Raw genomic sequence first — 144179 nt, forward strand, 5'->3', positions numbered from 1 at the left:
AAAACTGCTAATATAGAAAGAGGCAATTTACTTGCCAAAAAAAAAAAAAAAAGTATTTGTTCAATTCTATAAGGATTTCAGAGTGTAGGCTTTTAAACGTGCATTAGCACTCTTATATGGGCAAGTATTTACTTCTCCTGTCTAACTCATTTTCTTCATTATTGAAGATCCCCAGAGTCTTATCTAGATCCAAGTGGGTTTATACTTTAACTCTCAACATGCCGTTTTAAAACAGCGTTTTAAGAAGCCTCTCCTGCTCTCCACTGCTTATACACCCGGGGCCCAGGGCCATGAACAAATGCAAGTCTATAAACATATGAAAAAAGATTGCTTCAGAAAGAGAACTTTATTACTGTTTTCTTACGTATGATTTAGAATAGAATCCCTTGTTCTATTTTGCTACAATAAATCACAATTCTTTAACAACTTCTTGGGAAAAGGAGCATTTTCTTTGAAGTATTGCTTTTCTAATGCAGCCTAGGTTTTTTCAGTCAAAAGCAATCGAGTACTATTTTCTAAAGCAATTGAAATGTAAACTCTTTGTTATGACTGCCTTTCAGGAGAAATGCAACATAAATTAAAATCAATGCAATTTGACTACTTTATTCATATGCTATTGCGTACCAGAAACGCAATGTTCAAAAATTTTGTGCATGTACCATGGTACTCGTATAACACAAAGTGTCTGTGATAACAGTGCCTAGAAAAAGCACTGCAAACCAAGTATTTGGTGGCATATTCTCCTCATTTCGTATCTCCTCCCTTCCCTTAAATCAGTCAGAAGTGGGTCAATATTCAATAAACGGAAAATACAGATTACACAACCAACTTGCTATCCTGCACATTTTTTTATCCATCAATCTGTTTAAAAACAGCAGAAAAAAAATCATGATGACCTCATTTTCTACATCCAAAGTGACAACCTTGTTGGCCTATGCCCTACAACCTACCTAAATTTTTCCTCTCAAGTATAGCCAAGGAGGTGTTCATACTTTTCCAAAAAAGCACATCTTGGGCCTCTGGTTGTGAGGTTTCATGCACTGGTTAAATAAAATTAGAAATCCAGCCTAAAAGAAATCAAACGTAACATGTCACAGACATCTAGACATGATATTCCATTACAGAAGTTATTTGGAAATGCTACAGTTTGATGCTATGGTTTCCTTCATTTAATTTAAAATTACCTCAAGAATGTTAATCATCTCACAGCAGTAAATCCCCCGTGCGCCAAGCATTTTCCATAAAACCTAGAACTCTTTGTTCACGCTGATTGGGATCTCCAGGGGATTAGGTGGTCTGCCCATAGAAACGCCAACAAGAGAGAATAATTCAAACCAGCTTTGAAAACCATGGTCCCTCATAATCCATCATAACCACTGGTCTCAACTGGGAATCAATAGCAAGGATTCGTCAAGGCCATAATTTGCTGGTTTACCTGAATACAGGTATTATAGTTCTTGACTCAAAGGACCACCCAAGGGCTACAATTGAGCCTGCAGCCCCCAAGGTCCTGCACAAACCTCTAGTAAGGGATAGTCCCTGCCCTTTAGGGAGGTGAATCACCTCCTGGTACAGCTACCCGGCTGGTACGAGCGAGGTGGCTACAGCAGTCCCACAGCAGCCAACCTCCTCAATTGCTGCTCGTGGTCAGCGCTATCTGAAGTAGGACATCTCATAGGACTTCTGAAGTAGGACATCTCACAGGACTCTGGTGCATGATCAGCTACTACCCGTCAGCTGAGGCATTACAGGTCACTCTGTGCATGCTTTTAGCCCACAGCAAAGGCAAAGTAATGAGAATTAGCAAACCACCCTCTCTGCAGATTACGTTAAGATGAATTGCACCACTTTTGCAAAAGGTCAGGAGTACACACGAGGCTTGTTCTCAAATCTCTGCTGACACAGGGAAATTTGATTGCGTGTTGGAGCCCTAGTCCTCATGTGAGCCAATATGTATAGTCTATGAACGTGGACTTCTCTCATACACATCTGTCACACATGTGAGGGGTGACAAGTAGACATACAAGGATAGCAAAGGCTGTAACTATTGAATCTCACATAAGGTTAACAAGAAAACAAGTTTGGACTCAGACACATGGACTCAGGCTGCCAAGCAACTTGAGTTTCCAGAGTAAAAACACTTGTGCAAGCAATGGAAGCAAGAACTGAGTCTGACTTCAGAGCTTACCAGGAGGGAAATAAAGAGGAGAAAAGAAAAGAAAAGTTTCTTTCTCTCTCACAAGGGAAAAGAGGCAAGAAGTGGATGATGTGCCATTGCCAGGAATAATGAACTCTAGAACACCTAATAAAAGTGTTCAGGGAGTCCTGTGATCTCAAACAGAAAGAGGCTGTAGAGAGATATCACTCTTTTCACACATATCCCACAGAAAAATCATGAAGAAAAAGAAGGGAAGCATACTTGTACCGCAGAGCAAAACACTCCAGAGCTCTGTGTTTAATTTGGAAGACAAAACAGCTTGCCAAATAGGGTGGGATCATTTGTAGGACACATGAATAAACTTTCTTCAAGAAGACATTTTTAAGAGAAACTCTTCTAGGCTTAGACAAACGCCTTCATACTGCGGTGGTAGCTGGACAATCCAGAAGGAGAAGAGAATGACAATAGCCACTAGTGGAGAACCATGTACGGTGACTTGAGATAGAGGCTTTGTGGGGCGGAGACAGATGGAGCGTGACCATCATATTCCAATAGAAAAGCATTTTTAAAGTCAGAGAAAAGGATATCCGGCTTACAAATGTCTGGTGAAGGACAGTCAGAAAGAGCTATTTCATGGAAAAAGCAGCACTGAAGAGTTAGATAACCCTACTGAGGAGGAGAACGTCAACGGCAGAACTTGAACAGACACAAAGACCCTTTACGTGCCTGCCCTGAAGATGACTAACAGCTAATTCACTAGCATACTTGGAACAAGGAGCAATCCAGTCCCAGGTGAACAACACTAAATAGCAGTTACATGGCAGAGCAAATGCAACCGCAGACTTGTGCTGGGGGACGAAGGAAAGGAGGGGAAGCACCAGCAAGGAAAGGCAGGCTGGTCCCAAGCGGTTCAGAGCATCACGAAGAAAACACGCAGGATGCAGCCAAAGTCAACAGGAGACAGATCTCTGAGGCTGCGGCAGTGGAGGAGGAAGACATGGTTGTGCTTAGGAAAGCCATTTCCAGCAGGGCCGCCGGGAGCGGCGTGCAATGCAAACAGCCTTGCAGAGCCAGAGCCTGGCCGCCTATTTCCAGTATCTGCACATCTCAGAGGGAAATGCCAGGCAACCCAACAGAGCTTCACACTGAGCGAATAAAACAGTAAACCCATTCATTTTCTGGAACTGGCCAAAATTCATCAAGTGCCACAAGAGGCAAGGTGAGAGAGCAGCTGTACATACAAGCCCAGATTTTATTTGAAGGAATTATACAGTAATCTCAGTAGCTGAAAGAGCTGACATCATGATGCAGAGACACCACTCAAACCTGAGGGAAGCCAGAGGATATATCTGCTCATCAGGCATACAGGGAGCAGAAAGTAGACGTGCAAAGGGTACCATGACTGACAGGAGGATGGGTCTGTGCAGCTTTATGAAATCCAGCCCAAGTCAAAACCTGTTCGTTTGGATGGAGCCGATTCATCCACTAGCAACTCAAAGCGATGGCTTACGGTAACAAGGCAAACGGCAGTAGAACAAGTCACAGGACACAGGTACTAACTCAAAAAAAATAGTCAAGGCAAAACAAAAGATAACATGAGTGGCAGCAGAGAAAAACTCAGCCCAGATGGCACGAAAGGAAGAAGTTAGAAGACACGGGGTCAGCTGCGGCTCCATGGAAGAGGGCCACAGACGGGCTCACAGGAACAGCCTCAGACAGGGAGTGTAGCAACGCGATGGGAGCAAGACCCACCGAGCAAAATGGGACAGCCCACGCAGGACCAGCTCAGCAGCTGGTGGTGCAGACAGAGGATAAAGAACAAAAAAGAGAGTCACTTCCGATCCACTTCCAAAAAGTCACTTTACAACTCAGTTAAAGCAAGTGCATCTCCTTGGCTTTTAAGTTCCTGGAGATGAAAATAATGTTGTTATGCAAAATAGAGTATGTTTAAATCTACATAAGTGTGATATTTTACATAGAAAATGTCAAGAAAAATATGAGGGGGCGAGAAAAACACAGCACATTGTCTAAACTCCACCTACTGCAGATGGACACCTAACATTTCTAGAAATACATTTAATTGCACTTAATGCATTAAAATGGCCTCGAACTTGTTGCGTATTGTGGCTGTGCCTTCAATTATAGAGAAGAGGCACAAACCTCATCAGTTTCCAGCTATTCACTAGAAAAGAACTGCAACATGGCTAGACTGGCTTGTGTTCATTCATTCCGACCTCACAGGGAGAATAAATACATTGAACATCAAGAGGAGTCCAGGTATTACTCTAAGCAGAGTCTATATAATTACTAAAAATAGATGCTATGGAAAATCCCTGTGCTTTAAGCCCTTGCAGCTTTGGGCCAAATTCCAGAGGCTGTCACAACTGACAATGTGCACATTTGTTAAGCAGCAATGCAGGCCACATCTAGCTGATTGGGGACTTTATAATATATGTTTTACTAATGAATTTTATGCTAGCTGTGCCAAATCAGCTAGTTTATTTGGGCACATTCATGCAAATTGTACATCGACTTGGAGCAGAAAGAAAATTCTTCAACTTTCCAGCACTGTGGAATAAAGGGGATGTGTTCTCCAAGTCGAGGAGCACATTTGGCATACCGAATGAGGGTCTTGAAGGCTTTGAGGAGGGTCTACCATAGCTTGATTAGGGGCTCTTGCATTTTGGAATGGATTTTTGGGGGGAGAAAATATTTTCCCCCTATTATATTTCCTATATAATCTGGAGGGGGGGAAATAAGTAATAGAAAATAATTTTTGCTCACAAGAAAATGTGTTTGGAGCCCAGTGTCGTGTCGTGTCAATTAAGCAAGTGGGAGAGGGAGGGCTTCTGGTGTGCGGTGTCCCAGGCTGAGTCCTGGCTCAGCTCCTGGGCGCTGCGGGACCGCGGGCAGGCAGGGCTGACGCCGACGCTACCTCCTACAGCTCCTGCCCTTCACGGCCCGCGTCTTCCTTGGGGCCTACAGCTATTGCTCTAGGACATGAGTCCTCCAACACAGGATAAAAGGCGATTATGTCAGTAAGACTGCATTGGGAGCTGCATATTGGCTCTCTCCTTGCTCTCTCCTTAAAACTGGCCAACGACTCTGCCCCGTTGGCTGCTTAGCATCTTCACCCCTTTCCGAAGATGTCTGTTCCTCTCCTGGACACCTAATTGCCACAGCCTAGCATTAAGCAAACCAGGGTAGCTCATTGCTCATCTTACCTGCATAAGAGACAGGAAAATCCAGTAGTACCTGGGCAAGCGAGGATCAGGTTATCTGCATTTGCAGCTTTGCTCCATTCCCTCTTAGGGCTCTAAGTGTTTAGCCAAGAGAGAAAATAGAAGTATTATTAGGTTGGGAGAGGAGTCAGCATTTCCAAGTGAAAACTTGTTTCGTAGGCACAGCGTAAGCAGGGAAGAAAATCTCATTGCATGCAATTTGTCACTCTCCTTTGATTAAGTCTTAGTTTTCCACGTTTTTCACCCTCTGTGCTTCTCCATCCCTTCCCCCTGCCCCGCCATCCCCTCTCACAATTCCCAGATTGTGCTTTAAACAACAATACCGCAGCTGAAAGGCTATTATGCAGATTCATGAATACATAATTCAAAATCAAGCTACCACAACAGTTGCTCTTAACTTTTTTAACCCTATTGTCGGCCGAGCGGTGATGTTCAGCTGCGACAGCAGACGAGAGAAATATGACACACGCAGGTTTTCCCACAGCCTTTTGCCCCTTCTCCACGCTAATCTCATTGAGAGCATTTATGCCCAGAGCACAATGAGGGGATCCCTGCCGCGGTCCGGAGACTGGCCCGCAGCTCAGCCGCCCCGTGCCAGGGGGATCCCCCGCCACAGTTTGGACCTGGGTTTTTGGGGGGTAGGATAAACCTCTTTGCAGTGATCCAAGTCTGGCTGTAGACGATGGAGCTGCTGCGTCAGCTTGAACGTGAGAAACGTTCACTTATCGCACGACTGTTCAGGCACTCCAGTAAGCAAAACGACACTACTGCAAAAATTTTCGCTGTAAAATGAAACACCAAAAAAACCTATGGAATTCACATCCCAGTGCTCGTACTGGTTTGTTTGCTTCCTCCTGCCTTTTTAGGCTGGTTTTAGAGAACGCGAAGAAACAAGGCTTTACGATCAGCAGCTTCTGACAGGGGCCATGGTGTCCATACACCTTCAAACCAAAAGCAGCTCTTGCAGTTCAAAGGGTAAATTAGTGTATTTTGTCTTCCAATGACATGCAACTGGGGTAGACTGACCCACGGCACACTGCCACTTGCAGTCTGGCTCTACACAATATGCCACCCTGTTAACTTGCCTAATGGCCCGAATGCAAGCCTTGGTATCTGTAAAATAGCCCCTTAATTTAGCCCGTAAAAGACTATTTCTGATTAGTGTCAGAACAATTTAGTGTTCTCTGTTCTTTGCAGGGGCTTCCCAGACCGCTCTGTTCTCCTCTGAAGACCAAAGAACGCTCAGCCCAAAGGTAATTTTGGCATTTAAATTAAATCACGGTAACTGTGTGCCTTTATGCCTATTTCCAGACAACTGTAGTCAAAGCAAGTACAGTGACTCCTCGGTGCCCTGTAAAGATCCCACACAAGAGAATGAGATAACCAGCTCTTTAGCGAGTGGATTAATCGATTGTGAAAAGCCTGTCTCTAAAATTCAGCACAAGCATTTCTAATGGTCTACGGACAAGTGAATGATGGGCTGATTTTTATTAAGTTTCACACAAAGGTGAATTAGTGTCTTTCGCTATGGCAACGGCAATAAAAGGATATAGAATGACTCCGAAAAGTCCTGGCTGGCTGGAGAGATTGGTTGACATTCTGCAAGCCTATTCAACCAGGAAAGGGTTTCATTATGTGCACTTCCCCCAGGTTGATGGGTCCCATCACGTATTCCCCCCCAGCCCACTGCCAGGGATGGGACAAGAAGAGAGCAGGAAAAAGAAAGCTCATCCAGACTCCTAAAGTGGTGAGGTTTTGAAAGGAAACCATTCTGCTAAAAGGAGGGAGAAGGACATGGTTAATCGCTACTTGCTGAAACTGTTGGGGGAAAAAAAAATAGGGAAAGAAAAACACCAGGTCAAAGGCAGCTTCAGGCTTCCCACTAGCTCAGGCGAAGATTAAGTTCTGCTTCATCAGCTGATTCAGCAAACTGCATATCCAGAGCTACAAGATACCTGGGGTGGGGACTGACTGCAGCTTAACAACAGGAGTTACGCTTTTTGCCAACCGCAAGACATGCACACCACCTGGGTCTTACAGCTGCTGTGGCTGGTATCGCAGTAGATGGACTATATGATATCTTTCCCTTAAAACTGCAACACCCTTTTCCATTGATCGCTGTCATCTTCTATAGATCCTGCTACCCAGAGACTTAGTTAACAATCCAGAAAAATACCTAGAAGAAAGGGCAACCTCATTTACACTCTGAAGGGAGCAAACAGGGAATAAACCACAAGAGACTGAGCATTTAGGCTGGTGAATGTTATGTTGCTGGGGCAGGTTCCTATACTGTGCTTTTGTCTTCACTGGAGAACCTTGTATCTGTGTGGCAGGATACAGTCTTTCTCCACTTTCAGTTCAAAAATGCCAGTAAGTTGCCATAATAACAAGACTCTTGAAGTCTTGCATGAACCTATCAAGCACTTCAGCCGTCCTCTGCAGAGCCCGATCCAAGCTGTTGATTTCTTTCCTACTGACTCTGTATCAGCTTAGTCACACGATCCTGTGTTCCTCGTGCTCCCAAAGTCCTCATGGGGATCTAATTTTGGTTTTCACTCAATCGTAGACTTGAAGAATAATTTAGGTGGGAAGGGGAGACCTTTGGAGGTCAGCTGGTCCAGCTCCCTGTTATCCAAAGATTTCCATTCAGCTGTCTACTTTTTGAATTCCTAAAACTTCTCTTGTAGTCTGTCCCTGAGCTTCACCTTATCTGTCATCTTCTTGATACAGCAATGGCTTGGTGGACTTTCACCCTCCTGCAGTGCTCGTAGTAGTTCTTTGCACTTACAATCCCTTGTCTGAGGACATCAGAGTTCCTGGTGGGCGTGATTAATATCTTCCCTTGTTTTACAGAAGGAAGAATGGTGCCTTCAAAAGATTAAGCAGCTTGGCAAATTCTTCTTGTCCGCGTGTTAGCGACATGCCCAGCCGGCCGCACGGCAGCGGGACGGAGCAACACAGCAGCTCTGGCTCTGAGGAGCCTTCACCGCCAAAGGGGACCACAAACCGCTTCGTCAAAGCAAAAATCATCAGTGAAGAGTGGCTAAAGGAGGGGGAAGAAACTATCAGGAGTGTTTGAGGTCACAACCTGAGGGTCCTAAACAATAAAAATAAATGGTAATCTTCCCCCAAGGAAATGTTCTGTACCTTTTTATCTCATTTCTTCTGGAGTTGATAGAAGCAGAGGGGAAAGGCATTGACATTTTGTTACTTTTTATTTACTCAAATGCACTGTATACTGACTGTCTTAGCTCCAACTTCATCGTTGTCTTACCTTACTTGAAATTCTTCCAGACAGTTTGATAAATGAATTGTGAAGCGGTCCAGCATCACTTGTTCTTTCTACAGCGCTGTCTACAGAATATGCTGTTAAAGTACAGATTCCCCAAATACCGGGGGAAAAAACTCTTTCAGGATAGCAGCTGCACACTGCATATGTGCTATGTTTATGGAAAGAGTAAACATGAAAAACAGACACATTTGGTTTTAATTCACTTTGGCTGACCCAAGGAGTCCTCCCCAGAGATAACACTCAGGTCAGCCCATAAATTTTCAAATAAGTGTGCATGATTTTCACTGGATGTCCTCTATTAAGAAAGCCTGAAAGTTGTGTGGGGAAGGGTTTCTGAGCAGACATCCAATAAAGACACCGACACAAAACTAGTATATTTGTGGACTATTTCGTCAGAGGCTAGCCATTGTACCAGCACACACCATGGTGCAGATCAACAGTCCATATAAAACCCTGCTCCTGTAGACAGAAGTACCTCATGTTACCGGAGGCAAGAGTCAGAGGCTCAGACATAACATTGAATAATATCTTACCCTGCAAAGAGCCTCACCGAAGCCAACAGATGAAATCATGGGCTCAGATACAATTCAACGCAGCTATCGCAATTTGATCCGTGATTACAGCTTCTGGGAAAATGTTCCCACTTCTTCCCTCCACCCAATTTTTAGACAAGTTGAAGGGATTTTGTCATAGAAGAGCAAATTTTTATTTTATCTTACTCCTTTATAGCAACATAAATCTGGAAAATCCTGAAACAGGTGCCAAAACGTGGTCCTGTTAATTATAATCAAAAAGTTGTAACGTTTTAAGTCCTCTATAGCAAATCGCAGCGCTGGACCACACTCTGGTGTCCTGGCTCTCGTGGAGTCCACCTCATCAAAATATTCCTCATGGGCTTAGCCTTAAGCATCTGTTTATGTGGTCTGCTGAGCCCAAGCCGTGCAATGCAACTGTTCCCCACAAGAAGTGTCCTTTATCAATGGAGCTACGCTAATCTACAGCGGCTGGTGTTATCGCTGTATAGTATTTTGATGTGCGGTGCTTTGTATTTGGTTTAGTTCTGGTTTTTACTTCACTGACACAGAGAATGACAATTATGAGTTATCCATAAGGCAATGACTGTCATTACACAATCCAAAGGATGCAAACATAGGATGCCTCCCGTCATGCAACTAGAGAACTCACTTCTGATTTCCTGCCACTACCCTGATTTCACAGTGCTAACATCCCAGCATTTTGTCTTCGCTGCATTTGGCATTTCTTTTCTTTTTTTGATTGCCTTTTTGTTGACAATGGTGACAATTTCAGTGTTGTTTTAAAAGATGCTGAAGTGGTACCCAATTCAAGTCTCTTACATTGCTTCGAAATTCAAAAATCCTAAATTCGCTTTCAACAAAGACGTAGCTGGAAGCACAGAAGGACAGCCCTGATGTACAGCAATTTATCTTAATTCCCCCAGATCAACTGCTCTCAGTAATATTCCACTGAGGAGGCGATATTGATGAAACTCAGCCAAATACAAGAGCGAAATCCCTTTTTTCAATTAGATGTTTTTAACATCTCCAAAACAGAGTTCCATCATGCGACAACATCTTGAATTAATTGAGCTACGGGCAATCCTCATTCTTTTTGTGTACTATGAAATGTAGGAAACACAGATGCTGTCTGTTTAAACTGTCAAACAAGTTTCCTGATGGTAGCTATCATGTCTGCTACAGACTTGTTGGTTTAACAAATGTTGTGAATGCAAAGTTGGAACATGTGTGCAAAATATTCCAAGCTATAAACATCAGAATCATTAGAAATTTGGTGAAGGTTTGTACGATCATCATGAGAAGAGCTGATCTGGCCGTTTTGCTGAAGGCTTTCAGGAAGGCTTTTCTAGTTCAGATATGACCACATTTATTGTGAAAAGCCTCGTCACCCAAAACAGGAAACCCTTACCTAAAACTGCAGGCAACTAAGCAAATAGTTGGCACATAAAAAGCCTTCCATTTTTCTTGGTTCAAGTTAACAACAAAAGAAACACTGCAGGTAATTTATGGCCTTTCTCAGTAGTACAATCCTTGAAAAATAGGAGGGTTAACTCAGCAAGAACATTGAGAAATCTCAGATACTGCATCTAACGGCCAGGTACTATCTTTCTACACACATTTCTACAGGTAAAATTGTTGACAAGTATGACAAGCATGAGATCTTTATGGGCTAGATGCACCAAAGTTACTATTGCAGGTGTGCAGCAGGGAAAGGGACAAGGTCAAGTGTGAAAACTTTCAGAAGAGGAATGAAATCACAAGATGAGTGGTTATTCTACTGAGCTCCTGAAGTCAGAGGCGACACAATTAAGACAAACCATTGAGCTTATAAATTCATGTTACACCGTAACTTCAACCTTTTAAGAAGGACAAGTGCTTACAGCTTTGCTACAGTACATGGTTATCTCTTGATCCAGATGATTATTATCTCCAGTAAAAACAAGATGCATAGACAATTATTTGTTGCATTTGTAGTACCACCAGAAGGTTCAGGAGCTTGTAATCCTCATTTTACTTACTATAAAATACACTAATGAACAATGGTATAGAGAGGTTTGAAAAGGATCCCAGATGCTGGCTGGAACAGGAGCTGGGAAACCTCCTTCTTGTTATGTCAGAATCAAACTTTTTATTAAATATCCAACTATTACTATGCATCCCTAGAGATTGCAGGACTTCTACTGAGGACAGTCTGCTGGCTTTTAAAACCACATCATTTCTGCTCAACACAGAGTAAGAAAAAATTATTACGCTCCGTGGAGCCTGTTCAGAAGAGAGCTCAGGCTTGCTGAAGGCCATATACCAATATATTTGATTTCCCTGACCTTACTTCTGAGAAAAGTGGAGTCACTTCTAAAGGCCTCAACACCTATGTAAGGGTAGGAAACCATTCTGCACTCAGCTGTCTAGATTTTAAAGTAGCTTAACCTGCCACACAGTCACACTCAGTAAGAGTGATTCAGAATGATGGGATTTTGTGAGACTACCAAAGCACTTTCAAGTACCAGCAAATTGAAAAATAAGGTGCCCATGGGGAGAGTCGTGACATTGTGAAGCTGTAGCTCCAAGGCATTTTGGGTCAATGTACAATGTGCTGTTCATAGGACTTAATGAAACAATTACAGCCCTCCCGTTGATTGCCTTTGTTTTCTACCATGAATCAATAGATTATCAACTGTAAATGTCAACGCGTTCGTTCTTTCCTAGGAGGTCACTCTGCAAGGTAATAATGAAGAACACACATTGCTGACAAAATATGTTTTTGAATTACTAGCCACGGATAAATGTCTCCATTTCTAAAGAGTCTAAAGAACTGAAAGATGCTCACATGTGCAAAAGAAAAACTGAGGACACAACAAAAAAAGCCCAAAGGAAATGTGAATGGAACTCAGCTGTTAAAAAGCATCAAAATCTTCAGGCATAGAAAGTGTATTCCTCTTTGTAAATGGGAGGTATATTTTGACAACTTCACTCCTTTGGATTGAGTGGGTTTCTGTTAGGAGAGTTCTGCCTTTTCAGGAACATCTATTTTTAATTTTAGCAAGTCTCATTTTTCTATTTCAGTGTTCTGCTTTTTCCCATTATGTAAATAATAATTATTATTTTTATTTTACAATACAAGGCAATAAAAGAAAAATACAGATTTAATATATTAAAAGCAGACCAAAAGAAGATACATACGCTTCAATTCCATTACACCGCACTGGGATTCCTAGAATATCGCTATCCTGTTAAACAGGCCCATGAATACAGGAGGTTTTAGAGGATCACCACCTGAAGCAGGTATTAATTTGGAGTGAAGGGTGTCAGTAATGAGAGCTGCATGATGTCAGAAGCTGGAGCTGGTCGGTGTAAGGGGACTGAAGAGGACATGTTAGTCAAGGTGCAGCACTGTTCCAGCAGCCTTGCTGCCGGGTCCCACCTGGGGTCGCTACCTTTTATCCACGCAAATGCCCTTCTCATCCCAACTGAATACTTAAACTGCTGAAGAGTTTCGTCAGACTGCTGCCACATTTATTTTCGCTGAGAAGGCAGCGTCTCACGTACCCCCTTATTACAACTTGGTAAGAATGTGCTAATTTATTGCTGGTTGAAATGCACTGACAGCCTCCAACTGAAAGAAGGAAGCGACAGAAATACTGCTGTCTCACAGCGCCATGGAATGTCCCCATTTCACATAAGAATGAGAATGCCTCTCCATAAAAGTATTTTCAGGAGACAAAGGGAACAAGCTATAAGAGTTATCGTAAAGCATATAAGCTCTCAAGGATGCTAACATAGCAAGAAGAGTATAAAAATACAATATACAATAATATTATAGAATGCTACACATGAATGAATAGAATGTTTCTATTCATATTGTACAGAATGAATACAACAACAATATTATACGATAACCAGGAAATCAAATGTGATTTGAAAGGCCAGCAAGGGAGAAGTCCCCGCTCCCCAACGGCCAGGGGGAGCCTTAAGGCACCACAGTCCCTTGAGAAGCGGCGCAATGACTGGAGCAGGACATTCCTCTGAAGCCCAGTTCCTCCAAGCCTTCTACCTTGTTCCTGGAAAGCAGTTATTCACTCCCTTTCCTGAAGCCAGCTTAGCAAGGAATATTTACAAGACATCTGGGATTTTATGGACTGCAAAAATTTCAGGGATGAGGATAATCTCAACTTGAGGACACATGCAGCAGCTGTTGCAGCAAAGCCTCTTCCAGGTTTCTGGCACCGCAGTAATGTATTTGTATGAAAAATAATAAATAATTTAAAATTAGGAACCTTGTTTTTTCAACTGATCTGTCTTTGACCGCTTTCATCTTGAGCAACAGAGACTAATATATTCACAAAACAGATGGGTTGCAATGCCCTTGGCAATAAAGAAAAGTGTTGCAGTCTCCTGACCTCTAGGTTCACTATTAGAAACCTTATTTCGACATCATTTTATTCCCGGCAGAGGTGAGAAAGAAATCCTGATATCAAAATAACTTAGGTTAAAAATGAAAGAGGGGTAAGGAGAAAGCAGAAAAATAATGCACTTGTAATTTTTTTTTTTTTTTTTAGCTTTCACAATCAATGCACTAGAAACCTTGCCAAGACTTCTATTGCCAATGAAGAGATTTTTTTTTTCTTTTTTTTTTGGGGGGGTGGAGGTGTGAGCATTGGTTTTTTTAAAATAAAATTTTGTGTTTGACTTAAAAATCAGTTGGCTTCTGAAAAGAGAGGGCCTTAGCAAGGCAGCGGACAAGCTGTTAGTAACTAAAAGTGCAACCGCTAAGTTAATTGTCGGTGAGCGCAATATACACCTCTCTTGCACCAGAAGATGGGAGCACACTTTGTTAATTTTTGTAGATAGCATTTTTCCTGAGATGCACTGATTGAGTTATTGTAATCCCATTGAGAAATATAGAGCAGCTGTCAAAATGCATGCAGTAAACAGTATATTAGACATTATTAATGCTCCTACTGCACACAGTTTGATAGGAACACCACGGAAAGGAATAGCGTCAAAAGCATTTTGAGATAGGTAACTCTGCCAGCTGGCCCCTCCTTAAGTGTTCTACGGATCTTCGTTTCAGTAATATACTAGCAGTATAATGTATCTAATAAATCTAGTGTTATAAAATCTAGGCTATTTGTCTTGAAATAGCTTTTAATCCTGATTTTTAACAAATTTGTGCTTCATTTAACTAATGAAGTGCAGAACTTTATCAACCCCACCCGACAATAATTTTTTTTCTGATATACCACAATTAAGAGCAGGGTAAAAAATTAAACTCGGAATGAGATGTTAATAAAAGAGACCCAGAAAATTTGGATACTCAGACAAGAAGTAACATTAGTGCTACCATGAACTTCGCAAGCTGGAACATGCCCTCTGGTGGCATTTAAGGGGAGAAAAATTGTTTGCTGGTATAGTAAGGGTTGGTTTTTCACTGTATTTTACTGAAGTGTGGTAGATAAACAGAAAATATGGATCTGTGTTAAACAGAAAAATCAGTTAGGGTAGTGACAATTATTACTTTGAAAAAGCAACATTTATTTGCTGATGTAAACCACTGAAATAATTATTACTTTGGTTACTGGAGCGGCTGGCAACAGGGCACCACACTAAAAAGGTAGACCAATGGGGGAACACTTAAGAAAGCTCAATAAAATATCTTCAAAACATGACTATTTGGAAAGGTAACTGGGATCGGTTAGTTTAGAAAAAAACCCAGCAAGTTGACTTGGCAACAGTCTTTGAAAATGTCTAGAGCTGCTGCAAAGAGGAACCTCAGTGATCGCTCTTCATATTCAGGTAGGACAAAACAAACCAGGTTCACTTGCAACCAAAAGTACGAAAATTAGATACCAGGTATCAAAAAGTTTCGATAACAAGGATAGTATTCCCTGCAGAAAATCACTCTAAGGAGCTTATTGAACCGCCTTCATTAGAGATTAATGCAAAGAGCGAGGTTCGCCCCGTGAGGGATGGTGGACGCGTTCTTGCTCTGCTTCAGCCTGGAGAACACAAGGGCGAAGCAGCAAACAGTTTTTGAAAGTCCCATCCAGCCTACACTTTTCTGTTCCTGTGTAGACATTGAGTGAGAATTTCAACAGAATTAATGCAATTTCATTCCTTAACTTGAGCTTTTTGCCATAAATGCAGTACACTGACCTTAACTTTTTTTTTTTTTTTTTAAATATTCTACAATGCTCCATTGATTCTTCCCGGACAATGACAATCAGATGTCACAGACAAAGGCAAATGAATGAAATCTGACACATTTATTTTAAAGCCAGCAGCAGACTAAACTGTAAATAAATCCTGCTTTTTCTGCAGCACAAAGGTTGCAGACTGACTGTCCCTGTGGACTCTGCTCTCTTCTCACTACTTAACAGACTTTCTAACACTTGCTTTTGTCCTGATAGCAATCTCTCAGCAGGACTTTTGGCAGACACATGTATTATGTGTCAAAACCGAAGTGGAAATAACTGATGGGAAGCACAAAAATCTGATGGGAATAGTTATAATAAGGAAATGAATAAACATCAAAACAGTAAAACATAACCATGAAGAGATACAGCCAGAAAGCTTCTGAGCTGTTGCTAAGATGATCAGTAAGAGCCACTGTTTTCAGAGTTAAGATTGTTTCGTATTAATATAGATAGCATTAACATATGCTATACTTGGGTTTATATGTTAATTTCATCTATTTACATTCCTCTTTATTTTAATACTGTTAGAAAACAAAGCTCTCACAAGATGAGCTTTAAATGTGCTATAGAATGCATATAGTAGATTAACTTATAGAATACTATTTTTTTTAGTAATCTACTGACCACAGCTAACACCTGGGTACTATGTTTAGTATGAGTTACTATTGTACGTCTGTTCCTGTAAATGCGTTTTGGCCTATACAACATATTTTAACACCCTCCATTATCTTTGTAGTTAAGCAGTTCTACTCACAAAATGTTCTGTTTAGTAAGTGCTTGTATACTTGGCGAATTAGTCACTGTGCTTTTCAAAAAAACCTCAAATAAAATGAGCTTATGATAATCAACCTAGCTGGTGTACTCATTTTGTTAGCAGCCATGGTTAACATATATGGTTAACACCATTTATAAATGGTGTTATTTACACAATTTGTTTTCCACAGTCCATTTTTATTTCCCCAGTGAGACTAACGTCTGTCTCATAACTAAAGGCAAATCACATCGCCACTTACCTGTTAATGCTCCTCGGACCAGCAGCCCCCTTCAGCTCCTCTCTCTGTCACGCAGGGTCATCGCCAACCCTTCCTCGGTGTCTTCTCTGTAGGACCTTCCTCAGCTGATCCTCAAGCCTGACCGAGGAACGCAGCTCACCACCCTGGCCTCCTAAGGACAGCCACAGAGTCAGGGCTTGGAAACTCGCCATCGCTTCGACTAACTTAAGAAAACAAATCATTTGGCAAGTGGAAACGTAATCTGGCTTTTATGCTCATTATGTGAGATCATATGCAAGAGGCTCTGAAGGTGCAGTTTTATAAATATATTGGGTACGATATGTGGCTACGATGCTTCTGGAAACGCTGATGATTTCCCTGAAATGTGGTGATGATTTCTGCCCTAAATATTGTCTACACCCTTCCAAATGCAGACTCTTCCTGTAGCAGGACTGGGACAGAACGAGCAAGAAGAACCATGAAAGCTTGGGTGGGATGGTGGAGATAGAAAGGCTGATGAGGAGAGCACACAATACATGTCTGAAGGATTATCTGGGACAACCAGAATGAGAGGGAATTCAGAAATACATGGCTGATCAGGCTGGTAGCTTCAGAATGATCACCTGGCAAAGATATTAACAGAACTTCAAAAAGAGTGATGGATGTAGACTCCAAAGGAGTACTGAAACAGAAAAAATAAATGTTCCCAGGAACTATGATTTGAAGCACAGAGCCTTGTGCCCTGGACCACCGCAAGCCTTGGCACACCAAAATTTCGAGCCATGGTGGCACTGGGCTTTGACAAGTGTCTCATCAGGAATCCAGAATTAGCTGAAAATCTGCCTTATTCAGCAGGAAAACGAATCCGTGTTTGGTTATCTTTGTGCACATAACCCAGATTTCTGTGTTGCTTGTTTGGCTGCTTACTTCAGAGAAAGGTATTTTTTCCAACCAACTAGAAATGGTATAGCCTAACTAAAATAAATAGCTAGTCCTATCTAGTCTCCATTTGTGAAAAGCCTCTTTATTTTATTCTATTCACAAAAGAATTATAAATTCTTTTTCAAAGCATAAACTCTTCATTAATCTGTCTAGCTAGAACTAAAATTTAGTTCTAAATTAGGTCATGTGTTTTGAACTGATAGGTATCCCTTCTCATCACTGCTACTCTTTGACTTCCCTGATTTTGCTGTTCACTGGACACTTAGTTAACCTCCAAGATAATGAATTCCTATAAAGTAAGACAGAAGTCACACTCGGAGCTATTACTTACTTATAATAATTCACAGAGACTAGAAATAACTTTATTTTCTATACTTACAAGTCAAACAGGGCTGCTGAAAAGCAATTACAAACTCAACATGCAGGTTCTTTTGCATTTACTGAAACGTGTTGATGCTGGAAACGAGTAAGCTCCCCATTTATTTCCAATTAAAACAAACAACAGTATTTTTTAGCACTGGTCACAGCTCTGCATTTTCTTACCACCATTTTATGCCCATTTATCAACAGACGATAGAACGAGGCAACCTTACTTTACGGATTAACTCTCACAAACTAACTACACTAAAAAAACTCTTATAAAATAGTTTGTACTAAATTAAATATCTCTAAATTCAGTAACTCTCAATGAGAACGTCTTATTAAATAAAATTGTAATAGTGGTGAATTTTCAGCTCCACTGAAGTCAATGGCAAAATTTACAGAACTTCATCCTCAGACTCTATTCCACTTCTAAAACAGGGATAGAGGTATCAGTCCTGAAAAATACTGCACCAATTTCCTTCTAAAATAACACTGAAGAAATGAGTCAGACCTCAGCATACTGCATCAGATGAACTCAATTTTTGAATTAATCTCAATTGTGACTTTTTTTTTGATATATATGTATTTGAGTTCAGTAAGAGTCAGAAGCCTAGCACGCCGTGGGGCTGCAGTTCCAGTGGAGGTCAGAAAGTGAAAGCACCGTTTCAGAATTCACAGGAAATGGTCATTTACCTTCAGTGGTCACTAACAACAACTTCAAGCTGTACTCAATTTTCAGTTTTATACTTATCTCACTTTTCTTGAACTGCAGTCCTTAAAAGCTCCCCAAGAGAAACAGAGCATCAGATAAAAGTCTAATACATATCTAGAAGGCATATCAGTAACAAATAGTGGGCACAAAAAGATGGAGCTCTTCAAGAACTCTCAGTGGTGACGTTGTCTGCTCCCTTGCAATTTAACGGAAACTTTTAACTTCTCCAGGAGCACAGCGAGGCCATTGTTAAATGGTTTTGGTAATCTTTAAGATTTTTGCAAGTCATACTGGAATTCCTCTGTGCCCATTAACTGATTTTGTATCATATAAAAAGGTTTTCTCATTTATTTTGGTTTTAAGCCATATGGGCATCACCGCTTTGCAACACATTGTGTAGGCAGAAAATGTTATACTACTTGACATTTCACTGAGTGGCAAGAGTATTTTCTCTACAGAATGGAACTCTTTATAATAATGTTCATAAGTAACATTTAGTGGTTCTCCCGTGGCAATAGGTTTAGATAAGACATGGACAAACTAGATTATAGAGTATACAGAGACTTCTTGGTACCAGGCAACAGATAAACACATACCAGATATAACGCTGACAGAAATAATCAATTTTGTTGCAGACTGGGAGTAGGTCAATACAATACATCCCAATTAATAAAACACAAAATTACTGTTGAAGCTGTACTCTATATCAATAATGTTACAACGATCAAACAGATACAGAAAAAAAAAAGTTAAATCTGCAATGCACTTAAATCCCAAAATTCTTACGTCTGTTCCACATAAAAATCAACGATTAATAATATTGGCCAAGTGTTTAAAATTCAGTCAAAGCCCATGAATGATAGGAGATGTAACCCTCAGAGGGTAAAATTGAATTTGGTTCCTTTCTGGGGAAAAACACCTACACATATATTCTTGAATAAGAATCTTTCTTCGAAGGTTAACAAGAAACTTCAAGTTGATTCAAGGTAAATACTAGCTCCTGTTAGCCAAGAAGATAAGAAACACAAATGCATTGGTATTGTTACGATGTTGTAATACATTACTGAATTATATACAGCAGTGTTATTTCCCAGAATTCCTGTAACTTGTATGACTTGATAGAGACACAGACTACTAATGACAATGTTCACATATCAGATAATAAAGTGCTTTCATAAAGCATCACAACTTCCTGTGTTTCCACCAGAAGTATTTAGTAAAATGTTATTAAAGATGTTAACCTGTGAGCTGCTGCATCATACACAAAACAGTCAGTAAAAATGCAGGAATAGGATATTTAAGTCTTCCCATACACTTCTGCAGAAAAAAATTGCAACAAAACCCAGCAGTGGTACCTCACGTCTTTTTTTTTAGCATAGTTCTGAAATGTGCACTGAAGAGCTATAGGAAAACCTTCCAAGCGCTATTTCACATTAGTGATGTGCGTTAAAATATCCACTCTTTTTAGACAAAGGATAAGGCTTATACCAAAAAACCACTATGCCACTTGGCTGCATATCTTTGGTATGTTTATAGTGCAACTATTCTGTTTCATCTCTAAAGGGGAAAGTTTTCCAAAGCACTGCATCCCCTGCCACTGAGAAGCTACTATGAACTCCTACATTCACTAGGACCTCAGACACTCACCTACTGCTTTAAACAAAGGAAGAATGTGCAGTGAAAATAATTTCTTCCTATTTTTAAATATACTGTTGAAATAAAATTAAACCATGCCAGATTTCACGTTAGAAAGTAACAGCACATTTCAATTCTCTTGCAAGAGTTTAGGAGCATACGAATGCGAGCATAAATTTCACGGCAATTTTTAACGACAGATATCCAAGGTGCTATTTGAAAACATTTGTAATTTAATTATTGTTAATCTAGATTTAGTCAACCTTTGTCTCTACAAAAAGACACCTGCTTTTAATTTTGCTTAGATACTTAGAATTATTCAAAATGCATAGAAAGGCTAGAACTACTTAATTAAAACATATGGCAAGCATGTTTTTCTAAACTTATATTGCTAAAGCCTTGCTGTATTGTAAGTTTTATTGGAGTTGGCCTTTAAACACAGTACCATGTATTCACACAAGCCTAGATATATACCTGTATTTCATACTGCTATTTGAGTAGGCATACCAACACACAACTATAGTACATATCATCCAGTGGCAGTGCAATAAAATGTAGCGCCATCGAAATGCCATTTAATGATTTTTCAACTTCTAAACAACAACATCCTTTCTGAACAGGTCTGTCCAACCAAACTTGCATATTGCTGAACACTGGCTTCGTCGCTTGGCCCCTTCCTTCTTTTCTTATACATACTGTAAGGCATCACGGTTCTCTTGTGAAGTACTCTCACTCTGCCCAGTTCCTTAATACGACCTTCATCAACTGCAAAGAGAATCCGAGAACACAAAAATTAGTCATGTATATTGTCCATATGATCTTAATTTATGCAACTAACTTCAATATGCATAATGAAAGCTGTATGAAGTAATAAAACTAATCTGCAGATGAACAGCAGATGAAAGCAGAGCTGAGCTACAGAGCAGTCTTCTTGAATCATGCTTGAAAACAAAACCTAGCCTGCAAAGTAAGTGTGTTCGTGGTGTGTGAAAAAATAAATCATGCATCACACATTTCTAATGGTGATATATAGCATTTCTGAAAATACCTCTACGGCTGTATTTTAAAATTCACGTTCATTTAATGCTCGCTGGAGCCCACTGCCAGAAGTGAAACTCTATCTGGGAAATACTTTCAAACACAACCGACCAGAAGAGACTTGCTGTTATTGCCATATTGCACTTAATTACTACACCACTTGCAAAATCCACCAGCGCAGAGCACTCCCTTTCCCTAATTGTGAACAGTGTATTAAAACCAGCAAGAAGCCTCCACACTGTTTGCCTTAGGTAAGCATCAGGCAATAAACTACCTTCCAGGTGAAACTCCCTGGCCCTCCAGCCCCCATCTTTTATCTTTTTTTCTTCATTTATGCTGGTTTCTGAGTTTCTCTAGTAGAATGAAGTTAAACACATGTCCTTACTTCAAGTCTGATCCTCGAGCTCTGCAGACCGACAGACAGAGTTAGCAGTGCAAGCGCTAGCTAGGTGGGCACGACATGATTCCTCAAGCTTTCGAAGATACACATGCCATAGCTGAATCTTATTAGCCTCACCTACGGACCCCTTGTGACTTAATTTAACCAGAATCATACACATAAGAGCATCATTGAACAAGTTAAAATTTCCTTATTTTTATGAATACAATTGATGCTACTATTGCTGAATAATAATGTTATATAGCAGCTGCGTGTCAGAAAAATTGGCCCTACAGTGCTAGAAAACGCTCTAAAGAAAGCGAGATAACATGCCACACACCTAAGGCCATTGCAAGATAAATTAGTAAAATTCTTATAAAATATCAGTAAAAGAAATCTTGGAGTTTTCTGAGCTTCAGGTTTAAAAAGCCACCAATGTAAGAGTCAACTTAAACACAGAAGCTGAAATACGAGTTTCAGAATAGAACCATATAAATTCAAATAGTAACAGAGATGCTTACGAGGAGGTCAGCATCTGGGGAAATAACTATGCAAAGACTCAATCTTTTTTCGACATCAGGACATTATTCTGACTGAAGAGACAGCACAGGTAAGTATAATCGCTTAGCTTTAAGTACTGCATCGATCTGCCCCCACTGAAACTATTTTATATGTTCATGTACTTGCCTCATTTAGGTTAGGACATTTAAGGCTCCTTGAACAGGATCTGAATAGTATCCACTCTACACCATTCCCTGCTTACAACACCTACAACGAAGCCTTCTGCTGATCATCGGTTGACTCAAAATCAAACCAACTGCTGTGGAAAACCAGGTAATTCAAATAACTACTTCACGGGCAAAAGTATTTTTTTTTAATAAGAGAATAAACAGAGGTAGAACTTTCTCAGCAAGTTTCACAAATGGCAACAGATCCAAAGTGCAGAGGACATGACACCAGCTCAGGGAAGCAAACCGGTCACCAAGTCCTGTCTTACTTTTTCTTTTCACATACCTGAAGCTCACTAGGCTTGCCACAGGTAAGCCAAGCAACTTGTCTGGAAGAACCTGAAAAAATCTTTGAGACAGATCTCTATTCAAATGTAGCCCTTACTATAGAAAAGATTAATATTCTTTATGCTTTATTAAAGACAACAGAGGTCATTAAATGCTTTTCTTTGCAAGACGTTCTTAAGACCCTGCCCTTATTCATCCACAGAAATGCCTTATAAACATTTTTCTGCTGATTGCCTGAATTTAGTATGTGAAACCTAACGAAGCTTGCTTTACAAAGTTTAGAATGACTTCACTTTTATCTATGTTTTGATTCCTAACATGAAAGCACAATGTATTTCTTGAGACTTAACTAGGAAAACGTGGTTTGGAGGAAGAAAATCTGAATAGTACTTGCTAAGATTGCATTCTCCACTAATTATTGTTGGCAATGGCTTTAGATAAACACCCAAGTCAAAAACACTTTATGGCCTTCTCTCCCTCTTTGAAATCCATTAGGTTTTTGATGTGTGGCCAACACCTTTCTGATATCCCAATAGGTTGTTTTTATTACCAGTCCTACTGCCTCTTCTATTACATCCTCCTCATTTCTGAAAGTTCACCAAGGAAAAATTTGCAAGTTTAGCTTCTGGAGGTGACACAAGTGTAAAGTTATTTTAACTTCTTAAATTGGAAAGTTTATATTTACTGCACCTCTAGGCTGACTGTAAGTTTGTGTCCTGAAATGGATTTACGCCAAGCCTAGCCTTCATAGCCTCATGCCAAAAGCACTTTCAAAGCCGTTCACTACTCGCTGTTCGATCCTCATTGCTTTCAAGTAATACTGAAGCCCGATACTCTGGATGAGTTCATCTTTTGGCTTGTAGTGTTCCTGGCCCCAAATTCAATTTTCTTACAGTAACTAAAGCTACTGTACCTTCAGTTTCACTGTAGCCTTACTGGCTCAGTTGAACTCTGTTCTTGTTGCTCAGCATTTATACCCTTACTCCACTTTTACTCATTACATCAAGCGCAGTCGGTGCATTCTCCCTCTTGCAATCAGGCCCATGCTAGCTCTAGCTGTGCAGCTATATGAAACAGTTATGACGAGGCTTCTAGCAAATTAGTTAAGCACTGCAGCCAAGTGTTTTCTGGGGAGAAGTAAGGCTTGCCAAACCATGCTGTAGACCAGTCCTTTCCTGGACTGTGGCACAGGTTTATAACGCAACCCTCGGGCAGCAGAAGGCTCTCCCAGAGCAATCCCGAAAATACCAATATCTCGAAAAAAATCACTGTAATATGAATACTTCAGACATGTTTTAAGCTTAACACAGACAGTATAAACTACATATATAAAGACTTGGTAATGAGTTTATCATCAGGAAAAGTTTTAACCCAGATATGTTTGGTTTTACAAACTTACATTTGATTGACTGTATTTATATTTCTTCTACACATTAAGGTTGATTCCAGATTTTTCAAATAAGGTTTGAAAGGCAGAAAAATAATAGTCTGTAAAAATTCCAAAACGTCTTTACAAAGATTACCTGTTTTAGTGAACATTTTTCCATTGAATCCCTCCAAAATAAAAACTTTAATGGTAAAAATAACCTTCTGTAAATGCACTTAAATATATATAATTTAAACTCCATCTGAAAAATAAACCTTTTACTGAAATGTTAAGTATCAGCAAAATAATCTCAGGTACATAGTTAAGCTTTTAGAGAAGGTGAATAGGAACTCGTGTCACCGTAATAACAAATCCCTAAGTTAAAATTCAGCCACCTTTCAATTGCTACTGCTCTGGAGGCAACATCATATGAATTCAGGAAAGTACTCCCTTTACTCATGATTTAAACCTAAGCAGAATGGCTTCAAGATAATTTAATAGAAAATAAAAACAGATTGAGCTACGGTATTGTTTAAAAAAGAAATTACCCCCCAAAAAAGAAAAATTAAATATCTGCTTTTGCTGAGTGGCACATGAGTTTGCTTTATATTTAAGAAGATGCCAACTGACTTCTAACACCCCTTCTCTGTGTGACTGATGCTGGGATACAGCAATTGGGAGCAATTCCAGTTCAAAATGAGATCATATACTCTATTAAATGAAATTACTTGTTGAAAATAAGAAAAACATCACTATCAATAAGTATTATTTCCGTGCTTTATTAAAGCAATTTCAGTTAGTGACTTCTATTTCTGGAAGGACCCAGACTGATCAGATAGTAGAAAAATATGTTAGGGCAACTTTGATCATTATTGTAAGTACTCAATGCAATATTGTTACCATTAAAAAGCTAAAAAAAGCTTATTTTTTCCTCCTCACACTTTCTCATTTTATACCTCCTGAGTCTCCCACTAACCTCTGCTTCTCCTCACAAGTAGATGGTGTGTTAATTCACAGAAATCTCAAACCAGATAAAATCATGGGTTTGAAGACAAAATTCCTTTTGTAAGTGCATAATTGTCGGATGCCTCACCAAGTTATAATTTATAGCCAGTTAATTTTCTAAGGCTTGCTTCTTTAGCCATCACCCCAGACCAGCCCCATATGACTAAGACCAGACCTTGTACGCCACGGTTTCAAAGACTGTGCCACACAGCTCACGTGGTAAGTTGCTTCTTAAGGATATTGTAGAAACCATCCTCCCGTAACTCAACATTTTATTCATTTAAGTGAGTGTCACTGAGTCCTGATACATAATTTTATGGTTTTTTACAATTTTTTACAAGTTATCTATTTCTGTGCATTCTCTCCTGACACCTCTGGAACCACTTCATCTTTATCATTCAAAATGACTGGATTTGGTGGAAGCAGTTCTATTATGTTATAGTTTGTTATAAATGAGCAACAGTACTATAAGGAGGTACAGTACTACTAATGTCCAGTTGAATTCTTGGGACTTTGCCTTTGTATCTGTGAAGATTATCCTCTCATGGAGCTGTTGATTAATTGTAATCTACAGAAGAGGCACTGTCACTTCACATATAAAACATACAAGATTTAACTCCGTAATTCAGTTACATGTATCAATATAGTTTGGATGGTACGTACATAAAAACCCTAAACTTCAGAAAAATCAATTTTGTAGATTGAAAGTACCTGTCATTTTAGGGAACTGAGCAACTGCGGATGCCAACTGTCTTTCTTTACAGAAATATCACCCTGTAAATCTCAAAGCAAAAAAAAATAAATCTGAATTCTTGTTGCATAAGTTAATTGTCACTTCCTTCTCTTCTCCCCTATAGTCCTAAAAGAGCAAGTTATTTATATAGCACTCATCTACTGAAATTTGAATATAGGAGAGATTTCATAAATAATTCAACCTTGCCACCGTGATCCCATAAAAAAATTGCAAAGATTGCAAAGAGGTGTTAAAATTCTTTGTTCCCACCCCCATATCACTACTAAATGCAATTCATACGTGGAGGATTTCTTTTCTGAAAACAACAAAGCATATCAGATATGTCGCTAAGTATTGGTAAAAAACAAAGTAAAAAGTACAAGTGATCTAAAGACCCTCTATATAACTTGTCTTGGCAGATGTCAGGCAGATATTGGTTTGATTTCTTGGCCCAGCTACACACACAGCCTTCCGTCAAAAGGATAGTCAACATTGCTGAGCGACACTGAGTAATAAGCTAAAGGTAACAGCAGTGGTCTTCAAAGGCAGCCTCATCCAGCAATCAGCCCCAGGAATACTTTTATACTCCAGGGACTAGGAGGAATGTGAAGAGCAGGCAGCCTGACATACTCCTGTACAACTCAGTTTTTATTTCTTTGCACAAACCAAACCAACTTCCCCCCAAAACTGCAAGCTGCCTCCCGAAACCAAAACATGGGTTTCAAATGCTGATATGCATTCCTGCTGAAATAGCAACATAAAATAAGGAGGAATTATTTTACCATTTTTACTCACAGCAATAGCAAAATGGGCATCAGTGTGCATTTACATAGAAATTCAAAGTTTCATGTTCTGATTTTTTTTTCTTACAGCATAGGAATTGATTAGCATTTTTATAAAATTATTTTGGGAAGCCAATATCAAAATATTTTTATTCTCCAAGTGCATTAATCTTTATTATTACTACCTAATATAAGCTGAAGTGAAAAACAGCTACATCTGGTCAGAAAGCCGGGTAAGCACGTGCAAAGCCGTACAACTGAGACTCAGAGAGCGGAGAGCAAGCTCTGCAACCGCCGGCTGCAACTCTACGCAGGCTTGGAGCCAACATCGCATTGAAAAAGGGTGATGGTTCAAAGGTTTTTGTAGCAAACTATTACTAAACCAGCTTTTCGGTGGTGGCTGATCTGGGTCAAGCTGGTTTTGATCAATACTGATTTGGAAAGACAGCCTGCAGCGGCAGCGTTCTGTACTGCTCTTCTTCAGAGCCATGTGTGATGGATGCCGAGTCAATGGTACCTCTTCCCTCATCCCCTTGAATATACTCCTCACAAACATGACATTTTTAAATTTGCCAGGGGCATAACCTAGAGATGCAAGCAAGCTAACATTTTTTTTAAAGTACATTTTTCCATTTACAGGAAAGTAAGTGAAGGAATCATTAAAAATAAGTGACAAATTTATTTACTTTCTTATTTTTTTAAATAGGAAAAAGGATAACTGCCAATTTAAAAACACCCCACATTAGTCACAGGAAAATATTTCTTATATTTGCTGTACAGAATGGATTCAGAATTAGTAAGAAGCCTTACTGAGGTCTGGCATTTCTAATTCAAAAAAGAAACATGGCACTCCTGCTAACCTGTGAAATAACACTGTTTCTGATCATAAGTTTCAGTTTCCTTAAATGCTACTTAAACCGCCTGGAACAAAGAAAGTATTTTGCCATCTTGCCTTTGTGCTTCTGCATCCATGCTACACAGAGAACCTGGATTTTATTTTCTCGATAGCAGGATGAAACAGTGGAAGAAATAAAGGAAACAGGCAAAGAACCAGTCCTAATTCAAAATTTAAAATATTTGAAACTGTGCCATTAACTGAAACCTGTGATTCACTTTGAAAGCAGCTTTGGAAGGAAATTCCCACATAAATAACTCACATTTTGCTTAAAAGTGGAATCTCAGAAAAAACTATTTTTACCTCTAAACATTAAATCCACAGGAAAAAAGGTACAAAGATTAACACTCGGCAACTGCTGTACTTTCAGACTGACAGCCCAAAGGGGATGCTTGGGTTTCGGGTTTGTTTCAAGTTGTTCTCGGTTTCTAATTTTCAATTTTGAAGTAGTGAGGACTTGCATCGTTTTTAAAGATGAACACAGTGTTCACATTTTCCAAATCAAAGAAAAATAACAGGTTTAAAATTCAATTTACAAGGAGTTAAAAAGTTTCATGATAACCGAGCCTTCAAACTAGGTGTGAAAATGATCAAAAGAAGCACTCGTCTCTTGCTGGTTACACTACAGCAATGTTAATTTATTTGAGAAACGCTACAGCCTTGTTGAATTTTTTTTGAAAAGCTACATCTGGTTTACATGACCTTGTCACAGTTAACGATCAATGATTTTAAAACAAAGAAACTTTAAAAGGAAAAAACAAATTAACTTTTAAAATTTTATGACTGAAATATAGGAGATATTAATTACTGGAAATAGAAAATGTTTCCACCTCAATCAAAAGTCTAATGTATCTGACCTTTGAATTTAAGCTTGTTTCTTACTCAATTTAAAGCATTATTTCTTTTTGTTCACCAGCAAAGCATAGGAAGTCATCCTCAAAAACAAAATAGACAATACACAGTGACAAGATAAGGAATACCCATTAATAGTAATATTTATATAAAACAGTGAGTTGAAATGTGTTTTTTCTCATATTGCTTCTTTCATGCTAGCGTCATACATTAAGAAATATTAAAGACCAGTATGCCTTGGGGTATAAAAATACTAACTTGAACTAAAATAAGTGTACAGTTAAAATGAAGCATAACCAACAGCAACAAAAAAGTCAATGAAAAGAATTCTTAATTAAAACCAGAAAGCACAAGTCACAAAGGAAGTACAGTAAAATGCTCAGGATATTCTCAATCAGCCAACTCTCTGCAGTTACTCTAACAAGAAAAAACCCAGTAACTTTTGAAATCACTGTTCAGAAAGAGAACGTTCCTAAGGGGAAAAATGCACCTTATCAAAATATTATCACTGAACCTTAAAACATGAAGACGGAAGAATTACAGTTTTACAAGTATAACTTATAGGGAACCTTAAGATGGGTAAAGACAGGACGTTACAATGAGGGTAAACCTTAAAGACATCTTACGAGCAAAACTTTTGGGCTTTGTGCCTGAAATCATACAACTGGTTTATGATTTGCAATTCAATCTTGAGAAGCAAGCAGGCTAATCACTTGACAAATGCATTCAAAATCCGCTAACCCTGCTGTGCCACGCGGAAACAATAACTGATTGTGTTTTGACTCTTATTATTCTAGTAGTAAACATGAATAGGGGCCAATGGAAAACATTTCCTGTGAGTACAGCAATTCATAGCAGTTCTCGTTTTCAGCTGTAATTCACTGCAACCTGCAAAGGCTTCTGCTTACCTGCAAATACAATCCTTTGCCTACATTGCCTAACACTAAAATCCAAGTATGGCCCGCTGTTTTGGACACATTTGAAAGAGATGCACATAAAATAATAAGTACAAAATGACTAGTTTATTTATGAGGAGCTGTCCTATAATACAATGATTCTGACCTACCTCAATTTATTACCGTGAAATATGGTGACTGAGAAATGGATACCAAAGGGCAAGATTTAAATGATAATGATATTTCTCCAAGGACTTGCTTTTCAGGGACGCACTACAAAAAAGATTGGTAGTACCTGGGAAAACGTTAGTTAACTGAGACTGAACAACTTCCTACCTGAAAACAGTATCCAGTTTGCCTCCAAAGTCAAGACACTAAGGCAAAAAAATTGGAATATAATCTAGCAGATGGTACATCGATAAAGATAACTATTTCGCTTTTAGATGCTCTTCCAGAAGACAAAATGAACTAGTCAATTCTTCTGAAGTTGTATCTCTGACACTATTCTTGGTGACTTCAGATACGAGAAATGAGAATGTGAATTGCCAATAAAGAATGTTAACTGCATACCCGGGGGGCTTTTGTGGTTTTTTCTTTTTTCTTGTTTTTAATACCCTTTTCGGTCATCCAGGCAACTTCCGATTATGCATTCAGTTTAAATGTACCATGCATACAAAGGCCAGAAGCAGAACCGCAGCAGGCAGGGCTGGGTTTTAAATGCACGAACACTGCGAGCCCCTAGTTCTGTGTACGGCCCTGCAGGCTGTCTCCCTAAGCTAGGTTCTGCGACCGCAGGACCCAAGGCAATCAGCAGACTGCACAAGGTAGTTTTGCAGATCCACGCTAGCTAGGTCAGGTTTATAAGCTCATTCATTTCCCAACTCATTTTTGCTGGGCTCTGCAGGCATTTCTAATGCGTGAGTCTGATCACGCTGGGTTCTGGGAAGGTTTAGTTGCTCTGGGTCAGCACTGATGAGACTGACCAAGCTTTATCCTGCAACAGATGCCTCTCCCCAGTGCTCCTCAGAGCCTTCGTTAGCTGAGTTTTTCTGTTCCTGAAAGTATCGCAGTTATTCAGAACAACACAGGAACATTCAGTATTTTGAGCTGCTCATTTCTCTTTAGGGACAGAACGGAAAATGACAGTCAAAATCGAACCAGCCCTTGGAAACAGCAAATGAAAGCAACTCTCTAATTTGCTCACTAATAGGGAATCAAAACTGCACACATATCTTTCCAGAGAGTTTAGCAAGGTACCTGTCATCTCAAGAACATCATCAAAAGTGACTCAGTTACTGTTGGGAGAGACACATTAAACATGCTATTAAATCTGTGAATTAAAGGTTGAGAATACTAAATTAGGGATGCATCTTAAATAGAAAAGATGAGGGATGGAAAGCAACTGCCCCACAAACACTTCCTATTAGGGACGAATGAAATATTTCATTCATTTCTCATGAAAAACATGAATAAATATTTTTCTTAGACAAACACAGAATGCTTACCTCATTTACCTCAGTTACTCTAGCAGAACTTTAAAACTAGTAACTACACTGACATCTCAAACAGAACAGCTTATTCCATCTACTTCCTGAACATATTTTGCATAAGTAAAAACAGAAACACTGCATAAACTGCATTTTCATTTCAACTGGTAGCTAAAATACCTTGTAATTCAGTAAGAATTACCCAAGAAGCCAAATACTCAACCCCACTAAAATCAGTAATTTTCTAACTACATTGACACTAACGAGTCTAAGTTTTGTAGCACGAACAGCGCCTAAGACGACATACTGACCTTCATGCCTGTGCGAGAGCAAATCATGACTGTCCTTCCCATACCTGGATTTCTGCAACTTCCACTGATTGCAAAGCTGGCATTTAGGACATGGAACAGTGTTTCAGACTTTATACAAGGGCTAACGGTGGAGGAATAGCGTTATTGCCTCATTTTATATTTTAGAGTCATTTTGCATTGCACAAACAAATTAAGAAAATGCACTTTGTAACTTTAATAGGCCATCGCCACCCTCTGGATTATAACCTTGCTTCCAGGGAATTAAAAAAAAAATTGTGGCTGAGAGAGAAATATTAATTAAAATAAAGGGTATTTTAGCAATTCTGGATTTTTTTAAAGTCTATTTTATACATATATTTCCATATACTTATTTTCATCACATTTACGCAAGAATAAAAAATGTTGGCAGCTTTGTTTCTTTTTCTGAAGCAAAATCTTCCCATGGGACTGACCCCAAGCCAGCTGATAGTGAAGGGGTACTAAGGAGGACTTCAGACTTTCACAAGAAGGCCTCCCAGGAGGCAGTTCCACTTTCAACCAGAGTTCCAGGGACTTTTAAGCACATGACATTTCAAGCCAACAGCAAAACGCAGTACTGAGCCCCACGCATACAACGACAGTAAAGCCAATGGAATAAAAGATAGTACGAAAGACAAAAGTTACAGGGTTATGCTTTAGGGAGTTACGGCTCCAAAAAATGGGATGGAAACAGGAAAAAATCTGAAGGAGTAAAAGAGTGAAATACTATTTATTAAAATGTTTGAACTGTATAGAAGTGAAAATGGCAGAAAGCACTAAGAGGATCTTTCCAAAAGAAGGGCAAAGCAAAGTCTTGGTTAAGACTGATATATGAGAAGGAGGAAAAAAAACAAATACAAGAGTCAAGCTGAGAATTACAAATGCAAGCGTTTCCGTGAAATAGGCAAAATTGAAGCAATTGGCAGTAGCTTATCAGCTAAATAAATCAGATTACAGCAATCAATTTACTGGCTAAATTAATTAAAACATGGAATCAATTATGTTGCATGTGAGAAGTCGGGATGATGTCACCAGAGCAGAGCGTAAACATGTTCTGAGGCACCGAGGATCGTTACAAAAGGTCTGACCCTGGCAAAAGCTTTGCCGTGGTGGCTGGTAGCGTGTGGCTGCGCTGGGACGCGGCACATGCCTGTGGTGTCACTTCCACAGCTGCTCTGTATCTGCACCTAATTACAGCTTTTAACTTTTATCACATTTTGAAACTAATCCCATATGCTAGTTATCCTCGGCATGAAATAAATCTGCATGATCGCTCTACTTACCCTACATTATTTAATTTTTCATTTCTGTTCTTGTGTTTCTAACACCTTCTGAGTATGGAAAATGATTCCTACAAGATTTGGCAGCTCTTGTCCTTCCCCACATTCCCCTGAATCTTCACCAACTAATGAGTTCACTCCTGGTCTAGTTACAAAAAAGAGCAGAATTATTCTGCTAAAGAATCAAATGTCACAACATTCAAATGGTGAAGGAGTATCTCGAGCACACAACCATCTAAGATTCATCTCTTCAATGCGAGGAGAAGTACGCCAGGATATCTTTATTTTTCAAGCAAAGTTGTCAGAAGATTATCTAATTTCAAAATACTTCTGTTGGTTACACAATCTCTGTGATGGTCACTTTGGATTAAAACACATTTTTGGGAATTTTGCAGCCCAAGCCAAATGCTTCATGAACTACACTGGAAGTCAGACGATGGTGCTTCTTGAGGGGCGCTGGTTTACTCTGCTACGTGTATGTCAGAAGCAGATATATTTAGAATACCAATAAATACAAACTTTTAAATGACAAATATTTAGCAAAGTTTGAGATTTGCTAGAACAACGCAAAATGGAGTTCATATTATGACCGTACTTCAAATCACATTTTAAAGACCTTTCTGGTTTTGCAATTGATTGTTTTGGGAGACTCTGTTGCAGAGCTGAGGGTTCAGTGTAATTTCTAACCCACAAGCCAATTTATGCAGTGCCAGTTGTTTAGGACCCACAAATTAAGTTAATAACCTTACCTTTTTATTACAAAAGCACTGGAATATTTGAGCATATTTTTGCACGTGAGGCGAAAACCCCATGCCGGTCATTTCAGTTTAATCCAAACATACTAAAAAGTGAGGAGAAAAATTTGCCTGGCTATATCTTATTGTCACTATCTTCATTGTTTAAATATCTTGTATGTTCAAGGATCACAGATTTAGACATATGCATTCTGATGATTCCAAGTGTTTATAAACTTAATTAGAAACAGATACAAACTTGTAAGATGTGTCTCTTCTACAGGAGCTGCTAGAAATAATTGATATCTCTGTCTTTTTTCTTGGTTATAGAATTAAAATTTATTACCTATAGCTCTGATAAGATAGCGGAAAGTTAGTTCTTTAGAATAATTTAGTTCATGATCTATCAGAATTTATTTGAACTGTTTCCTAACTTTCCAAATTACACAACACTGTATCTTTAAAAAATTATAAACAGCAGTTGTTTTAGAGCAGACCAGCAATGTCTCCCTGATCAGATGATTGCACAGTTCTAAACAATTTGTTTAATGTTTTCCATCTGTGATAGTTTTGCGACTACATTTTCATCCTCTCTAGAACTTCAGTGCATTTATCCTTATAAACATTAATCTGCATCGCACTACCCTTATAAACATTAACGTATACTGTCTTTTGCATTAATCCATCTGACAAGATTCAAAGATGCAACACTACACATATACGTCACTTTGCCAGGGATCTAAACTATCAGACGTGACCAAATGGCAACCGCAGTTCACTTTATGGATACAAATATGTGATCATGGCTTTTCCGTTAAGAGAGGGAGGAGGAATAAGACCAGAATTATGCTAATACACGATGCCTTTTAAATATATTTTAAACAGCCTCTGTACTTGATGAGGGGAAAAAAGGAAAAAAAAATCAACGAAGTCCTTGCGTTCACATACACAATAAATGTAAAATATGTTTTAAATACGCCCTTTTTATTAGCAAAGAATACTATCTAAGTTGTACATAAAGTTAACTGTTTTGAAAAACACAGCACTAGAAATCAAGGTTATTGAAATAGTTGTGACAGATTAGTTTTCTAGTGAAAGCACTATGCACACAAATATATTTTTAAAATAAATACAGTTTTATATAACTGCCCAAGCCTGCAGATTTCTGGGTAAGAATTCTAAGTTTTATTTACTGGAACTAATAACCCTCAGCTTCTTGCAAGAAGCATTAAGATGCATAATCAAGTCACTAATAAGAGGATTCAGAAGTTATTAAATACTGGGAATGTTGTTTGCCTTTTACTATTCTAACTTACTGTGTTCAGCAGAATAACAATGCTGAAAAGCTGTGAAAATTTTCATTTTGTATGTAGCAAAGAAAATGGAGAAGTTTTAAAAATCTGGTAAAAACTTGCAATAAAAGTTACAAGACTACTACAGAAAAAGACTGGAAATCTTAAGTAATTTTCTTTAGTTCAGTAACTCAAAACCAATAGTGATCTGGTATCAACTCTGTTCGTAAGGTAATACATCGAATGGGGTTTTTTACAGAGTGATTCTTGTGAGCCTGAAGTGAGACCTCTCACTTCAAATTCTGACCTCCACAGAGATATGTGTAGTGTCCCAGGACTCTGGCACTGATCACTGGACTAATACTCCAGGAAAGGAGAGCTCAGGCACTGATTTTAGTGTTGGCTGGGGTTTTTTTTTCAGATGGTTAAGACTTGTATGTGAACATGAGGCAATTTATAAGACTTTTTGGATTTCAACATCTGTCTTTTGTGCAGACGTAGCCTCACCAGCTCCTGGGTTGCTGCAGGCAGATCACTGAAAAGCACAGAAAAGACAAATTATCTTCTTTTGATTCCAATGCCTATCGTCATTTTGGCTCAGACCAGCTGGAAATAGTCTAAAGCCTAAATTCTTCTAAGGACCTCCACCCCTCTGCTGAAAGAAGCAAGGTCTTTATTACTGTGGGGAGATGGCAGAGGCCAAGTCGGGTCTGCACCAAGAACAATGAGGCAGGTGGTTGCTGAATTGTTAGGCACTGGCAAATTTCAGCTGGCACATGACCTTGGCTTTGTAATCTCCTCAGCTTTTCACACCTAGTTTCTTTCTACATAGTGTATCTAAACAACAGCATCTCTATTCATCTCTTCAAATATCTATCTACATTTTCAAGTTTTAAACCTACCATTACTTATTTCAACAGCTTGCTTCTGTTCTTGGCAAGCCCTTCTTCTCATCATTCTACCTATATGCACTACTGCAAAATTTACTTCCCCATCTTTCCATGCATGTCTCTACCAGCTACCCATACTCTAATCACATCAGACTGACCTCACTTCTAAAGCTTTCCACAGTCTGTTTCAACCCCATCTTCATTCCTAGCACCTACAGGCAGCAATGCAAGTTCTGCCTCGGACTGACTATGGGATCTGATATCCCAGACCAGTATATCTGTTTTTGAATGAAACTCCTTCGTGCCTCCCCATATTCTTCATTTCTCCTACACTTCTCATGCTGCGTACGATTTCTCCATAAACTCTAAAAAACAACTAATGTACTTCCTTAGATCCCTCTTCGAAACTCTCCTTCACTGTGATGTTTACAAAAAAATCCATACACTTTAGTCAGTTTAGTCTGTTACTATTTAGTCTATTAATAGACTATAATTTAGTCTATTACTATAATTGACCAGACAAACCAGAAGAGCTTCTCTGTTTCTTTATACCACCCATTTGCATCCACCGTGGTTTGTGTTAGACTATACTCGCTGGAGCAAAGAGTGTCTTGTCTCCAAGAACACACAAAGCCAACACAGCGGGGTCTACGTATGCCTTTGTCGTGTATTTTTCAACACTGGAGAAAGTACTTGAATTTTAATTAATGTATTCCATTCGATTCCATTTTGATTCCACTCTATTATTAGATATACGGGAAGTTGAACAGATGTGTATTAGCTTAGCCAATTTATCAACTTCAGCAAACAAATCAGTCAAGGAAAAAACAGCATTAAAGTCCTTTTTGATCTGCACTACTCAAAGCTTCTGCTCAAAGCAGCGGACACAGGAAGGTGGGAAGCAGCTTCCACCACCGCGGTTGCTGTGGGCCATGCCTAGCAATTCGGATCAAGGACAGCTTTTTCACTTGGGGGAAAGCACCCTGTTCGCCCTGGTTGGCACACATACACCCCACATGACGTGACACAGTCAGGAGACTATAAAACTATGAAGGCTTTGAAGCCGCCAGTTTAGATTGGGATTGTATCTGCCTTTATCTGAAGTTGCTTCTTAAAGGTGTTGACAGTCTAGTGGTGATGGGAAGAGAGATTTGAAGTTTCCCACTAATTTAATTACCATCCCAAAAGTAATTTTCATTAGGATTTTACTTCATGAACACATTTTTCACAGGATTCTCTCAGGAGCAGCAAACGGAAATTCTCAACAGATGTTAGGAAAAAAAAAAGACATATCAGTTGGTTAGTCTCAGAAAAATGGAAAGTGGAAGGATAAAAGTATTGCCAGGATACCAAGTAAATTATTTATAATTCTTTTCATACTGCATTTATTCCATGGGCAAAGCTGTTAGTTAAAGTACCGACGAAATAAAACCCTGAAGACCGGTTCTGAGAAGAAGTAGTTAACTAGTGTGACAGACAGACCACGGCCAGGAATATTTTAGCAGCCACTACCATGTGACTGAATTTGGCTCATCAGTTTTCATATGTTGTCAAAGTCACTGACAAGCGCTTATCTGCAGAGCAATCTTTTAATGAACTTCTTTTTTCTTCAACCTAAGTCCATCTGTACTTACAGCTTCATTTCACATCGGGTTCATTCTTACAAAGTAAAGGTTAATGGCCTGTTAGATGCAGTTTAGCACTATCTCAATTTTCAGAACGCATCAGTATCCAAAGCCTCTATTACTGCCCTACCTCACTAACTGTTCCTTTATTTGTAAGTAAATGACTGGCCACTGTTTAATAATAAACACATCAGAATCCTAATAAACGTCTCTCATTTATAAGATGACGCCAGGTCTTCTGAATTTTTTAAATTGAACAGACAAGAAAAATGAAAAATCTGTTCCAAGGCATGAGTAATTTAGGCAAAACTGGTAATTCATAAAAGCAAGAATATTTGACAAACATGACCTTTTATCCATGAATGCTGTCTGAGCATTGCTATGGAATTTTTGTTTCTGAAGTAACTGATGTTTTTCAATACCTGTTAGGAACTGCACATAAAGAGCCTGCTAGCAGTTTATTTAAATACCAAATTTGAGAGTTTGCTGGCACAAGACCTCATCGTTGTCTCTGTATGACTGAAGTGTTTTGAGGTTAAGTAAGGTTGAATCTCATTACACTGGCCAGAAGTAGTAAAGAGTTGGACCTATTTCAACCATCAGGCACCCACGATTTGCCATCCAAAACAATAAAAAGTTATTATCGTTCCTATGATTGCTTTTTTAAGTTATTAACTGTTAGACACTTCTTTAGACTTATCTCTGTGGTATAAAGAGTTAAGAACTTTGTTTAGTTTGTCTGTTCTCTCTTCTTCATTCTCCAACTGTTAACAAAAGTATTAGACGTCAGAGGAGAAGGGGATGGAAAACAATACACTTTAAAACCATTTGAAAATGCTCAAGCTCGGGACAACCACATAACGCAAAACAGGCAAAAAGCCTCTGCAAATATCAATTAATATTTTCTGATACTTTAGAAAACTTTTGCTACTTTTTGTGAGCAGCTCTTTTCTTTTTCTTTTTTTTTTTTTCAGAAAAGAAAAAATAAATCTGATTATAGGAAGAAGCTCTGCAACGTAGTGTGTATGAATACTCAGAAATCCTTTTCATATTGCAGAGACTTGGAAGGTCAGAGTGCATAGCACTCTCTCCTGAAGTAGCACTCGCTGCTGTTCTATAATGCATTTTCATAAGCTGCAACCGGTAAATTTATTAGGTCAATTTTTAAATTTTTTAAAGGGAGGGAAAAGAAGTTCCAAAATTGCCAAACATGATGAACAAACTAGTGTGAGGTAATGTTTCACAAATTTTCTGACATTACAGGCAACATTAAAAGATGACCATTTCCAGTGACTGTTTTATTGCCCAGGCAGCAATGCAAGTCGCCCTATTTCTCCCAGTTGTTTACTGGACCTGGTTATTGCCCTCAGTTTCTACGTCGGAAGTCCCACTCCTGATAAATCATGACCTACGTAACTGACATAATTATGGGCAGTATTATAGAAAGCTGATTCAAGAGGAATAAAGCACACCATCATTCCTATTGCTCTTTTTTAAATTCACTGTAACTTCATTAAACTCATATTACTGACTATTGTAAAGAGAAAAGAAGTGAGGAAGAAACTGATTTTACTGTTGAGAAATAGCTTCCTTAGAGCTAGAAACTACTTAAACCTCAAATGACTATAAGCTCACAGCAGGTCCAGTGCATTTCAACGCGTAGCTATGTTTTAATTTCCTTAAACCACAGGACGTAAGTCACAGTTCCAGTAGTGTCTGGAGTGAGATATTCTGTGCTGATAATGATGCAAAGTTTTATGTCCTGCAGTTTCCAAATGCGTGGTACGCCACAGGAATTTCACAGGATCGAGAAGATGATGCCCCTTTGCTTGTATGGGGTTAACAGCTTCAAAGGCAGTTTAGTTGTCATTTTTCTGCTTAAATGAATGCACTTATTATTTCTGAATAACAAGAGTATCTTGAACACCACTGGCCTCCAAAACCTTTTCCCTTCTTCCTCCTACCTTTGTAATTTTTTTCCAAATTCCTGTCACCAATCTAATGGTGATTCCAGCTGATCAAGACACGATGTGCTGCCCATTCAAATCTCTTACACATTGAGCTTTTCCCATGGCGATAGATACTCTTTCCAAAGAGCATCCAAGCACGCTCCCCAGTCTGTTTCCCACCGCATGGCAAGGCTACCTGCACAATGCCTAAAGAACATTCTCTACTTACACAGAACATAATTCTGCTACTAACATTTCTAGATATACTGATTTAAAAGCTTATTTCATCTCATTACTGTAAGTATTTTAACTAGAGTATTACCCTTTCAGAACATTTAGAATTAGGAAGTAGTATGATCTTAGCATTCCAGTTGAGCAACCAAGTCATAGCACAAATGGGAACATGCACAGGATGAGGAAAAGCAAGAAACTGAAGCAGCTTCTCCAGAAGTTCACAATCCTGCTTAAATGGTCATCTCTTCAAATTCCTTTCATTTATCCACATCCTTCCCTTCCAACAGTTAACCGGCTAGTGAATGAAAATTTTGTTAAACTACAGCCATGAAAAATAAAGCAGCAGCTGTGAAGACTACTCAAACTCAGAGACAGGTAAATCCATATTTTGATGGCTAGAAACAGACCATGGTGTTAGGTACTCTTGAGCTTAATTACCAACATCTCTGAATAATGCCACAACTTTTCTCAACTGTTACTCAGTGGGGAAAGAGAAAATTTCAAGAAGATATTCTGCAATTTGCAGTTAATAAAAAAAGTTAAACCCGTTTTCCATTTTCTACCCAAGCATCACACCATGCATTCTCTAACCGAGCTCCCTTGGGGCCTGCAATCGGCCCACAGTGTCAGTAGCTAAAGCAAGTACATGTATTTTTTTTCCATTTGATTGCATTGGTTTACAGTATCATTACTGTATTATGTTCTGGTCAGTAATATTTTTGACCATTCTATGCTGGCAAATCACTAAGTATCTATTTTACAGAATGTAAAAAATCTACATCCCATCTACTTCAAACTGTTTCAGGTGTTTCTGCTGTTCATTGTAGTATTCAAATTCTCTGACAGATTGTTAAACTAAATCTGCCAGTTTGTTTCTTAACAAATGCACTTGATGCCTTCAAGCTTCTCCATCCCATTCACTTTCCTGTATTGATTCTAATTTCCTTTCTTTATGCATTCATCCGACTGGAATCTAAGGGAGGAATAATTATTTGATCGGTTTTGTTCATGCACAGAATAACAAATATAATTACTGGAAAGGCAGCAATATGTGTTAATTTTGAACTACATATAGTCTGTAAAACAGAATGTACTTAAAATTTGTATTACTTATTTTATGTTAAAAGATAAAACTCTCTATTTGCTAATGCTTGCTGGAGGAGCTGTGAATTTTACACTTTTTATCCTTTATAGATAAGATTTCCATAATGCTTCAGCAGCAGATGATACCAATACATTATAAAACCAAGACAATTTACGGACCTATCATCACTTGTAAACTTACCTGCTTTTACGTCCTGGTTGAATCGACAGTATTTCGAGTGCTCGAGCAGGGGTAGACATTGCTCAATAGGCGTCCAGACGTACGTCTCTGGACACAACAAGTCAGAGGGCCTATACTGACCCTAGAAAGGAGAAAAGAAAAGAAAAAGAAAAAGAAAAAGAGAGTAGTCATATCAGTTGCACAAGAACACTCTGGCTACAACTTTCCAGATTTTCGTAGGAACAAGGAATAGTTTTAATCTAATCTACACCAAATGTGTCAGAAACAGCTTCACAGAAATCACAGGCTTTAGTAACTTCAGCACCATCTCAGGAATACAAACTTAACCTTGGCACTTAAAGAAAATGTAAAATTAACAAAACACATTTTTACGGTATCTAAGATGAACTAGAAAAGTTTTGGCTTTGCTTACTGCAACTCTGTATTTAAGTTATCCTCTAGAGTTCTGCCAACACTAAAAAACTCAGCACCTCCAAAAGCAGCTCGTCTCAAGCCTTGGTCATTCTAGCAAATAGTGGAGACCAAAAAAAATCTAACAGAAAAAAAACCCACTTAACAGTAAGCAGGATGCTGGTTTTATTGCATTAGTGATGGAGCATTTTGTTCATTGCTAGTTAAATAGTAACATTTCCTTTTTAATTCATGGAGTTTTTCCTGGAATAGCTTACAGGTAATGATTAGTGAAATCCTACAATTTTTTGTTGATTTATTAAAAAGATATTCTTTGCAGACATTCCCAGAAACTAAACAGCTATAATTATTTTCCCTTCAGCTACACAGAAAATCACCACCTCAGCAATAACCACTTCCTCTAATCAGATCTTCATTTGATTTAAAATAAGATTATTCATCGGCCTATAACTTAAGTCAAAAAATCTGTCTTTGAGCCATTATTCTTTTAATCCATATACTCACAATGTTCAGAGCCATATGGTGGCAATATGAAATTAATTTTTAAACTGAAATTAATTTTTAAACTGAAAATTTATTACACATATCAGCTTGAAAAACAGACATACACTAAACAGAATGAAAAAGTTTGAGGATCTCAGTTACCCAGGTCTTGAGGCAACAGTTAAAAGACTGGGCGTTATAAGAAATCACACTGCAGTCGATGCAATTAAGAGTTCTTCATATCAATAATATTAAAGAGGTAATGAAGACGATCATCTTGATACAAAGTTGATTTTTTTCCAACAGCTACTATGAAAGTGCAAAGGGGTCTTGAATGAAGCTGACCAATGTTTGGGAAGGGACATAGATAATTACAATGACTACAGTCTGGCAATAAAGACGTATTTTAAAAAGTCGCATTCACAAGCTCTGCTATTCTTTTAGACACACCCTTATGCTGCAACACCCAATTTTGGAGAATCAGACAAACCATTTTTTGAATGTTTGCAGAGATTCCCAATTCTTTTTATTCTCTTACTGTTCGACTCGTCACAATATTTATAGCAGAATTCACTTTTTTCCATTATGTATTTCCCACAAACTTTAAATTGTTGAGTAAGAAACAAAAAAATTCTCTCATAAAAACAAAGTCATAACTGTCCACATGAAAAAAAAAAAGCTTCATGCTGAACCTTGTCAAATACTTGTTTTATCTTTCCAAAATGAGTCTATATTACTCTGATTTTCTCATTTGAAAAACATTCAGGATTGACTTCTAACTACTGTTGTTCAGTTTTTGGGGGTTTTTAAAATTAAATACAAATTTCTATATTAAGTTAAAACAATATTCCTCCAATTCTGTGCAGAAGCTTAAACCTCAAGGCCTTAGAAAATCCTCTAAAGCCAGAGAATGGAAATGACATTATTAAATAAACCGCTTTGAAATGTTAGCTATCTAAACAGAAATAGTTGAAAGGTATGTGAAGGTAATGCTTAAAGAACACTTTTAGTCACCATTACTCAGATGAAACAATTTAAGGACTTAGGGAAAAAAATATGCCTTTTCAGTCAGATTTTTAAAAAAATTAGAACATAATTAGTTGTTGATTTAAAGACATTTTCTCAACTGGCCCAGAAGGCAGCAATAGCCAAGTAACCATTTTTCAGAGCTGTCGCTTAAGCACAGAAAGTACAAGGTGGCAGTTTAGTCTTTCCCAGTAGCATGGGAATACTCATGGGTATAAGTAAAGATTGCTCAGTCACTTACAGTTTTCCTAGAAATTACTGCCCCTACATCTTGAAATATATCACATTTATGAATCCCATGCGTAAAAATCATATCACTACACAGCCCTATTCTAAATTACCCGATTACTTCTATAATGTCATATTCTGTCATAAAATGGGATGTATAAAATTAACTGCATTGCAGCATTATGAGTTTGGTTAGAACAAGAAAGAGCTTCTTTAGTACGGAGCAAAACAGTAATGAGAAAATTTGATTATCCAATCCATCACTGTAGATTCAGTATTTATTTTGGGCATCCAAATACCAACTTAGGAGGGAAAAAAGAAGAAATAGTTCTGAGGTGACTTCCTTTAGATGTTTTCTTCCCCCAAAATTTAGAATCTTGTTAATAAACTTCTCTGAAGATATGTGAGGCTGAGGTAATGACACATCACTGACCAGTGACACTGGTCACTGACCAGTGACAATTACAATGTAATTAGAGGTAAAAATTAAACAAGCCATTGATGCTTTTCAATATCCTCCCGTTCTAAAAGTATTTCCAAACATAGTAGCAGTAAGGTATTTCTCCCGTAAAGGTATTTTATTTACACTACTGGTTAAACCCACATCCCATGACTCATTCCGTGGAGGAAGTGGGAACATAGAGACATACTGAGGCGAGTTTCCCAAGGAACAGCATTGGCACTGTGTCTATATTGACAGAATTAAAAAGGGAATCCACAGAATCTGTTAAATCAAATGCAGTAGTTTCTAAGGGCTTTTGCCTTTTTTTCCGCCCCCCTCCCCTAAGCACTTACTCTCAATTTCCTTTCTTTCTTAAAAATGTTTAAAACCTCAGTATGAAAATAAACAACTATGAATCTACCTCACTTCTTTTTCCCCCTCTCCCCTTATTCCTGGACTGTGAAAAAATCTGAACCTGAGAACCCAGCCAGATTCTGCCTTAGGTACAGGAGCAACCGTACTTCAAGAAAAATGTTCAAATTTCATTATTCACTCTAAAATGATTACATCATCTAAAAACATTGCCTCTAAGCATACTATTTATATGCCGCCTTATTCTTAATATTGCTGATTTGCAGTATACACCCAACATAAATCCAAAACAGAAAGGGGATCTCCTGAAGGGAACTGCTGCAGAGCTATTTATCACAGTAGAACTTCATCAGATTTGCAAAACTGTTTTTGAAAATGATTTCTCTTTGGCTTCAGATTAAATTAGCATACATTTCATAAGTAATTCTATGATAAAATGCCACAACTGAAAATACTTTGCTTTCTTTTATCTCGTAATATAAAAGCTCTTGCACAGTAGCACTGTTTATGCTGCCCAGACCATCTTGGGAATACTTAATTACGAGACTTTCAACAAAAACTATCATCTTACAGACCATCCCTAAGCACTTGTCTTATGTTTCAGCTTCTTAAATCCAATACCACCTGCTGATGAAATGCACTCTGTCAATATACAACAACTGCACATATTTCTGTCTGTGCATCTACATTTTGTCGAGAAATATCCAACAAGACATAAAATGTGCTATTTTGAAATGGTGTTGGAAATAAAAAGAATACGTTTGCCTAAAATGTCATTATTTCTGATGCTGTTTAAAATTTTCATGGACATCCAGAAACACCCTCCTTGAGACAGAACATTAACACATTTTGAGCTGTTATAACATAACAGGCACTGCAGGTCATACCAGATGTCCATGGTATAGTCAAATAACCCATCTCTGACAGCTGTGAGTAAAAAATACTCAGTGAAGACTAAAGAACAGTATAAGCATACAGTGTTACTCTGCCAATACTCTCTTAACCTCCAACAGTTTGCAATACAGATCCTCCCACAACGAGATAATTTCAGTAATAATACATTTTGCCATTCAATAGTCCTAAACAACTGCTTTGATTTACTTCAATCTGCAAACTGTAGTTCTGTTTGATGACCATTCCTACCTCTATTACAGAAATGCAGTGAACAATCGTTGCCTTATCACCGTGCCACTCATGATTTTATAGACAAATATGGTACCTCCATCAGTCTGAAGGGACCTAAATTCTTCACTGCATCCTCTTACTTAACGTATTCTACGCCTTTAACCAATTTTGCTTCCTTTCCTTTGAAACGGGGAAAGGGCCACAGGGGGAAAACATCCAAACTGCATTGTCCAAGGAGCAGGAGAGCACAAGGTATAATAAAGAGAAAGAAAACCAGAAGAAAAAATTGCATCTTTATAAATATCTGACTAATCTACCAAATGGCTTGATTAAAAAGCACTACTGAAAATTAGTATAGCTAAGAGTTTCCTGAGTACGTGTTTCTTCTACCAAGTCAACTCATTGCAATATAAATGTGACTGTTTGTTTAATAAAAAATACCTCCAAGATGTTTTATTTTCACTAATGTTTGGGGCATTTTTCCTCCTATATAATATAAAAGAAAGAGCTTTTAAGGTGCTTTCCCTCATACTACTAGACATGCTGCATTTTAATTGGAAGCCTCTGGAAATAAATTTTACAGTGAGGCTGCCATGCCTAAATTAATACTTCACACCATGATATTTTTCGTTTTACAGTTTCCAAATCAGAATCAACCAGAACTTCTATGAACTTTTGTTCCACAGGAAGGGCAAAGATTTTAATGAGACTTTAGTCTGGAGATTACTTTTTAAATATTTCATAGAATCTGGGGGATTTGGTAAGCACTTGAGATGAAAAACACCAGCAGAGTTTGTTTTTGTAGTCTAAGTAAAATTTAAAATGTTAAACTACCAAGAAAGAGAATAGTCTCAAAAACAAAAAAGGTCAAGCACCAGTAGCACTGAAAAAACAAAATAGGAAGGTTAAACACACATTTAATTCTTTTATCAGGTACAGTTTACATCTGTATTCTATTTTTTCACAATAAACCCATTGATCTTTTATTAAAAGTGAATTAAGACTGCCTTCATCTCCATTTCCAGCCAGATGCTTAAAAAGAAGCTCTCAGACTACGTAAACAAAGTAACCCTAAATTATCAACAGCAATCCATTAGAGTGAGGCAGCACCGCCCGAGAAAGAGCACGCCAGACTACAGGTTTATTAAATTCAGTCTTTTCATTGAAAGACAACCCCGCCGGAATCCCATCAGCAAAGTACTACAGCAGACCCTTGCTCCCTGATTTCATTACATAAACAGAAATAGACTTTATCGATCCCCAGGAGAGTCCTTTGCAAGTAACTCTAACTGCTGTGTTTTCACAGACGGAGGCTGGACCGTGACACGCTGCGCCCGCGCAGCGAGCCAGCACCAGCGGGGACAGAGCGCTGAACATCTGAATCCGTTTGAGCTTCCAACTGTCCGCAGTCACTCATATGGGATCCATCTGTGGAAGGCCTGAAAAACTTAAGAAAAACAGCAAAAAAAAGCCCTCCCCAAAACAACCTACGCAAGTTCACTCCCACCTCATAATATATATTTTTTTTTAATCTTTTTAAACAAACAAAAAACCCCTCAGATTGATAAATGAAACTTTATTCCATATCTACTAATGAGAGATGGCTGGAGACTTCAGATTTATCACCAAAAAGTATTCAGCATACAAGAAAGTATATACCAAAGAGGAGTTACATCAGCCAACGTATACTTTGTGGGTAACTCAATGAGTAAGTAACAACAGGCTGGATTTAACCACGGGGTCCACAGTTGCATGTGCAAACAGCCTGCCTGATACTCCAGTGCCAGTATCAAACAAGTTGATTTTATCCAAACTGCAAACTTTGAATTAATTACACAATCAACATTTTTAGGACCCCAGAACTGCATTCTTGAGAGCTTAGCCACCTTTCTGTTTTATTAAAGAACAATGCATTGTAATCCTTAATCCTTAAAAGATGTTATGAATAATAACCAAAAATCATTTTCTAGCTCATAAAACTCAAACTCCTTTTGAGAAGTATATAAAGTGCAAGGGAAATATTCCTTCCTCTTCAAAAAGCTGTGCTGATTCTCATTCTTTTAGTTACATTATCAGAGTACAAAACCTGTGTATTGGGAATTTTACAGGTCAGCCAGGGAACTGTAATGCACTTCCCAATGCATCTCAAATATAGAAATGCAGAGCAAATGCTCACCTTCTCTTATACTGTTTGATATCCGATAAGTGAAATGCAAATATTTCATGTTGTATTTCGAATAAAGTGTACCAACACTTATTTAGATCAGTTAATTTGTTATGACATTACTTTTTTGCTATTTTGTTTTTAAATGTGCCCCAACAATCTTTAAACTGACTGACCAAAGCAATGGTATAATTTGCCAACTTTCACCTCTTTTCTGTTTATTTCCCAATTCAATGTAAAGTATTAACAGAAATAACTAATGATGAACTGTTTCCAAGGGCAAAATAGTTATGGTACTTGTTTCCTACATGTCTTACAACTAGTAGGAAACAAATAGTTTCCTACAAATATTGACTGCATATTCATACTTAGCTGTTCTTCATTCAATATAAACAATTTTTAGAAGGTTCAGAAGGTTTTCATAGTGTTTCTCAGGTAAATAAAATATCTCGGGTAAGTGTAAATCAGATTAAGGTAATGAGTAAAAGACAAAAAGGAAGACAGCCAAGATTCATGCTCAATATCCTACAACTATCGTGCCATTATTTGGCCATTAATTGTGTATATGCTCTTAACCCACCACAAAAATTGAATTAAATTAAATTAATCTTAAATTTCACTCTGATTTAAGGTAAATCTCAGCACTTTATTTGCCTACGGTGGTCTGCACAGAAGCACTTACAAGGAAATACTTCCCCTCCTCCCTTGAAATACTTTCAGAAAGTATTATCATTTGTTTTCCCAACGCATGCTATTCCTAGGAATCTCCTGAATTGTTTGGATTCTGCTATCTTGATAACTGAGTATACACTCTAAATAGCTGCTTTCACCTTATCCTCTTTCATAAAAATCATCTGAAATATTTAACACTTTCTAGCCTGCTTTTGGTACTGGAAAATGGCCAACAGGTGTCTGAAAAGGCTTATGGACTGCTAGAGAAAAAATTGCTTTCCATCAAGGAAAAAGGGGAAAAATTGGGACAGGTTTTTTTTTTTTCCTTTCCCCTTTAGTCTCTAACTCTGCCCAGCTCTTCTTCCTCCTTTTATACGCCAATATTATCTTCCCCTCCACTCACTGAGTAGCACATGCTAAGGGAGGCTGTGGATGTTTGTGTCACAAGATCCAAGCTACGAACTGCTGCACATTAATACACAAACGTGCCATCAGCAACATCCAAGAAGCCAACAGAGTGCTGCTTTAGATAACATATATCCATGACCACACTCAAACAAGATCCCATTATCCTCTCTAACACCACCGTATTAATCAATGAGATAATTCTGGTTTCAAGGTTAAGAGTTAACAGTAATTACTGTGCTCAAGAGACTCTCGCTTCACTGTCACGGAGGGCTGCTGCAGAAGTGATGTGGGCATGGCGGGCGTTTATCACCTCTGTTTTATCAGCTTGGGATGCAACTGTCCAGAGCTAAAGATAACGCACAGCTCTGGGCATACTCTGTCAACCACTTTCAAGCGTCACTCTCTCCTCCAAGACTTCTTGCCAAGAGTTTGTTCTCTTTCATTTATGAAGCCCAGTAAGCGAGGGTCTTCCATTGCTTGTTTTAAGCAACTAAAGCCACTCTATCTGAAGTCACCATATTAAAGCCACTGTATCTGAAGTAAAGCCAGTGATTAGGCTTGCACAAAAGAGGAAAAAAATCTGTGTGTTCAGGAATTCCATCATAAAAATTACAGTTTTAACATCTCCTTGATGACTAGACAGACAAATATATATTTAAATGAATACTTATTAAAAGATAATTTAAAGGTAACTTTTGCAGGGGGGCAGTTGCCAGTCTTTTATGTTCATATTCTTTGCATTTTGTGATTTACTCAAGCCAATGAGTGTCTAGTGTACAGTAACATTTCTGAACTCGGACACAAGCCATTAAATATCTGTGCCTATTCCCACCCCATACCTGTTCTCACTCTTTTTTTTTCCTGGCCAAGAAAGACAGATGGACAGATACATACACACAAACGAGTTCTACATTTACTGTTCTTGGATTTCAGTAAGCTTAAACTAACCAGTGAATACTACTAGGCTGAATTTGCCATGTATCTGGTGTTTCACACTGTAGAGACAACAGTACAAAACATTACAAAATGGTCCCTTCAAGACCCATAAGGAGCATTATTTACCCTACAAGAGCTATTGGACCCTGGTTCCAGACTTCTGATGACAGAAACAGCAAGTTTATGGATTCTGAACTGCCCTAAGTTGGCTGACTGTTTATCCAAAGCTGAAATAATAATATCCAAATGACAGACAAGTATGAAGACAACTTCTGAAACTGAGAGACAAAGAGAAATATTACAAGTATGTAGCTACTCAAAAAAGCTTACATAAAATTAGGGTCACTTTTTAAGCATGTTTTCTAAGTCCTTTTACATCATCAAATTATTGATGCATCTATTTTGCCTTTTTGTATTCCTCAAGGTTCCTTTTTTATTATTATTTCTTTTCTGCTTATATCTGCTAATCTGTGCTGTACACAATGGCATATTATTAAAATAGAGTACTGAAACTAAGTTTAGCTTTCAGTGTTACTATATAAACTTTGTGTTTGGCATACAAGAATAAGAGGTGCTGATACTGGATGGTACTTACAGGAAAACCATACCGTACATTCCTGGCTGGCATTCCAGAGACTGCCACCAAGAATATTAAAACATTGCATAGCTTCAAATATTGCCATTTTATCTCTCTCATTTACTAATATTTAGTATCAGTGATAATAAACTGGCAGAATAGCGACATCAACACAAGACTGAAATTCTGAAGAATGTTTCTAATTCAAGGTGTATTTAGAGGGTGAGATCCCCTATGAAATTAAAACAGCCACATGCTCAAAAATTTTATAGGCAAAAACATGATTTTGTGATTTTAAAGAAAATATATAAAAACAGTTAACATTTACTGGAAATTGCCATTAAACATCCAGTTGGGAACAAGCTAATTAAAGATGGTACCACACGGACATACTTCTGAAGCTGGAAGCTAGTATCCATCTTCCGCATAGAGAAGCTACACAAGAATCCTTAAAGAAGTAGCGCAGTTTGAGAAACCTTGAGTGGAGAACAATTAAGAAAGAAGAGTTAAGCTCATACATTTGATGAATATTAGATTCTCTGAATTTTAGCCAACTTTTTTTAAGAACTTAAAAAATATCAAGTATATTACAGGAAAAAATGTAGCATGCGTTGCCTTTTTACTTCAAAAAACAAAGGTCTTGGGGAATAAAAATCGTATGATAACTGAAATGGAACTTGTTTACTTTAAATCTGCAGCAGATATTCTTAAGGAGGCCCTAGCATTAAACTTGGAAAGAGAGGTTGAAAAATAACTATGACAAAAAGATAAAACCCGAGTAGGGGCCTCAAGAGGAATGCTTCATTAGAGACACACCAACTATGTTGACTTAGGTCTATCTCAAAAGGAGTTTATTTTGGCAGCTGTGAGAAGAAAAAAAAAAAAGAAAAGAAAAAGAAAAAGAAGTGTCTTTCAATCATGTGGATCCCATATCTTTCTCTTGAAGAGCTGCCATAAACTAACAATATTTTTTGAGTTCATTAAATTAAATTTAAGAAATTAAGTATTAAAGTTTATTTTCTTAGATTTAACATAAAGTGAAATAATCACAGGAAAAATACGCACAACCTAATATATCATACTCATGCTTTACACTTACATACACGAAATTGTCATATTGATATCAAATAGCTTTAAACATTCATTAATACCTCACTAGCTGGAGTCATATCTAAAAGAACAGCATTCATCTAAGTGGCTTACAGACATACTCCACAGGAAAGCTGAATTAATGCCCTGTCAAAGAGGCTTCTACTATCTAGTTATCAAAGTAAAAACACTACAGACCATGTTTCTTTAATAGGAAAAAAAAAAAAATCCAAACACAAAATTAAATTGATAGAATTTAAATGACAGTGAGCGTGTTTTAAAATATTTTTCTGTACAACTGCACAGGGAACCAGAAAATTAACATTCACCATAACTAAACGACCAGCACAACAGAAATGGATGTGAGGGCAGTGTGCATAATTTTTAAAAAATTTTTAAATTTTTTTTTTAAAACATGGACCATGATTATGATGTACCAAAAAGTAAAACAATGCAAATTAACTTTTTAATCCTTTGTGATGATTAAATGCAAACAGGGACTAAACCTGCTACCCTTACTCATATGACTCACTTAACTCAAATCTGTTTTTTCCCATCTTTTAAACCAATAAAGACCCTGAATAATTCTAAAGGATGACACAAGAGGATAAGCAGGTATATTCTACAGCAAGATACAGTATTTACTTTTCAAGTATCTATGAAGTCTCCAATTTACTCTTTTTATACATGCATTGCACATGCATTGCTCTTGCAACTTAACCCAACCGTAGCATCTCGGTTTCTGGATAAAACTGTTGACTACTGTGCACCGACAGGCGCACAGAAACCTGAGTTTCTTCCTGTCCATGAACTTCTCTGTATTTTTAACCCTTTTGACCATTCTTTGCCTGTATGTCTATCTTCAAATCAAACTCCCCATTACAGCTGCTGTGTTCTGTGGTTACCTCCAAGACCTTGTCCCGTTTTCCCCAGCAAGCGCCAGTGCTCATCCACGTCCAAGCCTTCCCCATCTTTCCTAGCATCTCTCCAACGACTCTCCTCAAAGAGTTTTCCCTAGAGCCCCAAACCTTCTCTTCTCCCAGCTCCAAAACTCAACCCTTCATCCCACTCACCACCCCAGGGCCCCAGGCCGCTCAGAGCACAGGCTAGCACAGGGCTACTCCATGCCCCTTCTGCTCAGCCTTACAAGTCAGATCTATCTCTGCATTACCACCTATACCCATCACCCCACCACCGGGAATACCACCTCTGTACTACACTTTCCCAAGGTCTTGCTTCTGCCGCTAACGGGGTTTCCAAAAAACTCAGCCAGAAACACACAGAACTTGCCAAAAATCTATCCAGACAAGACTCCAAGGGCAAGAAAATAAGACCTACCCAGGAAAGTCTGGGCTGATGGTAGCCTTATACTGAATAAATAATTTCATACTTCACCTTCACGCCCAGCTATTGACTCAGTCTGTGGAATATTTGAAGACATAATAAATACCAGACTAACTGACAGCTTTTCAAATTGTGAAACACTGATATTCACGAGTTGAAATATACTCCTAGTTAAGAATATGGATGAGAGGTGTCGGCTTTAGATTATGATATGTTGTGTGGAATTTTCAAAAGCATTTATAGTGTTTATGCAATCAAACCGTGCTGAAAAACAATGTCACTTTAAAAATTGCCACTCTAGCTTTTTTCATTTCTATTTGCTTTCATGCATCTAAGAACAAGAAATAATATTCTGAATCGATAATTCAGAACAGTACAAGATTTTTAACTCTAAGGCTTTCTATCAATATATGGTACACTTGACATGTTTTTTCAAGTCCAGCAATCAAAAACCTAGTAAAAGCCAAATAATTTACCTGCAGTCATTCAACACTGAAATATACACAACTCCGTACTGAAGAAACAACTTCAACAACAGTGGTACATATATGCAAATAGGCGTTAACAGTAATCTTCGGATACTAGAAAAGAGTAAAGTGTAGGACAAAGTGGAGAAAAGAGCTCAGGAAAGCTTATTAGTAAAAACAATTTCTGTGGGATCTTGACTAAATAATATTGTGAAATTCAAGTTAACACATCCTTAACACACACAAAAAGATGTGATTCGGACTAAAAATCTGAAGGAGAAAATAAGGCAATAATAAATCTCAGTGTTTAAGTGTCTGCAATTTATATTATCAAGATAGGGTCCACACCTCTGCCAAAAAATCTAAATCTACTTTTCTGCCCTGTATCTGCAGATTAAAAAATGAATAAACAAACAAAAAGGCTCGCTTTACCACAGTGTTCCAAGCATGTCTTAGAACTTAAACCTTAACAGCAAGTAAAGCAACCGCTATCTGTACAAAGTATCCACAAATATCTGTACAAAAATTCTGGACCATCAAAAGCAGTGCACTTTAAAAGAACTTTCTTCTATCGTCCCTAAAAATGTTTATTTTCATAGTAAATTTTCATTCATGAAACAAGCATTCTAATTTTAGGTCCCTTTTGTTTGTCAAGTGTTTGTTAAACGAGCTTGCTTTGTTTGCTGGGAGAGGAGAATTTGTAAACAGAGCCTCTCTGTGCTCTCCGAGGAGTCCATTCGCAGCAGGAGAGCATCCTACCTCCCCTTGGGACCATCTCAGCATGTGGAGCTCCCAAACCGCGTGTCTGAACTGAAGCAGTTATTGACCTCACTGCAACAGTCTCAAAATGAGACAAAAATCTGTATTGCGCAAAAGTGTTTTGTCACCATAGCAGAGATGGTATGCGGTCTCCAAAACTGGAAATGAGTGAAGTAAAGGAGCCAGGCATCACACCTCCCCTACAGTGCACGCAAACACCTACTGTAAAGAGCCAAAAACCCCAACGCTGCAGAAAGCAGAATCTGAACTGCCACCACAGCCCGTACCAGCTTCCATTCATCTTCTCAGCCTTAAGACTTGACACTGAAAAACAGGCTGTAGCTATATTAGTTGCCAGAAGAAATACTAAACTGGGAGAGCCCCAGAGTTTCTGGGCTTCAATGCATTTGAGTCCCTCTGGGACCATGCTAAATGTTAGAGAGCGGGGAAAGAATCCAAATAGGAACACTAAACAAATGTAGGAATAAGACATAGAAAATATGGCTAGATACAGAAATGTATTGAATTTTCGTTAAGCTATTTTGCAGGGAATAACTCCTCCCTGAGGACATAATATAGTAAAAATAATTGTATCCTTTCAATATGTTCTTTTTGACATTGACTTGTTTTCAAACTCCTCCTTATGTTAATGAATTCTGTCTCCTTAATTATAAACAAAATATTAAACTTATAATACTGGAATTCTTGTCAAGTAAGTCCATTTTTATTATACAAAACTGAACAAAAGGAAATTATAGTAGCAAATTCTGTAGCGGTAATTCTGCATGCAGCTTTTGCATCTATTAGCAATGTTAATACACACGTGCACGCTTGTGGCTCTGCAAAACTGCCCAACACTATTCTCAAGTTGGTTAGAACAGATTCATTATTATGCTTTCATCTGAATTACTACCATTAAAAGGTACACAAATGCCTCCTTGCATGTTTAGGGAAACATACTGTTTAACATTATGTATCCCCCAAGTCTTAGAGCTGAAACATCAACTTCAGTTTTCTCTTAATGCCAGATGTTTGGAAACTGTTCTCTTTATAATCACCTTCGCAGAAGAAAACAAGTTTGAAGGCAAATGGGCTAGAATCAGTAACTATACTATATGCTATGTTAAGTCCTGATCATACCAAAACCTGGTAATTCAAGGGTATATTAAACGTACATCCAAATATAGGATTAGGGGAGTATTACAGTTTGAACTGCATGTGAAAAATCAAGCACTTTATTGACATTCTAACAGTTTATAATCCTTACTTTTCAGAGTTAAAATCATTAAAAATTGCCCAGCCAATCACCCTTTGTTTTATTTTAAAATCAATAAAGCTCAACACTGTATTCATGTGCTTGCATATCTTGAAACATGAAGGCAGTTTCACGCACTTCCATGCATTTTTAACACATTCCTAAAACAGAGAGCAAAGTATAATAAATACTTGTATGCTTAGCATCATGTGCCAATAAATATTGACACCATAGTTTAATCCAGATCTACACATCTAAAGGACAGGGGCCAAAAACGTTTCTACACTTTTCTGCCTCCTGTTCAGCCTTGGCAGCATGTGATGCTGTTTCAATGTACAGCAGCGTGCAGTGGGCGCTGGGAGGCTGCTGTGCTGAGGAGGCTTGGCAGAAGCGTGGCCCATTCCAACTCCACCACCACCCGCTGCAGAAGGGCTCCAGGTGCCCCTTTAGGGAAGTCTTCTGTTGGTGTTGCACAGTCCAAGCAACCTAACGCAGCCAGGAACCAAAGATTTGGCCGAAAACCCAGAAAGAGTTCATAAATCTCAGGGAAGGAACAATATCTGCAGTTTTAAGAGACTCTCAGGAGAAGGTTCACGCTCATTCTTGTTTGTTGTTGCTCTAAAGACATGCAACCATCAGAGGGAAGGGGATTAAAGAAAGCCCATCTTGCGCACAGTTTAGCTTGTAGAGTACTAGAGGTTTTAGATACTTTCGTGGCAGTTTGCAACTTTTTCAGCTTAATGGGTATTGGCTTGAAGAATATTAGCATCTTTTTTCTTGGATCATCGCACTAACTTCTTCCCACATCACTAGTAAAGGAGGTAAATGTACTATCATTTAAAACTTCATCAGAAGGTGGGGCTGTTAGTACAGGCATTTGAGGACTAACAATTCAGTCATCAATGTGATCAAGACGACATTTAACGTACAGAGTTTCTTTACCATCTCCCACTAACAGAGAATCATTTAAACCATCAGCAGCAACAAACAGCAAAACAGATACAGTTCTGAGAAAGAAACCAATTTACCTTCTAAAAGTTTCAGTCAGGCCTTACAAATTGAGCTCTATTAGAAGCACACTACCATTTACGGGAAACACATAAAATACCATCTTGCAAAAATTTAGGCTGCACAGGTGCTGTCCTTTGGATCCTTTCCCAATGCCACACCTAATTTAGCAGGAATTGTGGTGGAGCAGCCCCAAAGCTTCTCCCTGTGGAGACCTTCCCACCTGATCTCCCTGCACAGCATCTGCAGATTGCCCAAACTGAGAAGCAGGGGCAGAACTTGGGACTGGCTCTCTGGCTCTCAGCCGGCACTATAGCTTTTTACTCAGTGTCCTTCACTGCCACTGTAAGATATAAATGGAGGATGCAAAGAGTAGCAAGCCCCGCCAAAATATAGTGTAATATCTTTCTGCTTTCCTCTCCTTCCCCCTGAATGGAAGATAATTAAAAACAATTAATAGCAAGCCACAAAATGCCAACTGGTAAAGACTAAAATGGAAAGAATGTAAAAAAAAAATAAATCATAAAATAAATCATGGGTCAATTTTACTGACCATATTAGCACTAAGTTGCCCTTTGGAACACTAGCCTCAGTATCTTAAATAAATAAATAAAATCAGTGGAACAAAAAGCTCATCTTGTCTTCTGTCTATTCATAAAACAACAGTGCATTTGTGTTGGGGCAAACAGAGAATTTGGTTCCTGTGTACTTTTGCTCCATGAACCCATTCTTCTTCAATTAGTTGACAATGGGGCCATTTTCATACCCCTTTTTTGTCATTCTAGCTCAGTGTTATTTGTGAAAACATTTTTATTCCAAACAAGAAAGGGGAAGGAAGCAAACAGTATAATATTCTATTAAAAAAGATTATCTACTCCCTTGAAACCTTTCTAGTAAGAATCCCAAAATTATCCTACACACCTAACACAGCAAATAACCATTCTTAACAGTTTCAATCATTCCTTTTGGAACACGTCAGTTATCCAGTTGAAAACAACTAAACAAAATAAAGTTTTCAGCAGTGGTTAACTCTCTCACATGATAAGCGGAAACCTCAGGGCAATGTCTGGAAACAGCAAGGGGATTTTGTTGTGGGTTTTTTTTTTTCATTTCTTACCCAAAAGACATCAGTTCATCAAGCTCCCAGGTCTCGCTAGGCCTCCCCAATAAGGTAACCTTTGAAAGCCTTTGGGAACTGATTTTATTAGATTAAGAAGAAGCTTTAAAGAAGCTGTAACAAAAATATTTCAGTTCTCCATTGACCCTTCTGCTCAGGGCCCTGCTCTATGCAATCTCTCAGAGCTCCAGTGCCCTCATGATAGTCTTCATGGAAACACAGCACCACTCAAGAGCCTGCCAGGCTCCACAAACTTCGACTACTGCCTCTAATACCAATTAAAGAGAGATTTGTTTTGAAATTATTTGCATCTGAATAACGTTTGTGGCTACCACAGGGTAACACAAAGTAAGCTCCTCTCCTACTAGTTGTATGCTGGTGGTGTGAAAACACCATTACTTACCACCATCTGCAATCCAGTACTAACACATCTTTGCTCTGGGTTTTGCTTACTCTTAATTTGTTACTTTCTTTGAGCTGCTGCTTCCAGCATTTACTATAATACTATAAATAATAACTTAGTATAATAAGGAAGATAAAACTCATCTAGAAGATCTCCATAGGCACTATAAGGAGCAACCATAAAACCCTCTATGTTTTGTCAACTCATTTAATGCAATATTCTCTCCTGAAATAAAGAAAAATACAACTTTTAACAGAGAATTAGCTAAACCAGAATGAACAGCAGAGAGATTGAAGAGCATATACACGTGTGCTTTCCTAGTCACTTAGTTACAAACCTTGATGCTAAAAATAACTCAGCCCAAGTCCCAATTTAGCCCTTTCTGAAAACCTTGTACTCACACAATTCCCATTTTTTTCCTCCTTTCCACCCTTTCTCCTTGCCTCCAGAGTCTACTATCTTCTTTAGTACAATGAAGGCAATAACTCATGTTATACAAACAAATGGTAGAAGTTGACGTCAGCATCTGAGGGCCTTAGACAGAAGGTCTAATTTTAGACATCGTTCTCTAGGACAGAAATGCAGACATGACGGTAGCCATCAGGTTTAGAAAGAAGGGTGTGGGGGAAAAAAAAAAAAGAAATAACATGTTTTTATATGTGCACAGTAGGTAGGACAAAACGTAATATTCTTTAGGAAGAAAAGTTTAGGTCAGACATGAAGAAAAAATTCAATGGGAAGACTAATAAAGCACAAGAACATATAGGGATATAACCACCAACATACAGAGGCGTGTATAAGTTTATCGAAGGAGACTTTTGGCACACACATGTCCAACAGGTCTTAAAAATTAACACAAATGTAGTTGACCCTGCCTTGGAGTAAAGCGATGGACTAGATAATCCCCCATGGCCCTTGACAAGTCTACTTGTCTATGCTTGCACTATTCCCTCCTGGCACCAAATCATTCCCCTCTATAGAAGTCAGGGACTCTCGGTCCCAAACACTGATGCTGAACTTTTTGCAAACTAGACTGTTAGCAGCATTGTGTTTCATATCAGGATTGAGGATAAATAATAGAACCTCATTAATATACTTTTACTTGGAGAGTCAGTACAGTCACCAGCTAAACAAACTCCGACAAAGAAAATAATCATTCAAAATAATGAATTGTCATCTAGATTAAATGCAGCACTTCAGAAAAGTGTACTGTGATACCTCTGTAAAATTAATGAGGTCTTAGTAAAACCAGACCTCATTAAAGTATCTACCATTAAATCTTTCCTGGAAAATTGGAGAAAAAACATCTCTTGTGTAGATTGACTGACTTGTCAGCCAGCTCCTACTGTAAAGACCACAAGGTGAAATACGGCAGAACCAGGAAAAGCAGGAGTTCCTGGCTTTCAGACCAAATAAATTCCACTTGACAATATTGCCTAATTAGAGCTAATATAATCATCAAAATAGCAAAAATAAGAAAGAATACAATAAGAGCAAGTTAAATGAGAGATCCAATCCTCCAAGTGTTGCCAGATTCAATAAATGTGGTGCATAGATAAAACTAACCAGTGTTTCAATGACTTACACTTCAGTGACAGATTTAAAGGCCTGATTTTTCTTCAGTACAAAAGAACTTTGATATTCTGCCCAACACTTGAAAACTAGCACGGCTATGAACAACTTCACACAGAGATGATGTTAGGAAAAGTGAAGAAGAGCATTATCTTCATAATTATGTTTTAACCTTTTGCATCATGGCATTGTAAGATGTCCATCTCTGCATATTCAAATTCACTCACTTTTGGGAAGACCCACAAAGAGACAGGTAGACGGACAAAATTCAGAAGTAAAGAACGTTAACTAGTGTTTGAGGACCATCCAAAAATGATTAAATCAACAAAAGAAGAAGTGAAGCTGACAAAGCAGCACTATATTCATCCATTTTCTTCTTAGAAACTTTAAAAATACACTCAATTCCATGTATTCTTACACTTACTAGCAAGGACTAATGGATTTATAGAACCATAACTGGAACATTCTGAAACGTGAGTTGTGACCTCATTCCTCAGATGGAGAAAAATTAAAGACACATGAATTGTGAAGTATATTATTCCTCCTCCAAAAAGAACCCCAACCAAACAAAACCCACACCTCTTTTGTCTATATATTTCACAGTTTACGGTTCCCACTTTAATTGCTAATGGTTGCTATGGAGTCCCCAAATAAGCCTTCAAATAAGATTTAGTAAAAGTCAGCAATAAGCAGTGAATTTATGACTATGCAAAGTCATGAATTAGACATGATAAATTTCTACCAGCTATTATCATTCAGAAGATGGTTTGCTTCAGGTTTATTAACGTGAACCCGAATAAATCTTTTTAGCACTTCTTTTTGACAGAAGACAGTCAGGTTACCTCTAATAACTGAAAACATCTGCCAGTACAGAATTGGGCTACAATTTAACAAATTGTACTTCTTATTCTTGTGCTTTTATGAAAGTAAGGTTAGATTTTAGGTTTTACTCAAGCCTTGCACAAATTAACAAAACCACGTTTATAGAAGAAACACTATACGGAAGTTGTCCCAAGCTAATAAAATTCCGATACAAGTAAAAGGTGTAGAACTTCTCCCTGTTGAGGTGCATATGTAGGTAGTTAATACCAGCTCTATCGCGTTTTTATGTTTATTATTCAGAACATCGGAACTGTGAATCCTTAATAGGTATCTCCTTCTGCACAAACATACTCCTGTTGTATGCAGAACAACATACTGAGAGATACTCAAATCATTAACAGCATCAATATTATCAGCATCAAAATCATTAAATCATCAATATTCAAGTCTGATTATTTAAATCACCTCACATTTGGAATTACTTAAAAGACACAGTATATGACTTTGAACATTTCTCTGAAATAACCTGTATGGGAACTGGTTCTTCTGGGGTTTTTCATTTGGTTGGGTTTGGGTGGAGGGATGTGTTTAGTTTTTTAAAGACTGCATGAAAATAACGTAACCTGATCCAAGCCTCACACAGAAGATAACAAATGGATAGTTTTAAGAGGACCTGCTCCTATTTAATAACATTTATTTCTCCAGTATAGAGAAGTAAAGCACCAAAAAAAAAAAGTTTACTCAATTTGAGGAAAATTGTTTTGTAATCAAAGACCCATCAAATAAAAAGTTACAGGTATACAGCTGAAACTGTAGAAGGCCATGTCTCACAAATACAGCTTCACTCTGAAAATGACTTTCAGATACAATTCCTTCAAAGACTGTACAACATACATGCCAAAATTTCTGCTTCTGGACACATGTTTATTTTCTCAAGGGGCAGTACACTAATGAGAAAGAGACTTGTTCACTTCAGAGGTCAGCTGAGACCTATACAACAGACATTTCTTTCTGCCCTGATAAAAGTCTACAAATAATACAAACAGGCATAAATATACATACTATTTTCACTCCAGTTCTGCTACACTTCAATCACGTTAAACTTCAAGTAAACAACTGAAAAGAAATCCACATTTCCAAAATTAGAAAAATAAAGCCCCAGGGACGCGTTCATGTTTTTCCCAAGGGAGTTCTGACTGACAAAAAAATAAGTCCTGATTTCAACTATTTTAAAAGGAAAAATAAAGTTAAGAAAAAAGACATGGCTGGGATCTGTGTTTGTTTCTAGTAGAAAAATGGGATTCCAACTGGTTTTAACCCTGCAAATGCTGTGTGAAATTCAGCACAGCTTCAACACTTGCACCAAGGAAAAACTATAGTAATTTACCAATTACACACAGTATAGAACAGCAGCTTAAGAAAAAAAATAAAGAAGTAATTGCATTCACTATCTTTACCTGGTATGAAAACAACATGGAAACTGATATTCTGCTTTTAATAATTATATTTTCAGTAGAAATCCACTGTCAGCATTCAGTAATTGCTGTTGCTGTCCAGAAGAGAGCATCTCCTTAGTCCTGCTTTTTGGTGCTCATAATAATGTCATTTTCACAACCTGACTAGAAATGTCTTAAAGAAAAAAGAGAAGTAACCTAGAAAGTGGCCACAAACGCTTTGTAAGATGCTGTTCAAAGTAAATAAGAAATACTTTTAAATATTTATCACTAGCACTACAACAAGAACTAAAGAACGAATAATTTTTTGCCCATGGTATTTTTTATTCTGCCCCACATTCTCACAGTTGTGTATTCCAACATGTTTAGTTTCATTTACTCAGCGTGGGCTCTAAGCAGGTAGTAAGAGTCTTTCAGATGAGGAAAGATGAAAGGAGAAAGCTTTTAGGGAAGAAAGGAACAAAAGAAAAAAGGGGAAAAAAAGAGGGGAGCAGCAAGCTGTAAGGGACACTGCAATCCTGAATATAGCATATGGCTTATCAGATCCAAAAAACAGCCAGCCAACCTTCTAGTCAAAACACATTTGATAAAATATATGTAGAGAGATAAGGACTTCTTGCGCTAGTTACAACTTGAAGGAATATTAAAGCAACTTGATTTTCAGAAGCATTTAACACATGTACACCGAGTCAATCATTCAAAATACTTTTGGAAGTCTTGGCCAGCCACTTCAAAAGACTTCTCCAAATCCCTTTGGGTTTTAATGCCAAAACTCCAATATAATTCAGAGTAGTCTTTTTTCCCCTCACTCACTAACCCAAACCATTAGAAGGAACACTTGGGGTAAGTTCACAGCTCTGAAGAAATGCATGTTCAATCTTAGCTGCTGATGCTAATGTAGAGGAGTGTCCTGGCCAGTGGGGAAGTCCAGTGAAGAAATGGAAGGAAGGAAGAAAGAAAGGAGGCAGTTAAAAGTAATGTTAACAAGACATACAGATAAATAGGGATTTTCCCCCCACTTCTGCAACTCATCATTTTCAGGGCTTTATGATTATTGTATGTTTCTGCCTTTGTTTATTATTTTGTTGTTTGTTTTTAACAGTCTTGCCAAAAACTCAAAACCACTGTGTTGCCAAAACTTTTATTGCTTTCTTAGAGTAGATATTGTTTTTCAACACAGATATTTCAGTTCCTTATTAACAAATGGTATTGCAAGCAACAACTTGGCACTGTATAACAAGTACCGTCTTTTCAGAATATTTTGTTGACTATTTATGACCTGTTTATACAAAAAAATTGGTTTGTACTAATTTGAATGCATATTTATTCCTGTAAACTGACAAAATTAATCCTGGAAAAGCCACCAGTACAGACTAACTGCTAACAGACTTGAGCAGAACAGCTCCAGTCCTCCAAACTACTCTCAGCTTATCATCTTTTCCCATTATCAAGGTAAACAGTAATACCAGTGAGAAAAGCAGGCTGACAGCTGGTAGCAACTTCAATACATGCTGAATAAAAAGAGCAAGCACGGAGGTATAAAAATGCCAGCTCTTTTTGTGTGGAACTAGTGACACGTTTTGCAAAGCTGTCTGCTGCTCGGTGGCAGAACCGTAACAGCGTGTGCTTATACCCCAAAAACCATGGAGGATCACATTAAGTCACATCACATTAAGTCTCTTTCTCACACATTTCAGCTTATATAGCAAATCCAAGCTTATTGAAAAGGTTAACTAAATTCCACAGTCAGAAACAGCGAAAGAGTCAGGACAGGCGAGGATGAGCCTGACCTTTGTGGATCCCATGGACATGGAAGTCCAGGCTACCACTGGATGCATTTCGCTGCTGCAGGAGGAGTGATGCTGAAATTCCTGAAAGCAGCCAAAGAAATTGTCTCTCGAGTGCCATAAAATTCCAGGGGCACCACTTACGACCACAGTCAGTCCGAGGTATTTAGTTTAAGAATGATTAATCACAGATGAATCAGCCTTTTGTTTCTTTTCTGACATTTCAGAACCCTTTCTAGTATTCCATCTATCTGAAGTCTGGCCATGCCTTGATACTGAAGCAGACTGTTTGAACTAATTCCATTTACTTTGGCCTGCATACAAGTCTGGATAAAGATTTCAGTCAAAACACCTCTTCACATCATAGAACAGTCTTAAAATGGTACACAGAGATAACACAGCAAGAAGACATTAAATCTGTTACACACTTCAAAGTACACTGATGATTATTTACAGGCTTAGTAGAGCAACTTCAGGGAAAGCAATCATTGACCAAAACAAGTAACGATAAGTACTCCAATTGCAGTATTTGTATGCAAATATTGACACTGAAAAAGCCTCAGGAAACCCAGAAGTAAGGAAACTCACGGAGAAAACTTCACCAACCCCTTCCCAATGCAAGAACTTAGAGGAGAACTTGATTTCAGGTGAGCAGAGGTCTAAGTGGCAAATGCAGGGCAGCAAGTACATTTATTATTCACACCAGAAGCACAAACCCAAAATCTATTTAGCATCACCCACCACAAGACTCAAAATCAGTATCAAAGAACTGTAATGGAAAGAACAGAAAGGATCTCAAGGAGTTCAGCAGTGACTGGAAAACGTGAATTTAGTAACATAGAGCCATGGAGTAAAATTTTTTACTTGGAAAGATGCAGGATAAAACAGACTGAGTATCAGTATGGGAAAAAAATCCAAGATTCTCTCGAGCATCTCTCTGATATGGCTGTTCTCCAAAGGTGGTTCTTTTATTTCTGTAATTCTATGACCATGTTTGTAAACAAATGCCTTTAACTGAAAAGCATTAACAAGTACAGATACAGTACTTCAACACAAGAAGCAAGCCTGAGACCAACATCATCCTAAAGTAAAATACTTTCTTATACTTAACATTTTATCACAGACTCCAAAATGCATTAGGAAAAAGACTTTGCATCTTATGAGTCCTGGAAAATTTTCCAGAAGACTATTTTCCAACATAAGAACTACCACATCTAACAGAGCCTGAAAAGTTTTACCACAAGGTCATGCATTTCTTCAGAGAACCATTTTAATCTTGTATTACCCTAACCTACCCGGAAAAAAATGGAACAAAGCCATTGCTTAAGGTTTTTCATAGCATTTTTCCATATTAATATAGTTAATAGGACTACAGAAATCCTTTTGTCTCAATTTAATGTAGATTTTGTTTTACCAGTTCATAAATATTAACCCATACATGGGAACAAATCTAAGAGAAGCTGGGAAGTAAAAAATAGCCTAATATTGCAATATATTCCCTTCCCCCATCTTAAGTAATTTCACCGGTACTCCACCGTTTTAAAATCACATTGCAATCAAATGCAAGCTGTTTGGGAACAAAAGGAAAAGGAAGGGAACAGAGAGTCAAAAGGGAGCTTTATTTTTAAAAATTTCTGTAATTACCTCTGATCCATGGGGTGGATGATACTCATTGACCATTGAACTTCCTGCCTGATAATCCGGAATTCTTCAACTCTGTTACTGAGCCATAGGAATCCTGACCTGGGGATCCTCTTCCAGGACACCCAGGCCTCCCATCTTCAGCTGGACTACACTGACTATTTATGTCCAAAAGTGTACCATTCGTGGAAATAGAATACTTTAGATGAAAAGGTCCAACAACGTATCCTCTGCCAGTTCAGCCCCTGACCTGCTCAGCGGTGGCTAAAAACATTCAGCAGCGGAACGGAGCAGTTGCGCTGTGAGCAACTGGTCTGACGTTCTGGCCATATCGGAAGGTGACTGCTCAAAGAAACTTTCTTGGATAAAGATATAGATATCATTTTAAGAAGAACTGCACAAAAAGCAGGACAAGCATACTAGCAGCCTGATTAAAAAATAAATACTTCAACAAAATACTCTATCAATGCCTTGGACCTCCTTAGAGCACTCATCATAACCAAGATGATCTGATGCAGAGGGGAGGAGCTGTTACTGTATATGGCTCAGTCCCTGGTATATATGATCACCCATTACCAATGCTTTAAAAACTGATGTTTGACTATTACTTTACATCCACAAAAAAGTTAGAATCCAGAAGAGATGTCTACAATTTGCATTCCAAGAAAGTACCCATGCAGAACAAGGCTTTAATGCTTGCTGTTGGATATCTATACCTCCAATCTAGGAGTCACATGTATTTAAAACCAAAACATCCAGCTATGTTCTCATGTGCACAATATTAATGCATCAGTCTTGGATTGTAATATGAGTACAACAGTTCATTGCACAGATCCCCAATTACTCCAACCAGGTCTTGAACAGAAGACTGAGTTTTACTCCACGCAAAGTGGAACACTGTCAAACTCCTTAAATCGACATCATAAAGTCACTGTTCCTTATTCATCAGCTATCCCTCCCCTCAATCAGCAGGAAGAGACACAGCTGTAGAGTACAAACCAGTAGTACTGCATTTCCATCAAAATTCAGCTTAGGCATTTCCACTGCTCACAATCTGTGACTAGCAGAATGAAAATTTTCAAAGATTTCCAAAATCCTGTGACTTTACTGTAAATAAGTATAGCATGCATGTGTTCTTCATAAGACACTGCTTATATAAAGAGGTGATGCTGTGTCTAGCCTCCGTTTCTAAACATCCTAGGACAAATAATTTGCAAAGAAAATTACAAGCAGAGGATAAAAAACAGTGGTTAGCTGTTCAGCTCCTTCCTTTTCTTTCCTTCATTTAATTTGCTTACCTGATGTCAGTTTAACAACAGTTACCTACAGCCTGTCATTCTTCCACACTAATATCGTTAAGGGAAGGGAGCGTCTAACATCTCTGTTAAACTGGAATAAAGCAAAGTCTTCGACATCTAATGCCTCTAAGTCAACCAGGCATTACTGAAATTACTTAATCCGCAAAGTCAGTACTTACCCACCCTACTTTACCACTACAAATCACTTCACAAGAGCAGTAGCATTATCCAGATGCATTTCAAAGCTTAGTTTTAAAATTTGTTTCCAGTGTACTATTTCAGCAAGGGTAAAGTGGAACTACAGAATTAACGTCAACCTGATTTTCAATTGCATTACATTTGGCCACTTCCAAAACAAATATACACAGGAAAAGAAATATAAAATAAAATAAAAACCCTTGCAATTCATTTATTAAATTATTACTCTCCCAACACAGAGCATACTTACCTGCTGTTGTGTGTGTTCTAAATATATATGTATCAGTTTTCTTCTTCTCCCCACCCCCTGCCCTGGTAATTCTCATACTAGGCCACACTTAATTACCTAAGCACATTGACATGTATAGGTTTCTGGAAGACTAAAATGTATGTTCTACCAAATCACAGTCATATCAGATAGTCATTAAGCCTAAGCAAGGGAAGAAAAGGAGCTTTGGGGAGGGGGGGGCGGTGCGGGGGGAAGTCCCACTACAATTTATTCAATTTCCATTATTTGAGAATGAAAACTAGAAGCATCGTGAGAATCTTATATTCTTGATGCGATCATTTTCAAACAACAGCACAGGCCCAACAGAAGAGATACCACATTATAATAAATAATACAAATGTACAGTGGCTACTGAGGTTAGCTCCCAGTTTTACAGCATTTAATCTTCATATTTTAATACTTTGCTGGCTCCTTTAATACATTGACTTATACATGAGCTTTGTTTAATCCATGTATACAAAGTTCACGTTTTTGTTAAAACTTAGTACAAGCAGCTGAACCCAAAGTTTCTTAGCAATGATATCTTTCAGAACTGGGACGCTTTTTGCCATTATAGTCAGATTTGTTTCTTTTCTTAAGTGCTCTATTAAACTAAATGCATTCTTTTTATGAGTCTTGAACTATGTAGGTTGTAGAATAGACAAGGGATGTTAAATTGCAGTGTCTCAACATGAACAAATCATCCCAAACTTTTAAATATTTCCAAAGAGTGGAGCAAGTAATCAGAACCTATGGTTCAAGCTGGTGATGCGATAGCCTTTAAGATGATTTAGATGACAGAGGCAGTGTTTTCCAACTCACCCATTTGCTTCCCTCAAACTTAATATTCTCTTTGTTTGGCCACCAGATGTAGATGATAAACTCAAGTTGGCAAAGAGAGGGGAAGGAAAAGAAAAAAAAAAAAAAAAAAGAGGACAGACAAACATCTTCTAATAAAAGGAGAGGGAGGGATTTGTTATTTGTTATTTTCAGAAGACTGAATCATCATGGTCACCTGTAGCGTAGGCCACAATAAAGCTAAAATGGTTTTTCCTTCACAGCTCTCACTTCAATGAGCCTCACAAGTTTTTGGCTATTTGAAAACTAGCTGAAAACACTGCAGATTTTTAGCACGCTTTGAGGAAAAAGAAGAAAAGAAAAGAAAACACTGCACCTTTTACTCTAGGTTTCATGAGCTTTGTATCTTTCCACATTATTAACAGATATATTTGGTTACATGTAAATGTTCAGCAAATTTCTATCAACGTTCAGGACTCTGAAATTGTATTCAAAAAGCAATGACACATTTACAAGGAAAAGATACCACATTCACGAGATCTAAAAAACACAGAAGAGACACCCTTAGGCACTCAGGTCTAAACAAAGTTGAAGCTAACAGGGGTTACAAAGGAGGTTTGGTGACAGATTGGTTATTCTAAACGTTCTGTGGATTCTCCTGACCCTTTCCTCAAAAATCTGCTACCTGGCTCAAAATTGCTGCTAACCTAGCTTCTCACTGGTCTCATCGGCAGAGCAAGTCCCCTATCTCTAAGAAAAAACAAAGAGGAAAAACCCATGTCCAGCCAAGACCACGAAGGCATGTTATCACTGCCTGTAGTCACTAAGCAACAGTTCCACAAATACGTGAACCTAAAAAAGGGAGAATTTTAGTCTATGGAAGATATACTGTAAACATGAGATAGCCAGGTAACCAAATGACAAACTATTATCTGACAGCCTTGAAAACCTCTCCATGTGAACTGTTTTTAAGCCAACTTGTAATAAATACCACATGCAGCTAAATTAAAAAAAAAAAAAAAAAAAAAAACCTACGCCAAGTTAAATAGTAACCAACGTTCAAATTTAACCATATAAAGTCTACATTAAAATCCAAAATGACAGTTACAAAATATTATATTACTACGAACACTGTCAAATGCTTTGAATAATAGTACACTAAGGAAATAAGTAAAAACACACTTTACCTTGTATCTCATTTTGGGGCATGAATGAATGTAGAAACCCATATAATAAAAACAGAGATCAGGAGCTTTTTCATGAAGTTGCCTAGTAAAAGCAATTTCCCTGTGAAAGGAAAGAAGAGACTAATTACTTTTGAATACAATTCTTATATTCATTTTACCTCTTCATATTGAAATATTTTACAGCTACCTGGCTCTTGACCTATTTAAAAGACTAGACTTCTATCAAATAAAAAATGAAGATGATAAACTCAAAACTAATGGTTAAAAAACCCCAAAGAAAATAAACTGAAAATTAATGCTTAAAAACAAACAAACAAATCGCCCCAATGCAAAACAACATGTCAGGCTTAAAAATACTTTCATTTTTGTGTTTTGTCCTGCTAATTGACCAACTTGAAATTCAAATAAAAGTGAATAAGGGTCTCTATTTAACATGTTTCCTCTTAATATTCACGTACATTAGAATTCTACAGAAATCTGACCCAGCTATTGTACACAGACTGGCTAACATGGCTCAGGAAAACATCAGACTATTTTTAAAAAACAAGACTGAAGGATGAGCCTCTTGTTTGTTCTCTTATTTGCATTCTAGCAATTTACATGTAAAAACATCCATCTTTATGTAACAAAAGGTATTTTTCACCTATCCCATGTTTGTTTCTATGATTTTCTCATTTATTCTGAAAGACAGTGTCAATGGATTCCAAAATAACTTTGCTTTTTATTGGCACAAGGAAAATAGTATTATTACAAAGATTCTGCCATTGTTTCCACTATAACACTCATTTTTACAGCATTTGTAACTTTGCAGTTCAGATTTGTACCAAATTTGGTAAAATATAGATGTTGGTTCTTACTTTCAGTGTCGAAGGGATAAGAGGATATGAGCACGTGCATATAGGAAGCATGTACAAATACTGGAGGTTTTTTTAATCCCTTAATATTAAGTTAGTAATGCAGATCTTTAAATACACTGAAAACCTAACATTTCAGCTGCATGTAGTTTGCCAAGACCATCATGGGTCCATGATAACTCTGTATCAACATACATCCGTTCCAAGAGGAGAACGTCTATCTGAAAATCCAGGTAAATACAACAGACTCCAGAAGTGAGATTTATGTACTCCCAAAAATCTACAAACATGCACTTCATATATATAATCTTTAAGACATAGCATAAAGTTAAACCACCTTACTGTTTCATGCAGATTATCCTGGACCTAATTAAGCAAACACCTTTCTGCAATTCAAAAAGCTGGAACACTACAGGGGAAAAACAACATTATCTTTGCATTTCAAACTCTCTGAAACACCCTTTCCAATTGGACTACACTGTTGGATTTAATAAAACAAAAAGACTCAAAGTAAACCGAAAGTGAAGTCAATAGACCATAATGGAATGAGGTAAAAATTGGGTTGCAGCAGCAGTCTTACCATGGGCAACAAAGCTTCGTGCAAGCAAATTAGTGCACGTGATACCAGAGCTAGCTTGCTTAGAACTACTGCCAGTATCCAGCGATACGCCCTAGGTAAGGACCCTTAACTCAAGGTCTTGCTCTATCTTTCATTCATCTATTCAGCCAACGCCACTCCAGGCAAAGTTTTACTGGGGGGATGCTAAAGCATCCCTCTCTTTCCTCTATCCAGGAGTGTGGGCCCTGATCCAATGCAAGAGAATCCTCCGACTCCATCATTTTAAACCAGGAGCAGCAATCAGGTGTCACTGTAATGCATAACTCGCATCTACCTGCATACGTTCTGCCTAAATCCCTTCGGAAAAGGGACTACAGACTTGCAATTACCTTTTTGTAAAGCTTTCAGTTATGGTACATATCTAAAGAATTATAATGGCTGTTAGTGCTTGGCAAGAGTAGTCAACTAGCGAGGAAGACATACGTTCATTTCATCAATACAAAATTCAGACTTAGTATTTCAGTGCTACATAACCCAATTCCAAAAGAAGTTCAAGTACTTGTCCTCTTACAAAACAGAGATTATGAATCACAGAATCGTATAGGTTGGAAAAGACCTTTAAGATCAAGTCCAACCATAAACTTAACGCTACCAAGATCACCACTATACCATGTCCCTAAGCACCACATTCAAACGTCTTTTAAACACCTCCAGGGATGGGGACTCCACCACTTCCCTGGGCAGCCTGTTCCAATGCTTGACCACCCTTTCGGTGAAGTAAAATTTCCTAATATCCAGTCTAAACCTCCCCTGGTGCAACTTGACGCCATTTCCTCTTGTCCTATCACTTGTTACCTGGGAGAAGAGACCAACCTCCACCTCTCTACAACCTCCCTTCAGGGAGTTGTAGAGAGCGATAAGGTCTCCCCTCAGCCTCCTTTTCTCCAGGCTGAACAACCCCAGGTCCCTCAGCCGCTCCCCATCAGCCTTGTGCTCCAGACCCTTCCCCAGCTCCGTTGCCCTTCTCTGGACACGCTCCAGCCCCTCAATGTCTCTCTTGGAGTGAGGGGCCCAACACTGAACACAGCATTCGAGTTGCGGCCTCACCAGTGCCGAGTACAGGGGGCAATCACTGCCCTAGTCCTGCTGGCCACACAATTTTTGATACAAGCCAGGATGCCATTGGCCTTCTTGGCCACCTGGGCACACTGCTGGCTCATATTCAGACGGCTGTCAAGCAACACCCCCAGGTCCTTCTCTGCCTGGCAGCTTTCCAGCCACTCTTCCCCAAGCCTGTAGCGTTGCATGGGGTTGCTGTGACCCAAGTGCAGGACCCGGCACGCAGCCTTGTTGAACCCCATACAATTGGCCCCAGCCCATCGATCCAGCCTGTCCAGGTCCCTCTGCAGAGCCTTCCTACCCTCCAGCAGATCAACACTGCCGCCCAACTTGGTGTCATCTGCAAACTTACTGAGGGTGCACTCGATCCCCTCATCCAGATCCTTGATAAAGATATTAAACAGGACTGGCCCCAACACAGAGCCCTGGGGAACACCGCTTGTGACCGGCCGCCAACTGGATTTAACTCCATTCACCACCAGAGAATACCACCATAGAATACTAAGCTTGTCTACTATTCATGACTTTAGGTAGTAGGGGGAAGGAGGGAGAAGGTTTAACTTTTTCCTGCAAATAAGAATAAGAATCACTCAATATTTCTTGATGATTTTTTTTTTCCTTTGGTAAGACTGGCATTTCACAAGTAGCTACTTCTCCCCTCATTCTTTACTTACATGCCCACATATTTCAAATGATCTTTAAATCCTATCCTTTCTACGACTCAGCAGCAAAAATTCTCAAAGTAGCATGAAGTGGAAGTGACAGCACTGCAATGCAGTTTAACCTCCTCAGAGTAAAATTGGCAACAGCTTTGAAGATATCAGATTCCTCTGCAACTTCCTAAATCCTCCCTAACTCTTAAGACTTTTTTCCCTTTTTGAAAGAAGAACAAAGGTGGCTCCCTCTAAGACTGTAGGGAACTCATTTTTATTGCCTTAAAAGTTGCAGAATTTATAAGCTGCTTTTTCACTAGTTGAGCCACACACTCACGTTACACCGACAAAGTTTTAAATTTGTTATGTAGAAAATTTAAAATAATTTCAAGAATTCATAAGTAGATAATGTCAGTCTATTATTACATAAAGTAATGTGATACGTACAAATACTGAAAAACAACTCTTAGGAGGACTTAGTATTTTATGTTATATGCTCACCTTGCATGGAAAAAAAATAATAGTCTAATTTCAAGTATCTACCATATGTAATAAAATACTTCTACAAATCTAGACCACTAATAGACAGAAAAAAGATCAATACTAAATCATAGGAGTTCCAACATTTTTTCTACACTTGTTAATTCTGATTAATTTTATAAAATCACCGGTGCGACTGAATGCCTCAGAAAAATGACAATTCAGACTCTTTTAGACATAGACCACTGGAGATGCTACAGCAACAGCTACACTAATGCTTATGATGACTTTGAAGTTAGCCCTGATTTGTGCTGGAACTGGACCACATGACATCCAGAGGTCCCTTCTGACCTAAACTCTTCTATGATTCTACAGTTTCTCCTTCACAAAGAACCATTCTAGAACAAGGTGGGGAGAACCAACAGGAAGGCAACATTATCAGCTCTTATTAAAGGTGACATAACTTGGAGAAATTGTACTTTAGGACTGAATGGACTTAAGAGCTTACCAGAGTGGGAGGAGGTCCTGCTCTCTCACTCCCTAGCCATTCTCAGCTGCACATTGTGGCTCCATCACAACTCTTGCACCAGCTCTGGTGTCAACAGGTTCTTCACTGAGCCAACTCAGCTCACTAACCAGGTTGCTCAAGCAATCTTCTGCTCAGTAAATTAAACTTGCTAAATATATGGTTGCTAGAAGCCCAGCATATAGCAGAGATGGAGAGGAGTGATTGCAGCACCTCATTTCAGCAGCAATAAACCATTAGACTGATGTCAGCAACTTAACAGTGAACTTTGTGGGAAAAACGCTTTGACATATGCATTTGAACAACTCATGTAAAGATTATTCAGAAATCATAAAATTCACTACTGCAAAAAGAAGAATACACCCAAAAGGAGAATAAAAACAAACAAACAAAAGATTCTTAGGAAATCAAAAGATCCTAATCAAAATGTAAACAAATTATGAGTGATTAGACTTCTGAGAGATTAAATTGCACATGGTTTATTAGTTATCACAAAAGTATATGAAGTAACAACTGTGATAAGAAGAGGTTTCCTAAAAATAGCGTTTGTGCTTTACATACTTCAAAAGTCATGTCACTTTTACCCACCCTGGTTGGTAATACTAAACAATAGCTAAGAAACTCTACCTATAGAGAAGATGCCTCTCAACAGGATGCCTTGGAGAAAGAAGGCGGCTGGATCTCACAATTCTAGCACTTCTTTCATGCCTGAAAGAGTGTAGTGCAAATCTCAACAGGTAAAGACACTTGCTAGAACTTCTCAGCCTTAGGGAAACTTGAAAATAGACGTGTCTGGCACGAGGTTCAAACCTAGTTGTTTCATGAGAATCTCCCTGGGAACACCACATGTCTGTGACCAGCCTACTTCATGTAAACAAAGAAGCAAAAAAGCTAAGAAAAAAACCTAAGATGCACAAATATTTCCACTCGTTTAGGGCTTTTTTCCTTATAATAATAATGGAATCATAAAATTGCTTATGGAAGAAAAACAGTAACTTGCAATTTAGCATACAAGTCTTATTTGCAGTGAAAAGCATTACTCACTATTCCTACTGTTTTGCAAGACTAGGTTGATAGTTAATTCAATGCTTTAAAATTCATAGGATTGCTCTCTCCATCAGACTTTCTGAAGGCAAAGATAATGAGATTAACATATCTGAAAAATATACTGAGTGCTAGTACACCAGGGGACTACTAATTCAGAAGACAATGGTTTTTAGGTACTCTATTATTTATGACCTCAATGTGCATAAAACTATAAAAGTGATTAATTTCATTTGGTGACCGGGCTAAGAAAAAGGTCAAAGGAAAAATTATTTCTATTCAAACAAAAAAGGGGCTTTTCCTGCTGAAACCAAGGAATACTAAATTATTTTCAGGGACAATAAAAACTAGGTATTTTGTTTGAGTGTTTTTTTAATCTTTAAAAGTATTTAGATAACTAAAAAGATACATCCCTATTCAAGGATGACAATTAAAAATTTATTTGGAATGCAACCAACCATAGAGAATTAAAAAAAAAACAACAAACCACCTAACAAAAAACCACAAATACTTTGCTAGAGATAGCGTTACCAGTATATGTTTAGACTGGAAATAAAAGCTCAAGTTTCGGAACAAGTATCAATTCTTACTATTACGTCTAACCAGATAACCAAAAAAAAAAAAGGTCCTCTTACCGTAATGCAGAGTAGACTCCCAAAGATAAGAAAGAATAGTCTGGATCATAGTACAGATAGACGGAGGACACGCAGTAGGGCAGAATATCAATTACACCGACAGCAATTATCTTCCCATCCAGCCAATACTGCTGGTGGAAAGAACCATAGCCACATTCTGGTCCAGTTGGTGCATTCTCTGCCTAAGCACAAACAAAAGAGCTATGTAATTGTCAGACAGGTAGACTTTCAGCATAAAAACAATTTTAGAAAGAATTTTAAGACAAAAGCAAATACTGTGAGAAATTACTCCTGCTATCCATGTTTAGAAAAAGGAAAAAAGGAATCTGAGAAGTAGGGAAAACAATGTTAGTTCACTCTATCATTTCTGACCTTCATTGTACTCATGATCAGTAACCTCTACATATCGCCCATGCCAAACACGAATCTGCAAACAGCCTCTGCCATCTAGCATTTATAGTACTGAAATGATAAAACAACAACGTGATTCATCAAGTTATTAATGCATTATTACATGCAAACAAATTCTGCAGATCTGCTTCCCCCCCACCCCCCCATAGTTTGGCCTTTAATTTGACCTACTTAGTCAACAGGAGATGAAGCCCAAAGGCAGAAAGGTGAAATGCAGACACTACATTGCACTACGCTGGCGCTTCCCAAAGCTGGCTCGACTGCCTAGTTCCTCCAACACTTTGTGCCATGGCAATGACCCTACTGTTTCTCTCCCCCAAGCCCCCAAGTACTGGAAGCACTTTGGCCACAGAAATTCAGTTTCTCAGAGTGGCCATTAAAGTTGCTTGAGAAGATCATTTATAAAAAGAACCTAACACCTTACTCTTTACGTGAGGTTTACTCTTTATAAGGTTTGCTCTTTATGACCAACAAAACAACTTTTATCTAAGAACCTGAAACTCTCTGTTGCAACAGAAACTGTGGAGCTTCTTCTTTGTCAGCCCACATCAGAGTATCTTCTGCAAAAACACTAAGGAACTCACTACTCTTGGGCACTGTGGTTTTGGATGTGCAGTGAAGTATGCCTCCTGATGGGGTAAAGCACCTAGAGCCAGAACTTGATGCTTCAAATTAAGAAAAAAAAAAACGATCTTCTAATTTAAACTGTATTACACAACCAACTTTGGCATGCCATTTTCTCCCACGTCAAGTTTACTTTAATCCCGAATTCCACTGTGCTCAACTTAATTATCCATCTAGTCATGTTTTTCACTGCATTGCCAGATCTTCAGAAAGCTGCTTCTCACTCAATAAATCTGACAGTATTGCCTACTATTACCAACTGTTTTGCATTACAACAACAGAAGGTGGGTTTAATCAAGTATTTTGATACAGTAGCGCAGACTGAAGAGATGATGGGCAGTAGAAGTTATTCTAATTGGTACCACATGTGTCAAAAGAAATCAATCACGTGAACAAAAATCATTTCAAGTGACTTACCCAACCAATAAGTCCCAAAATAAAGGCCATATAATAAAATGTTTGCATTTTTATATGGTAATATAGCATAAACCTAGATATGGAGCTACAGATACTGTAAAAGTGAAACGATCAAACATTTGAGAGCTCAATCTGCAGTATACGAGGATATTAGACTCGGATACTAGCATATTAAACTGGGTTCCTTCTCATTCAGGCAAAGCCTATTTATTCAACAGTTACGGTTTCATACAATATCCTCAACTTTTCAATAGAGCCAAATGAAATCTCATGGTCAGTAGTAAAACTTTTAAGCTGGGACACAGTCAAGTAAGAGATTTTCTCGAAGGATTTCTCAGCACAGGTTAAGTTCTCCTCTCAGCTACCAGGGTGCAGCCAGTGACAGAAAAAATGAAACTTCTCCTGCAAGCCAAGGGGAAATGTGACTGGTAATATAACACAGACTTGCTTAAATAAGTTTCAGTTAAAACAGATTTTGTTTCTTTGTCAAAAAATCATCATATAGGATTTAATGAATGTTAAAAAAGATATTCTAAGCCAACATGGAAAAAATTTTCACTCAAAGCAAAGTCTTCTGAAGTTAAACGAATGCTGTGTCTGTGTGTGACCCCAAACCTTCAAATGGCATTGCATGGATTCATTCAGCCACCAGACCTCTGCAAACTGAAGTATTAGCATCAGTTAAGAACTTCTAATAAAGTATAAACTACAGTTATTTCACTAATGCAATTACAATGAAGTGTCATGAGCATAAAAGAGGCTATGTTCTGCAACAAACATAACAAGCACAGCACTGATTTCAATCAAAATGTTCAGGGATTTCCATTACACTAAGTAAATAACATTTTTAAAGAGAGTAACTTTTTCCTCCTTGAAAAGTTTTCATACAATGTAATCCTTTGTAATGTTTGTAGGTATGGTATTTTCTCCAATTTCTCAATGAATACTTGGCTCCTTTAACCTAATTTCTCATGTACCATCCAGGCAATTTGACATGAAGCAGGTCTAGAATATTAAACATTTTCCTGAAGCAGGTTATACCATTTCACACTATTCCCACGTCCACCTGGGACCGCGTTTGTCAAAGGTGATGTAAAGTATACCAGTGACATCAGGTGAACAAGCCCCACCAGAGAGAGCTTACCTTATCTACCCAAAATAATACACATTAGCCCTGGAATCAATCCAGAGGGACCAACTTATTTAAAATGAACAATTTATACTCAAACTTCAATACAATGAATTATTATAATCTGATTATATCAAAACAATCAAAAAAAGAAGAAATACATCACGACAAAAATTAAAACAAATAATTTTCTCTGCAATGTTTAGACTATAATGCAGAGAAAAGTACAATACATTCCATCACAAGTTAATTCTACCTGTCTTCATATTCTGCTAATGATTCCGTGAACACATTTGATTGCTCATATTTTATAACGTGTTATTAAAATTTAAATATTTAACAGCAACTGGTATTACATATTGCCCCAATTAGTACACCTCAATGTAATAACTGCTTATAATTGAACTTCATGATGGTGAGATCACTCAATTTTCTTCAAAGCATGTTGGTCTTTCTCTTTACTTTTAAGAGATGTTTTACTACTTTATTAATATTATTATGGAAATTGCACTTGTTAACCCACATGCCAGACCAGTGTGCAACTGCAGGAGGTACTGCATACTCACCTACCAAAAACGGGTCCCGCCCATACTAAATGCATGATTATTTTTTCTCTGGAAGGTTTCATGAGATTTCCTATTTTGAACTTTTCCATTTTACCCTCTGCTGTGGATGGAGGGAGGAGGAAGATACGAAATCCATGCTATCCCTTACACAAAGGAAAAAAGAAAGCCAGGAAACCCTTGACTTCTACACTCCAGTGGAAATTATTTGCCAGAGAAGTGAAGTGATTAATTCCAGCAGTTCCTTTCCCAAAGGCGCACACACACACAACAACTGATCATGTGGTAGATTTCTATCTCTTGGTTAGCAACATATTTCCTTTTCACTACTACATCCTCCTTTCATTAGGGATCAGTGGAGATGCTGTGAAAGCAGCCTACAAATAGAGGCTGTGTCAGCAGAGAGGTAGCACTGCGTGTTTTCATTAAAAAAAGCCAGCAATGCACCCTGGCAGCAAAAAAGGCCAACAGCATCCTGGGCTGCAGCAGGCAGAGCGCTGCCAGCGGGTGGAGGGAGGTGAGCTTTCCTCTCTGCTCAGCACTGGTGAGGCTGCAGCAGCAGTGCTGGTGCTGGGTCCAGTGCTGGGCTCCTCCAGGCAAGAAAAATAAGGACTTACTAAGGCGAGTCCATAAGGGCCATAAAGGTGATTAAGGGGCTCGAGCATCTGAGGTATAAGGAGAGCTTGAGAAAGCTGGGACTCTTCAGCCTCAAGAACAGACGATGCGGGGGGAGGTTTTTTAAGTATGTAGAAATACTTGATGGGAGGGAATGAAGATAAGGGAGCCAGATTCTTCTCAGTAGTTACCACTGATAGGACAAGAGGCAATGCGTGCAAATTAAAACACGTGAAATTCAATCTGAACAGAAGGAAACAGGTTTTAACTGAGAATGTGGTCAAACAATGGCACAGGCTGGCCAGAGAGCCTATAGAGTCTCCATCCTTGGAGATATTCAAAACCCACAGTCCTGGACAACCTGCTCTAGCCAACCCTGCTCAAGCAGGGCGGTTGGACTAGGCGATCTCAAGAGGTACCTTCCAACCTAAACTATTCTGTGATTCCGTATCAAAACAAAGTAAACCAGCTCACTGCATCAAAATGTAAGACGCTGTCTACAGAGCCAACTTCTGTACCTTGTTGGAAAAGTATACTATTTGAGCAATACTGTCAACTATTTAATCACGACAGTGGTAGTAAGCTTAACATGCTAAAAAGATGAGTGAAACTGTGAAGGTACAAAGGACTTCAATAGCAAGAGACTTTGAGACATCATGGTGATGTCTACACCACTGTAAGAATAAAAAAAGCAATTTGCCAAGATCTCTATATGAAATGAGTTTTGATTTAGTCCTGAGCAGTGCATCGAATGTGACTAAAATATGACATTCTACAGAAGGTGATCCTGGGAATTACAGACCTGTAACCGTATCATTTGTTATTACATCTCCTAAAAATTAACACATATCAATAAACAAAATAAAGTGGAGCAGAAGCTGATGTGCTTTTCAAAGAGAAAAGATCTAGATTCACAAATGCCTTTCAGTTCTTTAGGATTCAAAAGCATCTCAGTATGGATAAAAGCAAACAAATTGAGAACAAATGATCATTTACATAATGGAAAGCAGCTCACTTTCCATTGCGCTAGGTCTGTTCTGTTCTCCATACTGGTGTGCGAATCACTGAAGACTGAACAATGTTGCAGCAAACTGAGCTGATAATTTAAAAGTATTCAGGATGGTTAAACAAGAGCTGAGTGTAAATGACTACAGAAAGATCCCATAATACCGAGTGACTAAAAAGGCAGAGGAAATATCAAATGTTCATAAATGCATGGAACATAAATGCATGGGGGAAAAAATACTGCTATATACCCATTGTTTTAGATGTGTATAAATTAGCAATGCACTCAAAAAGATGCTTTTGAGAGCAGCCTTATGAAATCATCAATTTAATGCTTAGCATCAGTCAAAATGGAAAAAGACTAAAGAGTAATTAGAGGAGGATTTGAAAACAAAACAAAAAAACAAACAAAAAAAATCATCATTCAACTGGGTGATGCGCATCTGAGTACTGAGGCTCGTTCCAACCGTTCTGTCAAGACGACATGGAACAAGTCGGGAAGGACAAGCGCAGAGATTACTATTAATGATGCCAATATCACCACTGGCCCACAACACCCCCCAACTCACTGAGCACCTAAACCTAGGAATCCACCCTGAGCAGTTCAGATTTTCCCTGTGCCCTTCTTCCATAAACACTCTCACTTTGGCAGCAACATGGTACCAGGCCACATTGGTGTTTGGTTAAGACTCCTCCATGCAGCTCTCCTATACTGAACCATGATAACCATACCTCTCCAGACAAGGTAGTATTTGCACATGCAAAGTGGTAAAATAGCAAATGTTTAAATGTAGCTTCTAAGACGAAAGGATGAATAAAAACAACCCCAAACAGTTCTCTCTACATTATCCTGTCTACTGCTAGAAGATTGCCTAGTTTTCTGCTACTACAGAGTGTATCATTTTTTTAAACTATTCATTTTTTGTGCCAGAGCCCATAGCCAAAACTGAAACTAAACGGAATAATAAAATGAGGAAATAAAAAAAGACAGGAAGAGTTTGGGTGTTCATACTATTTGCAGCTAATAACAATATTAAAAATTCAAAAAAATTACAAATTGAAATCTTGTAAGGTTTAAATTTGATTTTAAATTATTTTTGTTCAAAAGAGTAAACAGACTACATACTCCTAGATTTGCTTGTGGCAACTGTTTCAGAATAAAGAATTTCAAGAATCCCTTGGCCTCTGATATACAACCCCTTTTATTTAACTTCATCTAATTGAAGACATCTGTAGTGGTGCCACACAAAATTTAATTCAAGCTTCAAAATGTCAATAAAAAGTGTCTGTAAGAAACAATACTGGTATAAACCTGGCAGGGAAGTGTGCATCAACATCTACGTAGCCATACAAAATTAAGAATATAATGGCAGTCTGCTGCCTGAGTTGACGAGGTGATAAAAGCCCTTTTCCTATAAAGTCTAATGAGCTCTATTACTCTTCAGCTTTCAGGAATGCAAAGGCCAGTGGACTCAGCAAAGAAAAGCAACAAACTCTCCACACATGGATTCATTCAAACTGCGACATATCAAATTACTAGCGTAATTACTATAACCTGACAATTTCATTACAGTCACGCGGTACTTAACTCTTTCAGACTAACAAGAAAGACAGTGCAAGAAATCCACAGCGGTTTGCTTACTTGAAATGAAGCAACAGCATCTCTCCTAAACTTTTAACTCAGGCTGTAGTCAAATACCAGTTCAGTAAGTTACTTAGCAATACATTTTTTTCTTTTATAGAAATAAATCAAGAACAGAAAAGACACAGCACTTTCTGCTACTGTTTCTTAATGCAGTGATATGAAATTCAGTGGTAGCTTATTATCCAGCAAAGGAGTCCTCAGACTCCTTTGAAAGCACAGTGCTATCTTCCTTACCAGTCGGTGATGAATCAAATATTGTGGCACCCATCTATACCACCTATACCATAACGGTTTGTTGTCTACAGAGTGAAAAGAAAAGAAAACGTTCATTTCAAAACTTGCATCTAGAACGAACACATACCTCCAGAGGAGAATCACAGAGGAATCGCGTGAACTGCATCAAGGTAGATTCATCAGAAATATGTGCCCAAGAAGATAGTCCAAATATGCAAAGCAGAAAAACAAGAACAATATTAGCAATACTTCAGGATACGTTAACAGTCAGACAAATACACTCTTTCAGAACCATATATTTGAAAAACACCATCAGATTTTAAGAGTTAAAACCAAATTTCCATAAACCGTCTCCCACTTTTGTTTAGAAGTACAAATATAATAATTAACTACCCAAAGTACTTCCGTTCTATACAATAGAAGATTTTCAAAAAATGCAATGGGAGAGAATTATCACCTTGTAATGAAGTCTTTTCCCACCGTTTCATTGGTACCTGCCCCATCACTAAAGCAAGGGGGTTAGGGCCCTCATATCTCTCAATATAAATTGATTAAGTCTATTTACATTCAAAATCATAAGCTAGCCTGTTTTAAGTCTAAAGAAGAGGAAGAAAAAAAAAAATCAACTTCCTGAAAGTGCAAGCATTTTCAAAACTCAATTCTTTACTCAATACAAAATTATGTGCTGCAGATAATCAATCAAAAAGGCAAGGTTTTAATGATCTGGAGCTTGTTCAAGATTCTAAAAGTAATAAAATATAATAGTTATTTATTTGCCATCATTTACTTATTTCATATAAGTACTTCCTTATTGGTGGATTCCACGTTAAACGTGTTACAAACTTCTGATATGTATTTAACCCCCAAACACTCCTTTGTTAAAAAGCTAGTATGTGTTACACAGTTTAATTCCCCCTCTTGTAATAGGTGGACGATTTAATAAGTCAGCAGTTCACAAACTGCAAAGTAATAGTAAACAGGAACTTTTAATTAAAAGTTTGATAAAAAGAATATATATAGACACCTACAAAAATCTGATTGTTGTCAAGATTTTGTTGTCAAGAATTCTATGAATTTCTGAGATTAATTAAAGAAGATTATTCTATGTAAAGGGGAATACAAAAAACGGGGTGATTACTCATCAGTAATCCCATTTTTCCCAGGGAAAGGGAGGAGAGGAAGGAAGGCAACAATAAAAAGTGCCAATATTGTAAGTTGCTGACTTAGGACAGAGTTCCATGTACAGCCTAAGTAAATACAACTTTCTCTTTTCTGCAGAAGGTGCTATAAAGCTGATTTTAGAAATAAAAACACAGCCTCTGGTAGATATATATATCGATCTGCAAACATTAACTGGACCATTCTCGCTGTAGCTCAAAGTGAACACAACCGAAACCTTCTCTAAGACTGTGTCTCTGAGAAAGTGCATCTGTTGATTCTAAAAGAATCAAGACTTTGCAAAATTCCTATTTCAGACTTTTGCCCCTCAAAGACATAGCGGTAGGTGATCTATGGATGAATGGTAAACCTTTGGACACAGACTTTACAGAAGAACACTGAATTTCTATAAGGTGCTGGTGAAGACAGGGGATTGTGCATTTCCTATAATTGACCATTTCAGATCTAGTCACCACCACTCTAAATTACTCAGAGTTTGGAAAAACGAATGACTGTGATATCTTAATTAAATTCTAGATTTTTTTATTGATTTGGTGGATAGGGAGAGAGAACAAGGAAAAAAAAATACTTAAAGAGAAAAAAAAGAAGTAATTCAAAATTTGAATTTTGAGTTATGTTCCCATAAAAAAGAACAGAGTTACAAATTCCTACACTGCGAGTGCATCAGTCCTTACAGCCAGTGATTTTAGAACATGCAGACTTCAGAAAAAATAAACCATGTGTTATTAATTTTCATGTCAGAAGACCCCCAATAGTTCTTAATCTGTAACTTTAGCTTTATAGTGCAAGTTAAACCCTATGGGTGAGAAAACTGAGCCAACGACACTTTTCAAATAGTTTTATCCATTCTCCAGGCTCTGCTGTACAATCCCTCGGCTTTGGGGGTGGGTGGGGGCGACTTTTTAAGTGTACCTGAGCATAACTGCTGCTTGCTAGGGAGTCTATACTGTTACAACTATCTATATACTGTTGGCTAGAAAAAAATTCTTAACTGCACTTGAATTTGTATCACAATCTTATCGGGGAAAAAAACCACTGCAAGTCTTGTTACATATTATTTCCCCTGTTGATACTTGCTAAAGTTATCAACTTAGATAATTTTCTTAATCAAGTCCTAGAAAACTACAGAAGACTGTGAATCTTCTCTAGAAGTCAATTAAGAAACAATTACCCCAAAACCCAACAATTTTTTGATGTGGGTTTGTTGTGGCTTTTTGAGTTGTTTTTTTTTTAAGGAAGAATTTAATTGACACATAGAGCTGGGGAATTTAATAAATATTTTAGATCCACTAACTTCCTCTGTTATCTTCTCAACCCTTACCCTCCCCTCCCACCCCCAAATCCACAGCACTTTCATCATAACCCAGGAATATACCTAGTCTATACATTTATTTAAACTGAAGTAAAAGTAAGATTCGGTTTCTAAATTAACAAACTCATTTAATACTGCAAGATTATTATGACCACAGTTCAAAAATGATTCAAACCATAAAAGAAATACAGTCAAAAGCTGGTGTTGCATGTAGAATAACTCTATCTGCCACACAACCACAATTAAAATTCCTTTCACAAAATCATGCTTTCCTAATTTTAATTTCAAACTGAATTACATAAACTTTAGTCTTTTAAAAACTAATATTATATATGTATGAAATCCACAACATTCTTACTTTGGTGCAAACTAATTACAATTGCCAGAAAGAATCAACAGAACAACAGGAAATATGTTCAAACGTAATTAATAAAAATAAGAGAAGAACACATCAGTGAGAATTAAATCAAAGGGGGGGGGGGGGGGGGAAGGCAGAAAAATAAAAGGAAAGTTTGATTCAACCCAAACCTACTTGCTCAAGTAAAAGCACATGCACAGCTTTAAAAACCTGTAATAAAACTAGAGTGTCAACACCTGCCTCCTTTTACAAGTAGGGGAAGATATTCAGATGCTTTGGGAACGGGTTTCACCCAGTGGCTCAGGAACTTTCTGAAAGCGAGGGTTACTGATGTCACACAACGATGTCATAGCCTTCTCGGAACAAAACAGCTTTGAACTGTCATCACCGGCAACTGTAAAATTATCCGAGATCTTCAGTGCGAATATATCACAGAAAGGCATTCATTTACAATTTTCCCTTTGACAGTATCAGAGTTCGCTCGTATTTGCAATTCACTGTCAAGGAAAACTGAGTATTTGCCCTTTTCCTTTGAGTAAAGGAGGGGTGAGGAATGGATATGGGATTTGGGCCTTTTTTTTTTTTTAAATCTAATCTCTGAATGGGATTAAAATAAACCAAAGTATTGGTTGCTTTTTGGTTTTGTTATTCATAAAGGTGCCAGGCTCATAATAAAATTAAAAAATAATGCTATGAGTTTCCATACAGAAGACAAAGTCATACAGCCTACAATCCCAGTGTATCACCTTCATGTGTACCAACCAAGCTTATTCTCTCTTCCCTCCCCTGTTTCCAAGACCAACATAACAAAGGCTTCCCCATCTTTGTAACTAAAAGTGGCCACATGAATCTTAGTGTACCCACTAACAGAAACGAGCCACGAAAAGAAGGCATTCTTTGTAGAGGGCTCCTGGCATCTTCCCTATATATTCATTTTATAAAGAGTTTTCCTCCTCAAGTAGGGCAATCGTTAGGTATCTTACATATGCAGGGAAACGACGAGCTAGGATCCTTGTAGAGAGGAGAGGGGTTTCTTGGGTTTTACTTCTCTAGAAGCTCCTTTCCAGGTCAAACTCTTTTCCTGTTTCATCCAGCTCCTCTTGGCTTCGTGCAAACCCTGCATGGGTGTGCAGGACACCCTGCCACCACCAAAGGAAGGAGCGATGTCCCCCTTTTGAGCTCTTACTTTCAAGACATTGGCACTTCTTACAGGTTCAGAATAAATAGGTTTTTGCTCTCAAACATTAACTCTTCCTTGTTCATCAACAAGAACTGTTCCTAAGGCGGTTCACTTTTTAAAGAACTTGGTCTGTAGTCATAAGCACACATTGTCCTAGGAAATGTGTTAGGATTTATTTTGTGCAGTGGGCTGCCATATTTTAATTGAAATAATCTTCTCTAGACAAAACAGACTAGAATCAGTATTAACCATAAAGTTGTGGAGTGAAAAAAGTGAAAAATAAACAACAAAAAAAAAAGTCAAACTTTCAGTAAGGCTAGAAGAAGCTATTAAATGAGACCTCGCCCGAAAAAAAAACCAATAAGAAACAACTATCTAGGAAAACATATTGAAATTAAGCTGGAAAATGAATGAAATTCTGTAACTTTCTGTAAAAATCGGGAAAATGGGACAAAATGTAGCATGTTTACAAGGAAAGATGGTGCCAAGCTATCGTGCTATCCTTGAAGCGGGCAATATACTAGAGCTAAGTTAGCAGAGGAATAAAAGACCTATTCTGGGGCTGGCTCTATTAGCATCTTCAACAGTGACTTACAAAAATACAGGAATGCTAACAAAATACAGTTTCAGAGATATCCACAGACCCAAAGGTGAAGAAGGAGCCTTCAAAATGTAATACATAAGGAAAGAGATTATTTAAAGTTTAAATGCATGTCTCAAACATAGTTTTCAGTACAAGAATTGGACTAATGAAACAGAAATAATTGCTGATGGGACAGAACATGCATTTCAGAATCACAATTTCAATTCCCTTATGGAGTGACAAAAGTCACTGTGGCTTTGCTCAGAAGAAACTTACTCTCAAAATAATGGAGATCTGTCAGTCTTACAGTAAAGGGTTTTTTTTTTATTTTATATGGATTTATATAGAAAACGGTGTCAAAATCAGGAAAAACAATGTAAACTGTTATGGAAAAAGAATCTGAACTGAAATGATATGACTATGGACAAGGTGGTCAATCATCTGGATGCCTAAATTCTTAGGCTCTTATAGGCATTTCAGGAATAAAATCCATGAATCCACGGCACTACAGTCACGAGGGCCACACAGGTAAACAGAAGGAATCAGGCTGATATAGAAGTACTAGTTGTAAGTCTTTAAGTCAGCATTATCAGGGATCTGAAACACAAGCTCATTGCAGTGAGACATTCTGCCGCAGCAGCCGACCACGGAGAGCCAACCATCAGATTAGCGCTGCCATCAACCGAAATGATAAAAGAACTAATTCAAGAGCACTGTAGAAATGTATGGCTGCCAAGGCAAGTCAGAGAAGGTTAAAAATAACCACAAAGGCTATTGAATTTTTTTTTTAAGCATTCTCTCACTAGAAGACAAAAAAGAGGGGAAACTAGGTTAGAGAGACCTAAAAGTTTGCAACTGGCTGCTGATAGCAGCTTTCAAACTGATCAGAACGTGCTCCTTGGCATTTCCCAGACTACTTACTCAGTTTTCTATATTAGTTCAAGTGGATTTCTGGGAGGCAGTTAAAAAAAAAACTGGGAAAGAAAAAAACCCCCACTATACCTATTTCAGTAATTTTTTGCACCTTTTCAAACAGTGTATCTTTTGTGTGTTGTGAAATTCTTTTCTTCCAAGACAAATATTTAGTTAAGCACAAAGCAAAGAGAATGTCCAGCTAGCTTTGCAGAGGGAACAGAGACACATACTATTTTTCTACAAGTTTGTCATTATAAAAAAGTCATGAAAAGTTAAATAAAACGTTTGCTTCGGAAGGTCTAAACAGCAATAAACTGTTTACTCTGACTCTTTCTGGAAACTACTGTAGAATTTTTATGATCTTTTATGGAAATGTTTTCTAACTTGTGTAGCTGCCACATAGCTTGTTTCGGTTACACTTCAGCTCTATTTCTTAAAGACAAAGACTACTGTAAAAAGATTTAAAGCCTAAAAATCAGTTTAATGTTTTAAACCACCCAAATCAATCATTAAGTACACTAGAGAAGAGGCAGGAAGAAAAAATGTTTAATTTCAAATTTTTACTTGACTATATGTTATATGTAAAACTCAGTTTGGAATTATAGGCACTAGTTTTTTTAGCACAAGAACTGAATACAGCTAAAGAACTAAACTGGCTGACAGCTTTCATATAAATATGTGTGTGTGTGTGTATATATATATATTAAAAAAACTATGCTGACAGCTTCTATACTGGACTTCAACAAGCATTTGAAAAAGGACAACAACAGGTCAGCAGAAAGGCAATGCCTCTGGTGAGATGATACTTCATTAAGAACTGCTAGAGATATCCACTATTCTGTCCAAATTAGCCATTGATTACATCGCTGGGATCAAAAAAATTCCTTCTTGGGATGAAAGGGCCAAGAAGAAATGTTTTCACTGTATTCATTTAATTTACAATCTTTGCCTCCAGAACTACACAGTTCCACATCTGTATCTATCATTTAAATACCAAGAAATACATTTTGACACTTCACATAAAACACAAAAGACACGCGGTTGGCAAAATGTTCTGGAACATTTACATATATATTTCCACATACTGTGTCAATACCCTGAATTGGGGTAGAGTCGGATCATAGCATCTTCCAGGTGATTTGTATTCTGCAAAGCCCTCCCTGCATTTCTTACATAGAAACACAGGTATTTTTGCTGTTGAACAAGAGTTTAAACATTTGCAAATTAGCCAAGCAGAAGACAAGTCAGATCTCTTACTAAGCTTCCTTAAACCCAGTGTTCTCATCTGAAGAGCCAGCCTATGCCCCCAGACCTAGTTACTGTTTCTATCTATCGTGTTTTTACCTTGTTTTCAGATTTTTGTACTGTAACTCTACAAAGCTAAAGCATAAAGTACTACCTGGTCACCCTCATATTCTTCTTTGTTTCTTGAAGTAAAACCAGAATAACACTGTGGTATGTCTGTAGAGAAAGCCACCTCTACTAGCACTGTCTAGCACCAACACTTGATTCAACGATTTATCAAAGTATTTCTGCCTCTTGGGATTATACAAGACACATAAAAAGTTCACCCGTCTGTCTTATTCTCTGACCGTTATTCTATACATTAATCTACACATTTTCTCCCAGAAATATAACCAAATGCTATTAAAAGTTACTCAGTTTCAAAAAAAATACAGGCTCCAAAACCATACTTGTCCATTTCCCTGTGCATGAATTATTGTGACAGAGCTATGTTATGATTTGTTATATTTTGTCCACCTTTTTTTTTTTTCATTATGACAAATGAAGAAAAAAAGATGCACAAACTGCCATTCATTCAATTTGTTTGCATATTACGGTACTCTTGATCTGCTGATCAGCTCTATAATTTTGTGCTTCAACTTATCTTTCACTGATAATACGGGGAAACACCACCTGTTCAATGAAAGGATGCTCAGCCTACTATCTCCTCTCTGTTCATTACAGAAGTCTCCCTTTTTCAGTTTTTCCAGGCTTTCATTATTTCAGTTTTTTTCATTATAGCTTGACTCATTTCACAAAATAAATATAATCACCACCTAAGCAGAAAAAAACCCAAACAAGATACTTGTAAACATGTAAATAAATCCTTGCAATTGATTACATTTGTGGTTTTTTGTATGTTATAGACACAGATCCTCATACTAAACATGATTATAATCTTCCACTACTTTAGCAAAAAAAAAAAATCTAAGAAATGCTAGTGAATAATAGCTGTATTATATGGGAACAGTTCAGGACAACTACCGTCTTGGACCTGAGATAAAGGTCCATATACAGTACTTCCGTAAAGGGCCAGAAGAAATGCATAGAATGCGACAAACACTAAAAAAAACATTCTTCCCTTGCACATTTTCACAGCTTCCAAAAATGAGCAGTTCAGGGACTTGGCTAATTCAAGAGTAGCCTTGGATAAACTTCTCCAATAGGCAGTGATACACCTATTTTCCATGACTGTATCTTACCTCATTCAGAAGCTATTTATACTTTACCACTTAATAATCTGTTGAGGTTCTCCCTAAGTCTTCTGATTTTTTCTAACAACTCTTTTTAAGATAAGAGTACGTATATTACTAAAACAGTGGATGACTATACATTTACATAGCAGCTTAATAATGTTTTGTGTTCCCACAGAGAAAAAACTGAAAAATCAGTTCTTCTCCAGCACTATTTAAGAGCTAGTATTATGAAGCAACCTTTAATTAGAAAATCATTTGCTATGTTTTTCCTCAGGACACCAATTCAATTCAATAAAAACATGCTGACATAAATATTCTTAGCTGCCAACAACTTTGCGCAACATCAGTACTTGACTGCACTCCGAAGCACAGAGACAACCAGGTCAATTTTGAAGCTGAAATCCTGTAGCAACTGACCAAAGGTTTTTGATGAGGTTGAGAAGATTTCCAAGGGAAGTTCAATTTATACCAGACAAACTAAGAGAAAAGGGGATAATCAAGAGTTTAAAAGCCTAGGCAGAAAATAGTTGTAGCTTTTATGTCAAGACAAAAACAGATTTGAAAAAGTTTCACTTGCAAGCTAAACTGGTTTTAATTCCAGGAGCAAGGAGATACTCAAAACCGCTCCTAGAATATTAACTTATTTGGCAGATAGCAAATATACTTCTACCTTACCAAATCTTCTACTCGACAATTAGAGCGGCACTGAAGATTGTGATGATGCTTCCATAGAAGAGGCAAGTTTCCTCGTCGCAGGGGGAACACCAACTCTGGGACTTGGAAAAAGTTTATTCCACTATGAAATTTCTACCTTGTTTTTTATTAGAACAAACAGAAGTCACTGCCTCAATCAGGAATCAGTACTGCATCACCAAAATGCATCGCAGGACTCTCCCCAGCAACATCTCAAATGAAATTATTTTCAATGAACATACGCTATTACTAGTGCTACCGCACTCTCCATCAGAGATGCAGGAGGAGGAGAGGAGAAAGTAAGGACAAAAAGGCAAAATTAAAAAAGACCCACTGTCTGGAAGGGCACTGAAACACCAGTTATCACTGGTCTCAGAGTGGCACTAAGCAGAGAGTACCTAGAAGTTCAAAGAAATCTTTGGTGTCAAGTATTCAATGGATTCTCTGCCCTGGAAATTATCTATTCCCCTTTCTCACATAAAATCTTGATGAAAAGATGTATAGACATTGCATAGGTGCAAAAAGAGGCCCTTCTTTCACACTCATTGAGCAATAATCGGCTTCATGGTTCACATACCTTTTGTTAATATTGTGAACCGTTTTACAACTTTCCACTTTCGTGTTATTTTCAAATAATCACCAAAATTCTAAACCTATTCCTAAAATTGCCTTTTAATGTAATAAGGTTAATATTAAACTAGTCTAGCAGCTAATATAGGCAGACAGTATATTGTAATGCCAACAATCTAAGAATATATTCCAAAAAGAAGCTGTTAATATGTCCCATGAAAATTTTTGTTGGATTCTGAATTTAAATATAGGCAGGTTTCTGAATATGAAGTGTTCAGCCAAATATAAAATTAAAGACTTTTCCTAAACTAGAAACTTTCCAAACACAAAAGCGTGCAGGACTCTCCCTGAAAAGGAGGTTCACCTACCATACACAGATATATTAGCTTGCACAGATTAAAAGCTAAATTTAATTTTTAGAGCAAAAAAATTCCTGGATGTTTGCCAGTTTAAAGTCCAAAGCAGACTTGTTACTACCCTGATAAAAAGCCCTGTGTATAGGACAGAATTTCATTCTACCTTTATTTGAAGAACTGCTTGGCTCCATAATGTCTGTATGATATATTAAAAAGTCTGAAAAACAGGAAGAAGAAAAAGTTTGAGGTCTTTCAAACAGCATTTTCCACCCTTCCTCTCAGTAACTTGGATCAGTTTTACCCTACTTGGTATCTTCTGTTCTTAAAAGTGACTCAGATAATTCTCCTCCCACACAAATTCAGTATTAAAAAAAAAAAGGGGGGGGGGGGGGCTTCTAATCTACATCAAAATACATTTTGTGTAAAGTATTCTTCAGTTTACTTCCTGCAGGGATCAAATACAAATTGCTTTTGACTGAAGTAACAGAGCTTTAGTGCCTAATAACTGTGAATAGAAAGACCTTCTTAGCCAGATAGTCACATGAACACACAAGATAATTTACTAGTGCTAAAGAAGGACCTAAATTAAAAGCCATCAGCATCCAACTGAGTTTTTGCATTTACTAGAAGCTTCAGAGAAGGTCCTAAGTCTCCTCTGGAATATTACACTGAGCCTGAACAAACATGATGCAAGAGAGAGAAGATAAAGGCAGAGTAGGGAAACACCTATGGCAAGTAACAAGGAAAAAGAGGAGGATAAAAATCCATTAAACTATTAGCAATATGACAGAAATCCATCTCCTTCCTATTCCACAGCAATTCCTACAACAGACTTTACACCTTAAGGTGGGGGAAACCAGAACTGTCCTTAATGCAGCTTCATAAGCTTTCCTCCCTAGACTCCCTCAGCTAAAAAACAAAGTTCCACGGGTGATCAAGGCCATCAAAACCCAAGTCTACACTAAACCACCCACTCTGACCCAAACAGAGACTAGATGAACTGAGAGCTAACTGCTATTCAGAACTAAACTGCAAGCAGCCGTCCTGATTTTGCCCTTGATTCTTCATGATGTCATGATTGTATTAAAAAAGTCCATAATTTTAAACAAAGAATAAGAAAGTATATGAAGATCTTACCAGCCTCTCTGCAGCAACAAGATTTTCACAGTAAAAGCATGGTGGAATACACGCTGTATCTAAGCATTAGGGCTGAAATACATTCATCGTAGCAGACAAATCAAGTCCCTAATCAGGCCAGGTAATACCTGGTACAAATCTAGTAAATAGCTCTACCTTTCCTGGCACGTTTTCAATTTTTACCTTATTATAATTAACCCAATTTATGTCAGTAATTATAAAAAGGGCAGAGACTACTACTTATTGTTATGAGTCCTATTATTTTACAAAACAAAGTGGAATAAATTTTACGGCTTTCCACAGTAGCATTACAGAGATCTCACAAAAAAGCTCTCCTTACACTCTTTTGAACTAAAGCCAAAAATGATTGTGTGGTTTTATTATTCTACCTGGAAAGCAGCCGCAGCTTGCTAGGCATCACTTCTGCAAGTATTTGTCTCAAGAACAGAAAAGTCTGACTACATAGTTGATCAATATTGAAGTCTGACATTTGCAGTAGATAGAAATGACAGATCCGAGGTAGCAGTTTTAATAATTCTGCTAATGAAAATGTTGTGCCACCTGCCAGAGAAATGGAGAATTGCTACTTGTTTAGAACCCTATGAGTACTTTTTTTCCCCCCCCCCACTTATTAGATTAGGATTAGCATCCTGTAAACACCATTTTAAAAGCAGGCTTTATTCATATGCAACATATTCCCACTGGATCTCAGACAATCAGCTGTTGGGAATACTTTTTCACTGTTTCTGCTGCAAAGGTGAGTTCTAGTTGAGAGGTATGCTTAGCAATGAAATGTGAATAAAACTGAGCTTTTTAAAACCTTCACCTGTTAAATTAAGCAAGACAACAAAAAATTAAGGGGAGAAATGTGGAAAAGGTACCAAACAGCTTTAAAGCGGAAGATGCTTTTGCCATCCAAAAAGCACTTCCATACCATTACCCCATTTCCAGTGGAAATCTCAGTCCCAGACCTTTTTACAAATCACGTACAAACAGCAGCTCTACTTAACTCATTACTAACATTTTTTTAGTTATGATGGTGCATAATCCCTATCTCTTCAGCTCAGTTTCCCCTGGGCTGAAGACTGCAACAGAAGCTTGCTAAAAACCACAATGCTTTCCCTCCCAAACGGAAACTCCAATATTTTAATGTTTAGAATCACTCTAAGAGACACCATTTCCCGTCATTTAACTGTGCATTTTTAAAAAAAAATGTTTTCATAAAGGTGCATGCAGTGAACTGTACCTCATTTTCGCCACATTCAGAAGGTGTATCCTTGTGTATAGCCATCTGATACTTGGCAAATAAAGTGGCTGATTGGTTGAAGGATGATTTGAACTGGGGGTCCTCAAAGGAGACAGGTACTAACCTCACCTTCAGAGCAAGGAAAATACAAGCATACTATTTTGAGTACATATAATCAGATAATATGCTTCTGAAGGTAAGGCTAGTGAAAGATCTCCTCCTATCCACTTCAAAGCCTCTGAAGTCAGTTTTCTACTTTAAACATAGTAACAAGAAAAATCCTCCTACAGGGGAAAGCCTGATAACTACCACTAAGCTTAAACTAACTGTTGATACTTTCATTAAAGAATAAAAATTGTGTAACACTAGAACACTTCAAAGCATCAGTTTATTCAACCTGTTTTTTGACCAAGTTATCTAACAAATCAACCACAAATTTTATTTTCATTGTACAGTCTCAAGGACTTTTAAAATTTATTATTTTTAATGGCACATCGCTCATTGCCCCAGTTTAGCAATTATATGTTCTTGCTACATATACTTTTTCTCCAAACTCCTGAATTTTTTTCTTTATAGTATTAGAGAGGTAATGTCTGACAGTTAACTATTACACACCGCCTGGTCTTTACAAGAAGCAGTAACGATGTGTAATTTAGACGGAGTGCACTGGTTACTTCTTGAAGGGCTTAAATTGAAAATTAAGAGGTTTATAAAACTTCTTTGAACCTTAAACCAACAATTCGTATGTGCGATAAAGTCTTCACTCACATGTTGGCCCTGATCATGCTTGTTCCTCCTTATGGAAGCATTCAAACCAAAGCCAATGAGACTAGTTATCAGGGTAAGTGTCCAGCTCGTTGTAGTTTTTGAGATTTGTATTTAGAAGGCCCACAATATCTATCGCCAAAAGCCTTATCCTCTCCATCTCTTACCCAATAGCATCCCCACGGAAGTTCCTTAACTTTTCTGTCTGCAATTAAGACCAAATATTTGTGGCACTCACACAGAGATATCAAAAGAATTTGCACTTTCAGGACGTTGATTTTATTTGATACAGTATTTTACATGCTCCTGAGTATACAATGGATATAAAATCCACATTTGTTTCTCCTAGAAACAAGACAGATGAAATGGAGGGGAAGCTGAACTTCGCATAAAATTCATTTGGCTTTCTGACCTGATTTATAGTTGGTTTATCAGGTGGGTCCTTGTGAATAACCATCTGGTAACGTTTATAGACCTGGTAAGACTCCTGAAATGTGGCTTTGAACTGTGAACTTGGTGGAGATGATCTCACCACCCTCACCTTCAGAAGAAGTTAAACACATTTATTATTACAATATAATACAATAAGTATATATTTATACATATACAAACATCACAACAGAGAGAAATACTGAATTCCTGCACAAGGGCCCTAACAATTTAACTAATATTAACCAATTACCTTCCATTCTTCAGTTCAATTTAGGCTATTGAAGGCTTTTATATTTACACTGAATAACATACAAGGTTTTCAAACTGCAAATTAAGGTGACTAAAATGCTTATAGAAGAACTACACAGTTCTCAAGCAATAACAGTAACAAATGGTATGCAGATTGACATTTTAAAGAGATATTCTGTACTTTTTAAAATCTTCTCTTGTAGTTTCACACTATACCGAAAAATACTTGAAGGACCCATGCATTTGGAAGACTCATATCTGTGCTCTTTAGATCAAGACTATGTTTTTTTGCAATAATCACAAGGGGATTTCTTGATATTTTTCAAATTGAAAGAGGAAGATGAAACAATGTTTCCATATTCAATTATGAGTTACTTGTAATAGAAAGTTATCCGTCTTCCCCACCATCAGCCTTACACAGACAAAACTAAAATAGTTATTTTTAAAAGAATCTGCAAATTTAAAATTGCTCTTAGTAAAAATGATTGCTCCCTAACCAAAAGAATGCTATCACAAGAGCAACAGTGCACTTCTTTTCAAGCATATTTAAGGACATGTTCATTTCAAAAAACACTTAATTTTCAGTATGGTTCTATTTTCACAAATAGCATTGGTTCTGATCTACAAAAAAACCCAAAACAAAACACCACACGTGACAGCCATAGTAAGGAGCAAAGACAATATGGGAAAACACTGCTGGAACGATCCTCCTTTTAATTCTCCCTGCATCTTCTAAATGAAGATGTTCAGACAAATCCATCATACTTCCGTTATACAACTCATCAGAAAATCCGGAGGGTTAGTGAGATGGATCAATTTCACAGTTTCTTGTCAGTTATTCAGGGTGAATCTTTTAAGTCATCATCACTACCTCTTTGAATAATTACCAAAAGAATATTAAAAATTTAACTTCCAATACCATCACTGATAATAGTAACTCCAGGAAAATAATTATATTCAGATAGTTTTCCAGCTTCCAGGGGGCGGGGGGGAGGGAAGAAAAAAAAAAAAAAGGCAAAAAAAATTGGTTTTATGGGTTAGAAACTCCAAAAGTCTTTCAGATTAGTGTCTTTGTGTTACTAATAAATTTAATGGCAACCAGTATATTAAGCAAAATTTTCTACCATGACTTTTACAGCTTCCAAAGACATCAACACATATCAATGATGTTTATAAAGCAGCTATCTTCTTATCTGTTTAGTTTTATGAACAGTTACTGCTTTCTTGTCAAGATTCATTAGCATAGATAGTTTAAGTATTTATATACTGCAGAACTAAACATTGAATCTCTTTCGTCATTCAACACTCAGTTAATTCAAAGTCATTTTCAAGTCACACTGCATGAAATCAATTTACAAGTTATTTTGGTAACTGTACTGGTCTCTGCTACAACTGACTGCAAGTGCAAGAATACCCTCTTGTGGTTACACAGAGCTCAGCTGCACCATATATATATCATGCAGTACCACATATATTCCAAGATTTAAACTATAACCATTCCATAAAGTCACAGATACTAAACACCTAAGCATTTCAAAAGCTCCTTAACTGGACTTTTTCTTAATTTGCTTCCAACAACAGTGAATGAGACATTACCTCTAATTTGTGTGGTGCATCGTCAGGTAAAGAGACAAAAACGAAGTCTTCAATGGTTTTAGGTTGGTTTGTTTTAGATTTAGAGTTTTGCAAGAGGAAAACTTGATCTCGTGCTTGAAGTGGAGAGCCTTCAAATGTGCACATCTGGTTCTGAAGGAGTTTCTGCAGTTTTCTTTCTTTCCGTATGTCCTTTGCTTTTCGACACGGTGGCTTGCTCAGATCAGCCCCTTTGCCTGCAAGGGCACAAGCAAAGAATTAAACACCACATTTTGCAATAAACAAGTAGTTCTTACATAATCACTGAAAAGAAATGGTTAAAATCACCATTAATTGCAGACCGTAGTCTGAACATAATATGTCTTTCCCATTTACAACTACCAACAACGCCTGATGTCAAGCTAAGTTGCAGCAATTTTTCCTCTACAGCTGTTCAATGCAGCACTTTAATATGGAAACACCTTGACCATGATTGCACTCCAGAGCCAAGGATATATTTAAAAACTAAAATGAAAAGACTTCCTGCTAAGTCTGTCCTTAAATCATTTTGCCACATCCAACCCCTCAGAAACAAAGAAAAGCTCCTGTTTAATGTATGGTATGATGGTGTACTACATCCAAACAGCTACAGGATCAGCTTGAAATACTGAAAGGGAAAAAAAACACAACCACAAAACCTCGCGGCCAAATTCAAAGAGAATTGTTCTACTGCATTGAAAACCCAGGTGGCTACACAACAGCCTCCTGTAGAAGGCACACACACACACACAAAAAAGCATTTATTTTTTGTCACCTGGAGTCCTTATGCAGTACAGAGAAATGCTGCCGATGCCAGCGCCATTAGTGCCGATGCTACTAACATCACACAAAAGAAGAGTAAAAGGCCACATAAGCTTACATCTTTGCTTAAAATTATATTCAGATTGCCTGGTTTTACTAATCGATTCACTTTTATCAATTTACCTCCATCTTTAACAGATCAACTGTTTATAATGTTCTATTTGTGAAATGCTATTTACTTAAAAGAGAAGTCAAACCTAGAAAACAAATGGATCATCATGGAAAATTGTAATTAGTACTACAAGAACTTAAAGGAATATAAATCCAAAGACGTGCACAAATAAAAATGCAGAGTGGTCCAAATTCCTCAACAAAGGGACCAGACTAATTTTAAATTTAGAACAGTAACGTAAGATAGAAGTCAAGACATAAGAATGCCAGTACTAGAAAAATTAATACAGAATTTTCTTCAACTAAAAGAAGGGGGGGGGGAAAGAGGGGGAAGATAAGATGGCTGGTCCCCATGCTACCAACCAATGCACTGAAAGGATGGTTACCAAATTAATCATCTACTTACAAGTAGCAATTTTCCTAGACAGTATTATTTTCATCAATACCGATTGTAAATACATAAATTCAAATTTGTAAAAAATCACAAAAAGCAAGAAACATTTTTGTAACACTCTCAGTGCTGCCTGTCATCTTTCCTTAAGTTTTGTACATCATTGCTGGCTATTCCATGTAGCACACAAGTAACTGAACAGCATACCTCACCCTAGAAGCTGTGTAAGAGCTCTATCCTGGAAACAGTGGTGGGACAAATAATCAATTTTCAAGGAATACCTGTCTCAGCCTGGCAGGTGCTGTTGCAAGTTCCATAGAAAGGGAAAGTTGCACTCAAAATTTCATCAGCAGCCAGCTAATGTAATACAAAATAACTCAAATTCTCCATTTTTTATTACTTTTTTTTTTTTAAGGCAGTGGTAAATGAGTTGGAGGCCAAAAAAAGAGCCGTAATATTAAAAAAATTGAGAAGGAGAGGAAGAGTGGAAAAAACTACTCACCTATAGGGAAATACAGTCATATATCTTGCACAGAACAAAAACTGTAACAAATATTATGACAAACTGCTGAATAAGTCTTTTATGCCATTAGCTTTCTCCTGAAATCCATGTATTTGCAAAAGACACACTGGCAACTTTTGAAAGGCTTACCTTTTCAAATGGGAAAGCACCCTGAACAGTGAGGTGCTTTCATTTGAAGCATTAGGAAGAAGACACATTTCCAACTCTGTTAATATTTATAAGAAATAAAGAAGAATCCAAACCCAGCCTTAACTACAGCTTAGCCCACTTTACTCTCTTGGAGGCCTGGAAATTACATGGAAATTGTTTTTTCCAGAACTCCTATGAAAACTTAGTTAGAGCTTTCTCTCGTCCTCTTTCTTCTTACTAGTAACTTATCAGTCAAAAGTGACATCTTTCTTGTCCTCTACCGGCTTCAATCCTTCCCATGGACAATGGGAACAGTGATATCCTTCTTCAGACTGGAAATGGTGAGAGCACTGACATTTTAAAAGCTCACTGATGTGTTTAAGAGTCACTTCACCTGCAAAGAACTGCAGCCCTCAGAGCTGCTGCCTGCATCTTTCTTTACCAATAGATACACCATAGAAATTGTCAAAATATTTTATCAGTAAGGCTGTAAACTATTCTTTTTAATGTGCATACCATACTGAATTTACAGAGTTTATAAGTGCAATCCTGGGGCAAGTTAGCAGCAAGCTCTTCATGGCTCACCCAGAAAAGTCCCAGCCTGGTTCTGCCATGCAGACTCCATGACAACTGAAATGTTGAGAGCATCTCAGGGACCTGGAAAAGGAGCTAATACCACTTTGGCACTCTTCAGACATCCTACAATTGCACTAGCAGATTTTATGATGGAGTGTTCTCACCTCTCAGCTAAGGTTTTTGAGTATGTTTCATCCATACAGCTAAAACTATTCACCAGAAAAGGACAAATATTATGAGGAAATTACAGACATTGTGTGACTTGTCCATGAGCAAACAAGTCAGAGGAAGAGTTTATTTAAAATACTCATGATACATTTGAAGCATGTTTGAGTACTTCATCTGTATCAGGATCTGTTTCATGTCTCTGAGTGTGTATTAATATTAAATATGATCTTCTATAAGCTGTAAGTTAGCAAGAAAAACTTCTTAAAACAATGAATGTGCATATAGACATAAGCAAACCTTCTTTTCTATCTGAAACTGTGCAGAAACAGCCCATTATTCCTACAGGACAATGACCTGTTTTGTTTATAAAGGAATAAAAATGCAATTAAACAATCTTATTACGGAATAAGTCTACATTTTCCAAGACGAAAACTAAACATCTTTCTATCTGGAAAATTTTAAACTGAATTCGACCTGTGACACCACCTACCCTTAAAAAAATTAAGGACAAATTAAATAAGCTTTCTGATGCATTTATTATTCACTTTCATATTTAATTTAAAACCTCCAGAAAGAAAGAAGCACACTAATGCATATTTCTCCTCTATAAAAGTAAATCCCCATTTTCTGAAATAGAGTACAAACAATGTTTCAGGCTTTCTTTATGTGCATTTCTAGTGTTTCAAGTTTTACCCAATGTTATTCTTAACATAACTGAAGATCATACCTCACCTTTTTCCAAACAATGGCAGGTTTCCACTAATAATTTACCCAAGACTGCCATCTGCTGTCAATATCCACTTAGTTTGCTTCCAAAATGAAGTTTACATAACCCAAAGTTTGTCATCAAATATTATAAAAACAAGAGGGTTTTGAAAATTTGCACAACAACTAGAAGTTATATAAACTATAAACTATATAAGAGCTATACCAGTTTTAACTGCATTTTATAAAATCAAAATATAAAATACAATCTTAAAAATTCTGGAATAGTTTTCCAGGAAGTAGTGCTTCTATGCAGCACTACTGGTTTTCTGATCAAGCATTTCTGAAAACTTTCCTTTCTGTTTAGATGCCAAATTGCTTGTTAAACTGGTGAAAACTTGATCCAATTGGAATGAGTGTTCATTAAGGAAAAAACAATATTATTTTACTTGAAATTAGCCACCCTAGAAGGAGACAAAGATCTTTGTGAAGGAAAAAGTACTTTGAAGTTCTCATAAATACTGGCACAACACGTAATAGGCAAGTGAAATTAGGAATTAGTATGACATCCCAACACACGCAGAAACTCTAAAGTATCGAGTCTCTGCTAGGATTTTAACTAACATTACTCGCCATGTATTGGCTAACTGTAATTCAGAAAATACCCTTTATTTTTCTGAACAGGGCATTGTAGAGGCTATGCAAAACTGGAAACATGACCTGTAAGACAAGGTTGCCTCATCTGCAACCTTTGGGCCACAAAGAGCCTGTCAGCAATACTACCTGCTTTTCCAGTGCAGGTTGTTGGTCAAATGAATTATTCTGGTAATAATCCATCCACCCCTTACCATCTTCCTTCCAGAAATCACCCATGTCCCACAAGAACGCAGCCAGGACACAAAAGAAGCCGCAAGAGAGGCAACCCACAGCACTCTGCAGGCACGTCCTGCTAGCAGTAGTTTCCAGCATTTCTTTTTTCCTCGAGGACCCTCAAGGACTCCTCTGCATGATCACACCACGCAGAGCATCACCCACCAGCTGTGACATATGGTCTTCCCTGTCACAACAAGCTATGTGAAAAGCTTAACAACACTGATTCCAGTTTTTACATTGCACAGATGTAGATTCCAGGCTCTCATGCCACAGCAAGGGGTACCATAACAGCTATAACACAAAAAAGATTACAGTCAGATGACTGACAGTGAGATTATCCTTTTTTAGGGTAAAGATTTCATGTTTGAACTCAGCCCAAAGGCAGCATTTCAGAAATCTTTACAATTACAATACAAAAGCTTGACTGAGGGATAACTTCCATATTGAAAAAAAAGTGACCATACTATTAAAATTAGTATTATACTAAAAATTATTAGTAGTATATTAAAAATGCCACCAATATTCCATGTACTTTCACACAACAGTGTAGAAATGAACAAGCATTTACCTTCAGGTTTTGGCACATGAGAGCTGTAGCATTGTATAAATGCATCAGAAGTAAAATGAGGGAGATCGCTTTACTTCTGGTACATACTTACTGCACTGACTTACAGAAATGTAATATTAAGTCCACAGCAAGAAAAAAAAAGGAGAAATTGCTACAGTTTTTCATAATGTCACATCCTCTAGTGACATTGCTTTTCTAATCTAAAGTTAGCCAAAATCTAAAACAAGGCAAGCTCACAAACAGATAAAAAAGCTCAACTAGAAAACATCATTCTTTATAGAGGACCAGAATCTGTACTTTTTTTTTAAATCAGCAGAAAGCCATACAATTTTCTTTAAGCCTACAAAATAACAACACAACAATACACTGAATGTATTTCCAATGCCAGTTAGATCTGTGGCAAATAGTCTATGAAAGTGTAAAAAAATATAGCCTTAAACAAGTTATTCACAGGGGTGTATTCACAGGGTGTAAACAACACAATTTGTATTATAACAAGATGACCTGCAGAAATATAGAAATGTAAAAACACCACCTAGGGTGTTTTTCTTGGGTCTTAAACTGGTTTCCCACTGCTGCACAAGAGACAAGATTAAGGCTTAACCTAACTCAGCAACTAGCACTCCTGCAGCACCAGCCAGAGCTGTATCCAGCTCTGAGTCTTGCACAACCAGGGAGTCCAATTCAGGGAGTTGGACTTGATGATCCTTATTGGTCCCTTTCAGCTTGAGATATTCTATGATTCTATGAACCATACCTCAAGGTACATACAGCCTGAGTCACTACATCCTACAGAAGAAAGGGAAAGCTGGATGTACATCTTACTCTGCACACAAAAGTATCCCAAACTGGAAACTGGTCCCAATAGCTGATGAGATTCAATCACCTTGACCCATTTGACTGCAATCTAAATAGCTTACAGAAAACTATCAGCTGTAGATACATATTCTCAATAATTAAACTAAAAAAAAAACCAAAACCATAATATAATGAAAATCAATGCAACTTTCAGGAAAAACTAAGAAAACAAGTAACACGTAGCACCTCGCAATTTATACACTATAATTCCATGAATTGGGAAGAGTATAGGGAATAAAAAGAAGCAATTGTTGATTTACTAGGCAAGACAAAAAGAAGGACTTCAACAACAGGCGAAATCATGATAGTATATTCCAATTACTACCAGAAATTTGACTACCTGGCTTAGGTGGTGCATGAACAATTTTAGCCGAATGTGATGGTTCTCCAGGGACTGGTGTGTCTTTATCTGCACATATCTGAAGAGAATCCGATTCCACCTTCTGCACATTCACCTCTTCTTTTGTTTCTCCTGTGTCCTTATCTTCATTCTCCGCCCCCTCTGTGTGATCCACACTCAAGGGAGTCAGTTCGGACTGACTGACATGAGATTCACTTTTGTATGCAAAATTGCACGTGACCACCTCCTCGATATGGGAATCCATAGGCTCGTCTGTAAATAATTAAAAACTGCATGAGTTAATTTCTCCCTGTATAACCACAGCTCACTTTGCACAATTAACATTAATATTAAATTAACTCTTTTCCAATTTTACAACTGTTTTCCAACAGATAAAGTGACTGTTTGCAATAGTCTGAAAACAGAAAGCTTCTTCTATGACCCTGAATTACTAGCACCAACTCATTTATGAGAACAGTTTTATTTTCTCCACTAAAATGGGGCAGGCAACTAATCTCATGCCATAACTTCAAACAAACAACAACAACAAAAAAAACCCCAAACAACCTCACACACACACACATAGACAAAAGAGGCAAATTATAATGATTCAGAACCAACACAACAAGTTCCACCACAACTGAGAACAGCTGGGTTTGGTGTTGGATAAATGCGGTGTGACTGATCACCTGGAAGACAAACCCTCCTTTCCCTGCTTGTTCTTCTTTTTCTCTGCCACCCACTGTCCTGCTTAGTCCTCTCCAGATTATCACTTTTATGACAGAGGTAAAAACAGGGTCTAATCCTCTATGGTGCCCAGCTAGAAAGTAAGTACTTGCCCAAAGATGAAAAAGAAAAGAAGCTGGTCTATGCAAAAAGTAAGGAAACGTATTCTTCAATAGAGCAAGTCAGCTGCACAATTTGGTCTCTGAGCTACATAGTGTTCTTGATTCAAAACACACTGTAAAGACACAACCTACCCAGACCTTTATAAAGGGGTCTCTATACAAAAATCAAAGCGTACTAGCCATTCAATCACTCAAGCAGGTACTTGATCCTCCTTTCAAACATCAGTATTGGTTTTCAAACACTAAGAATTTCTTACCTTCACTCACTACTTTTGAAACATCTCCTTTGGAAATAAATTTCAACATTTTCTTCAGAACTTTCTTGTGAGATTTGGAGGTCTGAAAACACAAAGCCTGGCACCTTAAAAAGAAACAATTATGACCATTTCTTTTGTGAAAGATTATTTCAGAAAAAAAATGTTAAGGAACCACTTTAAAAAATTACACTGTATATGTATTTTCTAATTATTTCTTAAGTTCCCCTATATTAAGTGGTCAAATATTTTATCAACACTTTTGAGTTAATAAACTTATGTTGCCTTGTACTGCATAATATCATTCTTTATGGCATACTTTGTGTGTATTTCGCTATAAGCACTAAAATATGCCACGGTGACCTCAAGCACTGCATAAAAAAGCTTTCCTAGGAGGCTAATACACTAGAATTTTTCACTTATCCATCTCATCAGTAGAGCATTGATACTAACTACTAATGCCAGAAAAGCACATCTACAATTATTCATACCTATTCAACTGACAGCCTCTCTTATTTGGGCTACTAACGCAGTGTTTGTGGGACACAGACATACTGGTTCACCCGCAACCCGTGAGCAAGAGAGAAACCATAGGACTCTTGCTCTGCATTGCAACCCAGAAGCAAAAGGCAAGGGTACACACTTAGCAGATTGCTTACAGGAAAACATCACTGAGCCACTGATGTGCCTGTGCATAAACCCAACAACATATATTTAGTATTCAAAGTCTCATTAAAAGTAGATAAACTTTTCAAGTATGATGTATTTAAAGCAGTAAACACAAATGGTTGAACATATTTGAAGCAGTCAAATCACTTACAGTAGTATATTTTGAGCTTCTTACCTTATCGTGTATTGAGGACAACACGTTTGATTCATGATAGGTTTGTAGACGTATTTTCCACTTCTAAAAATAATAATAAATATGTATTGATTTTTTGTTGCTTGTACTACAAAAATAAATGGAAGACCAACCTTTTTTGTTGAACTAATATCAAAATATTACATGAGGAGTAACAAAAGTCAAGAAGCAAGTTCAGCTTTTTGCTGCTATCCTAAAATACTATCCTCCTAAAACAACCGATTCTTTTCCTGTTCAACAGCGTCACGTTACAAAAAGTTGCAGAGCATTAGACAAATAGTTCTACTTCCATTACTTATGGAAACTAGTTAACTGTTTTCACAGACCTAAATTTTAAATCTGGATTCTCAATTGTATCTAAACTGACAACACGGCTTTGTATTTTCTTTTTAAATTTACCTTCGCCATCCTCTGTCTATGAGATCCTGGTAATCTTGAACCGTCATTGAATGTGCCCACATACCTGAAATAAATAATACAGTAACACACTTGACTGATCACAGTTATGCTTTAAAATACAACAAGTTCTACAGAAATATTACTGTAAATCTGAGTAGCTAGTGGCGACTTTCAAATAGATGTCTTTCAAGGATTTGGCATACTCATAAATGTCATAAATTACTGATTTCAACACCCTCATTAAGAGTAAAACAAAACCAAAGCCAACATAAATCTTGGGATGCAATCAACTATATTGCTCTGACTGTACAAGTTAAAAGTTTACCTCTCCACTTGCTATCCTTCCCAGAGCTACACCAACAAAATAACATAAAACTGCTCCTTAATTTCGTTAAAATCACTCGGAAACACTGGGCCACAAGAACTCTTCTGAGAGGCGCTGAAGCTGACACAGACCATTCCCAGGGACCCCTCGGAGAGCAACTGCCCAGGCGGCTACGGAGCTGAGCAGAGCTCAGGGACTGTCACCTCTGCCAGGCAAAGGAACATAGCCCACTTCCCGTTGAGCTGGCCTAAGTGAAACTTGTCTAGCCACACCACTTGTGTAGCCATCGAGCCTTGCCAGGCAGACGCTCTTATCTGCGGGTGAACCTGGACTGTCGCTGGAGCCAGAGGGTCAGGCACGGCAGTTGCACCTGAGAAGTAAAACTGTACCGAGAGAACGCTTAGGGCGAGATCCTAACTACATCCTTAGTTAGGGTGCATATAGTATGACAGTACTCATCAAAACATTTCACCCTTTACACAGCTTTCCCGTTATTTTTGATGGTTTGCCCTTAGGCTGGAGAAGTACTCTATAAAACCAGCCCCTGAGGCGAGGTTTCCCGGTGAGCCCGTGGCCTCCGGCTGCCCCGGCCCCACACCGACCCCGCCTCGCTTCGCAGGCTGCCCCGGGAAGCCGCGCTGCCCGCCCCCCGCAAGCCCGGCGTAAGGGCTTTCGGGCGCTCCCCGGAGGGCAGGGCGGCTGCCCGCTCCGCAGGACAGACGCGGGAAGGGCGGAGGCTGCTGCCGAACCGCCGCCTCTACCCGCCGCTCGCAGGCCTCCCTCAGCCCCACCGGCACCAGCCAGGAGCAGCCCCGTAGCCTCCAGCCGCCCCCTTCGCCGGCAGCACCGGCGCGGCCCGGCCCGCTCACGGCTCCCCTCACAGCCCGCCCGGCCGCTGGCCGCACCATGGGAGAGGTTGCCGGTCTCGTTCTTGCAGTAGCCGCAGCGGTAGCCATCCTCTCCGCCGAAGTACTCGACGATGCTCGGCGAGCTGTCGGCCGCCGCCATCTCCGCCGGTGACCCACCCGCCCTGCCCCGCCGCCCGGCTCAGGACAGCACCCTGCCCGCCGCCCCACACGGCACCCCGGGACGGTCGGAAACAGCCGCCGCCATCTTTACTACAGGCAGGGCACGGGCAGCGCCCACAGGAAGCGGCGGCCCCGCCATGTTTACCGCGGGCAGCTGCGGCGGCTTCCCCGCACGCCCCGGCAAGCTCCCCCATCTTTAGTGAGGGCGGCCGCGCTCCCCTGCCCCCCGGGCGCGGCTCCCGCCACAGGAGCCCGGGCAGCCCCGTCCCGTCCCACCTCCTCCCGCTTACCGGCGGAGACCTTGCCCCGCTCCGAGGCGCAGTAGCCGCAGCGGTAGCCCTCCTTCCAGCCCTTGTACTCCACCACGGCGGCAGGCATGGCGCCCGCCGCCGCGTCCCTGCCCCGCAGCGCCCCGCCCGGCCGCGGCCCCGCCGGGACGGAGCAGGGAGGAGGCTGCCGCCTTCGGAGGTGCGGGCGGTGCCCGGGCGGGCGGAGGAGGCCTCCCCCGTTCGCTGGAGTTGCATGAACACACAGCTCTCGGTTGCGTTGCAGATGTCGGAAGATGATCGAACTCTGTTTTCGCATACCCTCATAGCCCGACCACATTTCATCACCCCCCAGGAACGTGCCCTAACAGTGGTGCTAGCAGCAGGGCAGCGGCTCCCTTGGTACCCAGCACCTCAGCTGCTTGATCAGAAACCCTGCCTAATGACAGAAGGAAGGAAGAAATCCTAAAAACTCCAGAGACAGTGGTCCTCCGAAGAGCATTTTCTGGAGATGGAGCTAGACTTACTTCATTTCGGAGAAAACAGCTGTCCTGCCTAAGTTACAAGACCAAATACACATGATGGACTTAGGAAAAAAGAAAAGGAAGGAGGAATTTTTATCTGTAGTTGAGACCAAATTTCCAAACTCAAACCTTGATTTCCAGAAGAGAAAGAACAGAAAGACAGTATCAATTTCTCCTGCAGCACCCAAGATCATCTAGATAACAAGATTATCACAGCAGAGATGGTTAACCATGTAAATTCCACTTGCAGGCTGCTACTGCGGAGAGACAAGGGATGAAAGAAGGGGGATAGCATTTCCTTTTTATGAAAGCTTCTAAGTGTCAGTAAACTTTATATAAAGTAGTAAACTAAGCCATAATAAATAGAAAGTATATGGTAATAACCCTGTGACAGGTATAAACAAGACAGCTTATATAAAGTGTCAAGATGTTCCCATAAAAATAAATTTTATTTTACAATATATACATATAAAAACTTTTCTGAAGGAAACATTTTAAAATATTTTCTTTAAGGCACCTAGGGGGAAAAGGAAAAAAGAGAAAACAATAAGACAATATGCATTAAGATTTGAAACTTACCAAACAACTGTGACAATAAAATAATTCAACCCTATCGTTTAAAGGATTTTAGAGGGAACCACGCTGTCTTCCTTTCCTGCTTCCCTAAGTCCTTCTTCAGGCTACTCTCCTAACAACATCAGCTGTCAGTAGGTTAAAAAAAAAAAGTACAAAAACATAGCTATGATTCTTCACAGCACTGCATTCCAAATACAAGTATAACGTTCCAAAAACTAACTCAAGTATATCACTTAACTGACCATCAAATGTAAAAATAAAGTTTTTTTCAGTTAATTACTGTGTAGAAGAATAGATTACATTTTATTCCATGAAGAGATCAAGAATATAGAAATGTTCCAGACGTTATACAGCTACACTGCTTATAGTTTTTCTACATTTGTAAGTCACAGGTAGTTTCCCTGCAGTTCTGCCACATGCATAAGGAATTCATGCACTGTATCCTTATTTAGTTTGATTTATTAAAAGAACTTACTTGAAGAATTAAGCTATCTCCATTTCATCTTCATTTCTATGATAAGGTGAGCTAATCATGGGTTCTGTTATTTCATATGTTTCTACGATCTCCTGGTTAGAGATGACAAGAGTATTTAAGTTACAAGAGCTGAACTATTTCAATTTAATTGCAGTTACCACCAGGTAAGTAATAAAGTTTCTCATACTAAAGCACTATTTCAAATTACTGAGTTTCTTCTGCACATTCTGAGAACCTTCCCAAAGGAGAAGAGTTGTATGTGCTAAAAACTACTTTTTGTCTAAGATTTATTACAAACAGCAAGCAGGGAGGAAATTGCATGGAGAACTTCCCCTCTAGAAGCAAGTATTGTATGTAAGGGAAGAAACAGACTCCACACTTATGTAGTCCTCACATAAAACAGTAAAGGCAAGTCATTGCACATCTTAAAAGCACTTAAATTGACCAGGCTTCAAGGATCAAAGATGAAGTTGCTATCCCAATTCTCAGTTTTCTTGCAGTTAAAAGCATTCATTAGATTTGTGATTGTTCTGGAATCCATAAAATTAAATGTAGTGATAATATATACAGGAACACCTAGCCCCATCAGAGTACACAACAGCACAGCTCTCAGATGCATTCTTACACTTAAGGAAAAAAAAATTATTCAAAAGTATCAAGTGCTCTCTATTATACCTTCCATTCTTGATGGTTCAGAGAGATGACAACCTGGTTCCGTGCTCCAGCACTATGGTCATCCTCTCTTCCCTCATTGTCTTTTGAAGGCTCTGTTCAAAATACAGTATTTGCATAGTCTTTACACTTGTAAAGTCAGTTTCCTCCAGGAACACAAAAGCTTCACCAAAAGCAAATCAATTATACATGCTCCACTATGCTAGTCTCTATCAATAGCCTGTACCATATGCTTCTTAAGAAATTTCTTTAGTCTTACCTCCTAAAAATTTAGAAACTAACATTTTCCAGAGTCCCAGAAGGATCTAAGTATTTAATCCTTTATGAAATCCCACCAAAGTCTGTGGGAATGAAAGACCTTGTATGTAGGATGGCATTTCCTTTTCAACTGTTTCAAAGTTGCAGCACTTCCCAACTCAGATAAACAAAGGAGACTTCTTGCACACAAAAATATCTTTTCTCGGCAAAGTGTAACTATGTTCATATACTTATTAGCGAAAATATCACTTAAAAGGAAAGGTAATAACCTTTTATTTCTATTAATAGAATTAATTTGTATAGATCAGCATAATGGCCTTTTTCCATATTTTGATATTTAAAGAGACTCAATCCTTTCAGTTCCTCTCATAAATCTCTTATGCCTTCAATTACATTCACCGCATATCCCCAAATCTCTACTCTTGCAGCTAAAAATATACCTAAAACTTGTGAACACATAAGATGTAGCTACTTTTCAATGTTGTAACAAAAAACAATCATAGTCTTTTAAAGCTAGATTTTACCTATTATTGGCAATTCATCGTCATCCAGCTTTAATCTTGCAAAACCATCCTAAAAGACAGTAGGATTTAAAGTTTCAGAAATTAGAGCTAATTAGGATAATGCACTGAGATTTCATATTTTTAATTAATATATTACATAATAATAAACAGGTACATCTATTGATAAAGAATCTTAATTGGCATACCAAATAAGAAAAATTATTTAAATATAGCACTTATTCATAAAGAATGCAGCTGATCTAGGACAGTTGGTAACTGTTGGATTAAAAAACATTTGTTTTATTAAAAATCATTATTATTCATTAAATATACTTGAGTCAACCCTTCATACTCACATCACTATTCACTATAAACCTGAATTTAGTCAGAATGTATTCGTAAGCTTTTCTTTTCCTAAATTAATTTTATTTATTAAAGTATGGTTGGACGTGCAAATCTACAGATTCGAAAAGAACATAAAACATTACACTGAAATACTTTCCGACAACATCAATAACTCTTCTGTACTCTGTGACTACTCTTCTATAATCTAATGTGAGCTAGAATCCCTTTTTGAAAACTGTGTTGATAGCAAAAATTTCACTATTATTTTGTTGGTAAACTGACTGTAATAGAAAAATCCAATTAAAAAAAAAAAAAAATCAGTCTGTTAACTCTGTTTTCTTTTTTATTCAATTACCAAAATATCATAGAAAACAAATTAGGATTCCTAATATTTAAATCCTAATCTATCAATATTGAAGCCATAAAAACAACAAATCAATATTTCTAGATAATTCCAATATCTAAAATAAGATTTCAAGAACATGTCATGCCTTACCCTTATAATGAAGGACACATGAAAGATGTTTTCCACAGTGCGTGCAAAAGAGTTTGGATCAATCACAAGATCAAAGAAGGAAATAGGCGTATCAGCTAGAGATGCAAAAATAGGTTTGTTAAAAAAAACTAAACAGGTGGTATACACAGAGCTAATATATGTAAACACAAACTTAAGAAAGTCAGTACCCCTTTTAAAAGCTAACTGAATGTTTATGTCAATTTAGTTACAGTGCTGAATTCCCAGCTGCCTGCAGAAAGAAACAAAGTTTCTAGAGAATATTATTTTCTTCCATCTTTTGCCACACACATATACATACACAGTTTGATTGCCTTCTAAAAAATGGCACGCTCTAATAAGAGGGAGACAGTAGGATTTAAATTTACTTTGCAATCAAACAGCAACGGATTAGTGTTCATTAAAAATACAGTCAGTATATATCCTTCAACATAAAGATATCTACTTGCAAACTCCACCTAATTCCATTTCTCTAGTGTATCTACTCTTAACTGTAAAAGATTAAGAGTATTCATTTTCTCAAGTTAATGCCTTAAAAGCTTAATTGAATCATACTTACGATCATTTTTAAAATGAGTTTGCAATAATCCCAAGATCCTCTCTACTTCTTTTTCTGTAGCTTCCTGATGAGACTCCTCCATTTTTTTTAACTGGAAAAAAGAAACATAGTTTCACCTCAACTAACCACTGTGGTAAGACAAGACTATGAAAAGGGCCTTTTATGAACATGACACAAAAGATAAGTTTTTCTCTCTACGCCACATGTGCACAGTTACAGACACACTTAGGCAAACATGAGAGAATTTACGAAGTGCTTTAGGAACTAATTCCCATCTTACAACATCAAGCTGAAAGGCCACAGGTTGTATGTTTTGAGCCTATTTAGAGGTCTACGCTTACTTTCCAATAGTTCTGTGGAATTGGGTTACCCCTAGTGGTACATAGTCTGTGAGTTTACCAAATAAGTTTGTTTATAAGCGTAGAAGGGCAGTTCATTAAGATCTTTAACTTCTTTCAGAAAAGGCACCTAAGTGTACATGTAAGAAACGTCACGGCATGAAGTTTGACACGATCAAAGGACAGGATTATTGTGATTTTACAGATTTGTTCATTATCTGTAAAGCAGGGCACTCCAAATCGTCCTTCAAGTACTGTCATCAGCAGAGCACCAAATCACAAATTTCAAGCGCATTCTTCAGTAACCTGTTTGCTGTTCCGCTGAGCTAACACTTTCCCTTTGACCATCTTGCAATAAAGCAAGCTACAGAAACTTTCACACATAACTATGTATCTAACACAGATTAACATGTGTGCTGATCAGCAGTGTTTACCTAAGCAAACCACAAAGAGCAGTCACTTCTGGAAGCAACTCTCAAACCTTCCAGCTCCTCTTCTTCTCAGTACAAACTGTATCAGAATACTTTCTATCACTATTTGGATTATTATGAAGTAGGCTGTATTTAAAAAGACATACTCAAGATTTTGCCTCTATGTACTGGCATTATCAGCCAGAAGTTCCCCATAACAACATGGTTTATTTTTTCAAATTTCAAATGTAAGCCTCCCTGTAAGTATTCTCAGACTTTTGCCTTTCTGCCAGAGTAAGACGGAAAGAATAGGGAAACAGAAAGCAGGGAAAATAGTGGTTAAGTGAGCTAATAAGTTTGCTGCCATTAACCACATTTCTGTGCAAATGCCACACACTGTTAGACACTTTTTAAATAAAAGTTGAAAACACACTAACGTAAAGAAGTTTCTTGTTTCCTTCCAAAGCAACGAGCGTCAGAGCAAATAAGCTAATTTGAACTTGAAAAATCAGTCTGTAAATCCTATTTCTGAACTTGAAATCAGTCTGTAAATTCTATTTCCTTCCACTCAGTGAAATACTGCAGTCCATACAAAACAAACCAAGAAACCTAGTAATGAAGTCCGAATCCTTCAGTACCAAAAGGTTCATAACTACAAAACCCAAAACAACACGAACAGAAAGATTTAAAAGTCACTTGTAATAGCTACGCCATAACAAATCGTTAATAAAGATAACACTTCACAAACCTGAGCAGGCATTGCCCGTCTTTCTTCTCTTCCTGTAGCCTTTTTCTGCCTCTCAATCCGTTGCCTTGGTACAGGAGGATCAGACTTGAAAGATCCTAACCTAACCAAAACAAAAAGAACACATATATAGAAATATGTTTTACATTGTATGCTAAGAAATCTAGACACTGAGCAGTTGATCTCCTGATAAAAGTGCAAAGTAATGACTGATATCTAAAAATAAAGCCTCATCACATTAAGAGATCTCTGTAAACAACCATCCCCAAAAGTTGCTCCCAATATATGTTGGCAGCCTCATACCAGAATTATCAACAGATGTATAAAATCTGATGCAATTATTCCAACTTTTTTTTTCACTGAAAACTTTAAATCTACTTTTCTTAAAACTAGTTAAGATATGAAACAGATTATATGGTTCATATCCTTCAATATCTCCATTTGAATTTATTACAAACTTCTCTGCCTGAAAACTCTCTCCATACAATATTTATCTCTTTTGCATCTATTGTTTAGTTTCTGTAAGTTCAGGTTTGCAGCAAGTTTTTTTAAAAAAAAAAAAAACCACAAATTTTAAAAATACAGTCAATCAATAGAACGTTCAGTACACTACAAAGGGATCCAAAGTTTCTCATCAAACAACGTGTGTGTAACATACGTGCCAGATTTAAGCACTTTCTTGAAGTGCTTACCTCTCTCCATTGACTATATAAGGAACTTAGGCTCCTAACTTTGGTTGCCTTGAATCTCCACCAAGTTAGATGCCTAAAGGAGAGAGTGTGAATTGAGACTCAATTCAAGTTAGTTCAGCAGGTACCCAAAAATTCTGCAGCACATATTTTTCCCTATCTTGGGTGAGTTGCAACTGCTCAATTTCAAAAGTCACGGACTGACCATGAAAAAAAAAACAACTCAGGCCTCAAATAAGAATAGATGGCATCAGAAATAAGTAGTTCTTTTCCTAAACTGAGAATGACACTTTATTATCTAAAATTAACACTTTGGGAATATTCACACATCCTCCATCAAAAGAAGCTCATCATTACTTAAGATTTCAAAATGCAACTAATGAGAAAAAAAGTCTTTCTTGCAGTCAGTTTTATCTTAAGATCATAAAAATGATTGCAAAATATACTTATTGTTTAGAGCTTAAAGCTTGAAAGTGCAAACACAACTTTGAAATATCTCAATTAGCTATCCAACATTAAATATCACATACTGTATGATCAAATTATTATATTCAGCAACTTTCTTACAATTACAGTGATACTTATTGGGGGGGTGGAACAAGTGTAAAAGCATAGGCAACTGAATAATATTCTATCAGCTTTACTGTTGACAATTTAATTGAGCTAAATCCTGCTATTGTAGGCTGACTTTATGAGAGACTTAAATTGGAGTGTTGTCTATAAGCCAGGTGACTAAGGGTCATTTGGCAGCAGCTAAAAAGGCTCCTACTAAATGGGTTGCCTGAGCGTAAGGAGAGATGACGCTGATTCTACATAAGGCCTCTTGCCAGTAATCAGGTGATTTCTTCTGAAGGCAGAGCCAGAAAGCAAGATTCTAAAAGACAACCCATTAACACAGACATACAAGAAGAACTGTAGGTCTCTTCATGATAATACAATCATCAGGTAAAAGATATAGACTCAGACAGACTGATCTTCCATAACTGTCTGGGAAAGGAAAAACAAACAAACAAACAAACAGGTTCCTCTATTCATGATTCTGGTTGCAGCTTGTACAGGGAGAGAAAGATGAGGAAAGAGTCAGCTTTTAAAGGAAAGAGGATCACTTCTATTGGTTTTGGTCTGAAACAGGTAAATCAAGAATACCTTACTATGTCTACTAGATACAAGTGATATTAATTTGTAGCCAAGCCAAAAAAAAAAAATCAAAGACAGAAATGCTATGAAATATTTGGGAGACAAGGAGTTCACTGTACCGTAAGAACAGAGACCACACAGAAGTTCTTGTTTGACACTCTGTGACCTGAGATTAAACTCTATTCAAGCCCAGGCATTAAAGATAAGAATCAGTTAAGGCCATTAGCTTGTGCTGCATTATATACTATTTCCTTAAATAAACTTACATATAGTGAAAAGAAGGTGCTCTTCTGAAGTACTTTTCCGTTTCTTCTCCCAGTTTATGCCAGGCATTACTAGGTAAATAGCCACCTGAAATGCCCTCAGAATCACTATGATCTTCTTCTACTTCTATGCGATTTATACCCATGAAGGTTAGCTACAAAAGAAAAAAAAGCAGCAATGAAAATTCACTGAGAGAAAGATCAGTAGATACATTAATGGTGAAATATCGTATTACTGTGTTTGTCCTGCTAGATTAATATTTAATATCACTGCATAAGAACCTTGACTTTCCTGAAGATACTATGAAAACAGAAAAGCACTCACGTAGACTTGTGTTCAGCAAGCATCAGCAAGCAATGAAAAAAAGAGCTATAGGTAAATAACACTGCCTATATTCCAATAGAATTTCAATGATGTATGAAGTAGCAAAGCATTACTTAAATTGTACTATAAAGCTAAGATGTCTCACAGTTTCTGAGCACCACACACTCGTAGGAAGCCTAGCTCCTCAAACACTATAAAACAACTCATTTGGCCCAACCCTGCATCCACCAATCCAGACTTGCCCAGGAAAAACTTCAATAAAACAACTGAACTTGATGGGTTTTTATATTGCAGAGCTCTAGACTTGACCAAAGACTCACACTCCTTAGTAATCTACTGTAACATAAGAGAAAATTTTCAGGGGAGAAGAAAAAAGTCTCCTTCAGAGCTATTCTGAACTGATTCTTCCACCCAGTCACAGTACAAAGAGACAAACATGTCAAGTCTAAAAGCGTGCAAGTAATCCAAAGTCCCATTTCATGCCAGTGACACAAGGCCTTGAGAACTCCATCCAAAAACATATGAAGCAGTGCACAGGATAAAGAAACTACTTAGCTACTGGGAAACTACAAAATAGTGGGTATAAAAAAAGTGCACAAGACTACCCTAAGAGCACGAACTGATTGAACTGTGATAAGGTAGCAGCAAAGCAACAATGGAGAGGGATGTCTGCATTTTAAGTTAGATTTTCCTCTGTGCATATTGGAAATGCCTAATACATAGTTTAAAACAATTAACAACACTAACGTGAAAGTTAATCAAAGAAATTCATAAGAGTGTTCAATTCCATCAGAACTGTCATGTACTGACTGACAATCCGAGGCTTTTATTTTATGATTCTGTAACAAATAGGGCAAACCTCTAGCAAAATTGTTGGCAAATTCAGAGTCTGGAACTTACCAAGTCTTCTGCAAATGCTAGTGAATCAAATGCTGTCATCTCAGAGTGCAACTCATTGGCCTTCTCCTTTCCTAGATTTGATGCTAAGACAAGAAATTGGGCATCCAGCGCAGCCTCTCGTGCACAGGAAACTGTTACAGAAAAGATTTTATGTTAATAATATGAAATTGTCAAAAATATAATAATAAAATTCAGCATACAGACTATTCTGGGTATAGAACTTTGTAAATCATTTTATTCCAATGACCTCTAACACAATTACTTACATAATCCTTATAAGAATATTTGCATTAAAAAAAGAGAGAGAGAAAAGGAGAGGATGACCCTGACAAAGGCAAGCACGGAAAAATAACACATTCTCTTAAAGAATAAAATGCATTTTTCATTTACATGTTTTCCATCTCTCCAAGTGAAATGAACCCCTCTACATTAATATCTTTTCATATGCACTACTTACATATATTGTTCTACAGAGTCAAAGTAAAGCAAGGAGTATTTCTAAGTACAAATAAACACTTAAGTAATTATATTTATTTTCTCTTATCAACTTATTCAAACAATTCCTCTTCAACTAAACATATCTATTTCAAGTTACACTTGAAAGTATAGAAGGCCAACTGTCCTTCTATAGGCCAACTGTCAAGCAAACACCTCTAATAAGGACCACAGAATTTATTTTACCTCCACTGAACAATTTATTGGCTTCTTCCAAAGCTTCTGTCAGTCTGTTGCTTTTTGAACACAAGATATCCTCACGATTTTCTGGGGGGAAGGGACACAAGTGAAATCCTAAATTACTTAAATATAGAAGCATTGAGAAATACATACTTACACCTTAATCAAACCTGGCTAGTTCATAGCCCAAAATAAAGAATGTAGTTATAATACATTAATTGCAAGACTATGTAGGCTCCGTTTTTATTAATGCTTATGCATTAACTCAGTTTGAAGGACTAATTTTCCATTTACTTCAAGGGAATAAGATTTATATGGTTGAATATATGTTAGCAGATCCCAGATTCCTCTTGGTTCCAGTAAAATATCTGTATCTGTGTCAAAGCAGCTACCAGATAACATAGTTTTCTGCATGTTATTCATCTTACCTGTAAGTTATTAAGGATTGTCATAAAAGAAACAAACCAACCCCCAAAAATGCATGCTTGGTGATTTCTGAAAATCGCCATGTCAAACACAGTTACTTATATGTAACAGTATACACATGATTTAACAAGGCTTTCAGATGTTCAATTCTGAACAGCTCACAGCACTGCTTTTAAGGACGTACATCATACTTGATGCACTGACATACCACTATTGTTTTTCTGCATAAACACAGACTGGATCATCCATAAACTGCATTGCATTCTCTTGTAAAACAACCCTATAAATTTAGCAAATATGCAGAAAACAACCAACACCACATGCTGCTAAATTTGGCAGCACTTACTCAACCAACCATTGTTATGCTTTCATGAGAAAAACAGCACACTCCAAACATACACGGGAGAAGTACTGCCACACCTATCTAGAGAGATGCTAAAAATCCCATAGCACTTTCTGGAAAGCCTAAGAATAACTTTCTGGTCCAGGCAGATGCTGGTACCTGCAGTTTCAAATTAAAGCTCAAACACCATGAACGCAAAATTAGAGGCTTTCAGTATATCTCCAGGTCTAAAGCTGATAGTTCCCCTGCATCAGTGCAGTACCACACGTTGCGTGCAGTTAAATCCCTCATAAACTTGCTATCCCTGGGCACGCAAATGCTTCCTGGGAGACAAATTTCGACCTAAGTACAGGCCCAAATTTCAGCAGGAACTTGGAGTTCCCACGAAAGCTTTAAGAGTTGCTCAAGCAATGACAGGCTACCAGCCTGGCACCGAAACCACTGCCCCGGCACCCACCCGCAGCCCCCTGACAGACAAGGAGGCCTCCCCGCCGGCGGAAAGGCGCGCCCGCCCCGGGGCCGGGCACAGGCCGGCGGCCCCCACCGCGGGCTGGGCCGCTCCTGAGGGGAGCCGCACCCCGGGCTTACGCTGCACGCTGGAGATGAGCTCCCGGTACTGGTTCCGGATCATCCTGTTGCGCTCATCGCCGGCGCCCTCGGCGCCCTCCGGTCGCCTGAACTTCTCGCCCGGCTCCTCTCCCTCCTCCCCGGAGGCCGGCGGGCGCGGGCGGCTCGACAGCCGGTGCTGGTTGTGCTGGGGCACGGCGCTGTTGCGAGAGGTGGACGGCAGCGAGAGGCGGCCGCGGTCCGCGCCCGAGCCCCGCGAGGAGGAGCCATCACCGCTCCCACTCGCCTCCGACATCGCTGGTCGGCGCCCCGGGCCTTCGCGAGCCGCTGCGGAAGGCACCACGGCCCCGCAGCCGCCGTTACCGGTCGCGACGGTGGCCCGAGAGGGCCAAACCCGCGGGGAGGGGGCGGGGCGCGGCGGGGAGGGGAGGGGGCGGGGCGCGGCGGGGCGGGGCCAAGGCCAAGCGACCGCTCCGGTCGCTGCTGCTGCTAGTGTTGCTAGTGCTGCTGCTAGTGCTGCTAGTGCTGCTGCTAGTGCTGCTAGTGCTGCTGCTGCTGCTGCTGCTGCTGCTAGTGCTGCTGCTGCTGCTGCTAGTGTTGCTGCTGCTGCTGCTAGTGTTGCTGCTGCTGCTGCTGCTAGTGTTGCTGCTGCTGCTGCTAGTGTTGCTGCTGCTGCTGCTAGTGCTAGTGTTGCTGCTGCTGCTAGTGTTGCTGCTAGTGTTGTTGCTGCTGTTGTTGCTGCCGCCGCCGCCGCCGCCGCCCCGTGAGGTCGCTGCCGGGGCGGGAGACGAGGGAAGCTCGCGGTGCGTGAGCGGGCGGGCGGCCGACAGCTGCCTGCTGCGCGACGGCTGCCTGCTCGTGCGGGCGGCGTCGCCCCCTCAGGGCGCCCGGCGGCGGGAGGCGGCCCGGGCGTCGGCGGCCCCTCGCTGAGGTAACTGCGGCCTCGTAGCGGGGCGGGAACGCAGCGGCGGCAGCGACCACCGCTCGCAGCCCCCCGGCGGTGTCGAGCCTGGCGGGTAGTCGTCCTTGGCTCGTTCCAAAACAAATTGCGCCGAAGTCATTCATTTCGAATAAATCCCCGAAAGTCGGCCGCTGAGGTCGGCTCGCACACGTCCGAGGCGTGACTTTTTACCTCGTGGGGTTAAGCAAGTTTTCTGCTTTTATCTGCTTTTAAAAAGTTGAGCAGAAAAGGCCTAGAACTTTCATCTTCATTAAGGAGTGGAAATGTAACGATGCACCTGATGGTAACAAATCTTTCATCTACTTTTAAGCTTCCCTAACATCTGAGGAGCGGGAAGGTGAAAATTAGAGACCAAGGGATGATATACTTGACTGAGCATCTCTAATACATATATTTCCACATAATATGTATAGATTAATCACTAGGCAGGGATCTGTGCTCTGGCAAATAAAGTAACAAATGTATACTTTGAAGTGGAATAGACTCCAAAATCAGTTAATCATGACCGGGGGCATTGTTTATACAAAAGACAACAAAGTTAAAGCAGAGTTAAATGTAAGAATATGTATTATTAATGTACCAGGAAGAAATGTATCTTCAGTATTTTTAAGTTACCACAACCAAGCATTACAAGTCTGGAAAATCAGCAATATTCAAATTGTCTTTTAGTGATGAGCATTTTATATTGCAGACTAAAAAAGATTTCTTTAATATATAGTTTCTCCTCTCTTTCTATTCCTTTCCCAGTGCCAGTATCATTAGAGTTGAGCTTAGTGTAACAGTGGATCTGGCTTCTAATTTGGAGCACTGGGCCCTGTAATGTCCCTCATTGCCCCTATTTTCTCATAGTTCATCGTAAGTAGTAGAACTCTTGTATAAATATCAGTCGTTTAGGAAGTGTGCTGAATGATTATTTCTGACATCCCAATGATCCTACTTTAAGAGTTCCTTGAAATAGACTTTTGCTTTATGTTATCACACCAAGCAGATAAAACAACCATTAGCAATCTATTTCAGTTGTGAATATAGAGTTTGCACAAGATTCTGATGAAAAGAGAATTAAAAGAATATGTAATAATATCCAGTTGCTATAATCTGTAAGAAATTTAAAACAGCCATATATGCGAAAGGTTTAATTCCCGCTTTCCTGGTTACAGCATGTAACTCCCTTTAATGATGGAGTTCATAATGTTACAGTAATGCATATGCTCTCTGCTTCAGTGTGCTACGTAGTCTTCAAACATAGAGACAGGATCACCTAGAAGTTTTTACAATTTCAGTAAACTGCGAAACAGGAGGCGAGAGTTCAGACCCTTCACGCTTTCACAGTGACTTCTTGAGGGCTTTAGTAGGCTGGAAATTGTCTGGTAAAGCAGCCAGAGAGACAAGAAGAAGTAGCTTCATCATAATTTGCATCATTTAAGTCCAATTTTGTATCAGTTCTAAAGCAAGTTCTCTTACACAGGATTCACAATTGCAAGGCTACTTCTTCCGACTGACTCTTCCTTCACTGTTAATGTATATTAATGTAACAAGTTAGAAAAAGAAGGCATTCTAAGTATAATGAACTAGCATTATAGGAGATTTTCAAATTTGGGAATCTTTCATGTTGCTGATACAGGATGAAATACACTTTGTATTACAGAAAAGGCATTGGGATGAAGTATTCTCTAATTTTAACAGAAAATAAAAGTCATTTTATTAAGAGGGCAGATCATTAACAACAAAAACGTATTGTTACTTGCATTGATAAATCCCAGATTTTTTAAAAGAACACATACAATAGCAGGGATTTCCATCCCCCTGAAGTCCCAAAACACAATCTTTTCCTCATAGTGCATGTCAGTCAACTCCATGTTTTCTTATACCTTCATAATTTAGTTGAGCATTAATCCAGAGGTGTGTTGGGTTCATACTTGTGAAACTTGAGGCAAAATCTAAATGCACGACTTACCACAGGTTGGTACAATTAATACAAAACTCTTTACAAGTTTGCACAAGCTCTGATCCATGCAAAGATACCGCCCATCAAAATTAATTCCTTGTGTGAATCCATTGACTCCAACAACATTGACTCCATCCTGAAGGATGATTTCAACCAAATACATTGTTTCAAAGACAACAGATGCCACTTAATATAATTCCAAATTATCAATATAAGGGGTTTATTATAATACATTATTAGAATAACAATATAGTGCATTAGAAGTTGATTTCTAGGAACTTTCCTAATGACCTTTTAAAGATCATACCTGTTCATTGCATGGAATCTAGGAATTTATTTGTAGCTTTCTCTGCTTAATTTTCAAAAGTAAATTAATCCTGCAAAATATAAATACATTACACTTAGTATTTCATTATGTGATTAATATTATTGTGTTGCTCTAATTATTGTGATGTTTTATTAGAGTATTTTTAGCAGGCGTTCTAAAACATCTTCATAGATCAGACTGATTCAGTATACAGTCATGGATCTATGTTGTCTTCCCCAAACCAGTACTTCTGCTGGACTACAGAGTGCAACTATGCATAATCTATCTTTCAAAATATATGTTTGAAATATTTCATTTTTCAGTACAAAATGATTGAATTATAGTTTGGATTATCGAACAATTTTCTATTCTTACACTTTGTGTGACTAGTAGAGTGCTGTCAAATTTGCGTTGCAAATTCATTATGAGTAATACGCTTTTGGACCCGAACACAGAAAGTCTCAAGAGAGGTTCCAAACAAGACTGGGGCCCATTGTACAATGCAGTACACAAACACATAGTAAGAAATATTCCCTATTCCAAAGACTTTGTAATACAGTACAAAATGCAAAATTCTGAGCTGGGTGGGAGGCAAAGCAGTAAAAGGTTCAATATGCAGTGAAAGGTTCAATACCTTGCTGAGGAAATCCTGTTGTATCCAGTCTCATACAAACGCTAATCTTGTGTTTCCAAAGATGATGCTTGCTTTCGTGAAATCTATGTTTGACCTTTCGTGGTGCTTAGACAAGCAGGGCCTTTTACTCATTGGGTACAAGAGCAAAATATCCCACAGACTGCTCTTTGTCTCAAATATACGCTAAAGTAGCAAAAAGTGTTCTTAAAGAGGCAACCCACATTAACCAAAAATGAAACACTAAAAAGTACAATAGTGCAACAAATACCATGCGGCATATAAATTCACTTTTAACAAGAATACTGTGCACCATAAAAGGATTTCAACAATTACTGTCACATTCCTACAGTAGCTTGTATTTATATGTGAAATAAGACCACCCCACACAGATCGCTGGAGTTTAATCTGAATTCAGTTTTCAGTTTCATCACAAAAAACTCTTCACTGAAGCTACACATGTCACTTGGGAGTGGTAGGAATGAGAGGAAAAGCATACTGCTGCTCTTCGTGTGGACCAGTCTGTCCGCACACGTCATGCAGCGATGTGTGAGACAGAAGGTGGATGCTATCAGGACTCCTCATTCCTATTCCATCCTCTTGTTGCAGAGAACAGACTGGCAGTTTCAGACAGCATAACCAAGTATTACATCATCTTGTGTCATCTGGAGAAACTGAATTCTGGAAGCACCGAGCATAAAGGTATAAAAACTTCACCTTTTTGCAGGAGGACAGAATTGCAGCGGTGGAAGTGTCAGCCAGCACAAGCGTTAGTGTGCTGTCTTGTGACTGGAGGGTGACACAGAGCCATGGTGCCAGCACTGATTATCCTGCACGTAGGTAGGCACATACGTTCTGCAGGCCTGCCTTAGACCTACAAAGATGTCTAGGTTCTTGACTCCTGTTGATTTCAGTGGGAAGAAGTGCCTAAATTGTGCAGTAACTGGATGCTGTATTTCCAGCTCTTGCTGTAACAGTTGTCCAGAAACTATCTTACCAAGTGAATGGTTTTTGACCTATGCTGTAGCAGTATTGTGGGCAGCAGGTTCCTGATACACACAGTGAAAGTCATAGAAGAGCAGAAGAATGAGGGCTAAAAATGGTGTGTCAGGCTATAGGACAGGTTGTGAGGAACTCTTACCAGTCTCAGCTACAGCAAGGGCATATTGTGCATTATTCAAGAGAATTCCTCTCCCATTCACAGTGATATGGCATCCCACTGACAATTATTTTCTTAGGAAAACATGAGCAGACTGTACAGTAAGCTGATTTTCAAACAGTTTAACTGCTGAAAGCCAGAAAAGGCACCATGCAACCAGCAGACCCTGCCTCCTATGCCACTAACTCTGTTTAAGAATTACATTATTTATCTGAAAATTAATTTACAACACACGCAATATCACCTCTCATGTCCCAGACCTCACATTCCAAAGTAATACCATTGCCTTCTGTAAGCTGACTCACAACATACAGCTTCAGAAAAAAGGAAAATATAGGGGGATATTATTAAGAAACTACCATACATGCCCTTAACGTATGTGGACTTTCTCTTCCCAGTGAGTCCAGATGTCAGAATGCAAATATAGGCTCAACAAATGTGAGTATATGTAAGTTACAATTTTTTAATATCATCTGACTATGCTTAATATGAACTAAACATCTTGCAACATTGCCAGACATTCTCCTGCATTTTTATTTTGAGAGTTCTGCTTGTCCAGATGATCAGATCTCTACTTTCCTGACTATTATTGTGTATGTATGTCAATTGTTATCATCACCAGTGAAAACAGTGACTTAAGAAAATGGTCCATATTCAGTTGATTGTGAGATTTTCAAATTGTTTTTACTCACCAAGACTATTTTTTTGTCTGACACCCATTCAGTTCTCATACATGAATATATGCAAAACCTTATTCTCATTGACATGAGAAGACTGACACAGAGGAATCTTAAAATAAATATTTAAAATTTATTAGGAGAATTCACTGTGTGCAGATTTCACCATTCCCTCTTTTTCCTCCTCTCAGAGTGCAGAAATGCACATAAAGTTTCTGGCATTTAGCAGAGGATCTCCAACTGAATTCTAATTCTTAATGCTGCATACTTTGTATACACCATGATACGCAGCAGCTCAAATGGATACTGTATTTCAGCAAACAATAGGCAGTCTCCATTGTCATCAAATACAGAGAAACAATGCAGTTTTTTTTACCGTGCTGAGAAGTGAATTACCAGTGGTATTGACTGTGCATCTCGAATAGCTCAGGAGCTGCCCAGCATGCAGGTGCTCTCATCTAGAGCCAATAAACTGTGGATCTACCACCATTCGATTTAGTACCAAATCTAATCATTTGTCCAGTTCTAGAAGATCGGTCTCCTGGTGTGAATATCCCCAGTCTGCTAGCAGATGTTCCTAGGCCTTAATGGAAAAAGACACGGTTTTAAAATAGACCATTTAGTCACTGTCCAGGAGTGTTGCATACGATTTTAAAGCATAAACTTTTTGCATTTCCCTTGAATACACCAAAATAAATGCTACTGTCGTGGTTTAACCCCAGTCGGCAACTGAGCACCACGAAGCTGCTCACTCACCCTCCCCCCTCCCAGGGGGATGGGGGAGAGAATCAGAAAAGCACAAGTAAGAAAACTCGTGGGCTGAGATAAGAAGAGTTTAATAATTGAAATAAAATAATAATAACAATAATAATAATAATAAAAATAACAATAATAATAAATTGTAATGAAAAGGACAACAAGAGAGACAGAGAGTAACAAAACGCAGGGAAAAACAAAAAAATCCAAGTGATGCAACTGCTCACCACCCACTGACTGACACCCAGCCCATCCCCAAGCAGCGATCGCTGCCCCCCAGCCATCTCTCCCCAGTTTCTATACTGAGCATGATGCCATATGGTATGGAATAGCCCTTTGGCCAGTTTGGCTGTGCCCCCTCCCAGCTTCTTGTGCACCCGGCAGAGCAGGGCAAGTTGAAAAGTCCTTGACTAGTGTAAGCGCTACTTAGCAACAACTGAAACATCAGGGTGGTATCAACATTATTCTCATACTAAATCCAAAACACAGCACTATACCAGCTCCTAGAAAGAAAATTAACTCTATCCCAGCCGAAACCAGGACAGCTACTATTTGGGATGAAGAGATAAAGCAAGAAATTCATTGTCTGAGAACACTGACATGCAGGACCTGTTGCCCAGTGATATCTGTTCCTGACATAAAGATAATCCTGGTAATCTGAAATGGGGCCTAGACTAATTGAAAACATCAGAAACAAAATGTCTTGAGATACTTGCCATTCAGCTGCCAGCTCTGCAAGCAAACACAGATGAGGGGAATTTCTTTTAATGACTGCAGCTAACTTAAAAAATTTGTTTTAGCAATGTAGAAGTGTAAGTTCATGTACTTGGTTCTTGCAGAAGCTTTTATTTCCATATTTACAGATAATCCTGTGGGAGGTAAAAATCTAGCACCAGATATTCTTTCAGCAGAGTGGATTAGGTTACAGCCCATCAAATCACAGTATACACTGTGCCAGTCTACGAAGGTATTTTCAGAGCAATATGAAGGAACAATTATTAATAGAACTCTGAAAAAAAAATGGGGCCCAATCTGGTGGGATGTCAGGGAAAAAAAAACCCGACAGGATCAAACCCTCATTGGCACCAGGAACTCTTTAATGACTTGGAAGGTTTCATCAAGTGAAAGACTGACACAAAGTTGCTACGACAACGTGTGGAAGTCATGTTGGCGGAGACTAAAATGCTCAAAACCTTCTACTTTTTCCCTACAATCAAACAGCAATTTAGTTTAGGAAAATAAAAAAAAATCTTTGCAAGAAGGAGCAGGAAATATATGCATACATCAATGATGCCCCAGAGTGGAGAATAGCCAGACAGCTGCTGCCTTGGTGGTCCACCCAGTACATTTCTAATGGAGGAACAATGGAATTAAAAGCAAATGCAGAACAATGTCAGATTTTTGCAAAAGAAAAAGCCAATTAGTGCTCTGTAGAGTTGTGCCCATATTTTGCATAACTGCATGGCAGTTTTTTGACATTGAAATTTTAATATGCCAATAATTTCTGTATTCCCAGAAAACTCATAGGAATTAACTTTTCTTTATAGCAATCTCTAGAAGTTATCACCTATTAGACATTCCCAACACCATGCAAACAACTTAAACCTGAGCACTTCTGTGATAGGTTTAATCCTATCACAGCAATTATTTCTTCACATCTTGTGCTGATGTGAATATATTTTTATTACATGTGTTTAAAGGCCTGTGACCCACACCTATTTTGAAAGAAATAATTTTTTCTTCTCTGAAATAATGTATTCCAAGGGAGGATTTTCCAAAAGTACCATGTAGCTGGAAACATGCTCTACTTTAAAGTCATTTCTATGATTGGTGTGGGTTTCCTATTCCAGTAACACGTGCTTTGGGGGTTTATAGTTACGACAACTCTGTACTGAAGTGGCATGTTTTTTTCCTGAAAGGATCACAGCTGTAATGCTCTAACTTCAACCACTACATTCAAACAAGTGGGCTGAAAGATCCATCTTACCCATCGTGAGAAGAGACAAGCTGCTTTCCCTCTTTTCTGACTGTGTGGGCAAGAGGAGACTGAAGACAGGCAAAGGGATGAAGAATGGAATGGAGGCAGGTGACTTCTGCTTTTTCCTTCTCTCCCTCCTGCCAGGTAATCTACTAGCATTGCCAGACTTTAAATGTTTATTCTGAACTCCAGCAAATCATTCCTCATGACATATGTGGAGCAGCGCTGACTTGCAATGGTTTTCTTAAGGCAGCTATGACTTTTAGCGATGCTGTGGTTATATATGTTTGTCACGTGCTAAACTGATTCATTTTCCCAAACTTAGCTTACTAAGTTAGTTGGGTGAGAAAGACGGCCTGACACTTAGTAGTTACAGTTCTGGAGTGAAAAGCCAGAGGGTAAAATTCCAGTTACATTGGTGTATGATGGAACTTGTCTCACTGCCTTAAGCAAACAGTATACTAACAGCAACAACAGCAGTCTGCACCCAGTGTACAGGACCTATCTCCTGTTATTCTCATCCAGCAACTGAGAATTCCTGTGAAGAACTGATGTGTCATAGCCCTACAGCTCCCTGGGTCAGATTCCTTACACTTCATAGCTATCCAGCATAGTGTTCTCAAACATAAGCCAATTCACATTAATAGAACACTTTCATGTGATCCAGGGAGAAAGGAGATCCATACACCAGCTAGGAGTGAAGGAGTGCAGAAGGTTATAAAAATCAGGGACAGAGTGGTACATTTTCATTTTTAGTCTAGAAGATAATTGGGTAAGTAATTTTTTATTAGTTCTTTAAATTTGAAAATGTCTAGACTCAAAACAGTTTACTAATTATGTTTTAGACATTACAAAAAGGCAAAGGAAGTGTCTTATAAGTAAAAGAAACTTTTCTCCTTACCAAAAAAAACCAGTGGCTCCTGTGAGGTTCTATAGTTTCATGATCTCTTGTATAACTTCTTTTACAATCCACATAACCTATGAAGTAGTCTACAGGATAGTGTCTATTTAGTCAGTATCTTTCTAAGACCAAGAGACTGATCATTAAGTGTGCATGTCCTAAAATAGCTGTTTTAAAAACATGTTACAACATTACAGACTGTAATAGCTATTTGCAAATGCTGGAGTTTTTAAATATGGCTCTCTTCCACTGTTGTTCTTTTTTTCATAAATAGTTCTAAGGATTTGTTTCAGAAAGGATTGCTTGTTGATTTTAAGTTGCCATGTAACGACAAGAATGTTTGTTTCTCATGCAGAATTTCAGAGATAAAATTAGCTGGCTAGAAAGATTATGCAGATGTTTGATGATGTTCTTAAGTGAGAACTGACTACGATGTTTCGTCCTTTCATGCATAATGAAGTTTGCTTCAGGCTGTAAAACACAACACTGAACATCCGTAGGTAGAATATTGTCTCTGGTGACCCAAACCTTTTATAGATCTTTAGGCAGTTGAAGTCACTTCTAGCCTTTCCCACTAAGAGAACTAATCAGATTAAAATAATACTTCACTGGTTTGAGATTAACAAGAATTTGGTTATGTTATTATTTTGAACGTTGATGGCATTATATTGAAATATGTTGTCAACATGTAAGACCATGGCCACTTCAAATATTTCTGGATTTTTTTAGTGAACAAGGTTTATATTACCACAATGTTTTGTATGTTTTGGAAACTATTTTTCAAGTAATCTGCCTTTAAAAGGATAGTTTTATCTTCAGGCAGAAACTAACAATCATATTGACAAACACAGGATGACAAAGGCAGACATGCTTTTATCTGTATTATAAAGTTGGTATTTCCTACAAAACCTGATCTTCTAAAAAAATAGAGTGCTTATAGCTTGAATTTGTTTTTCATGATTCAGCTATTCAGGATCAAGCTGCTAATTACCTTGGCGTAGACCTTTTTCCCTTTACACAGCCCACGAGATGGGTTAGAAACCTGCTATACATGTAGGAGTTAAGAAAAAAATCTCCATCCCTTCATGTGGAAGCTTTTTAATTACAGACTGAGATCATAATTAAGTAGATGCTAATACATATATCCATAAATCTTATTTTAAAGGGATTTTGGAAAGGAGAAAGGTAGAAGGGCTGGTAGCTGGCCAGAAATGTCAGATGGGCCTATGGATGGAAGATCTAATCCTCATTGGCTTGGTTTTCAGTACCCTGCCATCTGCATCCACATCTACATTTACATCCATGCATTCTTCCATCTTTAAAACAGAGATCTGTGACAATGACAGGCTTGGATACCCTGACTTAGGGAGATCAGTAATCACTTTGCACATGCTCCAGAATTATCTAGTTAGTATTTTTCATCAAGCGTTTTGACAATCCCAGGGCAAGCTGTGGAAAGCAACCTAGTCTAGGAAAAAGCTGGTCTAAGCTGATCTAAGTTATATTATAGCTCGGTGATTTTATCAGTAAAGCAGGTTGTCAATGACTGGATGTGCTTGGATTGTCACATGGGCACTGGGTTGTGGGGCTGATTAGAAGGGACACCTGTTCAAAGCCACACAAACAGCCTACTGCAAAAATGAAATAAAATAAATGTCCCCGCTTCCAACCTTATACTTCATACTCACAGGTATGCCTGCAGACCGTTTCCCCCTTATACAAAAAATAATTTACATTGTAAATTGCTTGCTTGTTATTTTGTGGGGCTTGATAGAAAGCAAGCAGGATAGAAATAGAAGCAATACTTTGGAGAGCTTCCAGAGTAGGCAGTGGAGGGGGCCCAAGGGGGAGACATCACCGTGAAGGTTCAGGTTGTGAAATCTTCTGTAGGCTGTGGTAGGGTCCCTGTCTTCATTGGCAACTTCCATTCAGCTGGATGGGAGGAAGGTATTTTTTAAGAACATTGAGGATATTCCTTTCTCATCACTTGAAGCTTTCTTTAAAATTCTCTTATATCTATCATCTTTTACGGCAGTATTAGAGAATGGCAGTATTAGAGAACTGCAGCAGTGGAGAATGATTTTATGGCAGTATTAGAGAATGTTTGACCTGTAACACTGGGCAGCTTTTAATCAGTGCTGTGCTGCTTCTTTCAGTGAGGGAAGTCAAACCAAGCTTTAATACTGACCACTGACCTTTTTTCTGGAAAGATGGGCCTTCATTCTGGGGGAGGTGGGAGCCACTACTCAGGCTGCAGAAGACTTTCAGATCAGCTTTTGTGTTTTCTGATGCCAGCGGAACAATGTTTATAGAAGCCCCTTAATTCCATAACAAGTCTGAAAAGAGTAAAATGTTACCCTACATCTATGATCTAAGCTTAAAGCTAAATGAGCAGCTTAAATTCAGTTGATTCTACATTCAGTTGCAGCAACTAATGTTTTGAAGAGTTGCACTGCTGACAGCCAGTATAAGAGTAGAGCCATCACAGATTATAGTTCTTATTTTTCTTGACATAATCCTTTTTAAGTACTGTCTTCTAAAAATTGCATGGTGAAACAAAGTTCAATTTAATTTTTGTGTGTTTTCATTAGAAGCTCCTGAATGCAATATTATGAAAATATATCAGTTGATCAAGATACATATACAGAATATACCAGGCTCAGCAAGTTTGACAAAATACTGAACTATATAGTCTTGCCAAATTAAATTTGTCATAAAATGCTAGTTAGGACTTGACAGACTCATTTACTTCTCTGGTTTCACAGCAAGCATATGATCCAGCTAGCACTCTTGGTTCTTGGTCAAACCCAAGACTCAGCCAGCTCTGAGTCCTTGCAAATGGATTAGAATATGTTTGTTTGCTTCATGTGTAAAGCAATAGTGTGCTGTGGGAAATTTTATAGGACTGTAATAGGACTGTACATAAATAAAAGGTAAGAACAATTTCTTTTGTTACTTAGATGAAATCTGCTTTTCTGAATATAAGTAATCAGAAAAGATTCACATATTCATGGCAACCTGACTGGGTGTATAGTGTAAAGACTTTTTCTTGCTATCAAAACATAATGTGACAGATATCATGCTAATATTTTTTTATATGAACAGTTGTCATACTTGGAACAGAAATATTTTAGAAGGAAACAGGACCAGTATAATTGTAAGAAAGAAGGACCACAAGGTAATCTCCCTAGAGGCAATGAAAGAAAACAGGAAACTTTCTTAGTGACCAACACTATAGCTGTTTCTGCAGAATAGATCTGACTGAGGAATTGAACAAATTAGACCAAATGGCATATATTTTCAAAGGAGTTCTTTGGGAAATACAATTTCAGAACATTTTCTCCCATTCCCAAAACATGCTTCCCAAAACATGCATGGAGGCAGCAGACCTGTAAAAAATGTAACTATTTTGGGGAGATATACACTAAACTAGAGGAGGGATATGTCCCTCAACCCTATTTTCTACGATTCCATGAAGTGTAGCCAAACAGCACCATTTCCGTGCACTGAAGGTTCAATGTCAGGTTTTCACTCACCCTCCAAAAGAGGCAGAGAGGATGTGTCTAGATCTTCTGGAGCAAAAACAATTTTTGATGTTAACACACTCTGACATTGTGAGCAACTCCTAGTTGAAGCCAGAAGCGCAAAGATTACTGCAGTAAGGGAAGGGAAAAAAGCACCAAAAAAGCAGTTCATGGGTATCAAAATCCTAAATTTTACAGCACAGTTTTGAACCTTACATGCCTAGATTTTAACGTGCTCCATTTTGTTTTTAGCATGATATAGACTGTGAATCCTCCAACACTTCAGAGGGATATATTATACATGTGTGATATATTATACATAGTGTCTGTCATTTTTGTTACTATTATCCTAGTATAAAGTGAGCTGTTGACCTATTTTTCATCTTCACAAATAAGCTTTTGATTAGACTATAAAGATTTTGGTTTTATATTTCTGTATGTGTCTGTGTATTATATATACAGCATATTGATACAATTGAAACTACAGTAATTATTATTAACTGTTGGAATAAGTTGCATGCCTACTTGTTACATTGTCTATTACTCACAGTTTCCATGCCACTTCCAACTGTAAACTGAAAATTATACTTAACCACTTTCTTTATGAGAAAGAGCTGATTTTACCCACAAATTTGGAGCATTGCACAGTTTTATTGAACCCATATGAAAATCTCTGCATGATGCAAGGGGGCAGGAGGTTTGAATTCACGGTCTATGTAAAGTTGGGGGATTTTTTCAGTTTCTCTGGTAGACTCTTAACTCATTGCACTGTTCACATCAAAAGGTGATGTGTGTCAGGAGCATTGAGCGTGGAGATATTCTTGCATTCTAATAAACCAGCCTTAACATTTCTTAATTGTCATACATGCAATATTTAGTCCCTGCATGAAGACTTGCCAGCCCAAAACCGATATTCAAACCGTGGCACTATTAAACCATTTCTATTGGTAAAAAGATTTCAAGAGTTTTGGAAATTGCGCTTAAGCCTTTTGCATTAACATATCCTACAGTCTCATCATATCTTTCTATGCCAAGTTCTGTTCTTACATCTGAAGTTTAAAGAGGTTTGATTCAACCTATAGTCTATCACACATTTCAGAGAAGATTATTCTTTTCTAGATGTACAGGACTTCACCCTCTAACCCTTAAGAGTTTGCTCATACAACAAAAAAAGAATCGCATCTGGATACAAGAAGAAAACAATCTTGATTCACTTCAGCCCTTTAGTTATGGAAGGTGGTACTGTATATACTCCAATCATATATGAATGTTAAACTGGACAAACAACTGTAGGCCTTATTTTGTGCTCATTCCACTGACTTGAAGTATGGTTAGTATCCACTTTTTGGGTACTAGTGACTGATATTAGTTCCCTACATTCTGTCATGGTTTCGTGTTAAGAGTGGAAGTTTTATATTTTTCCATTTACTAATATCTCAAAGTGCTTTATGATTAGTTAAAAACAATTGATGTAACTGGGAGACAAAGGTGTCATCTGTGAACTTGCATATAGCATCAGCCTAGGCATTCTTTTTAATATTAGCTCCTGCTCTAACAGGCAAAGGTGTTTTTTTGCCAGCAGGTCAAGGACGTGCAGTACAAAAAGGCACTTGGATCTTTAATATCCAAAACAGACAGTCATAAGTCTTGCATAAATATGTAATAGTTCTAGCTGAAAGATGAAATCTCAAAAAAAATCTCTCAAGCTAAAAAACTTGAGTGCTATTTTTCCCATTGCGCTGGTCTTCTGCCATCATCTAACATATCGGTGCTGACTCTTGGGATTTTGCACCCCAATGAATCACCATTTTTACTTTTGAGTCCACATCCAAATATGAATCCAGTCACTGGACTGCAGTGATAGCACTGTGTGCTAAGGTTATAGACATCATAGGTGCAGCTGGAGGAGAACTAGGGCAATGTTGCTCATTTCCATTCACTTTATTACCTTTTGTTATTTTCTTAGGGATGAAAAGAACAGCTCAATGACAGTAGACAAACAGATAAATAGTAGATAATAGAAACCAACTGCAAAATTGAATTTCATCTGCTCATCTGTCAAGTTCCATCTGTTGTAATGATAAAAACCAAAATAACTATAGCCGATATTCAAAAAAACATAATTAGATTTTGATGTTAAAATCTTACTGAGACAAAAGGGGAAATTCACATCTTTAAGAACCAGGCCGTTTGCAGACTCAGGAAGCCAATATTGCAGCCATTTGCAGATGATTTCTGAAGATTTTCTGCCCAAATTTTCATTCAGTATTACAATCCCTGCTTAAAAATGTAACTATAGTGCCTAATTACGTATAACAACAATTATTTTGTGAGCCTGGTCTCCAGGGAACCTTCCCCAAATCAAAACTGAGATTGAGTTAAAGTACTGCAAAGCCTGCATCTAACATATTCACTAACAATGAAGAAATGCCAATGGAAAAATACACCTGTAAATTAGGAGTTAACTTCTGAAACTGGATATTGTTTATATTAGTGGAAAATGATAACACGAATATAAATAGTGTAGACCCAGCTGGACAAGGCAATACGTTATATGAGTTTAAATCTGTCGTTAGGAGAAGCTGATTAGGTTTATGTCTGTCAAAAGGATGAAGACTTCTGCCACCTGTAACAACAGTGAGCAGCTTAGTTAACTTTATCTCCACCAACCATCAGGGATCACTAGGACCACTTCCCACCAACATAGCATTAGATCATCTTTTTAAAAAGCCACTACCACAAAGGCAAACATCAAGAGCTCCAATTTAGAGTAGGATAATGCAGTTTGGGCATCAGTCATTGTCCCCAGATCATAGTAAAAAATTTAGGGAGTGTCTTTAACTGACTTCTCAATCTTGTTTTGCATGCCTGCTTAGTTGAATCAAAGGAGTCAAGGGGGAAAATAATAGGTTTATAATTTACATTCATATTAATCTTAAACATTTATTCATTACATTCATTGTAAACATTATGTTATAACAGTGATGAAACAATGGTAATGACAGTAAGGAAGCATTCTCATTATGCAATTATTATCCTTTGAAAAAAAGCACGTAAAAAATATTTTAGCCTTACTGTTTTTCTTTCCTTCTTTATTTATGATATCTTTAATGATACCTCTGTGATGTTACTGTGCACAAAAATGTTCTTGGCTGGCCCTTGCAATTAAGCCTAAGGAATTACTTTGGTCCTGATTAGCCTTGAAATGTGATGGGGTCTTTTTGTGCAGGGCTAAATCAGTGTCACATCCTTGAGAAAAGTCCCTCATTCAGTACACATTCCATGTAAAATATAACTTATTCTTTTAGAACAGCAGTACTAAATCAAATCAGTAATTATTTTCATTCTGTACTGATATTCTGAGGGCTGAACACTAGCCCTATTTTCCTGTTTAGTTCAGGATTACACAATATATTAATGGCCTAATCACTCAAGCTCTCTGTGCCTCAATTTCTAGTTTTGTAAAATGTCAGCAGTGTTATCCTGCTTTGTGAATCAGTGAAGAACTTGCATAAGTAATCCTACCTAAATATCTACAGTACATGAATGTAAGTTGTGCTTACTTAATATAACTATTTTCAAGGTGCAGAAGATTGAAGAAACTCGACCCGTTTAATTTCAAAGTAAATGTTTTTTCAGCCACCTTCAGCATCTTTGTAAACAATGATTCATGGCTTTATGATCATTATCTTGACTACAAAATTATTTCAGGGGTCAGTGACTCAGTTCTCAGAGTTAGTCCTGCAAAGACCTAGTATAATTGCTTGGACTAGAGTCTGAAACCTAACCCTGGTCTGGCTATTAACAAGTTGTCTTAAGGTGCAAGTCTACTGAGAGAGTTATTTTCATAGCCTGCCTTCACTACTGATACAACACAGCACATCTGGAGTGAGAATGTTGTTCGTTGCTAAATATTCAATAGCTGAGTTTATAACCTAATTTATTCTATTTATTCTAATAAATTTATTCTATTAAATTCTATTAATTCTATTAATTCTAATAAATTCTATTAATTCTAATAAATTTATTAATTTATTCTATTCTATTTATTCAGTGATCAAACAACTATCATGAGATTATGAAAAACAGCTTCAGGCTAAATGGTGTCTAACTGAAGATGAAGGATATAACCTGTATAGGATATATGTATTTATACATACATAATATATAATATATACATGTGTGAGTGTATATATATGTGTGCGAGTGTGTGTATACATGATTAGGTACCTGTGTTGGGCCAGCACAAAAAATCAAGAAGTGTCCACCCCTCAGCCCAAGAAAAGTCTCAGGGTGTTGGAGGCTTTCTAGAAGCCCAAGAATAAGTCCTCCTCTCCTGTGATATTTGTATGGGCACGAAGGGTGTGTTAGCACGAAGCCCAGAAAGCAGCTGCAACCTGCCAACTCTGACATGTCAACACACACCTCGGGCCAGGAAAGCAGGAGATTAAATACTGCTGCCATCGCAATTAGGGAGAGACAGCTGGTTCAGACTTCACAGCTAAAGGAGAACAAGAAGGAAGGAATCTCTCACCTTCTGAGCAGCTTTCACCCTACCTCTTCTCTGCCATTCTCCTCAGCTCTCCTAAAACCAGACCTTATGGCAAGTCTTTGCTCTCCCTTGTATTTCCACTGGGTATCTTGGCCAAAGGGAGGACAAAAAAGGGAATGCATGGACAGAAGAAACAGGTAAACACTGCAGAGGGGACAGCAAGGAAAATAGTTTGAAGAAGAAAGAACCTGAAAAGAGGCAAGAAATAATTCACCTTGTGATGTGTTCTTCCCATGCTTTATATGTGCCTGTAGAGATGTGTTAAACCAACTGGTCCCCACCTTGCTTATGTCTCCTTTTCTGCCTCAACATAACACGGATTTGTGTCTCTCTGAGTTGTTCCCCACTATTCCCAGTGCTGTGACTGGACACCACAGCAGGCAGACTAGCTCTGGGAGCAGAGAGCCAGCAGGTTCTGAAAATCCACCCGTCCCCTCAGACCTCCCACCGCTCCTTCCAAAACTTTGCCCCAAGTCAGAGTAATGTTCTTCCTGCCTCATCTTTGAGGTTTTGGAACAAGGATCCTTCACTTTGAGTGAATGACTGTGCATTTAGAGTGCGACAACACACGTGCGCTCTGCCAGGGTGGCTATGGACGTGAATTATACAATCATATATGTCTCATAGTACAAGTATGGGCGAGATATTTTTCATAAATCATAATCAGCTGTTTATAAAAGGCAGGCAATAATAATAAGGAAATCATTTGCAGTCCTGCACAATGATAGGCACAGATTGTCTAGTTGAGCTATGTGGGTCAGCCTCCTCTATAGCTCCCAAGCCCTGCTAGCTGGTTGTGGCATTAGGAACCTAAATATGAAGCCTTTATCCAGCTCTCCATAGCCACATACTGCATGTGTACACAGAGAGAGTCAGTGCCACTGCACAGAGCTGTGTGTTTCATCTGGATCAACAGCCTTCCCACTGACTTAAGTGCTGCATATGGAATCTGGTGAAAAACTGCTGGTATAAATGTGGTTTGGAAAGAGAAATGCTCCAATACTTGGATGTTATTTTTTGGATCATATATATTTTGTGAAATGCTTTTGGCATCACTTTTGAAGACTAAGTCCTCTGCGTTACTTTGACATCTGCAATCAGTGCAAATGAAAGGGAATATACATGTGCTCAAAACATTTAATGCTCAATGCACCAGAGAAAGATTATTCAGATCCACAGATGTAGGCACTGAGAACCATTTTAGACACCCTGAGGTGGCCGTGACATCTTCGTGGGACTGGAAGATAAAACACAAAACTTATCTGAGACCCATGTCTTCCAGAGAAGCAGTTAAGGAATAAGCAGGATACCCTAAGGTGTCCAGTGTGACACTAGATGTCTCTTTTAAGCAACAGAATCACACCTAAGATTTCCAGAATCACTTTTATTTATTATTGCACGAAACTATATAGTATTATGAAAGTTCTGTTACAAGCTGAAATGACAGACTTCTTTTTTTCAGCTGGGAAAATATTCCTAGTCAGAATGTAAAAAAAAATTAATTAGAACCCCCATGTTGCTTTAGGAAGGGTACCTCCTGATGGAGGTTTGAACAACATTAACTGAAATTCCAGCATAGTCTGGCAAATGGAGCATGCTGAGGAAGCCAATGCTGTCATCCTAGTTCTGCCACTTGGTGGTTTTTTTTACCTTGGGCAAATCAATTAATCTCCAAATAAATATGCGCCATGAATGTTTAGACTAAAAGATCTGAAGGAGGGAGGAGGGACTGTCTGTACGGAGACTAAAACAAGAGGTGAATTCTTGCAGGCACTTGATGTCTCTCACTACTTTCTAAAATCACTTCTAAGGGTACTATGCATAATAAGGCGATCACATCTTTCTATAACTGTTATCACTACCGTATCCAAGTACTACAGTACCGTGAGCGTGAATAAAACTTTTACAAATACTTAGCTATATGAAGAGGTCGAACCCCATCAGAAGTCAAAACACATTTGGATCACAATTTTTTGTCCAGGTTTCACACTGTAGCAAAATAATTCCCTTTCACTTCCTCCCTGAACACTGTGATTTTGCAGCCTGACCACCTCTGGTGCCACAGTTAGACCTCCCTGGTGCACTGATGTCCATGGCGCAGGAGTGCCTGCATCGGATTTTTCCAGGCCAGGTTGTTAGACTGATTGCAAATTAGCCAGAAATGGGAAGAATAATTTTTAACTTCCTTAATCTGTTTTGAAAAAAATTATTTTGTCTCTTAGTAGCAGGTACTCAAGAGTCCCCCTGTTTCTTTTCTTTCATACTTGTACGTTAAGTGGAGCAAATCGGCCAAGGCTGGGCTGCAGCAAAGAGCTGTCTCATTCGCTGTCCTTTAAATCCTCAGTCCTACCATATATTCAGTGGTGCAGTCCTGATAGGCAATTTCTGGTTATCCTGGGGGAAGGGCAGCAAAATACCATTTCACAACTCTCACAAAAGGCCAGCTCAGCTTTTTGTTGCCAAGCAATATCAGGTTTTTACAGCAGATCCAGCTGCTGATGTTGCTAAGCAACATCTTTCCCATCAAGTTGTGCACTTTTAAATCGTTACGTATTTACTAATTCTCATTATGGGATTATGTTTTCCCTCCCAGATCTTGATATTTGCTCTGTTGGAATTTGTGAGAAAACAAGGGCTGAAGGACTATCATAGGTCAGTTTTCTTGCAGATCTCTATGATATTGTTCTAATATGCAGAAACTAAGAATTATTTTGCATTAGTTACATCAAGATCAGAGAAGAGCGAAATTCTGAACACCCCCCCCTTTCTTCTCTTACCTACAAGAATAGCTGGTGCGTAATGGCATGCTCAGTGCTTCAGCAGAGCTTTGCAGTGCTTTATTTGTAGTATCAATCATGTGACAGTAAGGAACATAAAAACATTTTGTCTTATTTTGGCAGTATTTATACCATAAAGTAAAATGAGCTCAAACTAAATTGTCTTCTATAAATACCTAAGGTAGCATGTATTCAATAGATAAGAAGCTAACGTACCTGAGTAGCATGTGGTTGGTAAGTATACCAAATACTGTATATACTAGGATTAAATTTGATCACTCATGACAAATTACTTGGATCTTACTGAAATGCCTAACTCATTAACCCACTACATAGCTTACCTTTAAGTCTGAGCTGTGTTTTCCCCTAGTTTGAGTCTTCCAGTCATCCTGGGTTAGATCCTCTTTTGATCAAGAAAAGGCAGCCTCCCTGGATGAGCATGAAGCATGGATGAGGAACCACAGGGGAATTCCAGCAAATAACAGTAAAGCAGCCCGATGTGAGTACATCTTCTTGCAGCAGTTCTATCATAAAATCAAAACAGAATAAATCGAGACATCAGAGGATGAGGAATGCTCTCACAGTTAGTGGTTTATGCACACTGATTTGACTTCATACTGGAACAGAGAAAAGAGCAGCATCTGCATAGGTGGGAACAACTTGCAGTGAATAGGTGTTGCTTGGGATAGGACCTGAGTGTATCCTAATTTAGACATCAGAGTGGGTCAGAAAACTGACCCAAAGACATAATGTCAGTGTTGTCAGGCAGAGTTGTTCTAGGTCGAGAGATCAGAGAGCATGGTTGCTGTCTGTTAGCATGTATGTGGCTCCCCTCGTTTCACATGACTCATGGTTCTGGCAGCAGTGAAGTTGTCTGCGTGGCTTTGCAACCCTTACACAAGGTTAGACAAACAGGGATTCTCCTCTGCACATGTGTTGATAAAAAACAAAAATATAAATCAGAAATTATGATCAACTACCAGAAGATCATTTTCTCCATAGTTAGTGCCAGACAATTGTTTTGCAAGGCAGCTTCTTCACTTTCACTTTGTGGCATTTTCTGGCCTTAGCTTTAGAAATGGAATAGTACTAAATATGAGTCCAGTTTCTGTTTATGAGGAAATAATGCAGCTAGCAGAAGTGAGGATATATTACCAGGCTTGTGTTTTCCTGAGCTCCCACAAGATCCCTGTTCTTAAATTCATGGCAGAAAGCCTAAACAAAAACGTTGCGTAATTTGTTGTCTATAGGCAATGACTTTTACAATGGCCCTATTTTGTTTTGTAAGGAAGAGCACACTAAAACTTTGATTTTCTGGATTCTGAAGTAGGCTGGGGAGACCAGAGGAAAGGAGGTGTGACAGCCACTTTCACATCTGTTAGTTTTTGAGCTTCACTATAGATCTTGACTTTTCCATCTTGAACTCTTAGAGGTATAGCACAGATTTATTTGACATATTGTATTACCCACACAGCACCAAACCCACTCATATGTACTTTACTTTATAACCTGAAAAAGCTCAGGGAATACGGGTAATTTATTTCTGATCTGTGGAACTCTTCTTTGATCAGTAACAGTGGCCTAAGGTGGTATAATAAAGATGGAGGCTCGGATTGCTGGATCACCAACTTCATTAAAAAAGAAAGGTTAAAAAGGCAGGGCTACTCATGTAGTCCCTGACCTTGCAACTGTTCTTTCCAGCTCTTGACATGCCTAGTGTTTTCAAGCCAGATGTTTGTAGACCAAGACTTTGTGGAACAGAGAGCAACCACAGGAAAGCCAGCAGACAGCTTATAGCAGCCCTATGAAATCCTGCCTCTTATTCATATCAGATAGGAGTTTTCCATGCTAGAGTCAGTAATGCTGCCTAGCAGCTCTTCAAGGTGCAGTAAACCGACAGCTGACAATTCCTTTGCTGCGTGGCACCAACAAGCACCACTGGTGTTTACAGAAACTTGTTAATCACTTGGAATTGCCACTAATGATAAATACACTGTCTTTTTTTATCAGCTGTCTTTCTGAGCACCCCTTTGTGGAAGCATTGCTGGAACGGACAATGATCATTAATAATAACAATTAGCTCACCATAAACCAGTACTTCTTGCAACATCACATTTCAAAGGGTTTTTGTCATGTCTCCACCCTTCAGGATGATTAAATGGGAAATTATTTCAGCATAACCTGAACGGGAACATCAGCATTTGTTAGCAGGTATCTCTGAGTGCTTTCAAGAGTAATATGAGAAAATGAAAGACAAACTTAAACACATAAACAAACTTGAAAACAAAATGCTGAATAGATATTCCCCCCAATACTAATTTTCCATTGAACACACATGCATAACTTCAACGTATTGTTGATACTGTTTCACCGAACAATTTTTGTAGCGCCAGAAGCACGGCTCATACCATAGGCCAAGAAACACTGGAAGAGAAATCTTTTTAACCAAAATCCATTTTCTCTGGGGTTGCTTTTGTGAAAAACCTTAGTACTCAATTTACGACATGCAGAGCCACAGCAGTCTCCCAGGAGCAGGGGGAGGCCCGGGTGGAGGAAGTATAACTTGTTTTCTTTTTCGCCTGGGGTGGAGGCAAGTTGGTTGTTCAGCAGGTTATGAAGGTGGGTCCCTGAAAGAAAGCCTACATTTCATGTCAGTCTGAGGAGAAGTAGGAGGAAAATAAGGTGAAAACTTGTGAGGTGAAGATGGAAGGAATGGTTTGAAGACATGCTCTAAAAGTGTCAGTGAATCCAAAGCTGCCAGATTAATCCTGGAATGTAAGTGTGAAGTTAAACATTCTCTCGCTCGCTTGCTTTCAGGAAAGCAGTTGTTTTACTGTACAAGTACAAAAGTCTGTATGGGCTGATCAGACCAATTTGGTACTCGTGAGCAATTTTTGAGATATGTAGTGTTAAAATAATTTTAATAATGACATGTAAATTCTAAAAGATAGTATAGAAAGATGAGAAAGATTATCTTTTGGTTCACCTATGTTTATTTAATGAATGGATTTTTAGCATGTTTTTAAATTCTATACATATGATAAAGCACTTGTAGTTTGCAACTTAAGTAATGCGCACTGAGAAAATGTTTTAGAAATAATGTATGTAAACAGGATTACAATAACATTCTAATCTGAAAAATTATTTTAGTTATTCTGCAATGTAATTCATGCATTATTATTATCACTTGTATCATTATTGCAGAATCTATAATGACTTTATTCCCTATTTATGACATTTATCTTCATTATTAAGCAGACGGTAATGTGGGAATTGTGTGACAATTGTGAAATTTCATACTCTAGGGAAAGAAAAGAGTAAGTAGACAGCGTGATATGGTATGTTAGTGGAGATTTGTGATAGCTAGCACTTTTGCCGTGCTTTTGTAATTTTCTACTTTGATCCTGTACATTTTAATAAAAAACTGTAAATAAAGTATTTTTCCTTTAACAGAATATTACAAATTTGGCCTCTATTAGCAGTTGCTGTTCCTAACAGTCAGTATTGCTGAGTTCGTGCAGAAGCATAGACAGTATATTATGCACTGGAGTGCATTTAAAATAAATAGAGTAACATTATGTCATACACTGGCTAATCTATTTCAGAACTTGATAAGTAAAATTTGCATTTTCCACAACTGATATACAAGACCCCACCCCAATTAACCATGGGGACTTGGAGAGTTTCATTCATTTCCCAGCTTATGTTATTACTGCAAGTGCTTGTGAGGGGACAGTTTTGAGAGCTTTACATTTCCTGGTGTTTTCACATGATGTCTGTGGAAACAGAAGGAGCTGGGAAGAGAAGAGCTCATTAGATCAGTGGCACAGAAATGCCAGTATATTCACTCCTAGGGAAATGCGCTGGCTGTTGAGAGAAGCATATTGCTTCTCATATAGTGAGTGAAATGATTTCTCTCCTGTGCATTGAAACCTTAGCTGCTCTAACAGTGTGAGAATATTTTTTCAATACATCCTTAAAATATTATAATCGTAACCTGTTGTCTTGGAACATTTCAGTGAACTGGGCCTGAAAAGATTTGGTTGTGCACACTACTTCATGATGGAGTACTTCATACTTGGGGAATAGTGATTTTAAAAATATTACATACGGTCTTTAATTTAGTTCAGTACTATTTTAACTATTTTAAAACAGTAGAGGATTTGGAAGTAATCTCAGCAGATAAAACCTAGTGTTGCTAATTAATCACTAAAAGTGCAATCCTGGCCCCAGTGATTTCAACAGGAGCAAGTTCAAGCTCCAGTATATCCCCTGAAGACACTCAAGTTTAAACAGAGCATAGCTTAAAAGCACAATACTGAACTTCTCTCTCTCTCTCCAAGCCTCCTGTGAAGAAAAATAATCTTTCAAGTTTAAAAAAGTGTACTGTAGTAATAAGTAATAACATTCCTTAAAAGCTTATATGGTTTCTTTGGTTAACAAAGTGCAATCTTTTTTACAGCCTGACTTTAATGGAGTTTTTCTTGACATATGCCGCAGACCAATCTCACATTCTTTGGGAAAAAAAGTTGAAGAGAGTGTGTAATTTTCACCTATCCAGTAATACAATAAATACAATGAATTTAAATTCCTGAGTTCCAAAATAAAATGTCTAGAAGTCAATCTCTACTGTGTACATTTACTATTGAGTATCCTTTTCAAAAAAATACAGAAATTAATAATGCCTGGGGAGGCACTAATTCCAGAGCTGCTGGTTACAGTTCTAATGCTCTGAGGATTTTTTTAAAATTAGATAATTAGAGTTGAACTAGCATAAAACCAATAGTAATTAAGGCAGGCAGATCCTGGTAAGCATAAAGAAAATGTGTTTAGATCATAACATTGTAAGCAGAATAATGCCTAAAAAAACAGGGTATGACTCCAGTCATAAGGATAAAAAATCCATTTACTCTTTCTTAAAGCTGAGTGCATATATGGAAGATTGTTTCTGTTACAGTAACTGTCAGGTTTAACGTTGTGGTTCTGACAATGTAAGCACGCAGCTCAGTCCAGGATCTCCAAGACATGCAAGTGGTTTGAATACAGTTAGAACAATAAGGTTTTTGTATGGGCTGTCCACCCAAAGTAACTTTGGCAAGGAAAATGCCTTTCTGTTCAAATGACATGGGATAATCCAGAAACAGAATAACAAAGCTGAGTTTCAAGGAGTGTCTGTCAGCATAAGTGGAGCCAGTGAATGGAAGACAGCAGGGAGACATTACGAAATAAAAGCATTAGGAGTTATCTTCCCCTGATTTATGACGTAAAATCACTGTAAGACTGAATGTCAGGAAGGGCAGCTGATAGGGTGACTGAGATGACATTCCTCCAAAATTTCCAGGGTTTTTTGTTGTTTTGGTTTTTGGTTTGTTTTGGTTTTTTTTTTTTACGGAAGACTTAGAGCTTTTTCTTTTCTTCCAGTGATCTTTCTTTAATTGCTGTGTGATACTGGACGTCAGCATCGAAATGGGCAATGAGAACAGTAGTGCAGAAAATCAGGTGAGTGTGACAGTGTGATTGCATTTCCTTTCCCTACTAGCCTAGAGCAAACCTTACAGAAATTGGTTTCACGGGCCGCCTACCCCACATTTATGTTCTGCTCCCAATTACACTCCTATTTAAGTGTCATTAATGGTAACTGAAGGCAACTTTTTGTTTGTTTGTTTTTTTCTTTGGCAGTGACACTGCTACATAGCATCAGGGCACTGTGCGGGTGGTTGCTCCCTGGGGGACAGGAGTCACGGAGGATCCCCAGAGGGTGAGCAGGGCTGGCTCATCCCACCTCCCCAGCCAGGGAGCGGGGCAGCTGGGGGGCAGCCGGGGCAGCCCCAGCTCCAGGCATCGGGCACGTCTCTGGGGAAAGGGACAGGCCAAGATAGGTCCAGGATGTCAGCCCGTGGGTCAGCCCGGCTCAGCGGGGCCGATGGCCTGGCAGGGCAGGACTGGGTGGAGCAGGAGACCAACATCCTGTGGCATCGCTGGGGATAACGTCCCCAGGGGAACTGAAATGGGGTCCTGGGCCATGGGCAGGGTGGGGAGAGGCAACGCCAGGCAGTGCCTACGGTGCCGTCAGAGCCCTGACACACAGTAGCTTCTCCTTGTTCAGAAATGAACATATGTGTGCTGATCCAGGAATTTAGACCCGTTTTAGAAGGGTGCTTTGTTAATGCATCTTAATGTTTGGTGATTTATTTTTAAATTCTTGAAATGAAGGGAATCCATATGCTATGGCTAGTTGTGTACAATTACATTAGAAGTTACATGTTGATATAAGTTTGAATAAAGTTTTTAATTCATCTAATTTCAACAGTTAAAATACCAGAATGTGTTTCATCTTCTCTCCTTCCATATGTTATAGTAGATGATAAAATGCCTTAGGGGTCATTTTGCTTCCACTTCAGGTCTCAGCAGATCTGCTGTACCTTGTGCATTGCAAAGTGGACCCACTCAAGGGAATCAGTATTACAAGTTAGCCAGATTTTTTCATAAAGATTTTTTTAGAAGAAAAATCTGCTGCAATTCTTGGTCGTTCTGGCCCAGTTGTATTGTTAACCCAAGATTTGGTCCCAACTTTTTTCAGGGTTTGGGAAGAGGGAATGTGTTAATTCTTATAACTAAGTAATGAGAATTTCTTCTCCAATGTGTACAACTTCCACTTAGGAAGTTTTTGAAAGTCAAATACATTTCTTCAGAAGTCCTCCTGAGGCTGAGAAGACTTTACTTAAAAGTTATTGAATTTATTAAGAAATTTAATAAAAAGCTCTTCTAATAAGGAAAGTATGTTTCTGGTCTCCATTTCACACTGTAAAAAAACCAACAACCAACCAAATAAACAAAACCCCAAAGCAAAACAAAATAAATGCTAGAAAACCAAATTACTTTAAAAGTCACTATTAAGAGAGAAAACACAAGAAGTAGTAATAAAATCTTAAAAGCCACTTCATCTGCTGAACAGCTATTGAAAAAGTATTGCTTAATGAATAGTCAAAATTCATATAGTCACTGAAATGTTTAAATATGTTCATTTTTAGTCAGAAGTTCCCAATGCAAATAAAGTCATCCTTATACCACCAAGCCAAGGAACACAGCAGGTAGTGGATGATGAAACTGGTTTGCATGGTTTGCATTTCAAAATGTTAGCATCAGGCTTGGCTGTTCTTTTTCTTATGCATCTGCTTCTGGCTTTTGTTTTTTTGACACTGACTGCAAATTTGCAAGGCAGCTACATTTAAGTTTTCAGCAAGTTGTAAAAAAAATCTGGTTTCTTTTAACTTTTTTCTTTGGTAGCAATCTATGCTTTAGAGAAATGGCCTGTATTTGACCCCCTTTGCATGCTGCCTTTCCTTCCAACTCTAACACAATTAAAATAGCTCAGTGGGTGTTGTTCTTATACTCAGTACCAATTGACATGAGTTGTTGGTTTTGTTTATGTATTTATCAGAGAACACCATTGCCCAGCTCTAGCTCTCAGCTGAGTCATTTGGAAGCCGTACACATGGTTTGCATTAAAGATGGGAGAGCCTGTGCTAAGTTTAGAACTCATTTAATAAGAGGGAAGATCTGTGGAATAAATGTGCTACTATGATGTCCTGGTTTCAGCTGGGATAGAGTTAATTTTCTTCCTAATAGGTGGTACAGTGCTGTGTTTTGGATTTTAGTATGAGAATAATGTTGATAACACGCTGATGTTTTGGCTGT

The 144179-nt window shown here is 38.2% G+C and overlaps 2 protein-coding genes across 7 annotated transcripts; both read right to left on the minus strand.

Moving 5' to 3' along the window:
- Window positions 1-17688: 17688 nt before the first annotated feature.
- On the minus strand, window positions 17689-105347 carry ATE1 (arginyltransferase 1). Of its 5 annotated transcripts, none has more exons than XM_072869839.1 (13): window positions 105094-105347; window positions 103451-103514; window positions 103034-103096; window positions 102193-102296; window positions 101088-101360; window positions 95009-95241; window positions 93144-93272; window positions 91967-92095; window positions 80085-80117; window positions 73315-73496; window positions 67445-67544; window positions 40134-40254; window positions 17689-20831 (listed from the first exon to the last, which is right to left on the minus strand). In XM_072869839.1, exons 1-13 carry the CDS (start codon window positions 105179-105181, stop codon window positions 20653-20655), a joined length of 1698 nt encoding a protein of 565 aa, XP_072725940.1. In that variant the 5' UTR covers window positions 105182-105347; the 3' UTR covers window positions 17689-20652. The 5 variants fall into 5 exon arrangements, with proteins under 5 accessions (XP_072725940.1, XP_072725939.1, XP_072725943.1 ...); XM_072869838.1 differs by lacking the exon at window positions 105094-105347 and adding an exon at window positions 104681-104816; XM_072869842.1 differs by lacking the exon at window positions 93144-93272 and having other exon boundaries at window positions 105094-105343.
- A 656-nt stretch (window positions 105348-106003) lies between these two features.
- NSMCE4A (NSE4 homolog A, SMC5-SMC6 complex component) lies at window positions 106004-116717 on the minus strand. 2 transcript variants are annotated; one of them, XM_072869843.1, is made up of 11 exons: window positions 116335-116717; window positions 114984-115064; window positions 114303-114433; window positions 113081-113232; window positions 110992-111091; window positions 109496-109586; window positions 108919-109013; window positions 108099-108147; window positions 107320-107411; window positions 106645-106736; window positions 106004-106110 (listed from the first exon to the last, which is right to left on the minus strand). In XM_072869843.1, exons 1-10 carry the CDS (start codon window positions 116606-116608, stop codon window positions 106653-106655), a joined length of 1149 nt encoding a protein of 382 aa, XP_072725944.1. In that variant the 5' UTR covers window positions 116609-116717; the 3' UTR covers window positions 106004-106110; window positions 106645-106652. The 2 variants fall into 2 exon arrangements, with proteins under 2 accessions (XP_072725944.1, XP_072725946.1); XM_072869845.1 differs by lacking the exon at window positions 106004-106110 and adding an exon at window positions 106132-106294.
- Between the last annotated feature and the right edge of the window lie 27462 nt (window positions 116718-144179).

Source organism: Ciconia boyciana, chromosome 8 (genome assembly GCF_034638445.1).
Source record: "Ciconia boyciana chromosome 8, ASM3463844v1, whole genome shotgun sequence".
Taxonomy (NCBI): domain Eukaryota; kingdom Metazoa; phylum Chordata; class Aves; order Ciconiiformes; family Ciconiidae; genus Ciconia; species Ciconia boyciana.

Excerpts from the sequence above, each read along its gene's own strand:
- ATE1 (XM_072869838.1), bottom strand. The coding sequence starts at position 104,783 with ATGGCGGCGGCCGACAGCTCGCCGAGCATCGTCGAGTACTTCGGCGGA. Across the intron at positions 95,242-101,087 it reads TCATGCACCACCTAAGCCAG|GCAAAGGGGCTGATCTGAGC; the intron begins GTAGTCAAATTT and ends GTGCCCTTGCAG. Across the intron at positions 92,096-93,143 it reads ATAAACCAACTATAAATCAG|GTGAGGTTAGTACCTGTCTC; the intron begins GTCAGAAAGCCA and ends CTTGCTCTGAAG.
- NSMCE4A (XM_072869843.1), bottom strand. The coding sequence starts at position 116,608 with ATGTCGGAGGCGAGTGGGAGCGGTGATGGCTCCTCCTCGCGGGGCTCG. Across the intron at positions 113,233-114,302 it reads TAGCATTTGCAGAAGACTTG|CTAACCTTCATGGGTATAAA; the intron begins GTAAGTTCCAGA and ends TTTCTTTTGTAG. Across the intron at positions 109,014-109,495 it reads AACTCATTTTAAAAATGATC|CTGATACGCCTATTTCCTTC; the intron begins GTAAGTATGATT and ends TTGCATCTCTAG.